General features: G+C 41.5%; 1 protein-coding gene across 2 annotated transcripts; it reads left to right on the top strand.

Annotated features, from left to right (window-relative positions):
* The first annotated feature begins 24,254 nt into the window (after nt 1–24,254).
* Nucleotides 24,255–96,969, top strand: efna3b (ephrin-A3b). Of its 2 annotated transcripts, XM_080896929.1 has the most exons (7): nt 24,255–24,610; nt 24,712–24,830; nt 25,131–25,343; nt 84,534–84,826; nt 85,631–85,696; nt 86,739–86,816; nt 95,266–96,969. In XM_080896929.1, the coding sequence occupies exons 3-7, from the start codon at nt 25,234–25,236 to the stop codon at nt 95,382–95,384; spliced, it is 666 nt and encodes a 221-aa protein (XP_080753055.1). In that variant the 5' UTR covers nt 24,255–24,610; nt 24,712–24,830; nt 25,131–25,233; the 3' UTR covers nt 95,385–96,969. The 2 variants fall into 2 exon arrangements, with proteins under 2 accessions (XP_080753055.1, XP_080753054.1); XM_080896928.1 differs by having other exon boundaries at nt 24,255–24,830.
* Nucleotides 96,970–119,614: the final 22,645 nt, after the last annotated feature.

Here is a 119,614-nt window from a genome sequence, read left to right on the forward strand (position 1 = left end):
ACAGCTGAAGTTGACAGAGCAGGGTGGTGACTAAAGTGGCTGTCCCGTGACGATCTTTGGATGTCGTTAAAGCGTCCTTTTGGAGGACACAAGTCCCATACCGGATCAGTCTTGTGGTTCTGATGCAGGGAGTCTACCCAGACAGGACGGCCTAGTACACCGAATATTACGATTTTGTTAAACTGTAAATTGTTTAGTCTTTCTTTAATCATCAGCACAGAAGAGCTAAAATGCTGACTAAGTGCATATCTGCATCTAAGTAGATGCACGTTTGTAGATAAAACACAAGCTGTACAAACAAAATTGCTGTTTTCTTCCTTTCTTTTTCCCAGTTTTACGCCAATTTCTTGCTGTGTCACTGCCATTTGCAGTGTTCACAGCATTCTGTATTAAACACCAAATGTATTTTCCAGTTTGTGTCTGTGTATGCAATCTCTGCCTGTCAGAGTGTGGTTTTTTGTGGGCAGGGATCTGATGGGGATTTGGCAGACATGCTCATGTGGTATAGGAACTAAAAGCAAGTTAATTGTTCCCTTAGGAAGCATTTCAAACAGGCCGGACCACTTAGAATTAGGGGCTGAAGATAGAAATGCAGATTTCTTTCCTTTCTCCCCCCCCATCAATGATTTTTTTCCCCCTGTGAGTTATTACTGCAGAATCAGACCCCAGCATTGTGTGTGTGAAGGACCGAGAGAGAGGGCGAGGGAGACTTTTGCATGTGCCAATATAATGTCTGCTTTCTGCTGGTCTTACATCACAACATAATGTCTGGCAGGTTTACATTGAACATCTGCAAACATTTAATCAAATGGGTGCATGTTTTGCAATTAACTTTACTATAGAGTGCACAGCCTGAAGCTAAGACTACCATGTGAGGCTGATCAGGTAGACGTGAACACCGGAAACAAAATGAAAAAGACTATTAACGCTCTGCTAACAGGTTTTTGTAACTCCCAGTACATTGGCTGATGGCTTATGATTTGAATTATTAATTGCTAGTTATTGTCTTATTACTCAAGGATGCAGATTCTCAGACTGCTCTTCCCCTCATCAGAAGACGGGTGAAAGTGATATCTTCTAATGATTGCCCTCTCGTTCTCATCGCACCCCCCCTCTCCCCTTGCTGCCTTTCAGTAAATGAGGGGAAAGTGATATGGTTCTCTAATGACCAGTGTGAATAATCACCATCTAAATAAAGTCTCTGTTTGGCACTAGAAATCTCCCACTTGGTCTCTGACTGGCTGTTTTCGGACACTCCTCAGCTCTCCATCGGGCCTTTCCATCCGTGTCTTTATGTGTTTCACACCTTTAACTCAGGTTTTTCCTGTTTTCACGCAGCGTGTCATGGTCAGAATTTTGTCCCGTCGTCATAAAAATATTCTTGTTAAAGTCTTTTTTTCATTTTTTGGAGGGGAGGGTGTCACATGCTTCCCCCCTGCCTCCAACCAGATGGTTCATTTTTTATGTGGTTGTCAGTTTTCACATCCTCAGTCCATTACAGCTGTTGGGTGTGTGTGCATATGTGTATTTTCCTCTGCACAGATCAGAGAGGAGCTCAAATTGACATCCATTTCAGCTGCACGTTTAGCTTTTATATCCTCAGCCGGCATGAACAGTGAGAGGAACCGGAAGACATGAAAGAGCAGGAGAGCGCTGGGGAGATAAAAGGAAAGCACTAGAAAAACCTTGCTGTCTGTCCGCACATTTATTTTGTGCTTACTAAAGTTCTTCTTCGCGCACATTCTCCCTCTCTTCGTTGGGGTGAGGAGGAGCTGAGTTATTAAAACGCCAACCTTTCCAACAAGAGGCAATAAATCAAACTAAATATCCAGGGGAGAGAGGAGAGAGAGACAGAAAAGCAGAGAGAAAACATGGAAATAAAAAATAGGGAATGTAAAAAGTCTAGGAGGGGGATTTGATGAGCAGAAGGCTTGGGAAAGTGGGAGAAGAGACGCAATGAGAGAGGGGTATTATAAATTGATGTAAGGGATGAGAGAAGAATAACGTAGCGGGGAAAATAATGAGAGTCTCATCCTGCTGGTCTGAAGCTCGCCTCTGCCTCATCCACTTTGATTACAGTCAGACAAGCCAGCCAATCAGGGTTAATTTCCCATCACTGCAAATCAGTCGGTCAGTGACTGGTTTTCAAGGCAACCACAAATATTTCCCCTGGTTAGCGACAAATGTGCTGATAAGCTGATGAATGAAGAGGTGGATGCTTAAAAGTGAGTTGGAGGTTGTCAGGCCTTGCTGCATGATGATGATTGTGAACTGATGCTTATTGAGGAGTTGGAGAAACCAGGAACATGAAAGCCAAAAGGCAATGAAAGTACACATCCACAATCTGGCCGTTCTGATGGACCACAGCTCAGAGATTGCAATTAATGTTTGTCTTTTGAATAAACTTTTTTTTCTTAAAAAACACAGATTGCCTCAATGCAACCTGCAGTTTCACTTAGAGTTTCCTTTTGTTTAGGACTGTAGGATAAGAACGTCCATAAGCAATTTCAATTTACTGGATGATCACATGAATTACCTTACGATATAATATGTATAAACTTGAGAATGAGAGTTAGACACAGAATGACAAAGAGAAAAAGGTTTTAAAGTGTTTGATAGTGTTTTAAGAGCAAAAATTAAGTTCTCGCCAAAGGGAAAAAAGTGACGTTGCCACAGAACCAGTAAATCATGTCAGAGCATCTTACAAGCCTGGAGGAGAATTCAGTGGTTTCCCATCAACTTTCTGACTCCTGAGTTGTTGTTTTCTCTTGTATTGTTTTATATTCAAATGTTAAAATACAGATGCAGAGAGGTCTCGAAACAACGATTTGGACTTAGTAACTGACTGAACCTCTTTTGGGTCAGATTCTGGCCACTCCAAACAACTTTCAATCTGCAGTTTTCAACTTACTTAATATTTAGGGTCGTTGACATGCTCCATCACCCAGCGTTTACTAAGCTTCATTTGGTAAACAGCTGTTATGTGACGATATTTTCCCCTTGCTGATGGACAGCTGTTCAGGTCCAGAGACAGATGTACTTAAACATAGTTGTTGTTTTTTTAGTTTTTTATTGAAAAGCAGTATCTCCCTTTGTGATGTCCTACCACGAACCTATGCAAGTAAATGGGTGGCTGAATGTTGTCTATCTCCACTGAATGCTTTAAGCATTTAGCTGTTACTTTGGGGGGCTTTTTCACTTCAGTGAGCAGTTCGAGTTTTGCTGTATATGGGGATCTTCGTTCAAAGGCAGACAGCAGCAGCAACACTGGGCCACTTAGCGTTTATCACTGATATAAAGTCTGTTTAAGTGGGGATGGATCCTTGTCAAATCTCTTTACCTTGTTACTTTGTAACACCTTCCAGCAAATGTGTCAAAGACTCCAGGTTTGCCAACTCCTGACACAATTATCGTTTTTCCCAGCCAAAACTGAATGTTTGAACAAAATCACATATTAACACCAACAACAACAAAAAAATCTATAATTGGCATGATAATAATCAAATCTATTTTCTTTTCTTGGATCCTTTCATTTCCATTTTCCTTTTTTACATGTTCCTCATCTAATATACTAAATAAGGCACATGGTACAGTATGGATCAAAAACAAGTCACTCAATAGGGTATTAAACTATGTACCCACTATCCCGTCTCTCCATCTCCAGCTTGGCTTCTTGTCTTTTTTTCCCTGGGCCACTGGCATCTTGTATACTTCCTCTTTCACTCTTTCTGCTATACTTGTGTCACAAATCACCACTGACACTCATCTCCACCCACTCCAGCCTGCCTACACTCCTGTCTTCACCCCTCTTGTGCACTGTCTGCTGCTTTGGATGGTTGACTCCAGGTATTTCAACTCATCCACCTTCACTACCTCTACTCCTCGCAGCGTCGCTGTTAAACTCATCAATATAAACGGGAAAACGGAGGGGAATACTATGAAGCAAGTGGTACACAATTCAGTTCAGTTCAATTCAACTTTATTTATATACCACCAAATCACAACAATTGCTGAAAGCCAGGTTTTCATTGCGCAACTGTCTTGACAGGTAAGAGATTCCCATTATCACGACACTGATTAGCAACTCTTAACCCCGGTTGTCAGCTTCAGGGTCTGAGCATGCTCACATGAAATGGGGTGTTTGACTTGTCATCTGACTCTCCTTCTGCAGAAAAATGGTTCAACCGAACAACACCCACTCCAATCTAAGCCGTTATCAGAGGAAAGGTGACACAGATCTATAAAATACAACACTTATGCTGTAAATAAAACTAATAATTCATTTTGTGATTTAAACACAAGCACACAGAATGGTAAACTCAATATTTTAACTGAGATATATGTTTATTATGTATTTATTTTACAACTTGGAGCACTCTTGATGTTGTTGATTTCTAATGTGACAGCCTGACATGGTCCCATAGCCTAATAGAGAAGATCAGATAAAATCACAGCCTATGAATGCTGCTGTTTTCTAAAAGCTTAATTTTCAGCTGTGTAAAACAGACACAGCAGTGGATTAGGAGGACAAGAACGTACACATTTTCTGCATTTTGAAAAGAATGCATGAAAATTCCAGTGAGAATGCTTTACTTTAAAATTTACAGCAGCTTCATTCAGTGAGTATAAGCTCTACAGGTTGCATACATACTCCCCCAGAAGAGACTTTATATCCCACTTAAAGGCACGCTTTAAATAAAAGAATCAGTGAAAAATGAGACGCTTCCAGCAGATGTTAAGCAGACACTCTAAACGTAATCTGCTTTGGACCATTTGTTCAGCATAAGTTACCATAGTGCTCCAGCCAGTGACACTGAAACCTCTGATTTAAGGCTCAACATACCTGGCTAACTCATTAATCTCGTCTCACAGTGCACCCTTTTTGCACAATCTGGCAAGAGAGAACCGAGAAGACTAATGACTAACAGGAAATGTGGCAGACTAAACACAGGTGAGACTAATGAGGGCGAAGCGTACAATCACAAAGGAGGGAAAAGAAACAGACAAGACTCAAAAACTGACACTATAAACAGAATATGAATGACAAAATAAAATAAGAAATAGCTAAACACAAACCCAACATCATGCCAAATGTCAGAATGTGCTGCTTTTATGTTTAACAGTGCAGTAAAAATTTAATTGATCTGAATTTTTCAAATACTGGTCAGATTTAAAACCCAAAATCTCGACTGCATTTTATTCCCTTTTTAAAAACTACTTTAGATGTGAACACTGGACAAAAAAAAAACAAGAATCCGCAGATGAATCCATAACTCAGATAATTGCCATCTGTAGCAAAGCTATGTTTAAAAAACCCCCAAACTGACTGTTCTTTTCATTACTATTATTACATTCTGAATCATTATTCTTGCTTTGAAAACATGCTTTGGCAATATCGCGCTTAATTGAAATGAAATTTACGAGCTGCAGTACAGAGAAGACAGAGGACAGAGGAGACAGTGTTAGCCTGACATTGAGAGAGCTTTGAGGTTAAATGGTTAAATGGTCCAGGCCCTTAAGTGCCCCCACCCCACCTCCTTCATCTCATCCTCCCTTCGTCTTCCCCATTTCTCTTTAGATGCCTAATATAAGGAGAAAGACATCAATCATAACTCAGCCACAAACACACACTGAGAAGCACACACGCACACACACGCGCACACGCTTATCCCAATCTACATGTATATTATGTAGTATTCACAGATGGACACTGCACTGTGCTTGTGTGTGCATTTGAGAGATTCCAGAGACTTCCAGGGTAATAGAGAGATTCAGAAAGCGTGAAAGAGAGATGGAGCAATAAAGAGTAACTCTCTTGCTCCCACTCCTACATCTTTACCCCCAGCGGACCTCAAAATATTGGCTGTATTCCACTGCAGGGTTTTTTTTAAAGAAAGCAATTATTATCTGCCAAGTTTGAGGATAATTATGCAAGTTTTAAGGGCATTGTTTAGTTCTGTTAGTCTAGCTATAATGTACGAAAATAGATTTTAGGAATCACCCTGCTGAGATCAAAGTTAAAGTATTGTGATAAAAACGAGAGCAGCTGATCATAACAGTGCATTACAAATGGAACAAGACTGTTTTTCTGCCTACGGTTCGTTGATATGTAATTTACCTCATCATCCGCCTAAAAGAAAACAGTTCAGTAGGAACAGGATCTACTTAGTTTAATAGTAATCCAGCGTGCCTGTTTTAAAAACATCCACTTTGAGAAACTGACTTCAGTCCTTATTAAATGTTAATGCTTTTTTTTTTTTAACTTAATGTCTGCTGTCAACAGTCAGAGCAATTAAAATCAGGAAAAACTGCAGGTTCTCGGGCTGGAGTTGACCCTTGGAAACAGACAGTGACGTCATGTAGCTGCTGCGAGCGTGGAAAACAACTGTTAGTGCACGAAAACAAGATAATGAGTAATAGAAAAGCATAGAGAGATCATTTAGAGAGAATATTAGCCTCAGACCGCGGATTGACTATTGTTTGCCGTTTTGTGCTTTTAAAGGTTTTTATTTTCATTATTTAAAAATATTAAATCGCACATTTTGATGTAGTATTCAAGCCAGCGGAATTTAAATGTAGTAGATGGCCTTTTCCTGTGAATATGTGCGTGGTTCCTTTCTCTTCAGGATATAAATTGTTCTTCGTGCTGAAGGATGTGGAAAAGATGTGGGAAATCACCTTATATTAATAAATGGCTTTTCATTAATGAATGGACTTAGTTCAGCTCTGCGCTTGGAGTGCTTACACCCACGCACAAACACACACTTCTACACGCACACAAAAGTCATACGCAGAAGGTAGCTTGCACTATGTGCTGCTACTAATTGAATCACGTATTACATTTCCTGGAGGATTAGCTTAGTCTGAGAAACTGGTGACTGCATGGGCTGCAGGACACTTGGTGTTTGTGCATCTGTTTGTATTCTGTATATTCACTGGGACGGAGAACCTTTATATCAGTTATTCATCTTGTCTGCTGCTCAATCAGATACTCAAGAACCCATCTCTCCCTCTTTCTCACCTGCAGGGATTACAGGAGGTGCAGTGATGGGACACACTAAGCTGGTTTCACAGTAAATTAGCATGCTGCTGTTGTGCTGGCCAGGAGGAATTATGAATGTGCCGCAATGGTTCCTGATGGAAGAAAGAGGCCAGGTGACGCACAAAGTGCTGGTTTTACTGGGTGATTTGCTGTTGCAAAAGCTGACTGTTAAGGGATTCCAACCTTCCAGACCTATAGGGGTCACATAAATTATCTATCCATCTATCCATCTATCTATCTATCTATATATATATATATATATATGCAACGATACACAAAATTCACGGTTCGGTTCGATACTTTGGTGTCACGGTTCGATATTTTTTCGATACAAAAAAAATGTTCATGCCTTTTTAATTTGTCATTTATTAAAATTATAAATATATATTTTAACTCAAAAGTACAGTTTTTAAATTTAACCCTAACCCTTGTGCGTGTTTTTTATTTTGACAGCGAATGCGCACCTGCGGACCACTTATGTGCAGCCCTGGTTATTTAGCTCATCATATTGCAGCCACAGAAATTCTTATGTCCATGAAACCATAAAGCTGCACTTTCTTTTTGCCTTATAGTCTGATTTGTCATAACTTCTCCGTTTTGTGGTAAGCTTTTCTTTGGCTGTCACTTCTTCACCCTGACCTGTCTTATTTGGCTCAGCAGAACTAAAATATATATCTGTCTGTGAAGGTTCTCAGTCATCCAGGTCATCGTAGTCAAATATAAATCCTGCTGCTTTTACACACGGACTCACATAAGCTCAGCGATTCTCTGCGCGATCAACCTCTCACATGTTTAAGCTGCGGGAGATTTCACTTGTCATGTTTGCATAGTAAGCTAACGATTAATAAGACGATGTCAGAGGAATTGGTGCACAAATTATCATCACTCACAGATCAGTGCTGTCGCTCTCTATACACAGTTCGCACGATTGCAAAGTGAAAGCAAAAAAACAAGCGCAAATTCAAACGCGATTTCAATATGTCACATATTGACAGTGGCTCACCGATGCCAATGACATAATTACCCAGCTACATTTCCGAAAGAATGCAGAAGCATTGACATATATTTTTACTTCCTACAATAGCCCGACGGGCAGGGAAGAGATAGATTTTGGTAGCCCGACTGAAAAAAATCGCTAGCTCCGGGACGTCGGGCTAGCGATATTGCGAGCCCTGTATCTGATTGAGGAATCACTCATCTTTGGAAAAGAGAGTTTATTACAGAGAAATGTCTCTTTCCAAAATAAAAGCTATACTATCCGCTTCTTCTGGGCTATATTCTCAGCAGCATAAGGAGAATCACGTGCTAACAGCTGTCTAAATGACTCGGCTAAAGTTAGTAGCATGCTTGCTTTGTTTTGTCTGCTCCCACTTGTCTTTGCACTAGGATGATGTCGGCGTAAATGTGCAGTCATATTCGTTGTGTTCCCGCTAGTGCTTTCAGGTTAATCTCGTTGAAATGACCTTAACGCCACAACACGGCAAATCTCCGTTAACGAGCTACCGCCGATCACTCCGTGCATGGGGCTAGACGGCCAACACGTTAACGAGCTAACTGCGCTAACACACTAGTTCACACCAATGTAATTGAGCATTGCATGGCACATTCAACATACTGTTTTACTTTAGTCCATGACTCGCTTACCTTCAGGGTCATACGTCACATGAAAACCAAAATAATTCCAAACGCCAGATCTGAATGACGTTCAATTTGCCTGTTGCAAGGAGAGCTTAACTTCTGTCTCGCTAGCTTGCCCTGCGCTCTTCCTTCTGACTATGCTGTCTGTGTTGAGCGCTCAGTGGATCTGCGCTCGACAGTGCAGCCTAGGCGGAGTAGTCGAACACAGATTCACTGAGCGCTCAACACAGACAGCATCGTCAGAAGGAAAATTGATAAAATAAATTACAAATGTTGTATTGTTCGATACATATGCGTACCGAACCGAAAGCACTGTATCGAACGGTTCAATATCGATACGAATATCGTTGCACCCCTAATATATATACATATATATATATATATATATATATATATATATATATATATATATATATATATATATATATATATATATATACACATATATATATATATATATATATATATATATATATATATATATACACATATATATATATATATATATATATATATATATATATATATATATATATATATATATATATATATACATATATATATATATATATATACACACTACTCTGCCAGGAAGTATGAAACAATTATAGAATAATATGAACTTTTTTAGAGGCTAGAACATAAGGAGTTGGGAGCAGCTTTTGACAGATTGGTTTTAGGTTTAAATCTGGATGTTAAGAGAGGCCAGTAGATGGAAATCTCTCACTCAAGCTGATCTACTCTACGATGATCTATATATAAATACAGTTCCTATTTTGAATCTACTGTTTGGCTGGCACATTTCTGTGTGGGTATTATTTATGTTTCTTCTGCGACTGTGTGGGTTTCCTCCCGCAGTTAGGTCAATTGGTGTTTCTGAGGGATGTGCGAGAGTGTCTGTCTCTCTGTGGTAACCCTGTGGTGGACTGGCGCTCACACTGTCCAGGAGGGGCTCCTGTGCCCTATGACAGCTGTGATAGACTCCAGCTGTCCAACTACCTGTCACTAAGTCAGGAAAGTGGTGATGGATGGATGCAGAGAGTTAGATGAAAAACTGATACCACTTCTGCTCGGTGAAATACAGGTATACCAAATTCCACTTACCAGAGGAAATGGGGTCGGCATTACAGTAGCCCTGTTTTTACCCTGTGGTAGTTCAAGCTAGCAGCTGTTGTCTCCAGCTTAATGCTAACAGTACAGATGTGATTCACGCATCTTACTTCCAGAAAGCAAAGTGGGACTGTTTCCCCAAATGATAGGCTATTTATTTGCGATGCAGAACGTCATTGTCAAGAATACTGAAATTCCTCCCCTCTTGGTCTCTGTAACGAGACCTGACACTGCCTCACGTCACCAAATGTTTGTCTACCTTTTGTTTTGTTCATATTATACATTACATTTTGCTGCACCGAGCCTATACTAATAGATGAATTTAAACACTTTAAAAAAAAAAAATAAAGGTGTAGCTGGTACATTGCCATGCTAGTATTCTGGGGTCACCTAGGCTTGATGGGCAGGTGGTCAGTAGCTTGTTAGCAGGCTCCAGCTGTGAGCACACTGTGACCTTTGACCTGAGTTTGGAGCTTCAAACAGTTGGGAGCTCTCTGTTCTGTTTTCTCTCTCTGTCTCTGAACCTGCTCGTGTAAAGTTTGGGTTTGGGTCAGAGGTCAGGGAGTGAGAAGTAAATAATAATATGGTAAATATTCACACAGAGAGCAATATTACAATATTTATGTTTGATGGTGCTATCCTGGCTGGTGTGTGCTCACCACTGCTTTAGTTAAACAGATTATGGAAACTGCTGCCTCACTTCAACAAAATACTGCTGTATCATTACAGTGGATGATACAGCATTATTTTGTTATTTATTTCATGTATAAGCTACAGATCTCTTGTTGAGTCACTGATGTGTGTGTGTGTGTGTGTGTGTGTGTGTGTGTGTGTGTGTGTGTGTGTGTGTGTGTGTGTGTGTGTGTGTGTGTGTGTGTGTGTAAATACTGCTGTGTCTGTCTGTTACTACAATTAGCTGCAATGGGATGATCTCTAATAATCTTTTTTCTGTTCTCACCAGGATAAAACAAAAGACGATGTATATTTTTAAGCACTATAATGTCCTTTATATTGATTAAAACATTGCAAATTGTTAAATGTAGACAAACTATGAGGTGGTAGGATCTACATAAAGGAAATATACACTCATTGGCCAATTTAATAGGTACTGATCAACTACTTATTAATGCAAATATTTAATCAGCCACTTAAAAGGCAGCAATTGAATGGATTTGAGCACATAGACATGTTAAAAACTACCCGCTGGAGTTCAAACTGAGCATGAGAATGAGAAAGGTGATTTAAGGGAATTTGAATGTGGCATCAGACAGACTGGCCTCAGTATTTCATGAGCTGCTGATGTACTGGGATTTTCTTGCAAACCATCACTGAGGTTTAAAGAGAATGGCCCAAAGAAGTGAAAACTCCTTGCTGATGCAAGAGGTCAGATGAGAATGGTCACAGGAATGCAATAACCATTTGTTACAACCAAGATATGCAGAAGAGCATCTCTGAACCCACATCTCGTCAAAACTTGAAGCACGTGGGTTACAGCACTGCCCCTCCTGTTACCTAAGAACAGGAACATTTTGAAAACCAAAATTGTACAACAGAAGATTGGGGAAACTGTTGCCTGGTCTGATGAGTCTTTCTGCTATGACATTTTTGTTACCGTCAGAATTTGGCGTAAACAACATGAAACCAACATCCTTCCTTGTATCAGTGGTTCATGCTGCTGTGCTGATGTAATAATGTGGGAGATTTTGTTGCCATACTTGGGGGCCTTTAATACAAAGTGAGCAAATGCCATAATCTCCCCAAATATTGTTGCTGACCATGTCCATCTTTATGATCACAGTGTTGCAATAATTGGATGGCTGCTTCCAGGAGGCTCTGGTTCCTTGAACACGGCAATGGGTTCACTGTACTCAAATGTATTCCACAGTCACTAGATCTCATCCAGCAGAGCACCTTTGGTATATGGTCAAATGAAAAGCTCTCATCATAGATGCGAAGTCAACAATTCTGCAGCAGCTGTGGTGATACTGTTGTGTCAGTAGGGATGGGTATCGTTTAGGTTTTATCCGATACCGGTGCCAAATCGGTACTTTTGAAACGGTGCCGGTGCTCAAACGGTGCTCAAACCGGTGCTTAAAGAATGGAGAACACAAAATTGGTCCAAAAACCTCTCATGTTCAGCTGGTTTTTGTAAAAAGATAACAATGTTAGCCTTTTCTGCAGCTATGGGGCATATATGGTATCACTCTTGGCTGGAAGCAGTGCTTAAACAATGGAAAAAACACAAACTTTGTCCAAAAACCTCTCATGTTTAACTGTTTTCCACTTTTTCTTTGGTCATTTTAGCCTTTTTGGCCAGGGTGAAGGGAGTATCTGCCATCAAACAAGAAGACAGCCGCATGTAGCTATGATGATGTTTGCTAGTTCGCCTTACATGCATTAATGTAATAACGTGGTTAGCCTACTCAACGTAAATTACACACGAACAACATTTAGCTACTCACGCAGAAAAGAACGGCTGCTGCTGCTGCATCATCATCCATCATCATTTCTGCTACACTGGCAGGGCTAGGGGCCAGGACTCTCCTCTTCGTGTTTTTGGGGGATGTTGCATAACAGGCAACCCACCCGCAGTAGATGCGCTCGGTGTGAGGTCTCGCAGCAAGCTATCAAATACGGCGTATTTCTGGGCTTTTAAAAAAACGCTATGCGTCGCCAGGTGTTTCATAGGATTTGAGGTGTTACCTCCTTTGACAGTATCACAGTATCAGCTTGAAGCACTTGTTGCTGCTGAGTTTGCATATTTTGCTGTGAAGTACAGCCAGACTTTTGACCGCTTCGCCTTGGACATTTTTAATCTGTAGCTCTGCTCTACAAGAACGTACGTACCTGGGCCCGCCTACTATCCTCGGAAACGTAAAATGATTGGCTAGAAGTGTATCACAGCTCAGGAAAAAAAAGCACCGAAATAAAGCACCGAAATGTGCGCTGCTTTTCGGTCTGGTTACTACCGTTTATGTCAGAACCGGTGCCATCATGGCACCGGACACCGGTACCCATCCCTATGTGTCAGTGTGGACCAAAATCTCAGAGGATTGTTTCCAGCACCTTTTGGAAAGCATTAAGGCATTTCTGATGACATAAAGGGCTTCCAGGCCAATATCAGCAAGGTGTGCCTAATAAATTGACGAATGTATGTTTTTTCAATGAAAACATAAAAACATAAACATTACTTTTTTAATCTTAAAACAAGGCAAGGTCAAGTTTTCAGTCATTTGTCAGTGCTTACTTATACATTTATAATAGAAACTTGATTGTTAACTCCCAAACCAATCATTCCAAAGCTTCCAGTAGTTATCAGATTAACAACATTGTGGATCTTTTATTGAAAACCGTTAGTTTCCATTAGTGTATTAAAACAAAATAGTTAGAATAAAGAAACAGAATGACGATGATTTTTATTTATGTGGTGAAAAAATGGTCACCTAATGGTTGAGTTAAATAAAAATAATGGGCTATGGTATTCCCATTATAGGAATCATGGAATTAAAAAGCTTTTCAGATGTGCTGAAACGTTTATAGTGTCTGATGTTGGAGACACTTACACATGGCAACAAAAAGAGATGATATATGAGACGCCAAATGTATTATGAAAACCTTGAAATGAGGTAACTAAATGCTCTCTGTGATAGATTATTGACGGCTGGCATGTCATCTCTTTTCTTCTGCCATGCTGGAGTCAGTGAGTAAATCCTGGAAGTAACAGCTCTGAGTAACTGTGTAGATAACTGGTCAAATATGTGAAGACACTGAATACTTGGCTTATTTAAGTACTGCTGCAAATGCTTCCACTGTGACTGCACTCTGGATATAATATAATTTTGCGACATGCAAAAGAGTGCCAGAAGCCAGAACTGGCATGGACCACCCTCAGCTCAATTCACACTTATCCCTCATTATTCCATCCATCCCTGTGGTCTCACGAGGGGACAGTGGTGCAGACGACAACACTGAGGAGCTGATTTGCTCCTCAGTTAGAAAAGAATGAAAGATGAGTCAGAGGAGGACACTGAAACGATGAAGAGGACAAGAGTGGTGTTCACAGGCTGTGTAAAAACAAGAGAGACAGAGGGAAGAGGAAAGAAAACAAGATCAGAAGAGGTAAGTAGTTTACAGTGGTGTGTATACAGTGTGTAGGAGGAGTGCAGCAGGAGTAGGAAGAGTAGAAGAGGCATTGACTGGCTTGGCAAGACAATAAAAATAGTGCTGACATGGTACAGTTAATGTGTGTGTGTGTGTGTGTGTGTGTGTGTGTGTGTGTGTGTGTGTGTTTGTCAGCAAGTAACAGGGAAGTGGGAGAGTAGAAATGAAATCCTTCCCGGAGCAGTGATTTAAAAAAGAAAAGAAAAGAAGGAATTACGTGAAAACAAAGAATAGAAGTCCGACTGAAGAAAGAGGATAGCACAGGTTGCTTCGATTATGATTCCAGGTGTTAAATGGCACCTATTTAGTTAACTGCTGACAGGATCGATAGGGAAAAATTGAGAAGGGTAGGGAAGATGGAGGGAGGGAAAGTGGCAGAGGAGGATTGGAGACGGTGGGGGCAGCAGGGAGGACTGTGAGAGGAAATATGGTTGCCATGCAAAAGCAATGGAGAACAGAGGTAAAGGAGGGAGAAAAGAGAGATGGAGGGTTGAGATGATGGATGTGCTGCTCTCGTTTTGTGCCCCCTAACGAAGACTCTAATTAGTGTTTGTGTAATTCCACACTGTCTCCTCCGCCTGCTCATCTTAATTAACTACATTCATCTTCCCCTCCCTCCATCCATCCCTTTTTCTCGTCCTCCCTCCCTCTGCCCTCCTAAAATAACATACTGACTGTCTGAACCCCACCTGGACCAGACCTGCTTTTACTTACTCACTATCTCGCTTTCCCTCCCCTCCCTTCCTTTTCTGCCACCCGCTTTTATTCCCCCTTTCTTTCCATCCTTTTCTTTTGCTGCATGTCTTCTTCTTCTGTCTGATGTCTTTCTGCCCACCTCACCTTGAAAATACTCTGTAGTCCTCTTTTCTTTTTTTAATGCTCTGTCTCTCTTGTGGCTGACTCTGTTAGTGCTTGGCTAGTGTAAAAGCCTGCCCACCCCCGTGAGTCTCCAGGGCCATGTATTGTGACGGGCCATTTAGTCCCCCTGGTCATTAATTTCATCAATAGGCTCAAGAAGTAGCAGCGACAGAACCAGAGGTACATGGCTACTCTAAGTGACTCATACATTAAAGTCGACTGACATCTCCCTGACCAAAACAACTAGCCAAATTCAGCAGCAACTGTAAAACAAATTGGGGATGACACGAGGGAACCAAAGCAAGGAAACAAGCTAAAAGGAGTCACATAAATGATTTCAGTGGCTCCAGCTCTGCTTCAGCGGCGTGAGGACCATTTGAGTTTAGGGGACAGTTACAGAACTTGCAATTGCAGTCAGAGGAGAGGCAGAGACAGAAGGGGGTGTGTGAAGTGCATTTACAGATGGAGATGACAGGGCTGTTGATGACTGGTCTGTATTGTGTTATTGTAGAGAGCAGCGGACGGATCGGAGTACCTGCCATCATTTAGCTCCACAGTCTGAAATGGCTTTCCCGCTTTCAGCCTTTCAGCAGTCAGTCAGTGTGACAAAGGACTGCTGGGAGTCAGAGCCTGCATTTCACAAAATCCAATCTCATCTCTGCGCATACACATGAACACAAATGAACACACCAGTGCCCTGGCAGACTTGCATACAGAGTGGTGAATATTCTGCCCACACCTTTCGCACAAACCCAGTCAGACATTCTGCCATACAGGGACCTTAGCACTCACTGTTGCACAAATCAGGTGTCATTCAAAGTCACTGCAAGAGAGGGAAAAAACTGTATTTATGTTTTCTGTACTGTGCATGTGTGTGTTTGCATATGTTTGTGTATATGGATGTTGTGGATGCAGCATGTTTGCTGAGAGCAGCAGAAATTGTTTTATTATCCTCTTTGGTGGAGACACCCAAAACCCACTTACATCCATAATGCACCATCACAACCCAGAATGTATTTCATCCTTTAAATTTGCCGGCAGCCATATAGGCATCACACTTTCTAAATCCAGACAAGACACACACACACAAACACAAATGGATAACCCACACACATGCCGCATTGATAGCCATTACAAGCTAATAGGTCCCACCTCCCGCTGAGGGTCAGAGGTTAATCTGCGCTTTTTCACAGCAGTCGAGCAGAGGAAAGGGATGGAAAGGAAGAGAGCGTTGGGGAAATAAAGGCTGACAGAGGAAAGAGGAAGCCAAGCAATGAGGCAACAGAGATAGCTGAAATAAGGGGATTGAGATAGAATAACAAAGAGGAAGCTACAGGCAAGAGAAAAAAATGGAGATACAGAGGAAGAAAGGAAAGAGACAGAAAGCAACAGATACAGGCCCGGATGACACAGAGTGTCCACCATGATGGCCTGGATAGAAGAAAAAAAACATCTCCCCACAGTTCTTTCAACTTCCTGCACATTTATGATGCCACCATCAGATGCACCAGGAAGCTGTCCTTCAGGGTGGAAGGTGCCTTTCGGCATTGATCTTAGATAAGCTTAGCCACTGGAATACCTAACCTTTAACAATAAAAGGAAAATGCAAATCTGACCTTAGATGACAGTGTATGTTAAAGCTCTTCCCACTCACCTAATCTGGGTGCCCACTGAGCTCGGCATCACCTGTGCTGCTGCTGTGGCTGATGAAATGTAGATGTTACAAAGAACGGGTGGCAGCTGGCTTTTTCAACCTGCACCTGTTCATTTTCTGTGCACGTGTGTGTATGTGTGTGTGTGTGTGGGGTGGGGGGGGGGATTGCGTGTCTGTCTAGGAGAAGGGGTTTTGTTGTTTATGTCTTTCTGTATGTGTATGTGCGTCCGTGCCTGTTGTCTTCAGTGTTTCTGTGTTGTCTGCAGAAGTACACAGTACTGAGACTTCTGATATATGAGGCGTCAGGAGCGTTTGTCTAAATAGCCCCAAAGCTGCAGTTGCCCTTACACTTACCCTGCAGTACTGGACATTCACTTTAACTGGAACCTAACAGAACCTTGTGCTGAATGACAAATTCATGAATTTATCTGCATTTTAAAAAAGAACGTTTGTGGAAAAGAAAGATTTCACAGGACTCTTTGCAGTCCATGACTCACTAGCTTGTAGAACCATCTTTAGCAGTAATAACTTAAAGTAATCATTTTCTGTGTGACTTTGCCTCACATCGTTGTGGAGTAAATTTGATCTACTCTTCTTTAAAAGGCTTTGTGGGCATTTACTTATTCACAGTTCTCCTAAGGTCCTGGCACTGAACCACTGAAGCACCTTGAGTCATTTCTTTTTCAGCCATTCTGTTGTAAATTTGCTGTACTTGGGACCATTGTCCTGCTACATGACACAGTTTTTCCAAGATTTAGCTGTTGGACAAATGGCCTCATGTTTGACTGTAAAATACTTTGGTAAACAGAGGAGTTTACAGTTGAGTGAATGACTGCAAGGTCAGCAAAACGAGCCCAAATCATCACCCCCTCCACCACTGTGCTGTATTAATTAATTAATTTTCTCAAATAAGGCAAACCTCTCCATTTTGGTCTCAAAGGTTTCAACTTGTTCCCAAATTCTCGAGTTTTGTTCAGATGCAGATTTTTAAACTGAAGCCATGCTGCCATGATTAATTTTACAGAAACTAGGCTTCCTACTGGCAACCCTTCTGAACAAGACATACTCATTCAGTCTTTCTCTAATTGTACTGTCATGAACTTTAACACCTGAATGCTCAAGATCAGAAAACTCCCAAAACTTCTGCTTTTGTAGAGGGGATCACACCTTCCAATGATCAGTCAACCAAGTGCATTTGATTAGCACTGCTCTTACCCTAGTCACTGCCATGGAAGAAGTAATGATGCTCTTTTTCATAGGGCTGCGAGGATTAATATTAAATTGCTTATGCTATTACTTTGGGACACCTATATCAAAAGAAGATGTAAATACATTGACTTAATTGAGTTAATTTGGGCAATTAACCCCAAAATAAACCTTAATTCAAAGTTAACTAACACATACTCATTTAGACTACTTTCCTTTATTTGTTTTAACTTTTATTTTGAACTCTTTAAACTTTGGTCATCTTGTATCCTTTCTGCTCGGTTCATCACGCACAGATGTTGCACCACAATGACTACACTGATTCCTTTCATTTGAATGGATGGTGCTCAAAGACCATGAAAGTCTAATCCAATGAGCGCCATTACTTTGCTGTGGTGTGGTCTATCACAGTTTTGCTGCTCTATGATTGTAAGTCCATTCTTTTACTAAAACAAATATTTCAACTTGTTTTGAACTGTTAAATTAAAAAGTATATACTGTGAACTATGAAATTATACCAGCTTCTCTTTTTAGGGAAGTAATTATATGAGTGAATATCTGTTTTACTTATTTCATTTGGCATTCGATTCTTTTATAAAATCCTGGCAAGTAACGTGTATTTGACTAACATGATGCATGCAGACAGCGGAGGCCTTTGTACAGTTTTAAAATGGTTATGCTATAGAAAAGGTAAGCTCAGTACATCTGCAGTAATTGCTGCATCTCTCCTTCCTCCTTTTCTTGCTTCTTTATCTACAGTGAGCCCATCGTTCTCTTCAGTGACGCACCCTATCTGATTTATGTCAAGATCCTTGCTTTAAGAAAAAAATGCAGAGTAAGTGACTGCACGAATGTGTGAGCGTGATAGTGAGAGAGACAGGGAGGGCGGGAAGCGAGATCTGCCATTGTGCTCGCTCTCTCTATGTGTGAGATGCTGGTTAGATATTTGCATGAAGGCTGTCGTTAAAATGATACACCTCTAAGCCTCGGCTGAAAATCAAGATTCCCTGAAGGCGCTGCATTAATTAAAAATTACAATTATTTATCCAAAGTGAGACATAATCTCGACACTCGACTCTAAATGACAGAAACAGCGTGAGTGTTTACTCATCGCTGGAGTGTTGATTGCCGTGTGTTTGCATGTGTGTCTGGATGCCAGGGTGTAGCATCTTCTGAAGCCAACTAAACTTCTTCCGACTTTTCTAAACGGATCTCTCGCGTTCTTTTTCTTTTTTCTCCTCTAAGAAATCTATCAAGAGTGATTCCCTGCATTAAAATAGCACGTGAAACAGGAACCTCAGCATTCCAGTTTTTTTGGATTAGCGCCAGTCTCTTCTCATTGAAATTTGGGATCATCCCTCTCTCAGCTACTGACACTGACTTCTGATGATGTGGAAGTTAAATAAATAAAATCATTTCTCCGTGGTAATTTTCGTCAAACCTGCCAAACGCAGCCTAAATATTTGACATGGAAGGGGAGAAGATCAGTGAGAAGTGAGATCAAAGGATGTGGGAGTGGGGTGTGCGCGCGCGCGCGTGTGTGTGGGGTGGGGGTGCATGCGTGCCAGTGCGTATGGGCGCTTGAGTGTGTGTTGGGATGGTGCAAGTAGTGATGAAACGTATTCTGCACTGTGATATTTTCAACACCACCAAATTCCACTCCAGCTCCACCACACATGGGAATAATCTAAACTCAAAGCAACATCAGTGCGTGCACTCGTGTGTGTGTGTGTGTGTGTGTACACGCGTGTGTGATGGTCTCCAGTCACAAGCGACTATTCTTCATATTCCTGTCGCCTACTCTTCTTCCCTCTCATCTTCCTCTGTCTCCAAAACAACGCGCGCGCACACACACACATAAACACACACACAAAACGATTGTATTTGTCTTTATCAGGCCCTCCATTTTCTTCGCCCCTCCTTGTGTTCGTCTCCTTCGTTCAATATTTCATGCCGTTGAGAGCGTATCTATTCTGAGCTCTCTCTTTCTTTCTCTCTTTCTATATACGCCCTCTCTACCCCCTCTTCCTCCATCTCTTCCTCGTCTTAAAAAACCCTCTCTCCACACATCACTCTTGCTGTCCTCTCCCTCTTTCTGTACCTCTATAAATCTCTACACCCCCCACCCGCCACCCCCACTCTCTATATCTCATTGCACTCCTAATGTTCTGTGCCCCATCTAACTTTTTCTCCCAACCCTGGCTTCCACTCTCTCAGTTCCTCTCCTCTCCCTTTCTTTACTCTTCTCTCTCATCTCCTGCGTCCTCCTCTGGATCAGTTTGCGTGACTGTTCGAAAGTATCAGCTCCCCTTCTCCTTCCCTTAACCCCTCACTCCTTTTTCTTCCTCTTTCCCCCTTGGATTCCCCTCCAACCAAAACACATAGAAAGCCCCGTTCTCTCTTTTTGCACCTCTTTCATTTTTTTTGGCATCCACCCCCTCTTCCTCATCCAATCTTAGTGGCACCTTTCCTTCTCTCCCCCTCTTTTCTTTCCCTCCTACGACACTCTTCCGTACTCATCTCCATCTCCACCCCTCACACACACTCCCCCGGTCTTCTCCTCCTTGCTCTTAGGCTGTACCAGTGTTGTTTTAGGCACAGCGGTGAAAGGTAAACAGAGAAATTGAAAATTCGTGTCAGTCAGTCGGGTGAGAGAGGGACAGGGAGGGAGGGAGAGCAGCAGAGGTGGTGAGGGAGCGGGAGGAGGCGGGAGGAGTGTCAGTACAATTTACTAACACAACAGTGAACAGCGAAGCAGGCCAAGAAACGGAGCGAGCAGGAGGCAGAGTGAGAAAGAGACTCCCAGTTCAAGAATGCCATCAGAACAAAAGTATTCAACAAAAAAAGGCTTTGCTGTATATTCACATGATGTTCATGCACATACAAGAGCCCTGCTGAATTCATCTCTGCAGTGCTTACTTCCTGGTGCCCCAGGAGAGGGATGTGAGCCCTATAGGGGCCTAATATCCAATTATCAGTGCTATGAGAAAGCTCCGATTAGATTTCGAGGTTTCAGAAAGAAGCCCTTGACAGATGTGTTGTTGGCCGGCTATGGGTTGGAAATGTCATAAGAGCCTCTGTGTCACCGCATGCAGTCAGCCCCGAGGTCATTTCTCATAATAACCCCAATACAAAAGTAATCCAATAGCACTGCAACCCACGCCTGAAAAATCCAACCTGGATGATTAGAATTGACAGGGGCGTTTGCTGAAACAGAGCATGTCAGCGTCTGTTTAAGGGAAACCAAATGGAAAAGCGAGAAACCGAATTTTTATTATTCAAAAAAGGACCAAAACCGTGCCTCTGTGAGGGACAACTTTGTCTTCTTGATCTATAGTTTCCTTTAAAACACAGTCATATAAGATATTTACTGCCAGTATCTTGTAGCCTGTATACACTCAGTCGCCCATGTGCTATAGGATGAGATATAAAGGGCATGTTTACCTAACTGGTGATTTAGATTTCCTCACCTGCTTCTATAGTCACCTTTTTTCCGTTCTCAATAAACCAATTTAAAATATTCAGTGTTTTTGTTACTGAAGAAATAGAGATTGGATAAACCACAGACGCTGCTGTTAAAGATGCACGCTTCACAAATATTCTAGTCTTTTAACCGTGTCATCCCACCTTATAGGAGGAAACATCTTGAACTGTTTATTTTTTTAATGACTGGGAGAAATAATTATTTGATCACTTCTGCTCACTTCTAAAGAAATGAACAGTCTTTATTTTTATGATAGTTTCGTTTTAATAGAGAGAAACAGAAAATCATCTATAAATCTAGAAAAAAAAACCTTCCACATTACATAAAAGTTATAAATTGATTTGCATATCATTGAGTGAAATAAGTATTTGATCCCCAAGAAAATCATGACTTATTGGCGAGCACAGCAGTAGGACGTTTCTTATAGTTGGTCACTAGGTTTGCACACATCTCAGGAGGGATATTGGCCCATTCCTTTTTACAGACACTCTTTCGGTTTATTGGCTGACACTTGGCAACTCACAGCTTCAGCTCCCTCCACAGAGTTTGTCTAGGACTGAGGTCTGGAGGCTGACTAGGCCATTAAATGACCTTATTGTTCTTCTTTAGTCATTCCTCTTCTTACTTTGGTGGTATGTTTTGGGTAATTTTCATCTTCAGTGTTCTGGCTGAGGGAATGAGGTTCATACGGCACATGGTCCCATCCATTAGTAGTAAGTCATCCTGTACCCTTATCAGAAAAACAGACAATGTTTCCACCTCTGTGCTTGACTGTGGGGATGGTGTTCTCTGGGTCATATTCAGCATTTCTCTTGCTCCAAACATGAGGTGTCTTATTGATGCCAAAGAGCGTGCTTTTTAGTTTCATCTCACTACGGCACTTTCTCCCAAGCTTCCTGTGAATCGTTCAGATGTTCACCAGCAAAGACGGGCACGTATGTGCACTTTCTAGACCAGGAGGATCTTGCAGGCAGTGAAGGTTTCGATCTACTACGACATAATGTGCTACCATTGGTGTTCTAGGTGACTTAGGTCCTAACTGCCTTCAGATCACAAATAAGCTCCTCCTGTGTAGTTGTGAGCTGATCCACCATCTTTCTCATTTCGTCACGATCACCCTCGCCCCATGAGGTAAGATCTTGTGAGGAGCTTTAGACCGAGGGCGATTCGGTTGCTATTCTGTCTTTTTCCATAGAAACGAACCCAGCATTAAAATTAGAGACTGTTCATTTCTTTGTAAGTGAGCAAACTTACAAATTAAGCAGGGGATCAAAAGATTATTTCCCCCACTGTAAGGTTACACAATAACACCTGAACAAATTTCATTTGCAATAAAGAGGCAATGAGATGGAAGTTAAACCCCCAGAAAAAGTTAATAAGTGTCCCTCGAGTTTTTAATATTGCATCATAGCCAGGAATAAAACTGGTCAACATTATAAAGGCTGTGTGATAATAACTTGGGAAATTTACTTATTTTGTGAAAAATGAAATATATCCGACTGCTGATTAAGATGCTAGTCAGCAGTTAGCTTAGCACAAAATCTGAAAATGGAAAGTGTGTTTTTATTTTTGAAACTTTTTTTTATTACTGTTTTCTATCATGGTGGCAGCATGCAATTAAAAGTGGGCAGGTAGAGGAAAAAAACAAAGGAGGGGGGCTTCAGAAGAAAGCACAAGTTATGCTGAGCTGAAAATAACCTTGTTCATATTTAGCACACAGAGTAACCTCACGCTCTGAAAGAATATCATTTTCTCAAAGTTCAAGCACCAGTCTTTTTAAGGCAGAACGATTGAATACGAGACCAAATATTCACTAATTAACTGTACCAGATGTTTGACTGTGCTGCTGTGATACTACACTGTCTAACAAGATCTATGAACTGGACAGGCTGAGGAAGAATGATAGACAGAGGGGCAAGGAGAAAAGGAAAAAGAGGAGTGCTTATTAAAAAAAACAGCCTCCTTGATGTAACAGAGATGGAGAGAGAAGCAGAGGAGATCTGGACACCACCAGAAACAGAGCTAACAAAGGACAGAAGCAAACTACCAGGTAGAACGTTGCACACAGAGGAGAGAATTTTCATCGAAATCTGAGGGGGGAAAAAAGGTGAGAAGAGGAAGCAAGGATGGACAGAGACAGAGGGGGATAAAATGGACAGCTCGTGAAAGGGTTGGAAGTACCGGAGAAGACAGAGGGATTCCCCAATGGCATTTCATCCCTTTCTCTCTCTTTCTTGCGCCCCTTCTTCCCATTTCCCTCCTTTTTTCTCCCAATAAATCATTCTGACTTATCCTTAACCAACTCATTCCCAGCAGGCAGCTAGAAAACTGTAACAATCTTTCTCCTACTTGCAATTTCTCTCTTTCTCTCCCTCTCTCCACGTGTCTCCTTTCCTGTCTGGTCTGTCTCTCTCTCTCTGTATCACACACACACAAACACACACACCTTAAACACATGGTTGTGTCAGTGGAGGTGAAAGTGGTGGTCGTGGTGGGGAGGGGATTACACCTTGTCCCTGCAGGACATGCAAAGAACTCAGAATCTATCAGACACTGTCTGGATGTGATCTATTTGTGCATTAAAAAAAAAGGCTGAATCTTAATATTACGGAGGCACATGACTTATCTGCAAGGGTACAGTTTGTATATTTCTGTGTATTAGTGCCCGCAGCGCACGGACGAGCCTGCGTGCGCTGCACCAATAACAGAATAGCAGATGATGCTCCAACAGCGCTGTATTAAACTGACTTACAGTGTCTGGGGATCAAAGACGGGCAGTTGTGGAGAACAGGCCTGCAAGTGCGCCAGTGTATGCGTGTTTGTAGCTTTTGTAATAAACGGAAACATCCGACAACTCAAGGACACACACACACACACACACACACACACACACACACACACACACACACACACACACACACACACACACACACACACACACACACACACACGTCCTTCGGTGTGTGTGTTTGAGTGCGGTGAGGGGGTATAAATACAGATGGTCGCTGCAGACTTCTCTGGCACCGAGGGAGATTCGGAGCTTTTTACTTTCACGCCATCGGTGGAGGTCGAACAGTTGACCAAAAGAAGAAGAAGAAAAAACTTAAAGTTGCAGTGATGCCTGATGGACTGCAGCTCGGCCACGATATTGGAGGAATGCGCTTTTGTCGCTCGCTGGGGGTGGAGTTAAAAAGTGAACGAGTGCTGCCTACCAAACAGAGAGAGGCGGAGAAGGAGGAGAGAGAGAGAAGGGAGAGAGACGGGTGGGCAGGGTGCTCACCGTAAAGGATGGTTGTCGGAAAGAGTCTTGAAGACCTAATGAAACTGGCTGCTTGAATTGTTTGCAGCGATAATAGAGCTCAGTGGTGTGCTTTGCGTTTCTCGGATCCTTGGACGGAAAAAGAACTGCAGTAGCATCCTGATAAAGAAGAAAAAGAACAGTTAGGGACAAAAAGAGGTGGACTTGCTCAGTATCTTTGATTTTTGCATCGTTTTTTCATCCTTCATTTTTTTTTCTTCAGTAGCCTGAGCCTTGTTTTTTTCCTTCCACATCTGCAGCACGTAACTCTTTCCCGGCGCACCGGGCTGTTTGGTGCTCAACGAAAGACCGACCTCCCGTTTGGACCCAGTACCGTCCTCCCACACTCCTCTGGCGGGTTCACAAGCAGCAGTTCCCGGTGAGAAGAGAGGATCAGCTCAGTCAGAAAAAGCAGGGGGGACCGCACATACGGACAATACTCTCCCCCCCCCTCCCCGTTTCTTTTTCTTTTTTTTCTTTTTTTACTTGAAGCCCCCAGGATTTGTTGGGGAGGGAGGGAAGGAGGTCTGGTTTACGGAGGAGGGGAGGGTTCTCAGTTACTTTACAGCGCTATAGACTTTTGAGTTTTTCCAACACTTATTTACTACATCAGGTATGGACTTTGAACGTTTTGTATGAATGCATGAAGCATCTGTTTTCCCCCTCTCCCGTTTGTTAGGCATTTGCTGGGATGTTTGAGTCGCGTTGGTTGGTGGGGTGAAGGGACCGAGAGTGTGGCCGGAGAGACCAAAGGATCGGAGGCCGAGAGAGGAGCCGAGAGCATGGCTCTGGTAGCGCTGTCTCTCTGGGTGCTAATAAGTCTCACCTGGGCGAACCTGCTCCAGGTGTCAGCCAACAGGCATACCGTTTACTGGAACAGCTCTAACATACAGTAAGACCCCATTTTTCTTATGTTTACCAGTCTGTGTTTGTGTGTGTCTACTATTTCTCTTAATCTGCCCCCTCTAAAGGGAAGAAAATGATGTGCTCTGTCTGGCCCGAGCTGACGTATTTGTACCATCACACTTGAACTTCATCAGTTGTTTATTTCTCTTGTGAGCCTTGCTTCTAAAGCCTCTATCAGCCTTGCAGCAGTCACCTTCTCTGTCTGTCTTTCTTTTTTTTTAAACTTAATGGAAGAAATGATGTAGATCCACAGGCACTGTTTAAGCAGGCCTCTCACGTTTCTCCTAAGCTATTTTTGAGCCCCAAACAGCTCTGTCAGACCCCTGCTGTGAAGTCAAGGTGGCTCCAAACCATCTTTTCAACACCTTCTGTTGCACAACTGGTCAGACATATTTGGTTTCTGTTCCCTACTCAGCCACCAATCTCTGCTTGTAACATTTTACCCCCCCCCCCTTCTCTCCCCGTCTCTGCTACACCTATGGTGGATGAGAACAGAGAGAAGAAAAGGAAGGAAATCACATGTGATTCTCTTGCCTTCCTCTCCTCTCTCTGTCTTCTCCTCTATCTGGTTCAATTAGGAGCACTTCTTCATCCTGACCCCATTGTGTTGTAGCAGTGTCACTATTCAATCTCTCCTTCCCGCTCCCTCTCCAACTTGCTCTCTCCTTCTATCCCTTCCTAACCCCCTTTCTTGTTTACACTCAGTCCGTTGGCCTTTTTGTTATCCTCCTAATCCCTCGCTCCTCGCCCCTATCTCGAATCAAGTGAAAAAGCTTTTTCTCTCTCTCGTCTTTCTTCTTTCCCCCCCCTCTTTTTGGAAAGCTGCCTTTCTAATACTGTCCTCTTGAGTTCAGGGCTCTGCCACTGGATTCTTAAGAATGAAGCGTCAGTCTGCTGCAACACACTCTGGGTTTATGTTTCCTGGTAGAATTCATAGTAAAATGTTGCATGTTTTAACAGCCATGTTTCAACATGGCCTACAGGCACTTTGTCCTGCGCTTGAATGAACACAGATGAAACGTGGAAGCCATATTTTTAGTAAGTTGTTAGATTTAATATAGTCGGCTTGTCTCAATAATGTCAGAAAATCACAGCTTTATGTGTCAGAAGTACAGAAGAGAGCACGCACCTACCTTTTCGCGCTCCATCTTGCAGTGAATCCTGTCTTTGTGCACAAAGTGTTTCGGATACCAGGTGTCCCTCAGAGCAGCTCAGCATGTGATATTTACCTCTTCAACAGAATTTACCGACCTCCTCGAATGAGCAGTCGGATAAATAGCGGTTCTTTTATGACTGTGCTTATTAAAAGCATAAACAAAGTGAAAGGTCAGAAAATACGGCGTTGTTTTACTTTAAGGAGGATGAATGAGTCTGCCCGCCAACGGTTACTCAAGGCCAGTGATTTTAGTTTACAGCGTGGAATAAAACAAAGAGAGGCAGGTGTATTTATACCTCGCAGCAGAATTACTACACATAAAATGCTGCGTGAAGTAATAGACGCGGAAGGTATGAGGATATTCGTTGTGACGTGAGTGGAAACAATATTAGTTTTCCTGAAAGTAAGAAAATAATCTCTGCACATTTTAGAGAGTAATATTGCACGCACAGTTGCTGCTAATGCATTTTAGCCGGTATTTATTCTCCAAGCACCGCCCGCGTGGAAGGTGCTCATATTCAATTTCTATATTCCCCCCCCCCGCTATAAAAATTTGATAATAAATGCTAATGAAATTCCACCTTCGCTTTTTATGTAAAAGACAGAAGTTGATTTTGGTAAAACGCAGGAAAAAGAAACACGCTAAAAGGCATAAAAGAAAGGCGAGACGTGAACCCCAGACCTCGGTTCAGTCAGCTCGATGTAACATGAGCTGCGTTAACCTTGGTGAAGTGCAAACTCAATTAAGCAATTTCAGCTGATTTTTTTTTTTTTGTTGTAAATTCAGCGTGTGGTCATTTTTTTCTTTCTTTTTTTTTCTTTTCTTTTCTTTTCTTTTTTTTTTTAGAAAAAGCAGGGCAAGAACTCAAGCAGTCTGGAGCAGCCTAACCTTTAACCCTACTGTCCAGGACTCGAGCACTGCAGAGCCCAGCAGTCAGTCTTTTCTTTCTCGGCAGGTTCCCTGCCTTTACTGTTTTCATCCCAGTGGCAGAATATTCTTAGCCCCTGCAGTGTGAGTCTTTTATAAAAGACTGTGTTTAATTAAAGAACAAGCCGCATCTCAGCGGACCTGCCTCATCCCTGATCTTCCCCGTCTTTTTCTCTCTTTCTCGTTCTCACTGCACACATGCACAATGACAATGCACGAGCAGTGAGTGGGGCTAACTTTTTCAATTCAGCCTACTTAGTGAGTTAGGAGACAAAGGGGCCATGGACAGTGGGACATAAAAGACAGATAAACGGCAGGAGAGCCTGTCTAATCTACTCTTTCATTCACTACTGAACCATTTTTCTGCAGCGCAGATCCTATTTCCAGCATTTATTTTAATCTCTGTACTCAACAGCACAACATCCGACATTTGTAAGGTTGGCTGGCGTGTCTTTAGCCGTTGGCGATCCGCCTCCCTGGAGTTTCTCTAACTTGCAGTGTAGTGTGGAGGTTTAGAAGGCCAATAATAAGCTGTAGTATTGCTGTCAGATTGAGTGGTAAACACATTGTAAAGCCTCAGGACCCAGCAGTTTCTCAACCAGCTTCTGACCCCAAGCCACTCATCAACCACAAGAGACAGGCTGAGACTGTTACCAAGCATTAACTATTTCACACACACACACACACACACACGCTTGCAGAAATGTGGGTCTGCAGGCCTACATTTGTGCGCATGCTAGCTCGCCCACTTACATGCGCAGCTTTGTGTGTGCACGTAAAAACACACGCACATCGCTGCTGTGTACTTTTTTAAACTTCTATAAGATGGATTATTTCCCATGTTTGCGTCTCGCACAAAGGCTGGTGCCACCGCCTATCAGTCACTTGTCACTGATATCCCTGGGCATGAATGTGTGTGTAACGGTGTGCATATTTTTTGCGTGTGTGTGTGAGAGTGAGTGTGTGCATGTGTGTTTGCCCTGTTACAGATGTCTGTGTTCATTGATGGGTGACCGAAACAAAAACAAATCCATCAGCCTGTTAAATCACACATTATCTTCCACCACCTGGCAATTAACCACTGCTGCGAGTGTGAGCGCGCGCGTACGCGAGCGTGTGCGTGGCTATACATGTGTATGCGTGTAATTTAATAACACAGCAGTTAACTGATTTGCATAATAGATATCTGCTGATATCTCTTAATTTATCAGTTGTATATTTTTCAAGCAATTAGGCTGCGGATAAACAAACACATAAGAAACTGTAGGCATTACGTGTGCGTTGTGTGTGTGTGTGTGTGCGTGCTTGTGCGTGTGTTTGTTCATGACACTGTCACCTCTATGCATACCTCTGGAATAAAGCCAGCTGTTGCAGGGAGAATTTACTCCTCATACCAATGCACATGTGCATGTGTGGTAATCGATGCCAAGGTGGAACTTGTTTTATATTCATCCGGCTTGTCGGAGTGAACAGAGACACGTCACGCAAGGCAGGAGAGAAATAATGCCAGGAATATGAGAAGACTGAGGCGGCGAGAGAGAGAAACACTGCGAGACTGGTTGGAGAAGGGAGGACGAATTCAGGTGGATGCTGTGTTGAATTGTAATAGGGCACGGGCAGGGCGGCCTTCAAAATAATGATGATAATAATGCCTGGCCGGTGCCCTGATCCGCGCGGCGAGTTCGTACACGCGGCTGTGCCTGAGAAAGAAAGAGGGAGACTCTAAGACAGACGGGAGGGTCGAGCAGGCCAATCAACACTCTCCTCGACAGCAACGCAAAACTATCGGTCTCTGAGCCCTACTCGGGACAACAGTATTTACATTTATAAGTAGCTGCACAAAGAAGAGTATTACTCACAATCACCAGACCCGTGGCATGCATGTGTGTGTACAACCCATCTATCCGTGATGTTTGAGGTGCCACAGCTGTGATGTGTGTTGATGCACCCTTGCAGCAAAAGCCTCACACAGGGTTCTAACTGTGCTATAGACATATTTATCAGACTGTTCATTAGTAAGGAATCATGAGGCCACATGGTGTACAGGTGTGTGTCCATGCGTGGTGTCAGACGTTCACACAGAGATGTCATTAATTAAAAGCAATAGGGAACACCTGTGTGATGGATGACTCCTGTTTGCGTAACAAGATTCAGTGGTCTTCTCTGTCCTGCGCTGCTCCTCACTCTTTATATATGCGTGTGCATGCTGCAGTCATTTTTTTCTGATTGGACAGTCATTGCTTGGTAGGTGAGAGGAGCAATAAGAGATGCAAAGGAGGAAAATAAATGAATGGTTTTCCTCTCAATTTTTTTTTTTTTTTTAAACTTTGCAGATGAGCCAGATATAAAGGGTGTGTGTCTTTCTCTCATTCTCCTGAAAGCACTCATAAGGTGGTGGTATTTTAATTTAATGTCGATTTTATGCGATATTTCCTGCTTTGTCAAATAAACTTGAACTGCATGTGCTAGAAGGTATGTTGCATTGTTTTGAGTTCTTCTTCACCTTTCGCCACCTACACTTTCTTCCTGTTTCTTCTCTCCTCTCCTCTTTTACACTTTGAAATGTTGACTAAAGCCATTTGCCGTGCATCTTTCTCAAAGCTCACACATGAAACACTCAAAAACCCTGAAAAATCAAGCCCACCATGTTTTGGTTTTTTTTGTTTTTTTTTCTGCATCTCGATTGGCCCTTTCATTTCCTCAAATGTTGTCTCGCTTACACCATCGACTAATCGGAAGCGTTGCTGTGAAAATGAAGTACTGATGTTAAGTGTTCGTGCTTGCTTGGCCTTGGGTTTAGCACTAACTGGTCACTGTAATGGTTGGATTCAAAAAGAGCTTTTGGGGGGTCGAGGTGTAGGGGAATTTTACGGCTGTAATTCTACTAACACACATCTGAGAGTCACTGTGAGTCCGGCAATTGTGATCAAGCCTGGCAAAAAGTAAAGGTCTCACAGGTACAAATATCTGACCCAGGATTGGTATTGATTTATGTGACTGCTGATCTTGTTCTGGTGGCTCAGTGGTTAGCAGAGGGTGTTGTTATCAAGCCTTTTAGATTCCCTGTTAGAATTACCAACACTGTGTTGTTGAGGAGTAGAAATGCTTTCACCTCAGAGCTGAGTTAAACAGTCTTTGCTAAATTAATCTTCCTACACGACCTCGGTAAGAGAAGTAAACCATCGATTTAGAAAGAATATGCCTATTTTTATGACCAGGAATAATTAAAAACTGGTGCATGTGTTTGATAGTAATGTGGTTCCCTGTATTTATAATCCTATCAGTGTTTCTAACTGGTTGAGAATTTATTTTTGGTTGTCAACCTCATGGGAGGTGGAGGTGTAGCTTGGTGGGCTGCAGTGAGCTGCACATAAATGCTGTATTGTTGCAGACCGAGTCAGTTTTAAATTTCATCTGCGTTTTTACACAACCTTGTCGTGAAGAAATACTGAATAAATCAGTATTTCTTATAGATCAGTATGTCAACCGGCCAAAACGTCAAGGCTAATCCACATATGACCAGTATGTATTGATAATGTGATATCGATTTACTTGGAAATTGTCAGTGTTGGGTCTTGGATGAGTGACCTATGCGATTAATGACACTGACTAATAAAAACAAACACATATTTCGGACACAGAAACCTCTTTCATTGTATATTACAAACAGTGATTGGTATTGAAGCTTTGTAGGTCAGTGGGTATAATCAATAACGTGTTGCACATAATTTCCAGATTTGCCCTTAGTAAAAGATCTAATCACACTAGTATAGTAGTGTTTCATCCAGTCTGTAACTTAAAGTTGGTTTTAATTGCTTCAGTATATGTCTACATCTACTGGAATGTGCATGTATATTTATGAAGAAAGCACATATTTTATTTTGGAAATTCTGTGCTAATAGTCACAGTTTGACTAGGAAAAGCTGATTTAAATAACAGAGTAGAAAAGCTTGATCATGCAACAGACCCAGTGGTGTGGCTCAAATCATGCATCAATATGAGATTAATTTCTTTAGAAGCTGTTATTTAAAAAAATTTTCTAGGTTGGTGCTCGTGTGGCATTTGGAACGTGCATGTGTTTCCTTATTGGTGCTTCCAGCCACTGCAGTCTAACCAAAGACGGGACTAAGAGTGTGAGTGATTGCTTTTCTTGCTGTGTTCTGTGTTAAGGCCACTGTATACTCTCACAGAAGTGCTGTCTGGACAGTCTTAAAGTGATTAAAAGCTCAGGTGTTCAGACACGGTGGGCGAGTGTTGTCCAATTAATGCAACTTTCCTAAAGCAACAATCTGACAGCCACACCTGGGCTCTGGCCAGGTGTGAAAATTGGGTGATCTCAAAATGCGGTGCAAATTCTTTCCTCCATCTCACTCGCTTCACTCTACTCACTGCCCAACACTCACTGCTAAACTGCACTGTGTTATAGTAACAGTGGGATTGCTTTTGTAGCAAAGCACAAGAGATTGCAGCCAAAATAGGATCTGAAAAACAGCCAGGGACAAATATGAGTCAGCTCTCCCGTTACTTACTCTCAGTGTTTTTGAATTACAGTAACTCTTCTGTGGTCCTCAACAGAGAAAGAGTCTTACTACAAGAAAATCAAATCATTTTTAAGCATTGAGTCTGTTGTTCACCATTTCCATTTCTGCGTTGTCTGGAGAGGTGGGCAACATAGTATACAACATATAGTCTCAAATTTACATCATGATACCAAAAAAAAATTGCAATAATGATATTTCTGATGATACAGAAAAAAAATTAAAATGAACAGTGATTGATTGATGCTTGCAGGCAGCAGAATTTATAAGTAAATGAAGGGCATTTTTCATCCTTCATTTCCAATAAGATGCTGTCACTGATGTCACCGTTTCTACTTTGAAGTGTGAATCTATTGAAACAAGGTGCCGGCAGCAGCATTATATTACAATAGTAGTGACACAGCATTAAACACAGTGACACAGCGTCACTCAAATGAAAGCACAAAAGTACCCCTGTAGTGTTTTTCTGGGAATTTTAAGTAAAAGTAAAACATGACTTAACAGTTCAGTTTAACAATAGCCAACGTAACTTTATGTTGTAGCCCTAAAGGTGTATATACACTAAAACAGGTGTGTTGTTTCGACCTTTATCAAGAACAGTTTACTTGCATGTTTTGTTGGAGGTTTCTGAAGTAGCTCTCGTATTAGGTGCTCTTCCTCTCAGACATGCCTGGACTTGTCATATTGTTTTCTGTATCTGTGAGTGTTTCTTGTTGTTGAACATAAACCCATGACGTTGCAATATGACACTTTTATATTGCATAGTTATTGTGAACTCTATGGTATGGCACAGCCCTGGTCGTCTAGTCTCTCACCTAAGCGTACTCCAAAAATATTTAACCTTATATGCATTGCTAATAGTTCTGCTTTCTTCTTACCGCTGTACCACTGACTCAAACTTGACCACTTTCTAAGCTTAAACAGATGCAAATCACCGCGTACCTTAAAATGTAAATGATATACTTGCACAATGGCACACACGAGTTCACACAGTCAAACACATTATCATCTTTTCTGTTAATGCTCTTAAAGTCGAGGTCTGTTCAGCATAACCTGGAGTTTATCTCAGGACAGAAGCAGTGTGTGCACAAATCAAATGGTGACTGCAAAGAGGAGTATCCTCAGAAATCACGTTGCAAGAACAAGAGGGGCCACATCAGAGTCACCGAGTCACGCAGCGCTTTAACTTAAAACGGTGCCGTTTGAAGCGGATGAATTGCCTTTTTCCTTGACGGCCAAATTATTGAATGACCGTCTTCCCTTGTTATCTGTAGATTTTAGGCAAAGTATGGGGTGCAACAAGAATTTATCTTTCCCACCCATGTGTTAAATTTGAGCAAATTGTCCGCAGAGAACAAGTCCCATAGCGACGAGCTGGAGTCAGAGCAGACAAAACACACACACATAAACACAGATGCACGCACTTGATGTTGTTGTTGATATGTACATAATACTCTGAGCCGCTGTCTAAGCTCCAGCAGTGTAATCAGGTGCTAATAACAAGGCTGCGATGTTTACAAGCTGTTTTGGTGTGTGTATGTGTGAAGTATATGTGAGCATTCTCTATATTCTATTCCCCACCAGCGCTCTAGGGGCTTTGGGGGTACTAATAATGACTGTCAGCTCCTGCACAGACACACACGGACGCGCACGCACACACCAGATGCTCCAATGGTGTGTTTGTGACGCGGCTAATGATAGCAGCAGAGCGGCAGTCTGAGGCCATATGCTGAGCCTGATCACAACAGAGCGGAGTGGTCTAGCGTTAATAAACTCTACGGACGTGACAATTAGTATTCCTCTGCATAAAGACAGTACAGTTCCACGTGAAAAATGCAGCTGTTTGCATCCAACTCTGCACAAACCAGGAATCAGCTGATGCCAGCCAGGACAATACAGAGGCGCAGCAGGGAAGGAGAAATGTTTCTATTGTCACTGCTCGCTGGGTAGAAATGTTGATGTTTATTGTTGAGCTTCAGTTATGAATATTGTTATCGGCTCGTCAAGACGTAAACATCATCAGATCTGAATTGTGAGGGAATGATGGGAGCTTTTATTGGGAAGTTAGCTTCTCTGTAACAGGTTTTCGTAAGACAGGAAGAATTGTGGTGTGAAAGTCTTGACTGTGAAGGTTTGTTTTAGCACCTGGTAGTAGGGAAAAAGGTCCTCACTTCAGCAAAATGCACAGGACGCAGAATTATGCTTATTCCATCCACAGAGAGACAGCATGTAGAGAGGGAGAGAGTCTTTAATTGAGGTTTTATCCATTTAAGCTGTCACTAAGAGGCCAACTCTGAAACCTTTTAACCACTCTCTTCTCAGTAATGACACAAATCAGAGAGGAAATGTGTTTGTGTCTGAGCTTCAGTGCGAATGTGTGCGGGTGCGGATGTGTTCATGCGTGTTAGCGTTTGTGAAGCAGGAGGGTAATTATGCGGAAATTGGGAAATGGCTAAGTGAATTATGACCTTGTTTCAGCAGAAGGCTTTAATCAGTCCCAGCCAGGCCAGGGAGGGAGGCAGAAATGTTCGCTGCACAAGCACTCTGCTCCTGATGGCCACAGCAGCCAGTCAGTAAAGCTGACAATCAGCCGGTCTGATGGGTCAATGCAAAGCAGTCACTCAGACTGCTTTAGTCCCAAAACCACCTGCAGAAAATGTATGCATGATGATAAGGCTGAAATGAGGGTTGTTGCATTCATGACACTTTGGTTCGTTTTTCTTCATTCTGTATCTGCGCAGCACATAGACTGTACATAAAAGATGCAGCCACTGAAAATTCCAGCCTAGTGCCGGCGTCATCACCATATTGTTATTCTGGAGCCAGCAGCAGCCACATTCAGAGAAAAAGAAGTGCTCTGCTATTGGCTAGTAATAGCAAGCTTGGATAGCAAGCTAATGGGTGCAATGTACAGAGTTAAACAACAGAGCAACAACAGCAGCGATTTCATTCTTCAAAACTGAAGCAAAAACTTCTTGAACACCTGCCAACAGGCCATATTATTTTTGATATAATTAATAATACTGCAGAAGTCACTAAAACCACAAACACTGTTGGGAGAGCTTCACTGAGACGAGGATCGGCTGCCGCTCACTGTGTGACTGAGTGACCCCAACTTTAAGCCTGAATATTAAAAAAAATAGTGAGTTAAACAGTGTTGTAAACATGCTAATATCATCTCTAAGCTTGAGCATTTAAACCTGTTGATCTAATGGGTTTGACTCCCAGTTTAAGCCGTCCCCAAGTGGCTACTGAAGAGTACTGTTGGTTAGGTGGGCTGGTGATTTATTTTCATTATCAATGTCATGTGACAGGTATACTGAAAACACAGAGCCTCTTTTTTAATTTTTATACAGCCTTGGTGCTAATTAAAAAAAGATTTCGAAATGCAATTATATCACTAAGATCATTGTTATTGAAATCACTTAAATGGACATTTCCATTACCAATTAATATATTATCTGAAGTCTAATCGACTGTAATATTCTCAGATAATTTGTGTGATATAACAGGACAAGTGAAATTTGCTTGTTACATTTTAATAGAGGCCAGAGTCACATGTGACATCACCAGATTGCTTGTTTTCTGACCGCTAGCTCAAAATCCCCAAAAATGTTCAGCAGAAAAAGCTTAACCAACTAACTCATATCTGATTGATTTCATGTCCGATTATTGTAGCTTTTGAAAGTGTCCTGTTAATCGTTTTACGAGGCCCTACAATCCAAACGAACATATATATATACCACATATTTGTCGTGATCAAAAGTGGAAACTTGGTTTGAATACGACGCAGGAAAAGCTGAGGTTTGTATTTGTAGCTATAGCTTGCTTACTTTGTGTGCATAAATCACGACTACAAGTTTTGGATTCATTTTGGAATGAGCTTGAAAAGATTGTTGTGCCGTAATGTTAACTGGTTCCAGGTGGTGCTGCATAAAACAAGCTGTATGATTTTATTTATTTTTTTATCAGAAAATATGTAGTAGTTCTGGCAAGCATGCGCGTGCTGTTGATGTTGGTCTCAATCTCCGTTTTTTTGCCTGTGATTTCCTGGTGGTTTTATCTGTGCCTTCATTGTTAATGTGTTTGTGCGTACACATGGATGCTTGTGTGTGGGTGTTAAGTGTTCATGTACAGCATGAAAAGCTCCTGCTGTTCTGATGTGTGTAGGGCCAGCCATGCTGCTGTCAGTCAGTGTGCCTCAGAGAGCCTGTGCCGCTCTTGGTCTGGTTGTCTATTTCTGCCAAAGCTGGATCGATGGTGTCCTACAGACTCTGCACTCTTCTCTTGGATGTTTCAGCCTGTTCCTCTTCTCTCTCGCCGTGTATCTGCTGCTCGGCCCTCCCTCCACCTCTTTATCTCACTTGTTGGCTCGGCCTCTTGGCATCACTTCCTCTTCTCCTCCTCATTGTCCTCCTCTGCATCATCCTACTACTCTCAAGTCTCTCTTCACATCAGACAATGAGCTCTCAGTGCGTGTGTCTGTGTGTATTAAGTGTATGCATTTATTAGAGCTTCTTTATGAGGGATTCCTCTTGTTGTATTCACATCTTGTCCAGGTTGCACTTGTGTGGTGAATGCCAATGTGATGCAGCGGTTCTGTACTAGTTTTAACTGGTATGCGTTTGTGTGTATGTGGCTTTGTACCAAAACAGTTCATTCTACAAAAATTAATCCACAATGATTCATCAGTTCATTGTCTCTCATTTGAGGACTTGTGTGAAATGTGTCTGGTTTTGGATAAAAACAAGGTATTTCACATTTATTTTAAAAAAAGTAAATCATTAAGATTAAAAATAATTATTTTAACTACTTTTGGTCAGCAATAAGAATACAGTTAATATGTTGTAGGCTAAAAAAGGAGTTTATTAGTTTTTAGCACAAATTTCCTTAGAGTTTTAAAATGTGATCTATTTATATATTCCATTATGTGTATCTCTGATGAGAAGACTGAAAAAAAACTTACCTCAAAGCATTACCTCAGGCTGATGGAAATTGTGTTGGAAACACATGAATTATTGAGAGATTAGCTGATGATTCGAATCATAATCTGCAGCCTTAAATTGTAATTTTATATTGGTTATTGCTGTATTGTTCAATTTAAGATGCTAAAATTTCAAACTCAGTAATGATAAGCTGGAAAATACTCAGAACTTGGTAAAGTTTTCAGTACTAGTGGAGAAAAAATTGACAGAAAATTAAGACGCATCGTTTTTTCGTAAAGATCCAACAAATCGTAACATCAATGACAAAATTGTGTTTAAGTGCAAAAAACATCTAACTGTAAGGTGTGTGTATGACAAACACGTTAACACTCTCCTAGTGCAACAAAGGAAAAAAAAAACGAGTATTTTTAGGCAGTCTGAGGTAGTGCTCTGCTTTTGCGTCATTCTGCAAAATATTTGCTTTTGCGACACCAAGATGTCTTAGAATTGCTTTCGTTTTTTGGCATTAACTTCGACTGCATTATTACATAACTCGTTGACTTTATGTATTTACAAAAATGACAGATTTAAATCTTATTTCCCTACTTATTTATAGACACCATGTCCTGCTTTTTTGTCACTGGTGTTACTTTAAACATTTAGCACACGTAGCCAGAGTCACAGAATATTAAAAATTATACAAAAATAAATTATATGTTACCATTTCCAATCAGGTGTATGCAGCCATCTGTTTGCTATAACTATGAAAATACTTCAAAATAAGTAATGATTCATTCCTTAAGTTTAACATAATTTCATTGATTTAACTTTATTATCATGTCAGTGTCTGTGACACGTTTTATTTGAGACAGGAAAAAACACACACACAGTAACATCGAGGTAAACCGTTTGGAGACACTTTGTTTGAACGTTCCTGACAAAAGGAGGATTATGTTATAATATTCTGTGAACAGCTTTTGATAAAGTTTTTCTATAGATGGGCGTCAATGATGTTACCATTAAGTAAGTAACAGCAGTGACAAATTTTCAGGAAAAATGCTTTTAACAAAATAGCTGCTAAAAGGCATCAAACCTGTGAGACATACTCTACACAAAAACATATTATTATTATTATTATTATTATTGACAATAATTTTTTGCTGTTTTTATTTTCTTTGTTTTTTACAAAAAAATTGGGTCAAACCAGTGACTTAAAGTGTCTTATGAAATTATGAGACAGAAGAGAAAAATTACAATACATTCTATAGACCGTCAGGAAATATGTCTCAGGAAGTCAAGTGATGTCATCAATGTCATGATTTTATTTCAAAATTTTATTTCTTAAACGGAAACATATGTGACATAGCTCCACGGGACAATTGCGTTCTTTATATATATCACATTTATTTTAAAAAATTGTTATGTCATGTTTATTGTACATTTGATAGGTACACTTATATTTTTGTATTTAAAAACATTTTTTTAAACTCAAAAGTGTGTTTATCCCGGGAGAAACCCTTGTGTGTTACTTGCGCCTATATATTAAATTAATGCCTCCAGAAGGTTTAATTGTTTAAATAACATAGTTTGTTCTTATATTATTTTTAACAGAAATAAAAAGGTGTTTTTCAAGTGTTATATTTCTGCAAAGGCTAGGGACAAAAATCTGATTTGGCTCTATTTTTTCATTGCTGATCAAACAGAGTTGCTAAGTTAGCCTGCCACTGGTTTTGTCTAGTTGCTGGTAGACTTTTCTCTGCTCCAATCTGGGATTTTAGGAGAAACATGACACCTTTTAGACACAAATAATTGTGTTATCCTGATAAATTAACGCTGTCTCTTAATGTTTAAGATGGCCAGGCTTTACTAACCTCACGAAATTCCTCATAAAATGTTATTCAGTCTTGTGAAGGTTCACTGCTGTTCAAGTGTTCAGCTGCTACTGAGTGGAGAGGCTGCGTGAAGGTATAAGTCAGCTGGAGGAGGCAAAGATAGGAGTGTTGGTGTCGACGCTGCTGGATATTAGTGTCTAATCCAGTAGTAATTTTTAATATCTTTTCATCCCTGATGTCTACAAACGCCCTACAGGTAAACTGATGATGACAAAAACTGATGATGACAAAGACATCAGAGAAACTGATGATGACAAATATTATCTTGATACATTGTCCTCTATAGCGATGGCGTCACAATCTGTAATATGTAACAGCATCTTTGTAAATGAAGGAAAATATGCCCTCAAAAAGCAGGTATTAAGTCTTCACTGCAATCTATCGTGAAGGTGTGTGTGTGTGTGTGTGTGTGTGTGTGCGTTATATTATTATTCAGTTTTAATAATTTGTCAGTTAATTGCCTCTCTGATTTGCTTTCTCATTTGTTCACCATTTTCCTCCTGTGAATTGCTTTTTCTTCACTGTGAGTTAGTTAACTTGCTCATTTTACACTTATTCATTTAATAAGCTCGATGATGAGGAGTCGTGAAGTTGTGACTCTGTTACGAATTTTCTGGGGAATCCATTTTCGAGCATGTTTTAATCAATCAGATAATGTTTGACGCCAGTGTGTCATTGACGTATTGGAAGAGAAAGCAATGCAATACACAGCTTTAATGATATTTGGTCTCCTAATTCTCTGGGTGAAAACCAATAGATATAATCAATTTATAAAATACTTTATTTATTTATTTCTTGCTGGAATCCACTAATAATTGTGGTTTTGTGGATTTATACATCTGAGGAGCTCCATAACAGCTATACAAATCTAGTGCTTCTATAAAGCAGCTGCAGTTATTGATTTACATGAAATGGATATTAATAAATCTATGTATGTATTGTCTATGCTTGCTCTGTTTTTAAGCATGTTCACGTGTGATTCTCTGAATACCTTTGAGTTTTCGACCTTTAGTTTGGACTTCAGATGTGTTTTTTTTTTTAATGTATGTATGTTATATATTTTAATGAGGTGCATACATGAGTACACTGAAAAGAGTTGATGGTTGTCAGTGGAGGGAGAGGAGGATGGCTGAGAGCTAGCAATGCTGCCTGGCCTCTACGCTAACACCCACGCTGTCTGTAGGCTCTACTCTCTTCTCCTAGCTTTGAGGTACGGCAATGTGGTAGCGCCACCGTAGTAAGACTGCATATGAATGAGTGTGTACTATCTCTCAGCCAAGTTCTCTGTCCTGAGCGCCTGTCTTGTTTTTAATGAAAGCTTTAAGTCCAGGACAGCTGCTGGAGGTGGCTACATCCACTTTCTTTATTTCACATGTGCGATGGCGAGGGAGAAGGAGGGTAGAGGATTGGGGGGTGGAGGGGCGCGTGGAGGATGTGGGGGTTGCAGGGTTGTTGTAATGAATGTACTGCAGTTAAAAAGAATTCTGTGTCACTTCCCGGGAGAGAGGGAAATAAAGGTGGTGGCGGGGGAGAGGGAGATGTGGGAGGAGATGTTGGGAAATAGGATGTGTTGTGTTGATGGAGCTGAGTTCTTCGCAGCCAGACGAACTCTCCTCCCATTCTAGTGTTTGCGTGCATTTGTGTATATGTGTGTGCGTGTGTGAATATGCGTATATGTGTTGCACTGGGGTGCAGAACGAAATCAAGAAAGAAGGCATGTGAATGCCCCACAGCCTACGAGCATACCACCCACACATTTTACCCACATGTATTAGACCCATACATATGCATACTTCTCCCTTTTCTCCTCCTCTGCTGTTCTTTCCATTTTCCCCCTCTGCTTTCTCACCTCCATCCATGCACAAACACACACACACACACACACGTACTATCTTTCACCAACACATGCACATATGCCGAAGAAAAAACTGGTTACACAGGGGCAATCTCTGTCTTTGCTCCCCATAGATTCCTCAAGGGGGTACATTGTTATTTGCTACCAGCCCATATCAAATAAAATGGAACAAAGAGAACACACTCCGTCACACACAAATTCATAGAAACACACATACAGTCCTGTTTGCAAAATTGTGACTGAAGAAAAAAGAACGGCGCCACCCAACCACCCACTCGCTGTGTGTAAAATGTCACTCACACTGCACACACTCGAGTGTTTTCCCCTAGAGGTGAACAGTAAATCCCAACATATGTATTGCATCACGCATTGCTATAGTATCAGATGAGATAATCAGAACCTCCAAGCTACTCTCCTCTTAGGCTGGATGTGGCTTTGGAGATGGATGAGGATAGGCAGAGAGCGGGAGAGCAGTTTAACTCTGCATAAGGCATATCTGCTGGCAATTGTTGTTACTTAAAAAAAAGACAGGGAGCGCATACAACAAGAAGAACCAGACAGAGAAAAAAAATCATTGATGGAGGGTGAAGGAGAAGGAAAGGGAGGGCACCAAAGAATAGAGAAAGGAGGGCCCTGCCGAACAGTACTGCCAAAACCGAGGTCAATTGTGATGAAAATGGCCGTTCACATGACCACAATAGCGGCTGAGTGACAGCACTAAAGCGGCATGGACGGGCTTATCCTGATCACTCAGGGCCTTGACTGGGGAAATCACAATACCCTGGAGATCTGTCCTTTTTGGGCTTGGAGGATCACAGAGCGCCCACGGTCCCAAGCTTTGGCCCTGAAATGTCCCCAGCATTACCATATCAATGCTTCCCCGGCTATTCCGCCAAGGACCAGGGCGGCTAGTGATAGTGCCTGCCGGTTAGCATCGTCCTGTGCCTTCACAAGACTATTCAGCAGGGTGTCAATGCTAACTCAATACTAAGTGTGAATGGGAAGAAGTGTAAGCTCACCCCTGTAGCGTGAACCCATGTCTGCTGTGCATTTAGGCCAGCGTTGGCATGTATATGATGCAGCTTTCACACATGCACTGCAGCCCTGGGCTTTTCTAGGCATTGCCGGGTGGATCTGTATGTGTCTTAGATTTGACTTTAAACAGACTTCAGCTTGCCAGCTCTGTGGTACAAAGTCTGTGTACAATAACGCTCATGCGGGAGCAGTGCAGCTAATTGTTTGCTGAATTCACAGCAAGCGAGGGGGCGTCATGTGTGCCTCCTGCACACACTACCCAGGTGCCACCCCTTGCCTAAATTAAAGTTAATATTTCAGTAGTGAGAACGCGTCTGATGCGGACTTCATGCTGTGTGCTACATGTGAGAAAGGGCAACTTCAGACAATACTCGGACTCTTGATGTTGTCTGCAGTTGGAATGTGTGAAAACAGCCCTTTTCCTTGTCTCTGCCTGACTCTTTCTTTTCATATTTCAAGTTGCTCTTATATTCTGGGGCTGAATGTTGAACTTTTTAAGTGCCAACTGATATGTGTCCGCTGGCAGAGATTTGAATACTTGAAAAATCTAAAGACAGGCATCCAGTTCTTGCTCAATTCAGACCAGTTTCTGATTCTAATCATATTTCTGCCAGTTTTGCACAAAATGTTTTTTATAGAAAGTTCTCAGCCAACATTTAAGTTTGTTTAAAAACACAAAACGTTTCTTAAAAACAACATGAACAAATTTGAACATCCACATTAAGAGACAACAGTGTGTGTCGCACTTATGCGACTCAAAGCCCCACAGCAACAACTTGGAGATTGCACGGCTAAAATTATTGCGACCATGTGCAAAAATCTTGCACACTCATTGCCTTTGAAATTCTTGCTTTGAAGAATGCGGCCAGGTCTGGGATCGCTTGAATTCAGTTGCCATCTTGAAATGATCAAGATAGTAATAAAATAGCAATAAGACACATGGTGCAGAAGAAGTGATGTCATTCTCGAGTTAAAAACATTCCAGTAAAAAAGTTTCAGAAGTAAGAAAAATAGAATTTGTTTATCTTTTTAGCTACGGAGAGGCGTTCATGTATCACTACCAATAAAGTGCAATACTTGTTTGTTTGCCTGATCAGCGGTCTGTGCATACCAGACTTAGCAAGTCTCCAACACACAACAATGCTGGTTCAGATGAAAGTTTTACTAATGTTTACGTTCACCACGGCCATCTTGGATTAACCTGGATTAATCTGGATTAACCTGGATTAACCTGGAGTTGGTGCGGATGCTTTGAATTTCAAAGTCGAAAATTTGGACTTCAGACTGAAACGTCAGTCTGCTATTAGCTTGTGACTGAACAGGGTCGAGTTGGCAGCTACATGTTGTAATTAACTGTGATAAATTGGTGAAAATCAGAAATGTGTTGAGATCTGCTACAAATCTCTTCCTGTCTACATACAGACAAATACACGATAACTATTTACATCCAGAGTCCAGACAGAACCTCACAAACTTGAAAGAGAAATTCAGAAATTCCTCACCAAAACGAGTTACTGCAGTCAGAGTCAGATGCAATCATTTGGAGACAGCTTGCCTCCCACGAACCAACCTGTACAGGTGCTTTGTGATTTAAAGCGGTCGTCCAGTTACATGCTGAACCTCTGGGCAGTCAGTTGGCTGCTGAAGATATTTGCAGTCGTTCTCTGACAGCAACAAACAAATGTAATCACCAGGCAACCTTAAAGTTTTCTTAGTTGCTCTATTTTTACTCCAATATGACTGAACAACAAATAGTTTAAACTTAGTGTATGTGGCTCTCGCAAATAAAAAGTTATGCTTGAACGCAAGAGAATAAATTCTACATGAAGGTTTTGGTACATCATCTCTGCTCTTACCATCTTTGTGCAGTTTGCTTCAGATAGAAGACGACCGAAACAACACAGTGGAGCAGGGTGTGAAAAATGAGAGCGCATGATGTGAGAGCAGGTTACAGCCTCCCCGTGTTCTAAACTTATTATATCACATGGCACTCGCAGTATATGGCCTTTTAGATCATTATAATGGGATTAGAGATAGTAGTCAGTAAGAGTACAAGCCACAATGTAGTGATAACCTGAGTATTACGCAACGGGGAGGAAATGGATGATCTCGAGAAGAAGGGTTACTTTTTAAACTGCGAGCAGAAGGTGCGGAGTATGAGAGGGAGAGGGCAAGGAAGTAAGCAAACAAGGAGGAAATCGATGAAAGTAAAGTGGAGGATGAACTAAAAGGGCAGTAAAGAGGGAAAGAGGAGGAAGATAGGTGAGATATTGGCCGTAGACTTCTTGCTTTGTCATTGGAAATCAGAGCCACGGGGCAGGACACTGTTTGATTTGGTGTTCTTGTTTAATCTGTCAGTCAACATGTTCACAGACACACACATACACACACACACAGATAGCCTCCAGTCTGTTACTGAATATTGGCAGAGAGCTGAGAGGTTATCATGCGTCGTCAGGTGCCAGACCGACTCTTGGTAGCAGGTTTGTCATTTGTAATTAGAGAGAAAAGGAGAGTTGGCTTGTTTTTTTTCTCCCCTCTCTCTCCTCTGTTCTCTGGCTGAAGGCTGTCTCTTGGTATCGACAGACAGAAGTGATGGGACAAACACGCACACACGCACACACAAATGCATGCACTGACACACATTTGATGGGCCAAGTTTGATTCCATTAAGTGGAGTTTGTCAGTTAGTCAGTGAAGTTTTGGGGGTGAATGCTGATGGCCCGACAGTGAATCCCACACAGATAAACAGGATCTGAAGCAGCCTGTTCAGACGCTCACAACACTGAGGGTGACTGAGCAGTGGCAGCCCTAACTATGACTATTTTATGTCAGTCACATACACACACAGTCACACACAGCCTATCTGGTGTTGTATGGCTATGTGGTCACGGTCCATGCAGCTCTGAGTTCTGGTCACGGTTAAAAAGGCTTCCTTCTGGAGAGGAGGGGGGAGTGGAGTCTTAAGACGCGGTAGGATGTGGAGTGGAGGAGGGAGTAAGAGGAGTGGGAGATAATAGGAGAGGGCTAACAGTGGGGGTGGGATGAACCAAAGAGGGAGTAAAAAAGGGGAAGATAGAGGCTGAAGGTGGGTTTTTCTGAGTATGAAAGCCTGCGTGCCTCCAATCCTGTGCCATTGATGTATTCTAATGCTAAGTGTGCAATGCTGGGCCCCGACTGGTCTCTGGGAGAGACGAGGCTTTGATAGGCGCAACCAAACTCTGGGACAGATCCCTCGCATGCCATTCATATGTATATCTGTGTGTGCGAATGTACAAACAGGTTTTTTTCACCATTAAAGTAACTGTTTTTTTGGGGTATTTGGTCGCATTTCCATATCAATGTGAGCATGTTTTAGGCTGTTTTAGGCATCACACACCCTAATCCCAAATTAGCCCCAGGTCCAGTGCTGGTGGATGTTTTCATGATCTGTGTTTGCACAGTTCGGTGAGTGGCTGCAGTGCAGCAGACCATAGCTGATCATGTAACTGGCCATCTGCAGAAGAGGGCAAAGTGCAAAAATCTCAAAGCCTGCCAGATCTCGCCAGCCGTTGCTTGAAGTGCGTGTTTGCAACACGATGCTTGCATGTGTGTGTGTGTGTTGCGGCGTGTTTTTGTGCCGATTGCTTTGTTTGCCTTGTGTTCCGGTCTGTGGCTGATTACGGCGTGAAATTCCACACACATTGTATAGCAGTGGGGAGCTTTACATGTGGACAGACACACACAAACGGGAGCACACGCACAATAAGAAAGCAAAGCGAGAAGTCAGAGAGGCCTGTTAATGACTGTCAGGGACAGAAAGGGAGTAGGACTGTGGCGGTGTCAGGGCTTTGTGATAGATGCTGGTTGTTAAATGCCTTGCTCATAGGTTTATTTTTATGAAAGAAAGTGACCATTCAGATTCAGCAAGATTGATGCCATTCCTTTCCTTTTTCTCACTTTTTCACACACGCACAATCACGCACTGCCTGGATCCTAACACTCCTCCCCTCCCTCCTCATCAAGCCCAGAAGAGTCTCTCCCATCAAGCGACCCTTCTTCCATTTGAGCCCTTTGCCTTGTTTTTCTCCCCTTTCCTGCTCAGATTTGTTCTCCTTCTCTCATGCTTGTTCATCTTACTTCACCTCTGTTCACCTGCTACTTCATGGGCTGCTGTGCACACGCCCCCGTGCATATACGTGTAAGCATATATGTGTTTTTGCTAGAGATAGGCAGAGGGGTGCGTCAAAGGGTGTTCGCCTTAATGCTTTCATTGCTTTCCTTTCTACTCAGAAATATGATGGATGTTTCAAAACAGAGCGAAACTTGAATATCAGTGCCAGCCACTGATGCTGCGTTCACCTCGTGCGCGCGCGTGTGTATGTGTGCGCCTATGCTCAGAGGCACTGGAGGTTATTTGATCTCATTGTGTTGTTGGAGAGGAGGCTGCTCCCATGCTTTATGACCGGCGCTGTAGGGAGATATACAGGTTCACCTGCCTCTCCTCAACAATCCATCATCCCTCTCTCAGCAGACAAACGCACTCCCCTCATCTTATTACTTCCTCTCACACTCTCAGAAACATTTAAGACTTTCTCTCGCTAGCTCGCACTTACATGCAGCGTAATGTATGCGCATATTCTCAGTCTTTCTCCAGTTTGCTGACAGAAGTTGATAGAAATGACTTAAAAATGACTGCGTGCTCTCACGGTGACAGACAGCGTGCACGCGCGTTGTATTTTGGTAGTGTTGCTGCAAGTGATTATAAGTGTGGAAGTAACGCAGCTCCTTCGTTAAGATGTTAAGTGTGTGGTAAACTGAATGAGGACGACGACTCAGCTAATGACTGTTTCTGCACACTTCATCAGATTGTTCGTCTGCAATATTGCCTCATATCACTCTCTGGCAACATTGGCGCTTAATAGTCTGTGTACGTTAGGATAGTGTTTGTGTATGTGTGGGTGTGCGTGCGCCTGATCACGACGTATATTGCTTTGTAGAGCCATTACAGTTTAATAGGCATAGTAGAATGTGCAGTGCATTAATGCTGCGGCAACATGAAGTAATGATACAATAAAACAATTAAATATGGTGGAGGAGAATTACTTTTTGAACAAGCCGCACCTAGAAGCAATTTTGAGCGAGACGAAATAAACAAAAAAGTACAGATCAGGCTTATTAGGAGGGGAGGATGAGCTCTGGCTCTTCTTTTCTTCTTCATTGACTAAAAAAGGTCAGTATGACTGTAAATCTGCTGATTCATAGATGGATGAATGAAAGAGAAATCCCCTTTAGAGGGAGGTGATTTCTGAGTAATTATGGCCCTATTAGAGCAATTGCTGTTATCAATCAGTCTCTTTTTAGCAACATTGTTTAGAAAAAACCCCCATTTACAATTATGCAGAGCCAAATTCCATTTCTTGTTTATGCATTTTTTTTCCTAATAAAAGGTCCAGAATTTGAAGATGTTCAATTTATGGTGATGGAAAATAAAAGAAAGCTAATTTAAGAAGCTGGAAGCAGCAAATGTTTTGCAAATGTTTGCTTGAGAAATGACTTAAATAATTACTTGATATGTAAATCGCCAGCAGTTTTTTTTGCCATTCAGTACAAGCCAAATATTTTCAGTGGTAAAATTTAATTGCAACACTTCCCCAGCTGCTGCATAATATTGTGAGACGTACACATAAGAAGGCTGTTATTGTCGCTCCCTTTGAAGCTTGCAACTTTGGCTGTTTTCTGCATTGGTTTCCTTTGGGTACTCAAGTAAAATCAAGTATTTTATATAAACCAGCACTTTAACGGTCCTGCTGAGTGTCCTGTCTGCAGTTTACCTCTCAAATCACAGATGGATTGATATTTATTTTGTTTTGTTTTTCCCAATATTTTCAGCTTGTAAAGCTGACCAGTGAGTGATTGCTTATTTCTAAATCAAACAGCTTGTTTCTCACTTAGAACTTAGAAAAATTACTCCTTGGAAGATTTTCTTCACACTCAAGGGCCATGTCGTTTATATACTGTAGGGTTGTCACAGTACTAGAATTTCAAAATCATTACTGAACACCCCGGTACACTCAATGCTCTGTACTATTTTTGATATGATGAAAGGGTTTATTTTAAATAAAGATTACAAAAACAAATAACAATATCTATTTGCAACACTATTTTTGTGTTTATGTATGGCAAAAAATCATTGGTATCAAAAAAGTATCATAACTTTAAGGTGTGTGAGACAAGTGGTTTAAAATATGAAACTTTTAGGTTGCGCTTCTGCTGACTTGGCTCCATATTTTATTGCTTTCCAATGGACCTGGGAAGGTAGGCTGCCACTCTTTATACGCATTTGCTGGTGTACTTTTCTCAGCTTTGGTGTGGGAATTTAAGATAAACATAAACTTTTTAGACATAAATAATTAGCCATAGCCACTAGCTGCTTCCTTAGTAATAGCTTATGTAGCTATCAGCTAATTGCTAATAGTTTATTAGCTAACCATAGCTAACCCCATGTGTGGGCAGGTTTACATCTATACTTGTACAGTACTCCACTGTAGTTCGAACTGACCTCCCGAAATTCCTGACAAAGGTTTGTCCAGCTGCTTCAGCAATGAGTGAGAGGAAGGACTGTGTTCACACCTTTGTGCAGTCATATTGTGCAAAGGTGTGTGTCAGCTGGAGGTGAAGGTATCATTGTTGTTATACATGTGGCCACAAATGAGTATGTAATCACATAGGAATTTTTAGTAGTGATTAGTATCTGAGTATTGTTTTCTTTTACAACCGCTGAAAAAGTAACACGGGGACACTTTAATTTTTCTCAATGAAAGTGCAGTAAAATAGAAAACAAACTGATGCTCTGCTTTGCATTTAATGTAGCAGCAGTTCTTTGATGTACGTTTGCGTGCGGCGCTACTTTCCAGGTAGCTTGTATCTGTTTTCTGGAGAATTTCCCAAAATTCTTCTACAGGCTGTCTCGACCACTTCTGTCTTTTCATGTAATTTCAGGCTGACTTGATGATGTTGAGATCGGAGATCTGTGGGGGCCGCAGCATCTGTTGCAGCGCTCTTTGTTCATTTTCTGGCTGAAAATGGTTTTTCTGTACAGTAATTTTGCTCAGTGTGGTAGCATTGCTCTCTCTAAAGCCAGCATACATGCTAGTGTCCATCTCAGTTGTGGTATGTTACTTTTTCTTTTTTTGTACAGAAATTTTTTTTTTTTTAATTGTTACTTACTAACTTGGTTAGGTTAGTTTAGAAGAGAGTACTGAGATGAGATAAGCAATGCCATTGCATCCTTTCAATTACAAACTGTTCAATGCTGTGTCGATCTGAATCATAGGATGGCGCCGGTGAGGTCGGCTGCCGTCACGACTGCTCCGACCACTTTTTCTTTTTCTTTGTTTTTTAAGTTAGTTTTCAGCGTTTCTAAATCGGCAAAATCACCACCATTGGGTACATTAGGTATGACAGTGACACTCTTGTTTCTATTGGTTTACAATGTACTCACAATTCGAAGTTTTTAACTCCGGATCCGAGCTGGCCGAGTGAGATCTTGAGGGAGAACAAAGGGAAGCGGCGGCGGCCTAGAGGGAAGCGAGCTGGCGTCAGGAACAGGCTGAGAGCTCGTGCACACCGCACACCTCTGCCTAGCATCCTGCTCGCCAACGTCCAGTCACTGGAGAACAAGCTTGACGACCTCAGGGCCAGGGTAAAGTTCCAGAGAGGCATTCGGGACTGCAATCTCCTCTGCTTCACCGAGACATGGCTGAACCCAGCGGTGCCGGACCACGCCATCCAGCCGGCCGAGTTCTTCTCGGTTCACCGCATGGACAGGACACGGGACTCGGGGAAGTCAAGGGGAGGCGGCGTGTGTTTAATGGTGAACAACAACTGGTGCAACAGTGCGAACGTTGTTCCTCTCACACGCTCCTGCACACCAAATCTGGAACTACTGTCCATCATGTGTCGTCCTTTTTATCTACCTCGGGAATTTACATCGGTCGTTATAAGTGCCGTTTATATTCCACCACAAGCGGACACGGTCACCGCCTTATGCGAGCTGCATGAGGCACTCACACAGCACCAGACACAACACCGGGACGCTGCGCTTATTGTGACGGGGGACTTTAATAGCGCCAACCTCAAACGCGCAGTGCCGAACTTTTATTAACACATCTCCTGCCCCACCAGAGGTGAAAGGACACTGGACCACTGCTACACTACGGTCAAGGACGGCTACAAGGCACAATCCCGCCCTCCTTTTGGTAAATCTGATCACGCCGCCATCTTCCTCATCCCAAAATACAAACAAAGGCTGAAACAGGAAGTTCCGGTTCAGAGGAAGGTCGCGCGCTGGACGGATCAATCGGTGGCCGCGTTACAGGACGCACTCGATGACGCAGACTGGGGCATGTTCAGAAACAGCTCCGATGATGATGTCATCGTGTTTACGGAAGCGGTTGTGGGATTCATCGGGAAACTAGCGGATGATACCGTGGAGACAAAGACTATCACAACGTTTCCCAACCAGAAGCCGTGGGTGGATAAAACCATCCGCGACGCTCTGAGATCCCGCACCGCTGCCTACAACACGGGACTCATGACGGGGGACATGGACCCGTACAAAGCCGCGTCATATAACGTGCGGAGGGCGGTGAAAGAGGCGAAGCAGCGCTACGGGAGGAAACTAGAGTCACAACTCCAACAGAGTGACTCTAGGAGCCTGTGGCGGGGACTAAGGACAATAACGGACTATAAAGCACCAACAACCGGTATGACGAACGCGGCCGTGACTCTGGCAGACGAGCTGAACACTTTCTATGCTCGCTTCGAGGCTGCAGCTAAGGTCTCCAACAATGCTAGTGTTAGCGGCGCTAACGGCTGCAGACAGGAAGATACTGCCAGCACCGGAAACGTGCTCGTCATCTCCGAGCATGAAGTAAGGAGAGCCTTCAAGAGAGTGAACACCAGGAAAGCAGCAGGACCAGACGGCATCCCAGGTCGTATCCTAAGAGACTGCGCATACCAGCTAGCTCCTGTGTTCACTGAGATATTCAACATCTCTCTATCTCAGTCGGTGATCCCCACATGCTTCAAAGAGTCCATCATTGTTCCTGTCCCGAAGAAACCCCACCCTGCTTCTCTCAATGACTATCGCCCTGTAGCCCTCACCTCAGTAGTGATGAAGTGCTTTGAACGCCTGGTCAGAGACTTCATCATTTCTTCACTACCAGACACACTGGACCCACTACAGTTTGCTTACCGTCCAAATCGTTCCACAGACGATGCCATCTCTCATCTCCTCCACACATCACTCACTCACTTGGACACTAGAAGGGGGAATTATGTTAAAATGCTCTTCATAGACTACAGCTCTGCATTTAACACCATAATTCCCTCCACACTCACCACCAAGCTGGAGCATCTGGGACTCAGCTCATCTATGTGTCAGTGGATCTCCAACTTCCTAACTGGCAGACCACAGGCAGTAAGGATGGGCGGACATGTCTCAGCCTCCACCACTCTCAGCACTGGAGCCCCCCAGGGGTGTGTTCTGAGCCCCCTGCTGTACTCTTTGTACACATATGACTGTGTGGCCACTACCAGCTCCACCACCATCATCAAGTTTGCTGACGACACCGTCGTGGTGGGCCTGATCTCTGATAACAACGAGACGGCCTACCTGAAGGAGATTAGGAATCTGGAGAACTGGTGCCAGAGGAACAACCTCCTTCTAAACGTCAGTAAGACAAAGGAGCTGATAGTGGACTTCAGCACTAAGCAGGAGAGGAACTACCAGACCCCTGTCATCAACGTGTGCCCAGTGGAGAGAGTGGACAGCTTCAAATACCTCGGAGTTCACATCACGCAGGACCTGTCATGGTCCTGTCACATCAACACCGTGGTGAAAAAGGCCCGACAGCGTCTCTACCACCTCAGACGCTTGAGAGACTTCCAACTGCCCTCCAAGGTGCTCAGGAACTTTTACTCCTGCACCATAGAGAGCATCCTGACGGGAAACATCTTAACCTGGTTCGGGAACAGCACCATGCAGGACAGATGAGCTCTACAGAGGGTTGTGCGGTCAGCTGAGCGCACCATCCGCTCCGAGCTCCCTGACCTGCACTCAATCTACAGCAGGCGGTGCTGGACCAAGGCCAGGAAGATCGTGAAGGACCTCAGCTATCCCAACAACAGACTGTTCTCTCTGTTGAGGTCAGGAAAGCGATTCCGCTCCCTGAAGACCAACACAGAGAGACTGAGGAGGAGCTTCTTCCCGCAGGCGATACGGTCTCTCAATCACACCACCACACAGTACTGACCCACACATACAGTTCTTACACACACTGGACATTCTGGACATTGTTTTCACTTCATTACTTAAATCACGCTGCTGTTATTGTGTATATGCTGCTGTTATTGTGTATATATTTATTTATATTTCTTCATACATTCTTATATAGTTCTATATTGTGTATTTTGTTGTACAGTTATTTTATTTTCAACTTTAAATTATATATTTTATCTTATTCTCCCAGTTAAATTTACCCTTCATTCTAATTTGTGTTGTACAGTTATTTCATTTTTAACCTTAATTTATATTTTATTCCTTCCTAGTTAAATTTACCCTTTTTAATTTTTCATATTTATTTCCTATCTTATTCATAGCCTTTTCCTTTTTTGTTTTCTTTAGGTCACGAGCAGTTGTCCAAGCATTTCACTACATATCGTACTGTGTATGACTGTGTACGTGACAAATAAAATTTGAATTTTGAATTATTTTTTTTTGGATGCATAATTTCTGAGGTCTTCTGAGCATAGGTCAGTGGTTGCTGAATGAATAATGTCACAAACAGGCTGCGAGATCTTCTTCCAAGAGATTGTGCAAACCGCCAAATGGTGGGAGACTAATTAAGATCCGACCTCAAACCATATTTAGCGTGGGCGACAGCCGTATGTGTATATCTGTGTTTAAATTGGTGATATGTTTATGTGATGTTAAGTGTAGGAGTCAGATTGACTGTAAACGTTGAGTCACTGACCAGACTAAGAAACCACCGGGAAATTCTGTGGTGATTTGCCAGTTTTTATGTAGGTGTTAGTTTAAAAGTCTCTCCCTCTCATTCTTTAATCTTTTTCGTCTTCTTCTATCTCCCCCCCCCCCCCCCCCCCCCCCCTCTTGCTCTCACGTGTGTCTTTATGTAGTTGTTTATTGGGATCTGTTGAAAATTAGAAATCGAAAACCCATTTACAGAGGTTACCTACGTAAAGTCAGCCTATTTGTCTCCTGTGAAATCGAAACTTTACCCTTTGCCTCTCTCTTCCTTTCTCTTTTCCCACCCTTTGAAGCTGTCTTTCTCTCAACCTCTCTCTCTTGTGGGGAGGGAGGGGGGGGGGGGGGTCACAGCTCCACAATGGAGAAGTGATAAGAGAAGAGATAAGGTGATTGGGAAGAAATGAGGGAATTTCTTAAAGATATAGGGATGGACGGAAAGGTCGTTGTTGGGGAATAAAATGGAGACAGTGTTAGGGTGAAGCCAATTGTGGCACGAGATGAAAGCTTTTTTTTATCCTCGCTGAACAAGTAAAGTCAATCTTTTTTTAAAATGTATAATGTAAATATGTAGTTCAACATAGTGGCAATTTCTTTCTACCATTTTCATCATTGTAAGGCATTTTTTGAGAGTCTCAGGAAGTGACCTGAGTTACTGAAGAAGTAAAAATACTGTGGAAATTCACATTTGTTTTCAGGGAAAAGCAGCACCAATTGCACCTTTCTGAGCGTCCCGAGCTGCACAGGTCATAAAGCTTCCATCAGAAAAGTTGGTAGAGCCAAGTGCTGCTGGGACTGATGCTAATGTCACTAATGTCCCTCTGCATACTGGTGTGGGGAGAGATTCTGTGGTCAATGTATGGTCAGTGTAGGTGTAAATATCAGAGATCTATTTAAGTTACATGCAAATTTTATAAGAGTAAAGTCCACAGGTACAAATTTTAGGATCATATAGTATTGCAGTAAGAAATAAACCACCTTTGTGGTATAGAAACCCGAAGGTTGACACTGGATTTTATCTACTACTGCCCGAGAGCTTAGACTGGAACCACAAAATGTAACTTTAATTGATCCAAAATAAAATTCCTTGAAATTTAGTGGCTGAACAATAACACTGTGCACAATGTGATAACAGTGGCAAGGGTTCACAATCCAAGCCAGCAATTTGAACTCTAACTGCCCTTTTTAAATAAATGTACCTATACAAGTACAGGCTTTCCAACACAAATGTTTATGACCTTGGTGGATTTCACCCAGCACGAGGGTGAAGATACGCTCTATACCAGTTATTTAAAATAAAAGAAAGCTTGGTGAGAGGGTCATCTTGGGTCTTGTTTCTGGAATGTAACACCTCAAGCTACAGCCTAACATTTAGCTGTACCTGAGGTGGGTCAGGGGGTTTGTGGTGAAAGAGAGCAGAGAGACAGTGAATTTTAAGCTTGCAGAGATTTTTCCCAGGGTCAACAATTGGAGATTATTTTGATATATAGTCACACACGACTTTACAGTTACAGTTACAACACATATCTCAAGGTTTTAATGTATCTAGTGTCTGTTAATGAAACAAAATGTGATTAAATCGAAGGTCACACGGCAGGAGAAAAAAGCATTACACGAAGCCATCTTTGTTTACTGTTTCACACTCTGTACCAACAGTGACAGTGAAACACAGTTATGTCATGGCCAGCAAAAAGACAACAAAGATGATGAGACTCTGGTGGTCAAATTTTAGAAAGGAACAATAAATGCAAATGTACGTGGATATGAAAACTGTGCTTTTAATATATACTTGCAATAGTGTGGCTGTGGCTAAAGTAAATGTGAAAGAGAAAGACATGAAAAGATGGGTTGAATGATGAGGGTGTCAGATAGGGAGTTGTTAGATTAAACCCACGAAGTAGTTTAAGTAAATACAGCTATTTGGAGTAAAATAGTGCACAGAGCAGTAAAATTGTATTTTAAGAACACTGCAATACTTTCACAAAATATTTAGAAATTTGATTATATGATCAAATTGTTAGAATAACTTGGCATGCACTGTAAAAATTGATATTTTCGGGAAAAGCAGCACTGATGCAAGCTTTCTGAGCCTCCTGAGGAGCAAATATGTAAATAAATAACATCTAAAGAAATGATAAAAATAATGAAGCGTTGATGCATACACCTGGTAATATGAAGCGAGTTCACCATACCCATGATGTCTTTTGGTTATCTGGCTTTACATACCTGGCAATCAGGATAAGTGGTCACACTAAAGTTGTTATCAACTTGATAAGTTCACCGAGGGTTGCCCCTGTGTGTTCACATGAAAGAGGCAACGTGGGCAGCATCTGACCCGTCACAGCGTGGAAATCAGCTGCTCTATCTGCAGAGCAGCTGATTTTACAAAGAAAGATGAAACTATAGTTTGGGAAAAATATGAAGAAGTTACACACATAATACAGACTGAAAACGACACAGCTGCTAGAGCCAAGTCAGCATCACAGCTCTGATGGATTCTAATAGAGTATATCAATAAATTAGCATTAAAAGACAGAGTTGGTTTTTATTCTTTCTACTGCAGCCTTGGTGGTGTTTAATAATCTGAGTGCATTTCAGTATAAAAATGAAATTCAGTATAGTCTATATACAAATTTGATAAAAGGCTTATAAGTACAATGAGGTGCCCTGTTTTAGCATCATATATATATATCAAACAGGAGAAAAATGAATCAAGTTGCTGCTTCTTATAACTGATGCACATCAGCGAAAGCTTAGACCCTTTTACTTCCTGAACTCTGATGTCTGAGGGATGTTCCAGGAATGGTGGCATTATTTCCTGGAGAATTGGTTGATCCAAAGGCAGTGAATTCATACCTGTTGATCTCTTACCTTTTCTCTCAAGTTACAAGTTACCGTTATACCCTTGTAAGAAGTGAACCACTTTTGTAGTACAGAAAACCCAGGGTTAACCCTAAAGTTACCTTCTTACTTGATAAGAGGAAATCCTGCCTGGTTCTACAGGCCTAAGGCAGGTCTCCGGGCTTCAAACCCTGAATGTAAAACTCACAGGAACCACGAAATCTTTAAATGAGTCACAATGAAATTACTTGAAAGTGATTACTTGAAAAATAGACGTATATTTGGAGTTTAAAATCCAACCCAACAATCTGAACTCTGAACAACTCTCCTTTTAAATAAATATAGGTATACCAACACAGAGCTTCAAGTAGAAATCTCTGTACTTAAGCCTGGCGAGGGGTCAGCTTAGGTCTTGTTCCTGGAATCTATCTTCTTCCACACCTCCAGCTGAGTCCTGTATTAACATTTAACTGTACCTGAGGTGGGTCAAGGGGGTTGTGGTGAGAGCAGACAGTGTGCTTTAGGCTTGCAGACATTTAATGTGTCTAGTTTCTGTTAACAATGAAACAAACAGTGATTTAAAAGATGGTCACAAGGCAGGAAAACTAACAAAAGAATAAATGCAGATGCACATGGGCACACAAACTGTGATTCCATATATATCTGCAATAGTGTGGTCAAGGCTAAAGTGAATGTGAAAAGATGAGAGAAAGGAAAAAGATGAGTTAGAGTGGTGAGAGCGTGAGATGGGGCGTTTTTTAGAAAAATCCCAGGAGATAGTTTAAGTAAATACAGCTATTTGGACTAAAATAGTGAGATAACAGACTGATAAAACTGTACTTTCACTGTAACACTAGCACGGAACATTTATAAATTTGATTATCTGATCAAATTGTAAAAAGAACCTGGCATCTGACTGTAAAAAATATTAGATATTTGTGGTGAAAAGCTGCACTAATGGCAGCTTTCTGAGCTTCTTGAGCTGCACACATTATAAAGCCTCCATCAGAAAAGTTGGAAGTGAATGTAAATGACAGGTATTAATGCTTTTAAATGACTGGTTCTTTTGTTACTTTTTAAAAACTTTTGTAAAAACAGTAGCAGGGGGCTAAAGTATCCACAATGTTCTATTTTATGTCTAAAATAATAATGAGGAGACCTTAGACCTGAGCCCTGTGCCACGAACCGAGTTAAACAAACCCAGGATATCAGGATGATCAGTCACACAAAGGTTGTTATCAGCTTGAGAAGTTCACACAGTGTTTCCCCTCTGCGTGTTCACATGAAAGACGCGGCGTTGGAAGCATCTGACCACGCAGTGTGGAAATCAACCGCTCTATCAGCACAGTGGCTGATTTCCATAGTGTGATAGGACAAATGCTATATTAACATTTGTTTGTACCTGGTTGGGGGGGGGCGTGAGTCGGTTGTGGTTAAGGAAGAGGGGACAGTGTGTCGATCTTACAGGGATTTGTTCCAACTTTAAACCACCAAATAACGTGTGAATTATTTCAATAAATAGTTATACAGGAGTTTATTCAGTCGTGACACGTGTCAGGGTTTAAGTGTTTTTATTTGCAGTCAATAGTGAAACATAATGTGATTAAATAGAAGGTCACAAGGCGCGAGAACAAAGTGTATCCTTGAAAAGGCAAGTTTGTTTAAATGTTTGACACTCTGTACCAACAGCAACGGTGGAGCATAATTACATCATAGCCAAGAAAAAGACAACAAGACGAAGGTGGTAAGATGTTTGCAAGCAACAATAAATGCGTGTACGCACAAAAAAAAACCCCAAAGCAAAACAATGAACCAGTGCGTTCACATATTCCTGCAATAGTGCGGTCATGGCTAAAGTGAATGTGAAAGATAGAAAAAGATGGGTTTGAGTGGTGAGAGTGTGTTATTTAATGATGCGTGCTGGTTTGAGGATTTATGGTGAGAAATGGCATGGTGTGAGTGGGAGAAAAGAGAGGGGAGCGCAGAATGATGGAAAACAGGATTAGATAGACAACGCCGCGGGGAAGTGGTTTGGGCCCGTAGCGAGGAAAACTGTGCGAGTAAAGTGACAGAGAGAGCCAGTGTATGAAAGCGAGAGAGAGAGTGTTTGTGTGTTGGTGGGAGACGTAGGGCGGGAACAGAGTGGAGCCATAAACGAGTCAAGGTAGGAAATCGGGATAACCAAGAGCTGGCTAAAGAAGGAGTAAGGAGATGTTTTGGGAAAGACAGAAAGGAAGTAAGGGGAGAGGAAGCTGGAGAAGGGAGAGAGAAAGTCAGTGTAACTGTAACAGAGTCTGACACAAAGCTCTGACCTAAGCTAATAGCCTGTCTATTAATATCTCCTGCTAACGACTGCCACTCCCTGTCACAGAGTGACAGAAATCGTAATCCTTGTTCATCAGTTTTAACTTTTACTTCCTGAATAATGATCCTAATAAATTCTTTAAATATGGAGAGCAGAGTGACCTCCTGTGTGATATTTTATAATGACACTGCTGCAGTATCCTGGCAGCAGTGCGGCTGTGGGTTTAAAGGGCATCTGCTTGGTTGAAACTTTAGATTTACGAGAACGTGTAGGAGGGGATATGGATTGAGTAACAAATACTGTTAATGAAAACGGTACGGTGTGGCATGTGGTGAAATGCGCTTGTTCACGTTGTTGATAAGAGCGCTGACACCACTGCTATGTCTGCTGGTTGAAGCTACAGTCAGCAGAAAACTGTGTAATATAAAAGATGCAGACGTTAGGAGACGTTTGCATCTCTAGACCAAGCTAGGCTCCCGGTTACCCCTTGTTTTGTCTTTGTGTCAAGCTAAGTTAGCAGGATGTAGCTCACTTTAAACAGTTGCAGTTGTACGCCTCCACCAACCAGTCAAAACTGCAGTTTTGGGGCACGCTCACACCTGTAGTACATTTGAGTCAGAATCAGCTGATGAGTTTGTAAACTTAGAGCTTTTCCTTGAAATTTGGTTTCTTTTCACTGACAAAAACACCAACCGATGTCCAAGCAAATCAAACCGCACAAGAGAGCCTTCAGTCTGCTTTATTGCCCAGATGTGGGACAAGAGCAACAAAAGTAAATACAGGAAGAAGGTGCTACGTTCTGGTCTAGTGGATAACATTTAGGGTTTACATTAATTTTACAGCTAGCTGTCGTCTGTGTATTGTACATGTCTATGGTGTTCTGCCATCATCCCGCAATGCAAAACACACCTGGCTATGGGAAGATGCTCAATCTTGCAGTGTACACAAGCTACATGGGTTAGTTTGAGGTCAGATCACATTCTCACTATAAATAAACCATTATAGAGTTTGTTTGGAACCATATGGAGACCACCTCCTCCAAAGGGTCTCTGTGGGTTTGTTTTGGTCTGCACGCGAGTCCAATGACCATGTTCGCGTCTGCACAATGAATTGCACAACGGGAGAGTGCACAACCCAGAGTTTAGTGTAAACAGACATAAACATTGCAGATATGAAAAACACCCCTAAATCTCTTTCCATCCAGCTGTGGACTTTGACCTTTAGGGTATAAATTGTCTTTTTTTTAATCCTATTAGATATTTGTGTGGGAGTTTTTCATAATAGCATCATAGCTTCATAGCTTAAGGGCATTTGTACCAAATTTAGTGAGAAGTCTCTAAAGACGTTAAAGAGATTGATTCAAAACAAGAAGATAGATGGATAAATCGAAAACCTGAAAACATAATATTCCTTCCCCTGCATGTTACAGCTCGATGTGGTATGATTGTACTTGCTCTTTTTATGGGTTTTCATTGTGGATAGTACCCACTAATGTCTTTGGTACTAAGAGCACCTGCTTAAACGCTTTTTAGCAGCTTTTCCCCCCTCCCCCTCTGCTCACTGCCTTTAGCCAGGAGTCCAACTCAGCACCATGTACAGATATCTGAAATTTCTGTGTTTCTGGTAGAACCCTTGACATCACCCTTAGTAAAATTCCAGTGTGAATTCTGGAGCCAAGTATTTTGATCATTTTGAAATTGGCAGTGACAACTGAAGAGTGGATCTGACTGAGAAAATGAGGGACACTGTGTGCTTGTACAGTACTATTCAGTTACAGAGTGTACCTCCTGAAAACATAATCTGCGTTCTCAAATTCAAATTCAAATTCAAATTTTATTTGTCACGTACACAGTCATACACAGTACGATATGTAGTGAAATGCTTGGACAACTGCTCGTGACCTAAAGAAAACAAAAAAGGAAAAGGCTATGAATAAGATAGGAAATAAATATGAAAAATTAAAAAGGGTAAATTTAACTAGGAAGGAATAGAATATAAATTAAGGTTAAAAATGAAATAACTGTACAACACAAATTAGAATGAAGGGTAAATTTAACTGGGAAGAATAAGATAAAGATAAATATATAAATTAAAGTTGAAAATAAAATAACTGTACAACAAAATACACAATACACAATATAGAACTATATAAGAATGTATGAAGAAATCTAAATATAAATAAATATATACACAATAACAGCAGCTGTACAAGTATTAACCGGAAATGAAGAATATAGTGACCAGTGTTGTGCAAAACCAAAGTCCAGAAAGTCCAGTGTGTGTGTAAGAACCATATGTGTGGGTCAGTACTGTGTGGTGGTGTGATTGAGAGACCGTATCGCCTGCGGGAAGAAGCTCCTCCTCAGTCTCTCTGTGTTGGTCTTCAGGGAGCGGAATCGCTTTCCTGACCTCAACAGAGAGAACAGTCTGTTGTTGGGATAGCTGAGGTCCTTCACGATCTTCCTGGCCTTGGTCCAGCACCGCCTGCTGTAGATTGAGTGCAGGTCAGGGAGCTCGGAGCGGATGGTGCGCTCTCGTCCTTTTATCCTTTGTTTATTCTAATGGAGACCATCATTTACAAAACAGCTGTAATAAAAAGGTCTTGAAACTGGTCAATGGGACCATAAATATCAGGTAAGTGTTTTAGTGAGGTCAAAAACAATACCCAAAGGGTTGTTTTCTTATAGACTTTTTATCTTTTTTGTAGCCAGAGGAGCTGCCCTCTGCTGGTTATTACATATAATGCAGGTTCTGCATTGGCTTTACTTTTTAGAACCACAGATGCTTCCATGTACTTTGCAACAAGCGACACTCTTTTGATGAGCGTTATGTAAAAGAAAGAAATAACAATAACCAAAAATCTGTTTTGTCACTTCTCTGCATTTTTGTCTGTGCACTGTGAAATGAATAAGGAGAAGTGCTAATGCTTGTGTAAACACACGCTAATGTTCCTCTCACTTGACACATTCTCAATTAAAACTTGATTCTAATGTGGCTAGAATTTGATTTACTTATATCTTACGTTTTTCTGTCTTCATTGTTAATTCTGCTTTAATGCACATGATTACATACATTTTAAGCACATCTTGAAATACCTCTCAGCCTCATTGAGGTCAATAAATAACAAACAGCTCAGAAAGCCTCAGGAGCCATCTGATTCAGTTAGTGTAGGTAATCTGTTTGTGTCAGTGAAAAGCTAAAAACTGCAGCGTCCTGCTCATCGTAAAAACTAACGACTGGTTTTATCTGGAAGTTGTGATGGACGCACTTTGACTGGAAAAAACTCAAAATCAGCAGTCACATTTGGAAGATGAGCAAAAACAAAGACAACAAATTTGACTAAAAAAGTGTGAATTTTTTTGTCTTCCTACATTTTTCAATAAATAAAATTTCAATAAAATTTGATGAACCTTAATTAGTTTATAAAACAGTTCCTTCTTTGTCCCAGACTGTTCCTTCATTTGGTAGGAGCTCTTTTTTTCTACAGAAATGGGAAGCTAATGGGGTTCAAAATCTGTAATCATCTGACCTACAGCTGCATTACAAAATACTAGGAAAACATTAAAAGCCTTTGGACAAAAGGAAAAGACTGCAACAAGTGAGAAGAAAAGATGGAATCATCTTTTAAACCTGTGCTGAACAAAGGTCAAACTTCTCTTGGTCCAGAAAAAGCAAGCACAGGTTAGAGATGCAGATGATACAACATTAGCAAATAGTTGTGCTACACTAATGGCTCCATGTTTCTCAATGACAGTTAGGTGGCGTTTTGAATAATCAGCAAAAGAAATACAAATAATAGTCAACGAATGGATTCTTTTCCCTTTTCCTTTTAAAAGTACATATTTACATCGAGTTGTGCATCACTAACAAATTGCTTTATAAACACTACATATAGCAACACTGTCCAATCCCTCCTGGTTTGTCTTATTGGCTTCTTTCTAAACTGTAGTTGTTGCCTCCTAACATTGTCTTGCATCTCATCCTTGCACCTTCTGCCTGCTCATATGGCCAGAAAGATTATTCAAAAAGATGTAATGCTGCAAACAAGTCTGTGCAACACACGCAGGTTTCGTTAAGTGGGAGGTCTTTGCTTAGTGAAGCATCTTTGTCTGTGTCACACGCTCCAATTAAAGACGTCTGCATCCTGAAAAGCTTAACTCTTTTGAGAACAAACGGAAATATTGTAGATGACAGTAGATCCTTCTATTTTCTGTAAACAGAGCTAGAGAATGGTGTGTGGCAAAGATGAGGCTCTTCCCTCATCTCCTCTCGTAATCCAGACCGCCTGCCTGCCTGTCTGTCTTCTTTCTCCCTGTCTCGCTGACCCTTGACACGTACGCGCATACGCAGACCAATACACACACACAAAAGTATGCATGAGACAAAACACACACTTGAATGTTTTGCTGCCTCTCTGCCTGCCCCACTTTGCTCCTTTCTCAGTGGTTATGTAAAAATGGGACTAATGTGTTATCAGTGCGCCACCACAATGCAAAATACCATACATCGAGTAACAGTGTTATGTCACTGTTAAGCGGCGCATTTAACCCTCTGTAATGGATGGCGATGGGGAGCAGTGAGACGTATTAACAACCCAATATAGGCGCAAGTACAGCGGCGTGAGACGCGCTGGTGATCGCTGCTCGCTCTCTTCACAGAGAGGGATCCTTGCAGCGAGTGTGGGAGGAAGGGAGGAGAGAGTGAGGTAGCAAATAGGTTTTAACAAGTTGAGAAGAAGAGAAGAGAGAGACAAGAGGGTAATAAAGGACAGGCGGAGACATAAAAGCTGACATTGCAGATCCACACTCAGTGGGAGGTCCAAAGTGTTGTGTACTTCGCGCACCTCTGGAGTTTCTTTGTCTCATTTAGTGTTTCCAAATGCACTGCTGATGGCTGTGTTTGCCCATTTGCATGAGAGGGAGGGAGAGACATGTCCTGGCTGTCTGTTGCTGCGTTCAGCGACTGTCAGAGCCACCAGCATGGCTCACACACACACTCACACACATACGCTACATATTAATGAACTGTAGTCAGTTCCTTGGTATTGCTAGCATGACCCACTGAAACGGAGCAGTCCCTTAGACAAGAGGCCACACAGACACGCAGCACATTAGCCACGCATGAAGCCTCATGCCGCAAGAAACATCAGTACAGCCTTAGCCCTCCCCTTCATTTTCTTGCTGACCTCTCTGGCCTCCTGCTGTCTCTTTCCCTGACCACCCTCACATGCTCCTTCTATCTCTTGCTCATGTGATTCACACATCACTCACTCTTCTTCTTCTTTTTCACCCATTTTCACCACTAGCATCTTCAGTCTCCAATAGAAAATTAGCTTAAGGACTGCTTTTTTCCCCCCCCCGACGCAAACATATATCAGCACAAAAATATGTGCACACATCATAAACAAGGATTTAATTTGTGTGTTTATGCAAAGCCAGCGTTTGCTATTCAAACCAGCCGACCACAACCAATTACAACCAATCCAATTACTGTCTACATGCAACACTTGATATCAAGAAAAGTGTGCTCGGGCCTCTGCGAACAATGCCGCGATTCAAACGAGCACACGCTGCCGATTGTGCGCGCATGCCAGTGTGTGTGCATGTCGCCATGCTGGCTGACCCGCAGGTTATTCCCCGGGTTGGCTCGTCGTCATGTCTGATTGGCTGCCTGCCGGTTTCATCACATTGCGCCAGAGACAGAAGCAGACCTTGTGGCCTCCTCACCTACAGGTCTCTCTCTCTCTGTTTCTCCTCCTCTCTGTCTCTTTCTGTCCCTCGCTGTTTGCCTCTCAGTCCGATTGAGCCGAGCTTTGAGGCGAGTGTTGGCTGACTTTGGTTTTGTCTGGCAGGCCGAGCTGTGGGGAAGCACTTTGATTGAAGAGACAGAACAAAAGCTCACACTGCTATCTTTGAAGCAGCTGTCCTCGTCCGCAAGATGGTCTCACAGATGATACGCACATGGCAAAGAAATCCACGTGAAGACACTAACGCACGTGCATACGGGATGGTTTACTCATGCGACAATAGGTCAGCTGACAGGAACAGTTGTGGCACCTGTAATGTATGTAGAAGCAAACAAACATCCCTCTCTCTCGCCTCATCCAGCATATGCTTCTCAATTTTTTAACAATTAGGGTTTTGTTTAACACACCAGATAACAGTAAAAATATCTCGCTCTGGCCTACCTGCACTCTCAAATCACTACATATTTAATTTCCTGCAATTTAAAGTAAAAAAGATAAAGATTCTTATATTATAGAGCTAAATTTTGTCTATTTTCTCCCCTTTAAAAAAATTATTTTCTCTGAAAATTCTATATTAAAATATGCAATTTAAAGTGTGAATCATGCTATACATCCATCCTTCCATTTACTTATCCATTTACGGGGCGATCGTGGCTCAAGAGTTGGGAGTTCGCCTTGTAATCGGAAGGTTGCCGGTTCGAGCCCCGGCTTGGACAGTCTTGGTCGTTGTGTCCTTGGGCAAGACACTTCACCCATTGCCTACTGGTGGTGGTCAGAGGGCCCGGTGGCGCCAGTGTCCGGCAGCCTCGCCTCTGTCAGTGCGCCCCAGGGTGGCTGTGGCTACAATGTAGCTTGCCATCACCAGTGTGTGAATGGGTGGATGACTGGATATGTAAAGCGCTTTGGGGTCCTTAGGGACTAGTAAAGCGCTATATAAATACAGGCCATTTACCATTTATCCACTTATTCAGCTGTAGTCTGTCCCAGCTGACGTGGCATGAGAGGCAGATAACACACTCTGGACAGGTCGCCAGTCCATCACAGGGGTAACACAATGGCACAGACGCTCACATCCATATCGACAGCCGATTTAGAATAACCGATTAACCTTACACGCTTTTCTCTGGACTATCAGGGAAAACCTGGGGGAAACTACAAACTGAGAAAGGCCACAGCCAACCAGGAGGTCTGAACCAGGAGCCTCGCTGCTGTTACTGCCAAACAGTGCAAATTCATGTTGCCACGCTTACATTATCCTGAAATTACATGTAAGTTCAAATCAAGTCAAGTGTTAACAAATTTTAAAATAAAGGACTAAACTAAACTGGCAGTAATAGATTACATTTTCTAATATTTATTGCACTTCCCCAAATGTCCACTCAAAAGTTGACCTTCATCACTTCTTTTACCGTCTCACTGCCGCTCCTTTGTTTTGCTATAACTGAAAAAATGGAGGTGGTGGAGAGTAGAGAAAACACAGATGGTGCCATGTGGCGTTTGCTGCACATGAGCTGATGAGCGAGTTAAGTCTGCCTCTGAGAGATGAACCAGGTTCAGAGTTCAGACAGAAGAGCCAGAGCCGGCCGGCTCCTGGTATTCTCAGCTCAGCGGTAATGATAAACATTACAGCAAACTAATGGATGGGCGAGTCGGTCACCGCGGCCTCTGATGCCGCTTTATCTTCTTTCTTAACACCCAACACCAGATTGCTCACAACCTCCATGGCCCCGGACAGGAATGTGCGCTAAGCAAATCACTGACCGCACGGGCCGTCAATAAAGCTCGGGTTTGAATTTCAGTCGTGCCGTGAGCGGGGGGAGGGAGGGACGGAAAGACGGAGGCAGGGAAGCAGAAGGAGGGCGCTGATGAGGGGAGGAGGGATAGAAGGAACGAAGGGAAGGATGAAGGGGTCAGTCCTGTGAGATAAGGAAGGGCAGGGAATGCGAAATGGAGTATGAAAGCGAAAACAGATGGAGATATTTTACATAGAGGCAGATAGATGGTTGACAGGAGGCGCGACAAGGGGACAGGGTGGAGAGATAATTACAAAGATAGAGAAGGATGTAAATGACAGGAATGAAAAGGAAAGGGATTATAACTTTACACTATGGTGGCTAGATTGGTAGTGGCACACAGAGAGAGACAGGGGGAGGACAGTGGCACAGAAGACGAGAGGAGCAGGTGATGTCAGACAGAAAAGACTGGAAAAAGAGCGCGTTTGAAGGGGAGTAAGGACAAAGAGTGAGGGAGAAAGTCCTTGCCAGAGGGGACAAAAACGTCAAATAGCAAACACTTGATTCATTTCTCTTGTGTGTGTGTGGTTTTTTTGTTTTTTCTCTCTCTCCTTTTTTTCCGCTCCTGGATGTCAGTTGTGGCTGTTTGTGTTCTGACACACATCTTTGAAGGACTACACACGCCTACGTACGGCATCAAACCTTAGCCAGGTGCGCACATACACAGCACCTTCCGTAACAGCACAACAACGGTCTCCCAAGACATACCAGCATCTTTTCATAATCCTGAAATTGGCTAAATCAAAGTGCTTTTTACAAGAAAGCGAGTCGGTTTGTGTCAAGAGAGCTCCACAGCAGCTGAGGTGAGCAGGTGGCACATCTGGTTTCAAAAGAGATATTTTTAAACCCAGAAAGGAGCAGTATACCAATGACTTTCCTTTACTATTGTTGCATTCACATGTAAAATTAGCATTTGGCAATATGTGGGGGATAGTGTAGTGAAAGCGGAGGTGTAGTGCATCCCTGGATAGCTGTAAAGTCTGGGAAAGTCAGCTTACTATGAGTCAGAGCTTTTTTTAAAGTCAAATGACAAGAAGGAAATCAGTGTCATCAGTGTCTGGTGATATCAGGGTTAAAACTATGCTTTGTGTATGTTCGACTGAATATAAAGAAGGTATTTGACTCGATGAATAACACAGCTGAGTACAAGATCAGTGTAAAAGTACAGTTGGACCTGAATTTAATGAAGAATGAACAGACTTAGTTCAGTTAGCTCCTGTGAGAATGATCAACCAGGCCATGTTCTCCTGGCTGCATGAAGATCCACATATACTCTGTGCAAGGAATGTGCACTAATGGGAATAGGAGTTGGGGACACTGGAAATTTGGTCAGAAACAATCACACTGGCTGTCCCTGCATGTCTTAATGTTGTCTTGTTTCTCTGGAATAAATAATTCCACCAAGTCCCTCTGACATGTTTTTCTTTTAAATAATTGTTTTTCATCAGGTTTTTTTAGTTTGTTCGGGTTCAGTAAGTTCACTTTAATTGCAGTGAAAATGTTACAGTATTTACTTTAGGGCAGTATTTAATTTTAAGAAAATAGTATTGTATTTTGTATATATTCATTTTGTTTTTTTGTTTTTTGTTCCTTTTAAATACACTTCAAGAAGATTGTAGGGGAGTAAAAACAAGTGCAAAGTTACTTCAAAATCCATTTTGACATACATGACATAATTTCTAATATAATTATTTTGTATTATTCTTTATACTATATATATACATATATTACATGTATAGCATCATATTTAAATCTTTATACAGTACTTTCTATATGTTGACAATACAAACCACACTTGTAAGAATCATGCAAGTGTATGATTCTAAGTTTTTGATCAATCATTAATTTTACTTGTTTTTAGTTTTAGTCTTTGTCAGTATTATGAAACATACTGCGATGGAGCATCTCATTACTTGTCTTATTTTAATAAATGTTCATAGGTTGGGGTTTTGTTGTTTTTTTTTTCAGCTCTTGTGAATACACACCTTTAAAAAAAACAAAAAACAATTAAACAAATTTAATTGAAAATAATGCAAACTATCCTAAAACTAAACATTTTCCAAACCCCCCCAAAAAACAAACTATAGCAGATTTCTCTGGAAACTGAAAAGTACATCAGTAAAAATAAACTACACAAAAAAAGCAGAGTGCAGTACACTACAGTATTTAAAGTTAAATGGTAAATGGCCTGTATTTGTATAGCGCTTTACTAGTCCCTAAGGACCCCAAAGCGCTTTAAACTGCATTCAGTCATCCACCCATTCATACACACATTCACACACTGGTGATGGCAAGCTACATTGTAGCCACAGCTGCCCTGGGGCGCACTGACAGAGGTGAGGCTGCCGAACACTGGCGCCACCGGACCCTCTGACCACCATGAGCAGGGTGATGTGTCTTGCCCAAGGACACAACAACCGAGACTGTCGGAGCCGGGGCTCGAACCTGCAACCTTCCAATTGCAAGACGAACTGCCAACTCTTGAGCCACGATCGCCCCATGCAATATCAAAGTGGCAACAATTTTTTTTTTTCAGAATTGGACAATAAATATTTAAAATTGTTCTTTGGATCATAAAACCTGTCATGTATATTAACTGTACCCTCCTGTGTATGCGTGTTTTCCCACGTTCCCAATTGTAGAGAGTGTGAATTCCAACTAGAGATGGACCGATCCGATATTACGTATCGGTATCGGTCCGATACTGACCTAAATTACTGGATCGGATATCGGAGAAAAATAAAAAATGTAATCCGATCCATTAAATATCATGAAAGCACCTCACAAAACTTGCAACACGCCGTAACTCACCTCAGAACGTTAGCACGTCAGAGCAGTATGCATCACGTGATAGAGCGGCTGTGGCATGCGGGACCTGTCGGTGGTCTGGATAGCATGTGGAGCTTCGCTAGCAACCCGGCATTTCATCTCCGACAAAGTTATCCCGAGAGAAGTAAAGCAAGTGTGTAAGTCCATCTCTGAATGTTTGTAAAGCATTCCTGCGTTAAGCTTAACGAGCGACTGCCTCTTCTTGCTGCTACTTCAATCATGAAACTGCTTAACGATCAGCTGATCGGCTTTTCTGTCGCGAGTCCGTGTCTCTAGTTTGCTTTTGGCCCACTTTGCACCAGAAAGAGGAAACCAGCGGCTGAACAACAGCAGCACGTTTAAGCTTGATAAGCTGTTGTTAGAATTTATTTAATATTACTTTCTACACCAGGATCTTTTTCTACGTAGCTGACGCTGGTAACTGTGCAGGGGCGGATCTAGCAAAGTTTAGCCAGGGGGGCCGATAGGGCATGAACAGGGAAAAGGGGGCACAAAGACATACTTTTCTTTCTTATTCTCATTTAAAATGTCTAGCTTTTAATAAATAATTATCTGACACCCAAAGTTTTAATTTGATGCAAAATGAATAGAAGTCAATTACTGTATATAGTAACTATTAAGTCTAATATATATACCCTAGTAAGCTATAGTACTTTTTCCTTTGGGAAGGTACCATCTGTGCAGTCTGCAATTTTGTTGAAGAAAGATGTTGAATCTATTTAATATTTCTTGAAAAATAATTGATTTCTGTGCATTTTTTTTCACACTGCATCAAATTAAGGTTGATTACGTTGATTAAGCATCATGAGGTGGAGTGTGAGGGGTGGTTCCCTATTTTTTATTTATTTATTTTTGTTGTTGCTGGGAGTTGGAACCCTATTAGTTAGGTTGCTTAATATTTACGCTAAGTACTCTTTAAAATACCAGAATAGGGAGGATGGTGTAGGTTTAAGTTTATTAGATTGATCAGTATTGCTGAACTATGAAATATTTTTTTTTTGCATATAGGTATAACAGAATAGCTTTAGTGTAGTTGTTGTTTTAAACTTGAGTATGAACTTATACAAAATGCAGCAAGATATTTAAAAAAAAAACAGTTTTGTTGATTAAAAAACATTATATCGGATTCATATCGGTATCGGCAGATATCCAAATTTATGATATCGGTATCGGTATCGGACATAAAAATGTGGTATCGTGCCATCTCTAATTCCAACCAGGAGTTCCTACAACTTTGAACCTCCACACATACACATAAAGTCTGAAAACAAACACTCGCATCTTGTCGGCCGTGTATTCTCACCTCGCTCTTCCAAATAAAATAAAGCGAGAGCTTTCTGCTGACTGGAATGCTCTCGTTAGCCTGCAGAGTGCAGTAACTAGAGAGCAGTGCCCATTAGCAGATTGATGTTATGCTCACCTGAGCTGACAACTTTTAGGGGAAGCTGGATGAAGGAAGGCTGACTGAAAGAGTAAAGAGATTAGATGGAAACGAAGCCCGTCTTGTAGCTGTCCTGTTTGTGTGTGTTCCCGTCTCTGTCTGCATGGATGATGGAATTTGACGCTGACTTAGTGTCAGACTCCTCGCTGACACATAGTGTAGTTAAAGATTAGAGAGATGTGCTCGAAAAAAGGGATGAGATGAAAGTAGAGAGATGGATAGATTTGGATGCACTAGTGCTTTGTGGTAGGCTGTGTTTTTAGTTGTCATCTCTGTAAATTTTGAATAAATGAAAATGGACTTTCTGCCCAAATAATTTTCATTTTCTTCCTCTTCGCCCTTGCTTCTTTTATGCCTTTCTCCTCTTCTTCTTCCGGTATGCTAACATGTCTGTTTGTCTATCTGTTTGCCTGTCTGTCTGTCCACGTGTCTCACTCTTTTCCCCTCCCTGCGTGGCTTATATTAAATTTTAATTCCCTGCAGTGGAGGGCCGGAGAGCCTGACAGTGACAGAGCCTGACAGAAGTGTGGCAAAGAAAATAAAGACAGTGTGACAGCTTAGTGGGGTGGCACATGCATGTGGATGTGTGTTTGTTTATGTCTTTGAGACAGTCGAGACATTTGCTTGTGTTTCTCTGTGTGAGGACTCTTTTCGCCTGTTGTTATGTTGCTGCTCTTTGTAATGTCTTTACATCAACATGAGGAACTTCGAGTGAAAAATGTACACGAATCAGTGTCAAATCTCTTCCCTCTCCTAAAAAGTATTTGCTCGGCTGTGTGTACGTGCTTTTGACTGTTATTGCGTGTGCGCTGTCAGCAGAAAGTTGGTGTTGAAACTGATAAACCATTATGCACAACGTGGGAGTGCATGTTTGTGTGCCATTTGGTGTGTACGTAAGTGTGTGCGTGCACACCAGTGTGTGTTAGGTTTAATGATCTTTTTGATGGTTTTCTGTGGCGCGTATTGAGACGGATGGTCCATATGCTCTTTATGGCCCATGCATATTTCATATTCCAGCAGCAAAGCAGAGCAGAGCAGGCATTGCTTATATGGCCAGGATGTTGCACTGGGACGTGGGCTGACTTTATGAGAGCTCATATACCCATCCCACAGCTTTGTCCCCTTTGAATAAATGGCCGAGTACGAATAAATACAACACATTTCAGAAAGATGTCCATAAACCTTAAAGTTGGGCAAAGGCACGAGATCTCAAACGGACCCATGTGGCCATCGGTTACATGATTTAACATTGGTTTACCAGGTGTACGTTTGCATGTCGTTTAATGCAAAGGACATCACTTGACTTGAAGTCTTTACATAAAAATGCTAACTTTGCTTCTTTCCATTCCCACATAAGAAAACACACAAAAAACACACAATAGTGATTGAACTGATTCCATTTTCATTTTCTCTTCTCTCTTCAGAAATACCTCTGGGCACATGCAATGTGATGCTTTTTATGCCTCCAGCAGCAACTGCAGTTTGTTTTTGGAATAAAAAGATGAAGAGTTCAGTAGTTAGAATGAGAGAAAAGACTGAAACCCAGAAAAGCTCATCAAAGAAAAACCATATCACCATGATGTATTGTTGGTTTTTTTTCTCATCAGTCTCTGCAAAAGATGTGAAGTCACATGAAGTACACGCACAAGAACATAGAAGGAAAAGAAAACTTGATATTTTTCCCATGTTTATGATACTATTTAATTTTTTAGAAGTCTTATACTCCTTTCAAATGCAGGTGTTCTGCATTTGTGAACCACTTGTACATAGGGATGGGTATCGTTTAGGTTTTATCCGATACCGGTGCCAAATCGGTACTTTTGAAACGGTGCCGGTGCTCAAACGGTGCTCAAAAGAATGGAGAACACAAAATTGGTCCAAAAACCTCTTATGTTCAGCTGTTTTTTGTAAAAAGATAACAATGTTAGCCTTTTCTGCAGCTATGGGGCATATATGGTATCACTCTTGGCTGGAAGCAGTGCTTAAACAATGGAAAAAACACAAACTTTGTCCAAAAACCTCTCATGTTTAACTGTTTTCCACTTTTTCTTTGGTCATTTTAGCCTTTTTGGCCAGGGTGAAGGGAGTATCTGCCATTAAACAAGAAGACAGCCGCATGTAGCTATGATGATGTTTGCTAGTTCACCTTACATGCATTAATGTAATAACGTGGTTAGCCTACTCAACGTAAATTACACACGAACAACAATTAGCTACTCACGCAGAAAAGAACGGCTGCTGCTGCCATCATCATCCATCATCATTTCTGCTACACTGGCAGGGCTAGGGGCCAGGACTCTCCTCTTCGTGTTTTTGGGGGATGTTGCATAACAGGCAACCCACCCGCAGTAGATGCGCTCGGTGTGAGGTCTCGCAGCAAGCTATCAAATACGGCGCATTTCTGGGCTTTTAAAAAAAACGCTATGCGTCGCCAGGTGTTTCATCGGATTTGAGGTGTTACCTCCTTTGACAGTATCACAGTATCAGCTTGAAGCACTTGTTGCTGCTGAGTTTGCATCTTTTGCTGTGAAGTACAGCCAGACTTTTGACCGCTTCGCCTTGGACATTTTTAATCTGTAGCTCTGCTCTACAAGAACGTACGTACCTGGGCCCGCCTACTATCCTCGGAAACGTAAAATGATTGGCTAGAAGTGTATCACAGCTCAGGAAAAAAAAGCACCGAAATAAAGCACCGAAATGTGCGCTGCTTTTCGGTCTGGTTACTACCGTTTATGTCAGAACCGGTGCCATCATGGCACCGGACACCGGTACCCATCCCTACTTGTACACTTGTGTCCAAGTATGCGCTTTGTAGTCGTTTCAACAAATCAGCTTTGGATCGCCTTCAGACTGTGCATCAGCAGAAGATCGCATATCAATCCAGTGTTGGCTCCAGAGGTTGCTGCTAGCCCCACACAACCTGTGGTGATCAGGCTTTTCAGGCAGTGGCACCAAGGTTGTCTTCCACTGTTATTACACTGTATAGACGCCACTGACTGTTTTAAAAAGCAGTTGAAGACATTTTTATACAGACAAGCCCTTAATTAACTTGTTGTTTTATGTTGAATTCTATTGCTTTACGTTGTTATATGTTACACTTTTATTTCTTGTGTTTTGTTGTGAAGCACTTTGTGATTATTATGTGTGCATTCAGTAAACCCCTGGGAGACACACAAACACAAAGTCCAGATGAAAGCACAGACTGTCACATGATGATTGGCAGGTCGCCGCCACATCGAGAGGTGTATCGACTTCATGAGAGAGCGTGTGTGTGTGTGTGTGTGTGTGTGTGTGTGTGTGTGTGTGTGTGTGTGTGTGTGTGTGTGTGTGTTTGGGGGGGTGGGGGCAGATTGACAGAGGAAGACAGAAAGGGAGGCAGAGGTGTCGTCAGAGGAGGAGTAAGCAGACGTCAGAAAGATTGAACCTGAAATGAAAAATTGAACAGGAGACGGATGGAAGGACGCTGATAAGGATGGACAGACAGAGGAGGGAGAGTAGGGCAGAACGAGTGATAGTGTGTGTGTGCTTTTGGGGGGATGTAGGAGGGGATGTGAGACGGATGTTGCACTGATAGACTGTCGAGTCTGACAGAGTCTGCTCATGTTCAGCAGAGAGAGTCAGCCACATCATCAGACAACGACGACGACACCTGCAAACGTGCACAGACAGATGCACGATAAGCTTATAAAATCCACACGATCTAAGGCTTCTAGCTCATAATCCTACACTATCAGTTTCACTCACTGTACTTCAGTGCATTTACATTACTATGGCAAACGAGGCTAGCCCGTGTCCCTTTGATTATCTAAACACCGCAGTGATACTGTGCAAATAGTCCACTTTACTGGTTTATTGTCCTGCAAATTAAAATGGCGTTTCTCTGAAAAGCACTATACCCGAGTGCGAGGAGGTTTTGTGCAGCAGGCCCCATTCAGAGCTGACCATTGGCTCTCAGCATTTCTCAGGCCTGATTAGGGGGAATGATTGAGCATATAGTGAAGCAAAGCATATACAGTTGCAATGAGTAACAGAGACCACCCCCACTTCCTTGCACACAGTCGCTGAGTGATTAAGTATACTCCCCAAAGTCAAAGTTTCTGTTTCCGCACCAGTCACCGAGTTGAGTTAAAAAACTGGCATTGATAGATTTTTAGCTCATTTATCACCCAACAAAATCCGTTTGTTTCTGTTATCACTTTGGCCCGCACACTGGAGAAGGTCTTAACGCTGAAACATCTGTGCTCCGCTTGTCTTTTATGTTCAGCTTTGATAAAGAATAAAAATAGAAAACTCTCAAGATCAAGTGAGGCAGAACATTGTGCAGGTTTTTTTTCTCTCCGTTCATTGTTTTACTCCATTGATTCCATCTTTCCTAAACGGCTAATTGAATGCTTGCTGTTTCGATTAGCACCGCGCTTCAGTCTGCATTCTTTAATTTCAGGCCTTTTTGAGCTAGTATATGCGAATATATGTAATTAATTCTCCCCGTCACAATGCATTAATAGAAATGTTAGAGCTCAATGTCATCTCCTATCTGACAAGAATACCCAGACGCTTTTAAACACTTAAATACTTCATGCTGGCGCCTGCTTGTCCAACCAAGTCCACTATGTGTCTCGCCACTTTGATGTATCTTACCCTGAGAGTAACAAAGCTTATAATTGCCTTTAAAATGTGCTTGTTCTGATGTTATTTTCTTTTTTACTGACAACATTGAAAGGTCACAGGGGGCTTTTTGTTATAATGACATAGTACTCAGAAGACGTGGGAATCGCAGAGAAACACATTATATACTAACTGCAATAGTGCCATCTAAACCTCGTATCACAGCACAGCGATGCCCAGCACAATTCAAGGCAGTAATCATGGGCATATGACAATATCTGTGGAATAGAAGAGGAAAGATACCCCTAAAAGGCAAATAGGATGAGTTATGTGTTTATTCACTGTATTGTGTTATCATTGTGTGGGTATATCATCATCATTCTTGTGTCATTTCACATAATTAGCTCTCTCTCGCTGTCTGCTCTGCCTATCCCTCCTTCCCAATCAGTTTCTTCTCCATCTCATGTTGGTAAACTTTTCTCAACTTTTCCCTCATATATTTTTTATAAGCGCCCACCTCGATGAGTCATAAAGGAGTAAATCTGGCAAGTCAACCCCGTCAGCTGAATCCATTTAGCTCGACTTTGTGTTTAATAAAAATATCAATATTTAATCCGGTTTGTCCGTAAAAAATTAAAATATGTTGCCATGTCTTGGTAAGTTAATTGTACATTTTCGGGAAAAAGCGCTTCTCTTTGGGGCAATCCCCTCCCCCCGTTATGTACAAGTGAAGCACTGTATGTCTGACTGGTCGTAAAGGACGTGACCGACTCGAGTTTTGCCTGTAGCCGTTAAAAACACACCCCTGCTCTCTCCCACTGCTTTTAGCCTTTATTTTTATGTTCATTTTGCAGCCGGACTGAGACGTAACAAAAGAAACTCTCCACCTAAAAACAGTGTGAAACCAAATTTGCCACAGTAATAGCTGATGATTTGTGATAATGGCAAAGAGTAATAAGTGGTACTTAATTAGCCATTAGAGACACAGAGGGGAGATGGTGGATAAAGAGGGGATGGGTTTTTTGCACAAAGCAATGAACCCCTGTAGTCCGCCCCCTCTCCTATTTTTTTCTTCTTCTTTTTTTTGCTACAATAGCACCATAGCAAGGGCTTCTTCAGTCGTCATGGAGACTAATGTTGAAAGCCAGCTGTGGTTTTGTCTTGGCAGCCCATTAGGCTGGAGCTCGGTTGGCACTTCTCTCGGTTTCTTTTTTTCTTTGTGGCTTTGCCTCCTTTGACTTACAATGGTGAAATATAGTCTCTCTGGTTTTAACTTGAGTTTGCGATATTGGCTGAGGGTCATATAAGGGTTTTAAATTCTTCTGAGCTTTTGTTTCACCTTGTTTGAAGTGCTCGTTGAGGGATACTTTTTCTTGCATCACCCGAGTTGGTCTCACAGAGCAGCACAGCTGGGTATGGCACAGAAAATCAACTCACTGAGTTTTAAAGAGTTTGGTTAAGTAGCTCCAGCTTCTATATGGTAGACCCCACCCACCTTACAGTTCAAGTAGGTTAAAACAAGTTCAAGCAGATAAAGAATTATCTGCCTGACCCTGCTCTGCTTGATGGATGGCGTTTCTTCTCATTCTACATTGTCCCTACGCCTGGCAAGCAGCGTTTCTTGCCCCGGATCCCTTATTAAAGTGGCTCAAGAGAGGGATCTGAGTAATGTTTTTGTTGTTGTTGAGAACCGTTTATCCCAGTGCTGGAGCTCTTTTCCCCACAGCCCTGATATTCAAGCCTCCCTGACCCAAACACATCAGTCAACAGGACATTGGTGCCGTGTGACTCGGCCAGGAAGTGGGCTGAGGCAGGCAGGGAGAGCGATTGTTATGCAGCAGATTGATCAGGTTTCACAGGACACCGCAAAACTATCAATCTGTAGGACTGTACACACAGCATGAGTGTTTGGGGGTCAAGGCTAGAGTTGTGTGTTTGGGGCGGGGAACGCAAGAATCAATAGCTGGGTCAGAGGGTAATGTCTCACTGAGTGCTGAGTCTATACACAGCCATCAGACAGGATCACTATCAATCATGGGAGAGCTTAGGGAACATACACTCTCTGCTCTCAGTGCGTCTCTTTGCCTCTGCTGGCCCAGTGTCTGATGGGATCACTATTGCTCATGTAAGGGCTTTAGGAACAGAGACAGAGGGAGATGTGGGGAAACAGAGGGATAGAGCAACGCAGGGTGGATTGATGGCAACAAAGTGACAGAATAAGAAGGAAAGATGGGTTTGTATTGGCAGACACATGGAGGGTGACACTTGGGGTTTGGGAGATAAAAGAAGCCTTAAAGTGAAGAAAGTCTTTGGAGCGTAAAATAGGCTGTGTGGGTGGGATGGTGGTGAAATGGACAATAAATTAAAGCTGAAAACAAAATCAATAAACACGCAAATTAAGGTAAAGACCACAAGTCCCGGTCTTACTCACAGGTTAAACAACATTTTTCTTAATTGAAGTATTCTGTCTTTCCTCCTTCCTGGTGTTGTCGTTCACGCTTTTATCCGCCTTCGTCTCTGATCTGTTTTTTTTTTTTGCCTTTTGTCTTATTCAGCATGTGTTTTTTTTTTCCCTCTTTTTGTTTTTTTTCCGACCTCGGCTTTTGCCATCTGGTGTTCCATGTGCGTTTGTTCATTTTAATTTCCTCACATTCATCCATCTGTGTCACGAGTGTTTGAACAAGAGCCACAAAAAGCGCATGTATGATTGATTGCAGAAACACACGTGTGGAAGAGAACATGCTTATTATTATACATAATGGTGTGGGAGTGTGTTCGCCGAATGTGGCTCTGCGTGCGAGCGAGACGGCTCGGTTCAAAGGGCTAATAACGCTCGCCATTAGGTTTTGTGCTGCTGGGACAGTTTCTCTCTCTCACCGTGCAGTCAATATCCACAGACACCGAGAGGAAGGGAAGAAGGGAGACGGAGTGAGCGGACAGGACAGTGAAAAAGTCAAATGAGAGCTGAGAAATTAAGCAAAAGAGGGAGTGATTTGGACAATGCTACTTGTGTGATCATTTCGGTGCTTTGTGTGTGTGTGTGTGTGTGTGTGTGTGTGTGTGTGTGTGTGTGTGTGTGTGTGTGTGTGTGTGTGTGTGTGTGTGAGGCCACCTGGGAATAAATCCTGTTACCTGTAATATTTTGATCAATTACCAACGATGAAACATCGCTCAGCAGGCCTGGGCTGTATGTGTGTGAGAGAGGAAGTGTGTGCAGTGGCCTTGAGAAAAGGGAGCATATTCCAGGCTGTTGGACACACTCAAGACAGCTATTGATTTTAACAGGTAGAATTTAGAACCATTTCAATCCTTACACCCTATCAAACACCACTTTACACACACATTCAGGCACACACACACACACACATACTGTACATGTTCTTCAACTAATCCAGCTGGATTCAAATAAAGGGATAAATTCATCTGCAACCAGTATTTAATGAGACGGCATCATTTGAGCAAGCTTCTACGCAAGTTTTTAATCAAAATTTGTCTGCGCGCTTCTTCTCATGCGGTGTTAAACGTAGACAGAAACAGATTGAAGATGAAGGTGATGAGAAAAGAAGGAAAGGCAGAGTAGAATGACAAGGCAGTGGGAAAGACTCGTGTCTGCCTTTGATGAGGGCCTCATTGATGCTACAGATCTCTGGGAGTCTCCATTCACCGGGGGAGCCGTTCAATTACACCGACCACTCCGCTGGCTGATTGGAGTCCTCCCGCAACAATGTTAGCATCTCTGTAGCGAGCCGAGATGGGATTAAGAAGTCTGGCCTCTGGAGGCAAAGTGGCTTTTAAGTCCTGATTGGCAATCATTTGTAACACTGCTGGACAAGTTTTAATCCAGCCCTACCTTGTGCCCATCAGGTGTGTCTCTTTTGATTTCTTTAACCTTGATTTATCTTGGCAAACAGTAACGCACACTTAAAGTCTTACAACCCAATCAGCCACCTGTGGTTTTCCACTTTTGATCAGCAAATGATTAGAAAAATTAAATTGAATGCTTCATACTTAAATCCAAAGATAAGTTAGCATTCACTGTGCCGAGTTACTATAGAAAGCTGTGTTGCTGAAGCACAGCTTCAAAATGGTTAATCTTCAAAGAAGGTTGATGGAAAAAGAAAAAAGTTGTTAAAAAGCTTAATAAAATACAGCGTCTGACATCCTTTTTAAAAAATGTATTACTACAAAGGGGGAAAAAGCATAAATGATTTATTTTTGCCTTGTTGTCAGCATTTAAAAACATAAACATACTTTAATAAGTAATAAAATAACACCATCTCTCCAGCGTGCAGGGAGATGGTTGTTTTTATCATTGGACGGTACAGCTGTGACGCTTTCTGATGCACCTGAAGTTAAATTTTTATTTAGATCAAAATTTTATTTTAAATAACTGGAGAGTGGGAGAGTAGGCAGCTGTGCATGGCTACAACTCGGAGAGAGTTGCAACACGTTAATTTCCATCAATCACCGACAAATGAGAAATTTTTGTCTTCCTCCTCACTCCTCACTCCTCCCCACCTTCCAAAGGTGAAAACACCCACTTAGGTAAAAAAGAAAATAGGACTGTAACACTATATTTTACAGAGTAGTGTTATTATTAAAGATCTAACTGTGTGACAATATTGTTTGGTTTATGTGCTGCTGGCAACAAAATAGCAAGGGTAGTTGTTGCTTAAAAATGGGTCATTTTAGCTCATTGCTAGGTGGTTGTGGATGTCTTATTCAAGTTTTGTGGCTATAAATGAGATGTTATTGTGATGAAATAAACCAATAGTGTCGTAGGTAATAAAAGGTAAACACAGGTCATTTTCTTCTGCTACTAATTGTTTGCCAGGGAGCTTTATGGCATATTATATAAGGTATAATTTAACTTTTGTGGATATAAATTAAATGGTGTATGATAAAAGTTATATAATTCTTTTGTTCAAGGCATTATAGGTGCATAAAAGCTAAAAAAAAAAAGACAGGTCATTTAACTCATCCATTGCTAGGTGGATGTTGGCAACATGATGACATTAAAATGTTTTACACTGATAACCATCAGGAAACTTAAGATGTACATCTTTGCCAAATTTTGGTACTGAACTCCCGATGGTCTGGGATGTCCACCCAAGGTTAACAAATGAGAGCTTAGACAGTGGACTCCAGAGTACATTGTAAGAGTAAGAGTTGCCAAAGAATTTAAAAACTGTAAACCCTTATTTGAAGTATTTACTGTGGCTTCAGCTAACCCCCAGCATGTATTACCAAGTTGGTAGAATCCAAGCAAAACATGAGGTTATCCCCCTCAGTGAAATTTGATCTAATCGATATAGAGTAGGAGAAAACAAACTCTTTCTTTCCAGGAAGTTTAACAAGGACATTCAGACAACATTCACAAAGTTGAGGTAACATCCGTGAAGTCGGCTCAACTTTTATTCTGAAAAATTTTCTACCATGTGTACACATCGACGGATATTCAAATGAGTGTGATGTATTTGACATGAACCCACAATGTTACATTTTGTGTCATTTATAGCAAACGGATTGAGCATGTTGTATTAAAGTTCAAAAGCTCTAGTTCAGAAACTAAGTGAGTCAGAGTTACTGAGGGAAAGTTTGTTACAGCCAGACTTGGCCTTTCTTTAACTATCTTGACACTATCATAGTTTTGAAAGGGGCAGAATGTAACGTCTCCAAATTACTGTGCGTCTGTCATGGTTGCATTTTCAGAGATATCTCTAAAAGTAAATCTGATTCCCCTAATAAGGAAAAATCAATCAGATGGCCTTCTTCGCAGCAAGCATTTTGACTTGGTGTATAAAATCATGTCAGAAAAAACACTGGTGTGACTAATAGAACAACTGTAATGACAGCGCCACAAACTTCTGTAATAGCGTGATGGTAAACCAGGCGATCCACAGCCTAAGAACACTAAAACAAAGCAGCATTACTTTTATATTCTTTGATTTCTTCTTTTTTTATTCTTTTTTTATATATCTATGTACAACTAATTGTAACGTGGCAAAGTGTCTTCAGTAAAAAAGACAGTTTATTCCCAGAAACAATGTTTGCTAACTGTTACATTGTGTTTTTTAATGTCTTTCCTTTTGTTTCCATGGCAATTTTCAAGCCCACTGCTGAAATTGAGCTTTTATTTTAAAATTTGCTACAAAGTAACGTTCTCCCACATTTGCTTACCTGTCATGGCAAGGTTTAATAAGCCATAAGAAAAATATGCTTAATAAGTAACATTTTCCACCTTAGCCGGGGCATCAGCGAGCTTTCACACCATCCCTTGTTTAAAATACCCTGCATTAGAATAATTGTAACAAATGAGAGCATTTTCAGCAGTTAATCAAACACTGCTGGTACAGTGAAATAGTGGAGCTATGCCTGGACACTTATCCCACGTAATGGGAATCACATAGATGTGCCAGACACTATGCAGCATATTGACCAATGTGCTGTTCTCACAAAAAACATGGTCCTAAGGGGGAGACCCTCTCGCTGAATTAAATATTTGAGCTTCTACCTATCCTTATTGTCCTCCGCTGTCCACAAAATCTTCCATGTAACCAACAGAAGAGCACAGTAAGCCAGTCCCACTAGCTCTTGTTACAAAAAGGAACGATGGCGCTTACTGTCAAGTGCTTTATTGATATATGATGCTCCAACAGTCCACACAGATAATAAGTAGATAGAGGGTAACTCTGTGGCATTATGTTGCCTATGACTGATTTATACAGGCAACATACTCTCTCTCTCTCTCTGTATCTCCCTCACACTCTCTGATGTGATTTTACAGTAGTGACATTGATCCAGGCCCACTTTGATCTTGCTCTTAGCTGTTGCTCGCTCTCACTCCCTCCAGCTATCACCCTTGGCTCTCTGGTTGCTAGAGTCTGCTGTTTTTAACCCCAACTACCCCTCGTCTCATGCTATAAATCTTCTCATCTTTCTCTCCGTCTTTCCATCGCTCCATCTCTCTGGCGGATCTGTATACAAGTGATCTTTTGCTCTTGGAAACTTTTGCTCAGGCCGATGAAATGTCCCATCAGGTCTCTGGCTGTTATCAGCGTCACCTAGCCAGGTATCACTTGTAAGAGAGGAAATTAGTGGTGCCTCAACACAAAAGGAAACTGAGGCATCAGGAGGCAGCATCAGCAAGCAGCACATTCTGACTTTTCATAACCTGCTGGGCTGTATCGCTGCGTCTCTCTTTGTTTGGAATTTCAGGAAGCGTTACGATCTAATAAACTCCGGTATCATAGAGGGGAATAAAAGAAAATTCCAAAATGAGGCTGAACATTTTGTGATAGTCTTCTCAGCCAGAGCGACTTTCGCTCGCGACTCTCAGGGAAATCTGTTTTTAAAATTAAAATATTTATTGCATTTTCTTTGGACTTGAAGCAGACGGCAGGAACGATATGGCTGGTACGTGACTATCGCAGCTTCTTTGCTCAAAAGAATGTTTTGGTACATGAATGATAGTCGTCAATATTTCAGTAACTGTGAGTCGACTTTTTGTTGGTAAATAAAAATGAATAAAAAAAGTGTTTTATAGAAGAATTAACACATTTCTCTAAAAACATGAGTACATTAGTGTGTACCATTATGGTTAAAAATATAGTGAGCAAAGCATGTTAACAGCGTCTTGCATATACTGGAAATGCTGACCCAGGATTCTAATGCAGTGTCGCACTCATGCAGTAAATTATAGCTTAAAAGCTTTTTGTTTATTTGTTGGCCACATTATTGGACATCTTTTGAGCCGTAGTTAAACTGAACTGCTTTATACTGAAACGTTTCTATATTTACTGACATATGCATCGACTAAAATGTAAAAATGCCTTACTGTGTAACGCACTCGAGTAAAACCAAAACATGCTTTATTGGCTCATTTTTATTACCTGCATATTTTCTGATTAAAATTTATCTCAACTTGTCAAATTCATCGGGGTCATTCTTCTGATGAGAGAGTCTCAGTTCACATAATTCATAACTACATTTAAAGCAAATATTCAAACACACTGTATTTTTTATTATATGAGCAACATATAATGAAATCTGATTGTGTTGTTAAAATTGTTCAAAATGCCACATTGCATTTATTGTGCGTGGTTTTTGCTTTTTTTTCTTCAGCTTTTCGTGTCTTCTGTGTCACGTAGTTGGTCATTAATCGAGTAATAATAATAAAAAAATCCTTGTGTATAGTTCAGAATTTGGATCATTTTTGTTTAATGCAATCAGTCTTTCTGCTTATGCAAGAGCCGTATAATTATTGTGATATATGAATAAGACTGCAGGCATGATATATCATGCAAGCCCCCTCAATGCTCTATCTACTCTTTAATCTCACTCTGAAATTGGTCTGATTTTCCGATTATCCACGGCGTGAAACAAAGGCTATTATATGATCTGATGCCACTTTTATATAAGATTGGTTTTGCTGTTAAGTCACTTATGTAGGATTTTATGTGCGTACATGTGTGCGTGTCAGAGATGGGGCTCCTAAAGATGTCAAGATATCAAATAAATGGCTGGCAAATCGCAGCGCTGTACGCTCGGAGAAATGCTCATTCGTACCTACTACACACCAAACCAGGACATACACAGTGGGAATCCTGTGGCATCTTTTATCTTGGAGGAGTGATTTGCTTTCAGATTATTCAAGATGCCCTGAGATGCCCTCCCCCTCATTTTCTCTCACTTTCTTTTCTGCCATTATCACTTCATCTTTCAAAACTTGCTTTTCTTTGGTATCATAAAACTCACCAATTGCTGCTTCTTTTTTTTTCTTTTTTCTTTGTCTGCTCTATTCTGGCTTTCACTCCTCTTCTACTCAATTTGCATTCACACCTCCCTAGTGGAACCAAACTCATCACTCACTCGAGTCCTTTCTCGCTTGCTTTCCATGTCTCTCTCTTTTGCATTCACTATAAATATAGTTCCCTTAAAGCATTTTCTGCATTTTTCTACCACTAATGCCAGAAAAAGTAAATCTCCTCTGCAGGCTATTAGGTGATGCAATGAGTGAAAGTGAGAGGGGTGGATAGGAGACGAGGCAAAAGGAGTAAAGGATGAATGTCGAACAATTAGTCTTAGGTTGCTCTGAAAGAAAGAGATGAGAGAAAAATGAAGAGGTCAGAGAAAAAAGAAATTCAGGATGGATTTAAAGAGAGCGGTAAGAAGTGATGGAGAGAAGGAGACATTGAGAGCAGTGTTTCGATCTTCATTTAATAATTGAATAATAATCTCCCTGGAGACATGACCTAGAACTGGCAAAGAGGGAGCGAGGCAGAGTCGGGCTGAGGATGACACACTGCTGCCCCCTTGTGATTTTATGGTGTCACCACTAGAGTGTCTGAGTGAACGAGAGCAGATGTGTGTACGCACATGCTCATCGGAGTGTGCATGATTTACAACTGCAGCCTGTCTCAGTCTCACAGATATGGGCCCGTGTCTGTGATGGGGAGAAAAAAAGGGGCTTTTGGATGTCAGGAAAGAACCTATTTCACTTTGTCACAGAAACTACACACACACATAGGCGCGCACACAAGCTCCCAGACACAGAATCAGACCTTATCTTCCTGTCAAGCTGAATCTTTTTTAGGGTTGACGCTGATATATGAGCTTTGGGGGGTAAGAAACGTTGCCGGGACGTTGACGGTTGACGTGAGTGCAACGTTGCGCTCAGGTTGATGTACGAGCAGTGGGGTTAGGGGACAACGCTGCGCTGACACCAGGAGAAGGAGCTGTGGCCCTGGGGCCTTGAGTCCATTCTGAAGAGCCAGCTCCGCATTCTTTGCATGCAGCAGCCCCGCAGCCACGAATACACACCCTCGCCCCCTTAAGCACACACCCGCTTACTGGTATTAATAACTCGATACCTCTGAAACAAAGATTTGTGTTACGCCCGGTGATTGTTCAAGCAGAAAGCATCCGAAAGACAAAATCCCGTGCAGTGATCTGAGATGTTACATCGCTGCTGCTGCTGTGCAGTGATGTATGTGATACTGAGTGTTGAGGAAATGCCCAAAGCATGTTTATGTTTGTTTGTGTCATCTGTGTACGAACATACTCAAAAATTAGCACTCATAATATAAAGAGTGTAAAATGTGTGTTCATCAACACCTCTGTTCAGCTTTGCAATGGCACTGATTTCAAAAAAATGATGTAAATGATGACAGAAAGTGCCAGAATTTCAAGTAATATTTATATGTAGCTGTTTTGAGTGTTTAATAATTTAATCTCTGCTGCTTCTCTGCTTGTCCAGTCTGCGTAGGGAGGGCTACACAATGCAGGTGAACGTCAACGACTACCTGGACATCTATTGCCCTCATTACAACGACAGCCAGCGCATGGTGGGCACCGGAGAGCAGTACGTCCTCTACATGGTCAGCTACCGCGGTTACAGGAGCTGTGATCCCCAGATGGGCTTCAAGCGGTGGGAGTGTAACCGGCCTCACGCCCCCCACGCGCCCATCAAGTTCTCCGAGAAGTTCCAGCGCTACAGCGCCTTCTCGCTGGGCTACGAGTTCCACGTCGGCCAGGAGTATTACTACATCTGTGAGTGGAATCGAACCTCCTGTATATCTTATAAAAGAAATTTCACTAATGTCGTAAATGTCTAGATATAAATATTAAAGAACGATGTTATTGAGGTCAGAGCAGCAGGTTAAAAAAAACCCTGCTCGTTACAATATTACACATATAACTTTTATCTTTGAATATTCGGCTCGATCATCCAAGTCATGTCCTCGAGTAATATGGGGATGACAAATTGCAGCCTCACATTTAATCATATCACCCTGCAGCCGTGCAGGCTCATCCATTTTGTTGATTGCTAATCAAATTAACTTGCAGCACCTTGTGCCAACAAGCCACTGTATAAATAATGAACTTTTAGCCTGTCATAAAACAGTGCCAAAACAGATATTACTGACTGTATAATCGGTGCAGTACTCATTTACTCCTGTACATATTTGTGTGTATTTGTGGGTTTGGTAATATTAACGTAGGATTCTGGTAGGTAAGTGAGCAAATCTACAAGAATCATGTGCCATCCTAACATTTTCAGACCACTGCTCTCACTGCTTCACATGAAAAATCCAACACTTAACTATACACCACAGTGAGCCGCATGCAATAAAACATTCTACCCACCTTCTCGAGTCATTGTTTTGTGTCGCTGATTGCCAGCCGGTTGATTAGTCAAGTAGTAGTAACATAACATCTGGCTGATTGTTTTTCTGTTTAACAAATGCATGATGATAGTGACCCAAACGGTTAATTCTGGCTATATTTAAGTACAAGCTCTGTAACAAAAGTGCACACGGCATTTAATTTATTGTGTGTTATTTTGTTGTGCAGCCACGCCCACTCATCACCACGGACGCGCCTGTCTGAGACTACGAGTGTACGTCTGCTGCTCCACGGGTAAGTCTCCTGCTTTGTGTTTGGGGGGGGGGGTGATGTTTGACCTATAATGCTTGGACTTGTTCGCAGGCTTTACCTGGACCCATCTGGCCACTCTGCCCATCTGGAAAGCACCAGGCTCCCAACGAACTCACACACTCTCTGCATACAGATGCACACACAATCTAAATACAGCCTAAAACAGGCAGAGCTATTAATACTGCTGCTGAGTCTCCTGCAGCATTTTCACTCACAGCATAGCCCCCCCACGTCCCAGCTCCTCTTTTTTCTCTTCTTCCCCGTCTCACTCTTCTTTCACTTTCTCTCTCTCTCCCTCTCTTTACAGCAGCAAAAAAAGGGAGCAGCTTCAGCTTTGAAGGCCCTCAACCCCCTCCTGCTTCCTCTCCACTCCTCTCCCTCTCTCTTCCACCCCTCCTCCCTCTCTCCCTGTCAGAATCCATTTATTGCCGTGTGCGGTCAGTGGGTGGCTATGTATATGTAGTGTTATCCTCTCTCGCTCTCCTGCCACCCTTCAATCTCTCGACCCGCTCTCACTCACTTTCACACACACACACACACACACACACACACACACACACACACACACACACACACACACACACACACACACACAGACTTTGATCCCTGGCCTGTCCGGTCCTTTGTAGTATTAACCTCTCCTCCCTCTTTCACCCCCACAACTCCATCACTCTCCATCCCTTTTCACACACTGACTCTCTTCAGTTTGATCTGCCTCTCCTCACATTCCCTCTTTTCCCCGTCTCTCTCTATCTTTTTGTCAGGGCTTCTTGTGATATTGTGGCTTGTCAGTCGGCATGCTGTGGGGTTTTTCAACCCTGCACCCTTGTCATGCCACTCTATTGGATGTCATGTTGGAAGTAATTAAAGTCCTCTTGGTTGGAGCAATAGTTTAACCCCTGCTCCCTTTTTTTTCAGCTCAATTACTTTTCACTCTCTCTCTCTCTCTCTCTCTCTCTCTCTCTCTCTCTCTCTCTCTCTCTCTCTCTCTCTCTCTCTCTCTCTCTCTCTCTCTCACACACAGCTTCTGATGTGGACGATGAGCCAGGGCCTACAGATGGAGTCTACACGCTTAGACCAGGCCTAAAAATTGATGAGCTTGGTGAGTAATACACACAGGAAGTTCAGGAAGTGTAAGACACATCTGTCTGTTGCAGCTCGATTCACAAAAACAGCGACAGACTCTGATTTTGATCACTTTAGTACCAAATCAAGGAAATCAGATTATTTGCCTTCAACGTCTCATTGAAGTTAAAGCAGAGTTCATAAATTCATAAACAAGCAACAATGTATTAGTTATTAGTCTGAAATATTAAGTGACTGAAAATATGGAATAACAACTTCCTATTAATGCTGCTCGCTGTATTTTCAGCAGTGGATTATTGCAAACATGGATACGACACGCTTGTATTGGATTTGCTTGCAATTTTTAAAAAAAACGCATATGGTAGAAGATCATCAGCATTATTCTTTGAACGCGTCAGCTGGCTGACCAATGATATTGATATAGATGGCAGTGCGACTGTGCAGCATCAAAAGTGGCTAACCAAGTGAAATGATATTCAGCGCAGTTAACTTCACAGCGCCAGCTGGCTTGGCAAGCTGCTGATCCTGCTAAACAACGACATGAATATTCATTTCACACATTTCATGCCGTTTTCACCCAGATGAGCAGAGAACACAGAGTTTCTTGAAAATTTACAACAAAAAGTATAAAATTCATTCAGAAAAGCGGGGCCTCTTTAGATATCCCGTATTCAGATAGCCCCTGCCCGTTTGGAAGTGCTTCCTGTTTGTCGTTGTGTTGCTCCGATTTGGAGTTATATGATTAAATTGATCGTGTGTATAATGTGAAATCTGTTGGCAGCGATTTAAGAGAGAAGCGAAGAAGTAAATCAAAAAATGACAGACTTTGGGATCACCTGTTCATATTGTTGATTTTTAGTGTTGTGGCAACAGCATAGCAACACAGTAACAACATGCAGGTAGCTTGGCCTACCTATCCAGCAGCCGTTACACAACCAGGCATGCTGGTATCAATCATAATCCTGTCTAGCTATCACACGCTCTCCTCCAAGGTATCTTGTAAAATATGGCGTTGCGTTGTTGTTAATCTCCCCGTGTGCCTGAGTGTTTGTGTGTGCGCGCGCTCGCATGCGCGCACGCGTGTAAGTCAGTTTGTTCTAATAATTGTCGTAAGAAAACTCATGACTGGCTGCGGCAAATAGCTGCAGGTCATGCGAGTTTCTGTGAGATACCGCTCCCTCGCTTCTTTTTCCTCTCATCATTCTTTCATCTTATTTCACTCTCACTCCATCTCCTTTCTCTATGCCCTCCTCATGCCTCTGCCTTTTAATTCCCATCTTCCGTTTTTCCTCCGAGAGCACAAGTAGCAATGCAGTCGAGGAGAAAGCCACCTAAACTCAGTTTATTCACCTTTTGATGTGTGAAATTGAGTTTTTCCCTCGTTTAATACTTTTCCCGCCCCGAAGCGATATTTATCTTAGGTTTTATGGTATTCATTAACACTATCACAGTGATATTAAAAAAAGTTTGAAATATTTTTATGCCAAAACAATTTTTAGAGCTAAAAATTCCCATTCGCTACTTAGCAACAATATATTACAATATGTACGATATATTCTTATCACATTTCCTCAGTACTTGGTCCTTCCTTGCTTTCTTTTCTAATACAGTAAATGCAAAACATGATTATTGCAAAATAAAATCTGTTCGCTACACATGTACAGATTTTTTATGCGAAGGAAAAGGACATTAAAGATCATTTCAACAGAAGAATATCTACATTTAATGTGTTAAACTGATAGAGACAGCTCGAGGACATGGCACTCTAGCTGTACTGTTGATAGTGAGCGGCTAACACAATAGCTGAAAAGAAATTACCCCAGCCCCTATGGGTCTTTTTCACCTGTAGTGCTGTGTTGCCAATTAAATTAATACGATAACCCAAGTGGTGTGAGAGGAAGTGAGAAGATCAGCAGGGAGCTGCGAAACGAGCTGAAGACAAAGAAGTGGTACAGTTTCCTGTTCTCCTCCTTCGCTCTCAGTCCTCCTGGCTGCCGGTTAGATGTCCTCACATCGTAGTTTTAATTACTGTTACTGAAGTTTCACACAGACTGCGCAGTTCAAATCTGCCTGATTATTGTGTGTAGAAATGTTGAAATAACTCAAATGTTGCGTATTGGAACCCACCCGTGTCTTTCTCCCCCCTTCTCTCCTCGCAGTTTATTTCCTGGGCACCTTCCCCTTTCAATCAATGTGGTTCCCTGCTGAATACGGCCACTAGCATTAGATTTCATTTAGATCTCATTTACAACGCAGATGGAATGGCGCTAGCTGCTCCCCGTGCAACCGTGCGATTACTGAAGGCTTTCAGTGGGAGGACGCTCATTTTCCCACCCTGTTGGCTCAGATTACTGCATCCGATGATCAGCTCTGGCCATTAGTAGAAAAATCTGTAGCGTGTTCTTGTTAATGGGGCTTGTTGTAGCAATTACTATTCCTATGAGCACAGTGTGTTTAAGGTACTTGGCATCAGAAGACAGCACAGTTACAGATCAACGTTTTCATACCTGCAGTTTGTAAATTTTGTAAATTCTCCCTATGCTGTGGTTTCTTTTTGAGGAAAAAAGGTAGCAGGTAATTATGATGTGCCACTGCAAGGGATGTGTGAAAGTTCAGCCCACTGGGTGTTAAGATATAGCTGGCAAAGCAGAGGTGAGAGGAAAGTCAGGTGTTTAGGACGGCAGTTTGTGAGCCCTGCTACATTACAGCACACCTGGCTACAGGAGCTCAAACTCCAGGTCACCCGGTAGTTGCATCGAGGTCAAGAGCCCGTGCTCATCACAAATAAACTTATTTCGGATTGTTGTGAGGACCTTTTTTCTAAAAAAAAAAAAAAAGAAAAAAAAAAGCGGGGGGTCTATCTGTACGTGAATGATCACACCTCTCCAATCGAACTGCCCCAAAAGTGAAAAACAACTGTTTTAGCTGGACTTAGGTGTGAAAGTACCTGTCACTGTTTTTTAGGTCAATTTGTAGAAAGAGTTGTGAGACAGTTTGCACTCAACCAGTTTAAACGATCTCTATCTGGCAAGCTTACACGTTTGCTGTAACGTGCAAACCTATTTGTGCATTTTTGTGGTGTATGGGAGAGCTGAATAACACAATTGCAACCTTTAAACACGCCTTAAATATTTGGTTTACAAAGCTAAGATTACACGAGAAAAACAGAAGCGAGATGGTCGAGTGCATTCTGGAGCAAAGTGTAACAAATAAGTAAATATTTAAAATGTGTTTTATTTATTATTTGCCCAATAACATGAATAACTCGAGCTTACCATTTATCCCTTCCAAATGTCACTGCTAATGATTCTGTTTACTTGCAGTTAAACTCCTGGAAAGCGTAATTATTTGCATACATGCATGCGGTCTGCTGTCAGTTTCTTTTGAATTTCTTCAGCAATCTAACAGCTGTTTGTTTGTGGCGTTTGTTTGGACAGCCAGTGTTTGTTTAGCTAACGTTCCCTCTTTATTTTTAAGTGACCTGCCTCTGATTTAGCATGTCAAACTCTGTTTACTAGTCGCGGCGAGAGCTGCGCGGCTTTTGCAGACAGTTGACTATTGTCTTCGGAGGCTCTGCGAGATGTTTGTTAAATAAAGACTATGATGAAAGACGTGTGTATGAACCAGTCAGGCGGGATCTGATGAAAGGCGCTCTTGTAACAGTCTCGGTCACAGTTTTTGTGTGTTTGTTTTTTTTCTAACCTGCGTCTCTGAAGCCTCAGTACTATGTAAAAATGCAGTACTAAATCACTGCAGTGCCCCTTTAATGAGGGCTTTCTGATGCAAGAGCGCCACAAATTATAAGCTCTGAGAAGACTCAACACATCTCACAGTGTCAACAAAGTCACTCTTAAATTATTTATGCCAGGACGTTTCTACTGAATTGCATAATGCTGTAAAAGTTCTTTTTAAATTACTCAGTATTCATAAAATACAGAATAAGGTCAGATTTATACTCCCACAGTAACATAATGTAGTATAAAATGTGTATAAAAGAGGATTTAGCTCACACACTCCTTCACAAATACAGATTAGACAGACGTAATCCAGTCTAAGCTACAGCACTGTGCAAAAGCTACTCTTATTTTCTTATATTTTAGAATAAAATGCCTTTATTTTTGATTATATGGGAGTACAATGAAATTTGAAGCCTGTCTCTGAGTGCTACAGATGGATAGATTGCCGTTTGGACCTTGATTGTAGACCTGCTCGAGTGAAGGTAGCTGGTTGTCCTCTATGTTGATTTAATGACTCTCTGAACAGCTTTCTTGTCAGCCTCGGTGCAGCTGGCATACCACACCAAGATGCCAGGCTAAGTATACTCCACCGAGCTGTGGTAGAAGGACACAAGCAGCTGTTTGAGCAGGTTTGCTCTTTGCAGTGTTTCTAAGAAGTCAAATGGCTTCTGTGTCTTCTTCACGCGAGAGGTTGTGTTTAGAGTCCGTGTGAGATGAGTGTGCCGAGGATTTTAAAGCTGGGCACTCTCTCTACAATGTTTCCACTTATGCAAAGCGGAGCAGGTTCCTCTTCACGTCTCCTGAAGCTGACGATCAACTCTATATTTGGCTTCCAAGGAGACTTTCTTGCAGTTTTTAAAAAGCGGCCGTGAGCAATGGTTCTCCAGGCTTCCTGAAAGTCTTTCAAAGTTTTTCTTTGGGCATTGGCTGATTTTTCACTAATTTTCAGTACAGTCTTTCTGTCTGAGGGAAATGTCAGATGATTTTTTTGTTAAGTCCTTTATCACTGAGCTATTAATCACTCAATTTATTTATTTAACTCAAGGGATGAACCAGTATTGTGTGTTGGCACATCTTTAGACTCTTTATTATTAGCAGCCTGTAGCAAAAACACACGATTTCCTTTCATTTCTTTATCTGAGTCTATGAAAAATGTCAAAGATAATATAGTTTGACAGAATAAAATATCTCTTTCGGGTGTGTAGTGCTTTCTGTAAAAAAAACTGAGGAAACTGGACAAGTGGTGGACAAACAAGTGACAGCTCTAAAATAGTATCTACACCAGCATCCGGAAATCATGCAAAGACCTGACACAGGAAAGATGCATCTAGATATTCAGCTGTTCCATCTACTGTACTGAAGCTTCATCAGAAATGGCCTCAGTGGAAGAGTGGCTGTAATGAAGCCACTCTTAAAGAAGCTTATGGAAGGGAAACAGGGAGAAAAGGCCAAATTACACAAAAATGGGAGCAACAGGTCTGATGGAGTGATGAATCCAAATGAGAAATTTCTGATTCTGATTTGATTTAAATTAAATACCATCTGCAAAGCATCTGATTGGCACGAGAATGATCCCAAACACACTGCCTGTGCTGCAAACACACACCTAAATAGAAAAACACACAGTGGAACACCATCAATTATGGATTGGCCTCACCAGAGCCCAGCCCTCAACATTATTGAAGCAGTGTGGGATCATCTTGACAGAGAACAGAAGAAAAGGCAGCCAACATCCAAGGAAGAGTTTTGAATGTCCTTCAAGAAGCCTGGAAAACTATTCCTGAAGAAATGACAGGAAAGCTTGTCTCAGAGAATTCAGGCTGTGTAGAAGTATAAAGGTGGTGATTTTCAAGCTCATTAGAACTGTAAAAACGTTGTTTTTGCCTAATATACTATATAATATTTCCATTTCAGTTTACACATGTTTCAAAAATGTCTTGGCAAGTTTCCCAGGAAATATGATGGGTGGCTCAAGACTTTTGCACAACACTGCATTTCGTGACTTCCAGATTTATAGACACTTACAGCTGTCTGAGCTTAATTATTAGGTAGATGCTACTTGCTTTTTGTGCACTGTAATATGTACATGCAGACGTTTGTATGTTTAGCTCAGCCCAGCATGTCAGAAGGTCACAATGCACCTCACATGACCTTTGCACAAACAACTTGTACGCCAATAATTATACGGTTATTAACAGCAGTGGCAGACTATGAGTGTCTGTGTGTCTCTGTGTAATGGGGCGATTAGCAGAGCCTCACTTTGGAACCAGTTGTACGAGATGCTCTGCCGTCTGCTGTTGGTGTCTACAAAACCACATTCCTCTGTCAGTCAGCACCAAAACAACAGTTTGAAGCCGCACAGTGTCCTGACCCCTCAGCTGCATACTCAGTTACACCACGGTCAAAGCATTTAACCTGAGCTCCGCTGCTGCATGGACCTCATTAGACTGGCTGGCAAAGCATACCAGAGAAGCCCATCTCTAAAACCAGGTGTCAGAGAGTCATTACTCTCCTGTCTGACCCACGGAGCAGCTGGAAATATTCTGGAGATAGATACAGCGACGAGTGGAAACACTGAGAGCAGCCCTGCTTTATTTCAATGCCATCAGACCGTAAACACAATAGTTGCTAATCAGCATCAGGGACCTTCTGTACAGACAGAAAATTGTGCTCCTGTCTGGTCTCCAGTCTTATTAATCAAATGACTACAGAGGGAGTGTCTGCCCCTGCGTGTGTCTCATAGGTGCAGGCTTGTAGCAAACTGTCTGCTCGGTCATGTGTTTCTCACTTTGACTAGACATCAAAGTTTGGTGTGTTGCCCTCAAGAAACCTATTTTTAGCCTGTTTCCAGGTGTAAGTGCAGGGGTATTGGGGCTATTACAGTGCATACAGTAGATTTATGTCTCAGGTATGATGGGCAATGTGTCACCTTATTAGAACAATGAATGCTGTCTGGTAACAGCTGCAGTCTTTGTGTTGTTTTTAGTGCAGACTGACCATATTTCAGTGGGAGTAAGACTGAAAGCTGCCTTTTGTTCTCTTGGGCTGTCATCATTTTTTTTGTCACATTTGAGAAAAAGTTGTGCTGTGAAACCAGATTATAGCACATTTAGGAAGCCAGATAAACGCTTTTAAATGTTCCACTGAAGGATGAGCCGAGTTTTATTTATAGAGAACGCTTCAAAGCAGCAAAAAAGTGTTGCAGAAGTATGCCACCAAAACACAGGGAAAAAAGACAACTGGGCAATAGATAATCTAAAGAGTAATCGCTTTATTACATTGCCTACCCAATTACATACGGGTCTCAATTCTGTCAGACAGGTAGGTCTTAAGCGAGGATTTAGAGGGGAAAAATGTAGGACAGATCTGATATGAACGGGTAGTCTGTTCCGATGCTTAGAGGTGCCAGCTGAAAAAGTACAAAACCTCTTTGTTTGTAACTTGGACTTGAAACCACCTGGAGCATCTGGTCAGATGATCTAAGACAGGGATGGGCAACATGTCGTCTGAGACAAAGAGCCAGACTTTGAACAACAACATAATGCAGACTTATGCTTTGTGGATTGCGTAAGCATGGTATTCTTGTTTCAAAAATCAAGATATTTCTTTAGGACTTGTGACTGTTTTGTGTCAGTGGAGTGTACTGTAAAACAAAGTGCTCCATTTGAAGCCAGCTGTAGTCCTGGTACAGAGGCCAGGTAACAAGAGATAGCAGTTAGCTGAAATAACAATGCTTGTTTAAAACTAAAAACACACCAACAGAAATCCTGAAAGGCTCAGTGTGTTTGGGTACTGCACCCTGTGATACTTTGCTATACAGAATAACACATCCCAGCCACGTCACCTGAGGGGGAAAAGTGCCTAAATTTTGTACCCCGAAGTTTAGCTGAAGTCTCAATTAGTAGAGGCTCTTGCTAATATTTTATATTATCTGTTATTTTAGTGTATTATTGTGTACTCCAGCCACTTGGTATTACTGGGTTGAACCTCTTTTGCCTAGAGAGCATCTATTTAACAAGGCACTGACATTTATTCATGATGCGAATCTCCTGTTCCACCACATCTCAAAGGGGCTCTACTGTATTGAGATGGATTTCAGGTTATGATTTTGGGGTCCTTTGAGTACAATAAACTCCTTTTCATGTTCATTAAACCAGTTTGAGATGATTTGATCTCTCTGACGTGGCATATTATCCTGTTGGAAGCAGCCATCAGAAGATATGTACAGTGTGGTCATAAAGGGATTGTCAGGCCAGCAGCAATGTTTAGGATCGCTGTGGTGTTTAAATGATGCTCATTTGATGTTAAGGAGCCCAAAATGTACAAAGAAACTACCTAATACTACTTGACCATGTCTAATGTTCCTAAATGCATTTGAATTGTTGTCATGTGATTGGTTGATTAGATATTATTATTAGATTAGATATTTGCATGAACAAATTGCTGAACATTTGTACCTAATAAAGTGGCATGTGGTTATAGTGGTGATACATCGGAAAGTTGGAAAAAACTGTCCTTAACATGGTCTAAGATCAGACATAGAAATTTTGCAGCTAATATAAGGAGCGCTGCCGATGTTAAAGACGGCGTCTGAATGACCAAATAATAAAACCTTGGATTAAAAGTACAGAAAAATTCTCATCTGACATGATTATAATTAAGATCTCTCTGTCTCTCTCCTGTTGTTGTTGCGTTCTAATAGTTTCTCATTCTCTTTTATTTTTCAAGCTGAATTTAATCCTGTTATTCCCAAGCTGGAGAAGAGCGTCAGTGGAAGCAGCCCATCCAGGGATCGCCTTCTTCTCACCGTGACGATGCTCTTTTTGGCCGCTCTCTGCATCTCCTAGCAACGGCCATCCCATTAGCGTCACCATGCCAACTAGCCTTGGGAAGGTGTACAATATCGGAGGAGAGGATAGGAGAGGAGAGGCAAATAGAGCAGAAAGCAAGACGAGCAAGACTTTGAAATTAGAGTTTGGAAGAATCACAATGTGTGTGTGTGGGGGGGGGGGAGTGCGTGTGTCTTTGTGTGCGTGCGTGCATGTGTGTGTCTGTGTGTGTACAGCTGTGTGTTTGAGGGAGTGTGGTTTTGGCAGAGTACAGGCACCTTCAGACACTTGGTGACACAGACTGAACCATATCTGGCATTAAAGTCAGCCTGTGCCCACAGGTGCAGGTGGGGGTAGACTGTTTGTGAGTGTGTGTTTTTCTGTTTCTGTGTGCGTGTGTGTGAATGTGTGTGTGTGTGCATGAGCAGGCCAAATGTTGAGCTTGTTGAATCCTGCACACCACACAAAGCATTTATTCCACAGGTGAGGTGGAGCTCAAATCCTAATAAAAAGATGAAATCCAACCACCAAACTGAAACCTATTTGAAGACTTTCCCTTGGATCTGATTGGCTGTAAGAATCCTTAAGTCTAGTTGCCATAGTTTCTTGCAACAAATAGAACTGAAATGAACTGATTCATATAGATTTCAGCGGTACTGAACTGAAATTGCCTTTTTGTTGTTCTTGTTGTTGTTTATCTTGATACTGGGAGCTTTTCCCAGCACACAGAGGAAAAAAAAAAATGGAGCCAGCTGATGAACTATGTTGGCCCCATGTAGTCAAAGTAGCCGGTAGTTCATACACAGATAGACCCTGGGACTCCAGACCACCAGTGTTTCAGTTGCCATTTCCACTATGCTGTGTCATTCTGTGTTCACCATCAGCGCTCAGAAGGCAAAAGGACAGAAAGGGGTCATGGGAAAATACAAGGTATTTAAATGTCGACTCACCATTTTGAGGAAAAGATAGAAGAGGGGGAAAGGAACCTGAATATGTGGCATTGACAGACAGTGCAAGGGTTTGTGGACGTTAGAAGTTGCTGTGCTACTTTTCTGTCTTTTCCTTGAAGTACTCAGTTCGTCCTCTGCCAGCTCCGAGGTTAATGAAGCACACGATGGCCATCGAGCAGCCATGGATACACTCAGCAATACTACGCTCCTCACAAGCGACTGCAAGCTGTTCAGAGGAGAGGAAGGGGAACCCGGAGGAGGGGACGAGAGAGGAGGAGCAGTCACTCACACGAGCATCAATAAATAGGTCCTGTCCAAGCCATGTTGGTTTAGCGGCCTGCTCTACCAACCCTGTTCTCTGTACGCCCATATGTCAGTTGCCACATTTTTGCGTTTCTGTTTGAGTGTGTTTTATGCGTGCCCGAGTGGGGAAAAAACAAAACCATCTCGAGTGTGCTGTTTGTCTGTGTTTGAGAGTGAGAGAGAGACTATTTTAAAAGGTACTAACAGCCTAAAAAAATACATACATCCACATACTGTACATCTTATAAGTATGAAAACGCAAAAAAGAAAAAAAAAATCAAAACATGACTAAAGCAGCAAGTTATACATACAAACCAAGTGCTTTGGTGGGGAGGTACAGCAGTCCAAAACTCAAACAAATGTACCAGTTGGTTGCTTCAGAATAGCGTTTCCATAGCAACTAGCACCTTATTCACCATGGTTACCCTATCCTGCCAACAGATGGACTCTACTAGGGCATGGCTTACCATAGTAGCTGATAACAATGATGAAGGTGATGTTGATTATAATGATAATAAAGAGGATGATGACGATGGACTGTGAGCTGGCCGTTAGTCGATAAGGACTGACGCCACGCGGCTCGCCCACCGGTACGTGAGGCGTTCAAGTACTCGTGTAAATGTCACAACAGAACAGAATGGAATTCTAATGTATTGAAATCTGACAAGGTGAAATGTGATGTAAGCATTTTTACAAACTTGAAGCTCAGTTTTCTTTGCGGTTGTTTTCCTTTCCTTTCTTTTTTTAATTTTCAGTTTTCTTGAGTTTGCTGTGGTACATAACTGCTTATGTTGAGATGGGAAGACGGGTTTTAAAAGTTTGAAAATTGGGTTGGGTTAAGCTTTATGTAAACCTGGGCTGCACTCTGTGATTCTCTTCAACTCGTTCAACTTTAAGGTAAAGTCATGCTGCATACTATGTTTTTAACAACAACACTGGCGCGTCGCTTTATTTCCTTTAAAAGACGCTCCGGTGACTATATACATGAGTTAGGAGATAATTAGGAGCATTAGTGAACTACTTAGTTTAACTACTTTAAATGTAATCTCTGGCTCTGGGGTATAGACTGTAAATAAAAGATGGGCACAGCAACAGTGACATCACATATTGGTTTGTGAAGTCCAGTTTTGAAGCCATTATTTTAGCCTTTTGCCAACACTGCAAGCACAGGAAAGAGGTACAGTTCAGTGGCTTAACAGACAACTACTGGCTACAGCTTCCTGGCAGTCCACATGCCTAATTATGATAACTTTAACCTTTAGAAAAGTTAAACGGATAAGTAAACTAAGCTGAACTTTAGCCTTGAAATTTTAAATAGATGTCTTGTTTAATCAGTAAGGGCCATGACATTTGAAAAATATAGGCTTGTACAAGACATGACTTCTGAGAGGAGTTACAGAGTTGCATCATGGGAATTGTAAGATCAAGTATTTTTGAGTTGAGGATTTTATAGTGTGGACAGAAAGTTGGTATTTGTTATCTGTTTTAGCTGTTCTCGTTTTCATTTTGGCCATGTGCTTTTATCTTAAAGAAATCCCAGATTTATAAAAGGGAAGTACTAAAGTGATAACCTTTTAAAATAAACTATGTCTGTTTGCTATTAATTGTATATAGATAGCATATGTTTCACTGAGGCAGAGATATATTTTGAACCTTTTTAAAGGTGTAATTTTTACCTATTTTGGCCTTTTTGGAGACCTAAATGGGTTAAAATGATCAACATGTCTAGTAAGAAAAACTGAAAAGAATGCAAGTAAGTCTAATGAAATGTCACCCTGACAAGAGATTGTGCCTGTGGAAATAAACAAACAATTAAAAGACCATGTGTGATCCAGCCCCAGGTGTACATATAGCTCATGGTGGGAGGGTGAAGGAGGAAAGGTTTGGGTTCGGGTGTCCAATGGGAGAATTGAAGAGTTTGAAAGGTTAAATCACTCTTCAAGAAGTTGCACTTAAGAACTCAGACACGCGGGCGAGAAAACATGTATGTGTGTTCATGGGTGCGTTCGTGTGTGCAAATTATTGAGAGAGAGCGAGTGAGTGAGCGAGCGACAGACTCTTTGTTTCTGATCTTTCCATGTGTGCGTATGAATGAGAAAATGTGACTGATTGTTGTCTGGCAAAACAATAAAAGCATTTACTAGTGTTGGAAACAACAATTACAATCATGTTTACCTTCGACTGGAATGACTTTAAATGAACTTGAAAATAAACTGTAAACTGAACGAACCATAACAGAGGTTATAACAATGATCATGATAACAAAATAATAAGCTTACAAATGTTACTTTTAACAAGACGTGTGTTCGCCTCTTTATTTGCTTCCCCCTGTTAATCTCCCTCACCCTCCCTGCTCTCTAAGTCTTTGAGGATCTAAAAAAAACAAAATAAGCATGGAGCTAATCCAAGACAACAGATGGAGGGGTTGCAGAAAAAAGGTTTTACCTGGTATACTCAGTTCTCTGTAGATAATGTTGTTTGGGAGCTCACAGATGTGATTTTCCATATCAAAGTTGGTGTGGCAAAGCTCTCCCTCTGCAGTAATACCTTTACACACTCCGATTAGGAGAGATAAGCACTTCAATCACCAACCCAACATTTGAATGACAATGGGACAGGGCAGCAGTGTGTACCTGTACGTCTGGACCGGCTGATGGAGGGATAATGCTGCTCCTGATGTCAGAGTGCAGCAAAGCTTAAAGGCTGTGATGTTATGCAACAGGTTTCTGTCATATAGGTAGAGGTAACATATTCACCACTGAGTGACAGGACAGCACAAGGGTTGAGATAAACAGATAGAGTTGGGGTATAGAAGGAGATGGAGATGTGAAATGCAGAGTTAGACATTTAGAAAGATGAGATTATACAGAAAGTCAAAGTGTGGATATTTACAGTCATTTGAAAAGGACACTGCTCAAAGGACTATATGCAGTCCTAAAGCTAAGTATAGTCAAATGCACTTAAGTGATGATTAGCAAGTTTTGGCAATTTGCAGGGCTGGAGCATTCAGGGGGTTCTTAACATAATGTCACAGATTAGTAGGCAGAGGACTCACTCGCAGGACTCTGAAGTTTAGAGAGAAGGTGAGGGTTTATTTGCAATGTGACACCAAGTGAGAATATATACATATATGGAACAGATAACACAGGGGCTCCAGGGGGTAGAGCGGGGTCCGAAGGGGAGGTCCAAGACGGGGGTACACACACGCTCTTCTTCCACTTGATCCGTAACTCAAAAATGTCCACACTAAGAAGCTAACGCTCACTCACACACATCCACAGAAATCCAGATGGCAGGGAAGACGGGCAGGGAGTCTAGAAGGCCTGTACACAGAGGAAAAAAAACAAAGTCAGGAGGAAACTCTAGGGGATCAAAGGAACACTTTCATAGGCTAGGCTACACTGACACTTGGTAGTGTGACGATCCAGCGAGGAAGCAGCCTCTCTTGCCATCTTAAGTAGTCTGCCAGGATCAGTGTGAATGAGCCACAGGTGTGTGTTCAGGGTGGGTTCAGAGGCGGGGAACAAAGGTCCAGTTCCGCCCTGGTGGGAGAGGTTAAGACAAAAAATACACACACCACGACCTCTCCAGATCTTGAGAACCATGACACATAATGCCACAATCTTCCCAACAGTGGATGTCCTCTCAAATTTACCACAAGATCAGACTGCAATGTTCAAGAGATGTTTTGTTTAAATTCAAGAGCTACATCTCAGACACAACAAGGCTCAGCCAGCATGTTACCTGATTAAGTTCATGACAGTACAGTTAGAAAAGAACTGAACAGGTGTGGCTTGTTTGGAAGTTTTGCTGTGAGAAAGCCTCTTCTTTCTAAAAGAACATGTCAACACGGCTTTGGTTTTGAAAGCTGTATCTGAACAAACCACAGGACTTCTAAGATGTTTCGCCATAATGACTAGTTTAGAGAAATCCACACACATATCAGCACAAACACATCATACTAACTGTTAAGCACGGGATTGGTGGTGGAGGGCTTGTCGTGCAGGCACAGGACCTGGGCATCTTACAGTCATTAAGTCGACCATGAACCGTACTGTATGCCAAAGTATTCTAGAGTCAAATGTGAGGCCATCTGTCTAACAGCTAAAGCTTGGCTGAAATTGTGTCATGCATTAGGACAATGACCCCAAGCACAGCAGCAAATTCACAACAGAATGGCTGAAAAAGAAAAGAATCAAGATGGTGCAATGGCCTAGTCAAAGTCCAGACTTCAACCTGATTGAAATGCTGTGGCAGGACTCAAAGAGAGGTGTGCGTGCAAATTAACTGAAGCAACAATGTAAAGAAAAGACGGACAAAATTCCTACACCATGACGTGAGAAACCGATAAACTCATAGAGAAAACAAGTCCTTCAAGTCATTGCTGCTAAAGGTGGTTCTACAAGCTATTGAATCATAGGGTGTTCTTAGTTTTCCACAGGACTTCAGAGACCTGTGGAACTTTTCTAATGACTTTCACATGACTGTACACCAATCCGGTATGACATTATAACCACTGACAGGTAAAGTAAATAACACTGATTATCTTTTCATCATGGCACGTGTTGGTGGGTGGGATGCATCATGGAGCAAGTGAAGATTTTGTCCTTAAAGTTGATGTGTTAGAAGCAGGAAAAATTGGCAAGTGTAAGAATTTAAGTAAGTTTGACAAAATTTAATGGCTGGACAACCGAGTCAGAGCATTTCCCAAACTGCAGCTCTTGTGGGCTGTCCCTCGCCTGCTATGGTCAGTATCTATCACAAGTGAACAATGGTGAAACAGCGTCATCGGCGTCCGACTCATTGATGCAAGGGGGTAAAGGCCGGCCTCTGAGGTCTTATCCAACAGGTGAGCTACTATAGTTAAAACTGCCAGAAACATTCATGCTGGTTCTCATAGAAAGGTGTTACAATATACAGTGCATCACAGTGTGTTGCTTATGCAGAGCAGTGAGGGTAGCCATGCTAACCCCTGTGCACCACTGAAAGCGCCAACAATGGACATGTGAGCATCATGACTGGACCATGAGGCAATGGAAGAAGGTGGGCTGGTCTGATGAATCACATCTTTTACATGGGTGCGTGTGCATCGCTTACCTGGGGAACACCTGGCACCACAATGCAACATACAGAGAGTGCAGAATTATTAGGCAAGTTGTATTTTTGAGGAATAATTTTATTATTGAACAACAACCATGTTCTCAATGAACCCAAAAAACTCATTAATATCAAAGCTGAATGTTTTTGGAAGTAGTTTTTAGTTTGTATATAGTTTTAGCTATTTTAGGGGGATATCTGTGTGTGCAGGTGACTATTACTGTGCATAATTATTAGGCAACTTAACAAAAAACAAATATATACCCATTCCAATTATTTTTACCAGTGAAACCAATATAACATCTCCACATTCACAAATATACATTTCTGACATTCAAAAACAAAACAAAAACAAATCAGCGACCAATATAGCCACCTTTCTTTGCAAGGACACTCAAAAGCCTGCCATCCATGGATTCTGTCAGTGTTTTGATCTGTTCACCATCAACATTGCGTGCAGCAGCAACCACAGCCTCCCAGACACTGTTCAGAGAGGTGTACTGTTTTCCCTCCTTGTAAATCTCACATTTGATGATGGACCACAGGTTCTCAATGGGGTTCAGATCAGGTGAACAAGGTGGCCATGTCATTAGTTTTTCTTCTTTTATACCCTTTCTTGCCAGCCACGCTGTGGAGTACTTGGACGCGTGTGATGGAGCATTGTCCTGCATGAAAATCATGTTTTTCTTGAAGGATGCAGACTTCTTCCTGTACCACTGCTTGAAGAAGGTGTCTTCCAGAAACTGGCAGTAGGACTGGGAGTTGAGCTTGACTCCATCCTCAACCCGAAAAGGCCCCACAAGCTCATCTTTGATGATACCAGCCCAAACCAGTACTCCACCTCCACCTTGCTGGCGTCTGAGTCGGACTGGAGCTCTCTGCCCTTTACCAATCCAGCCACGGGCCCATCCATCTGGCTCATCAAGACTCACTCTCATTTCATCAGTCCATAAAACCTTAGAAAAACCAGTCTTGAGATATTTCTTGGCCCAGTCTTGACGTTTCAGCTTGTGTGTCTTGTTCAGTGGTGGTTGTCTTTCAGCCTTTCTTACCTTGGCCATGTCTCTGAGTATTGCACACCTTGTGCTTTTGGGCACTCCAGTGATGTTGCAGCTCTGAAATATGGCCAAACTGGTGGCAAGTGGCATCTTGGCAGCTGCACACTTGACTTTTCTCAGTTCATGGGCAGTTATTTTGCGCCTTGGTTTTTCCACACGCTTCTTGCGACCCTGTTGACTATTTTGAATGAAACGCTTGATTGTTCGATGATCACGCTTCAGAAGCTTTGCAATCTTGAGACTGCTGCATCCCTCTGCAAGATATCTCACTATTTTTGACTTTTCTGAGCCTGTCAAGTCCTTCTTTTGACCCATTTTGCCAAAGGAAAGGACGTTGCCTAATAATTATGCACACGTGATATAGGGTGTTGATGTCATTAGACCACACCCCTTCTCATTACAGAGATGCACATCACCTAATATGCTTAATTGGTAGTAGGCTTTCGAGCCAATACAGCTTGGAGTAAGACAACATGCATGAAGAGGATGATGTGGACAAAATACTCATTTGCCTAATAATTCTGCACTCCCTGTAGGAAAAAGGCAAGACAGGGGAGGCAGTGTGATGCCTTGGCTAGTGATCTAAGAAACCTTGGTTTCTGCCATCCCTGTGGATGTTACTTTGACACACATCATCTACATTGTTGCAGACTACGTACACTCATTCATGGAAACGGTATTGCCTGATGCATGTGGCCTCTTTCAGCAGGATAATGTGCCCTGCCACAAAGCAAAAATAGTTCAGAAATGGTTTGAGGAGCACAACAACGAGTTTAAGGTGTTGACTTGGCCTCCAAATTCCCCATGGGGGTCCCACCTCACAACTTACAGGATTTAAAAGATCTGTTGTTAACATCTTGGTACCAGATACCTTTTAGCTTGGCTGCTATTGCTGGCCAAGATCCACTCTGCAACACAAAACAGAGAGTAGCAACTATGTCTACAAGAACAGGGTTTTATTTCAAATACTTCAGGTGCTGTGAAAACTCTACGGTTATATATAATCCAGTCTGCCTGCTTTCTCTCACATAATTCCAGTCAACAAAAAGCTAAAACAAAAAACCCAAAACAAACAAACAAACAAAAAAAATGAATCTTAAAAAGAAAAACAGGATAGTATGATGATGTAGAGTGTTGGATATTCCAGGCTACCACAAGCACTTTAGGCATTTAGGTAATATAGCTCACACACCACTCTAAGATTTCTGCACTTCCACTGCAAGGCCAGTAGGAGCTGCAGAAGGGCTCAACAATGTTTAGTATAAAAATAATTATCTGAAAGGAAATACAATCAGACACTCCTATGCTACCTGGGCAGATCTGTAACCAAGATAAGAAGAAGCGGTTTGATTGCTTTCTTTATTATCATTGAAATCACAAGAAAACGAGCAGCTGTCCATCCTCCTGATCTAATGTGCTCATCATTTCCATCTGGAAGCAGACACATCATCAGCCTTCTGGGAAAGGATGCAGTCAGTGATTCAGACTTCCAGTAGCATTTGAGAAGTAGGCTTGAGGGATGACTACTATGACTGACACCATTCAACAAATCATTTTCTGCCAGAATGAAGTCTGCTTTTTCAAGGAGCACACAGTTCAGAGTGTGTGATGGTCCTTTGACCCCAGTCTTTATTCACATCAGGCTATTGTTCTTCGTCATGCTCACGGATGTCAAGTCTTTCTGTTCACATATCTTCATTTTAAAGATGACGCAGCCATATCTCAGTTTTGCACAAAAAAGCAAACGCTCCAAACTTCCAAGTATTAAAAACAGAAAAATATATTGAATTAAACAGCCACTCCTCACGCAAACACAACTGTGACTCTTCTCATACTTCATGCTTGTCATAACGAAGGGAGCGCTTACACATCCATGCTGCAGCACCGAGTTCTGACCACTTGATGATGCTGTTCAGTCGCAGCTTTGGCGAGCAGAGGCACTGCTCCCTAATGCCCCTGACTTGTAATCCTTTACCTCAATACATAAATCCATTACAACCACAATGGACATTGTGTAACTAGAGCTGCTGGATTAATCGCACAAATTTATGTCACTGTTATGATATAACCGTTTAATTTTGCACACGTCACAATAGGTGAGTTCATGGGGAAAGTTTTGCTGTGGCTTTGTAAAGGTTAAAATCAATATGACTGCGTCTTAGTACTCGTACTATAACATATTGAGCAGTGAAAAATTATTCAAGGACTGCTCATCCAAGGATTCAGCAAATGACTGTGTAAACTCAAGGTCTTCCAGCCAAAGACTTGAAAGCAGCTTTTCTTTCTGCATTCATTTATCACAATGAGTCAGGCTGAAGAGAGCGAGAGAAAATAACCCCGACTTTCTCTGATTGTGTTTGTTTTATAGAGAAACCAACGTTATGCATGGCCAAGCTTGTAAATATGAAGCTGTTTACGACAGGCTAGTTCTACCCATGTTTTTTGCTCTGCAATGAAAACCTCTGACACTACAATTAAGCTGAAAAGTCTGTGCTGCATGGCTAACCTCAGGTCTTGTCTTACACTAAAGCTGTTTTCAATTTTAATGCAAATACAAAACACTGGCTCCTGTTTTTAAAACTCTTATCCTTATCTTAGCTAATGTATTCTTAACAAGCACAACACCAAAAAGCTATGAGGGGGTAAAGCAACCACTACACACTCGCCTCATTAGGTAAACCTGTTCATCTGCTCATTAACACAAATATCTAATCAGCCAGTCTCGTGGCAGCAACTCGGTGCATTTAGGCATGTAGACAAGACCGAGAAGAGCTGCTGAAGTTCAGAATGAGAAAGAAAAGTGATTTAAGTGACTTTGAACGTGGTATGGTTGTTCGTGCCAGATGAGCTGGTCTGTGTTTCAGAAACTGCTGATCTACTGGGATTTTCCCACATAACCATATCACAACTATTTAGTTACTAAAATAAAATAAAAATAAAGAGGAAATAATTAATTTTAGTATTTTTTAGTTTGCTAAAAATTTAGATGCTGCCATGACACTTTTAAAAAGCTCTGTGTTTTTATTTTAATGCTTTTTTAAATTATTGGATCCATCCTGCCCTATATCAACGGTTTGGGCAGATGCTGGTGGTCTAATGGTGTAATAGAGTGGGTGATACTGTTTAGCACCAACTGAGCATCATGTAAACACTGCAGCCTAACTGTGTATTGCTGCTGCTACTTAACATGCACATCCCTTTATGAAGAGAGTGTGCCCATCTTCTGAAGAATACTTCCAGAAGCATCTCAGACGTGTCTCTTGAACATAACAGTAAGCTCACTGAATTCAAATGATCTTCACAGTCACTAGAAGTCAGTCCCATAGAGCACCTTTAGATGCACTGGAACAACAAATTCATATCATGAATGTGCAGCTGACAAATCTGCAGCAACTGTGTCATGCTTTCATGTTAATATGGACCAAAATCTCAGAGCAATGTTTCCAGCACCTTGTTGAATCGGTGCCATTAAGACTTAAGAGAGTTCTGAAGGCAAGAATGGGTCCAACGTGGTACTAGCAAGGTGTACCTAATGAATTGACCAGGCAGTATTTCAAGCTAAAAATGGAAAAATGCCAATAGAGTATTAAAGCTACATAATTACACTGAGCAGTGCAGTGTTTGAACCAGTGTTGGAACAGGGCGCCGAGTAGTCAGTCAGAAAATGCAAGGTCCATTCATGTTTACTCACTCAGTTTATTCTTTGTGGCTTTCTGAGCTTAAAAATAACTTTAGTCATTACACTGTTATCAGAACTGTTGGCCATGGTGCTGGAATGTGCTTTTACTTTAAGACGTGGTTTTAGCCAGACCTTCCTTCAACCCACAGAAATGACTAGAGCATATATGAAACAGACGATCCCCCTGTTGAGACACACCAACTTTCCATGTCCCCTAAGGCACGTCTGTGTGCTGATGAGTCCTGTGACTGATGCAGCCACAAGGGAAGCCCTCCTACTCTGCCTTATGGTTCCTGTTTGAATAACCTGACCCTCGCCTTTCTGCCTGCATGTTAATTCAGTATTTAATGTGTTTCAGTCAGGGCTCTGACTGAACATAAGGGTGATTGCGTCAAGATGTACTGGATTACATGTTGTTTGGTGCTGATGCATATGATGTGTCTGTGTATGTGTGTCTATGTGTGTGTGTCTATGTGTGTGTGTGTGTGTGTGTGTGTGTGTGTGTCTATGTGTGTGTGTCTATGTGTGTGTGTGTGTGTGTGTGTGTGTGTGTGTGTGTGTGTGTGTGTGTGTGTGTGTGTGTGTGCTTAATGATGCAGCATCTTTCCAGAACCAGCCCAGAAGGTGAAAGCTAGCTGAGTCACTGAATGCGGTGGAACCTGCAGCCAAATTCACAAAGCCGTCTCACCCACCTTTTTAATCATAACGCCTACATGGTGTTTAAACCTGGGTGTGGGTGATCAAGCGATGCACCTCAGGTAAATTCTCCTACATATTAACAAAAATTCAAAAAGTTTTTTCTCGGTTTTTCGTTGTTGTTTGTTTTAAATTTCAGGATAATGACATGTATTTAAGGTCTCAAACCTTCTTACACAGTTTCCATTCTGAATTTTATAGTTTTGATTCTAATGCTAAGCAACTCTTTGACCCATTTGAGAGATGCAGTTTTATCCCTGATTACTGATGCTGATCATTTAACCTGTCTTATATGACTTGAATTAGTATGATTATTTATTCATTTATTTATTTATTGCAATTTCTGCTTTTCTCTCACACATTAAATCAGCACATTTGTTTGTGAAACACTGCATGTGATTTACATTTCATTTGACCTTTTAACATTGATGGCAGAGTCAGGCTGTCACAAAGCATGAGATCTGAACCCAAACGCAGATAAAAAAAAAAAAAAACAACTAAAGGAACAAAAGACGAGCCTTTATTTCAGATGATGAAAGGTCTAAGATATAAAGTCCACCGAAAGTATAAAAAAAAAAAAATCAAAACTGAGTGAGACATGCAGAAGACATTAAAAGATGCTGAGACCAAGACTGAGACTGAGATAGCACCTTTTATACACATGAGGCCAGTTAGGACAAGTGAACAGAGCAGGACACGCAAGTGACAATAATCACGGACAATGAGACAGGAGGGAGGAAGTAAAATTGGACACAAGGCACTAGAAACAAAACTATCAAAATAAAACAGGAAGTGAGAACCATGATTGAATGGGGAAACAGACGCATGAATGAACTTAACTGGGCAGCTGACACAAGAACTAAAGATTCCACTAAAGGCTTGTAAGACTGAAGATTTAAATATATCTATATACACAGACCAATAAATAAAACTATGAATCCCAAACAACCTAAGAAAAAAAAGAAGAAGCAGAAACCACAAACACACGTGGGAACATGACACTTGTTAACAGGTAGCCATGTGCTATTTACTTATTGGAGAAACAACAATGAATTCTTCTGAGTAAACAGAAGAAAACTCATATATTATAATGAGTGTAACCCTTGCTGTACAAACACTGGAAAGGACAGCTTGGAGCAGCTCATTAGCACCTCTGTAAACAGCTTATTTTTTGCCAACCTTATAGAAAAACTCTTTTCTTTTTTCTGTCTGTTGTGAAGATTTGGTGAACAGCATGTGTCTGTTAAAAACTGTAAACCTTTTCATGTTAACTTTTGTGTCTCTTTGAATCTCTTGCGACAAAAGCTGCCCAATTCTCTGTTCTGCATTTAAAGCGCTAAGTTAATCATCTGATCTCGCAAAGCATGATGCTAAAGGAATAACCAGAGGACATGATTTGTGGATTTTGCTTCTAAGTTCTGTTCTAAAATAGGGACATTTAGATGAATGCAACTTTAAGTTTTTCTTAGAAAACTCAGCAGCATACCCAGGATTTTAGCTCAGAGGTGAAAAGACAGCCTTACTTTATTCATCACTGTGGACGTTTCCATGGATTTCTCATGAAGCAAAAATCTTTTTTTCTCTGAAATACCTAGCAGTTTTGATGTGAATCGTGGAGTAATCCAGTCTCTGGGGACAAACTCACACACTCACATACACACATTCACTAAAAGCAATTTTGCTTTCATGCTCAAAGAGATTTGCTTTTTCTTGCTTCAACTGCTTAATCACCCTGACTAGGGTATGGATATATGTGTCCAACCATACTTAATGACTTAATGAGATAAGGAATTGTGCGAGTTCTCTTTATCATCCTGTCTTCCTTATCTGTACATTTTCCTTTCTCCCGGTTCCTCATCTCTCGTGTGGGCGCAACATGCGCGGCCCTCCCGTCACATCACACACATGCTCTGCTGTCTCTCTATTTAATCATCCTCCCTCCGAGCGGCTGCTCTGATGCTGTCAGTCTCCCCCTGATTTATGCCTTTGGCATTAGTCACCGCCTAACTTGCCCCTTGTCCCCTCCTCACAAGTCCCCCTCTTCTCCAAGTTTAGCACTAATCTTCTGCTTCTAAGACAGCACCTGCACAGCCCCAACAGATGGGATGGTTATATTTACTCTGTCTGTCTGTCTGGCACACACATCAGTACACATGTACTTTAACACTGTGCAAACATTTAAATGCACACTTGAGATGAAAGACTCACCGAGACCGGAGAGTGAAAACATCCTGCTATGATTTGTCAGATCAAGATACTAGAAAAGCATATTGCATATATAAAGTATTTGAAATGTTTCCAAGGTCAGTGCACCATTATGAGAGATAGCAACGTTGCGACGTAGTGTTTGTACTTCTTAGAACAGATTTTACTGTGAGACCATGTCTCAGATAGACTTAATGGAGTTAGGTCTAATTGATTAATCAGAGAAATGGAGTTGTGCGATTTAATCGCCAAGTCCTCTTTTCTTATCCTGTAAGCACCAGATTATCTGAGCCAGGATTTCCGGAGTGATAGTCTTTAGTCTTTATTTTGGAGTGTGTGAAATGCTAATGATGACAACCAATTGTTCTACCTGTTTATATGACGTGTGCAGGCAGGAAGTCACATAATAGTGGCTTACTGTAAATGTGCTACCAGTGTTGGTCAAGTTACTTGAAAAAAGTAATCAGTAACTAATTATTGATTACTTCCCCAAAAAAGTAATCCCGTTACTTTGCTGATTACTTATTTTCAAAAGTAATTAATTACTTAGTTACTTAGTTACTTTTTAAAAACACAATTTACAACCTGAAGAGGTGATAAAGCGATAGATCTTTCAGCCCAATTCTACTTTTTCTACATAATCCATCATACAAAATGTAATCAAATGGAAAAATCTCTTTTTTTTAACTTGTTTTATCAGTTTTAATCTTTTAACTTTATGCATCAAGCAAAAATTATATATGCAACATTCTCTGAGTTGAATAAATTAGTTTAACATTTAAACCTATTTTCTGCACATTCCAGCACATAAAATAAAATATTTTTTGTGTTTACACTCACTCTTTCAAATAGATGCAAGTAAAACACAGCAGAAAATAAATAAAGTCAAAGACTCAGCTGTCCTGTTGCTCTATTTTCACCTATTAAGCAGCACTGCGGTAGGCGGAGGTTTACCCTGGTGCAGGTGTGCCGCGGTCAGTTGAAGAATCCGCGACTTTCTCTGTGAATTTCCCATTACGTCGTTGCGCACTCGGTGCTTGCTTGGAAGTTTAGGGGGTTTTTTTCGCTGTAAAAAGAAGTTTTCTCCCACAATCGATATGTGATCCATTGTTGATCTGCACACAGCTGTTGTCACTAACGGCGCACTCGCTTACGTCACTGTCGTGAGACATTCTCGCAAAAAAATCACGGTTTTAGTAACGCAGTAACGCAGTGTTCCTACGGGAAAGTAACGGTAATCTAATTACCGTTTTTGCAATAGTAATCCCTTACTTTACTCGTTACTCGAAAAAGTAATCAGATTACAGTAACTCATTACTCTGCGTGCTACCTATGCGTTGTTTTTTTTTCAGTTTTTTAAAATTTTATTTTATTATTTTGAAGCCAGTGATCCAATGCAAGTACTGTAACTCCTTCACCAAATTTGTTTATACTCTAAGGACTTACCCTGGTAGATATACAGCATATATACAGCAACGTTTTTGATGAGAGAAAAAGGCACCAACTAAAAGGCCACACCAATAACAGTAACTGAGGTAGTAGAAGGTGAGTTATTTGACTCTTGGCTCCTTCAGTCCACGCGTCAAAGCATTCCTGGGCAAGATACCGAATCCCAAATTACTCCAGATACATTCATTGTCATGTGAGTGGGTGTGTGCTAATTAGAAAGCGCTTGTCCTCTACCAGAGGCCTTGGAGTTTGAGGGTCCTGCGAAGTATCTTCCTAGGACTGCGCTCTTCTCTGATGTCGTTCCTGGGAACTGCCCGATGCTGGATCCACTCGCCCAGTTTGGAGGTCGCTGTCCTATTTGCTCCATTTTATCACAGGAACCGCTGCTGCCTTTACCCTCCACATCTTCTATTTCCTCGTCAGTGTAGATACTGCGTGTTGAATATTCCATAGGTCCCACATCCTCTTCATGTATCTCCTTCCGCTGGGACTGCTTGTGTAGTAGTAACAGTTACCTTTTAACAGAAACACGGTACTATGGTTTCAAAAAGCATGTCACTCATGAACACACACCTCAAGCTTTTCAAAACAGAAGAAACACTACACAGAGTTCAACTATGAGACACTAACGATAATTTTTAACCTTACAACTGTTTACAACTTGCATAGTTCCCATTTCTGTATAGCTGTATATCTCAGATTTCTGTAAAGTTATTTATTTCATATTCTGTATAGTTTTTCATATTTATATCCTGTCCATATCCTGTACATAGCTTGTACTCACTACAGCCTGTACATACTTATAGTTATAGAATATTCACAACATACTTCATACCGTGTACATTATAACATACCATAATAGACCCATTTCTGTAATATACTCACATATCTATATTATTGCTAATATATATTGTAATATATCTATATCACTAAAGCACTTCTGGATGGATGCAAACTGCATTTCGTTGCCCTGTACCTGTGCATGTGCAATGACAATAAAGTTGAATTCTATTCTATTCTATTCTATTCTATTCTATTCTAACAATACACATGTATAACAAAGAACACGTGACATAGAGACGTGTGGTCTGTGACATATGTGGCAAGCCTGGGCGAATCATTGTCATTGTCTGATTCATGTCGAAATGTCACACATGAGTGAACATGAACAAACTGTTGTACCTGTGGTCAATATCTCTGAAATGATACATATCTTGTCTCTTTTCTGCCAGTTGATTGATTTTTAGCCAAAGTCTAGAGAGCATATGATGTACGGAGCACACTTTAACCTAATTCTGTACAACAACAACACAACACATAAACACAAACCTAAGGCTGCCATCACGGTGGACATATTGTGTTGTTTGTCATGTGAGGTCTTCAGACCAAAAGGATTTATCACACACGGTGACACACGTGCCATCACACCACCTGCAGAAGAGGGTACGGTTGCCGTTCCATTATTCATCCATTTATCCATGTCACATGAAAAGAGAAATATGTTTACTTCACAGCCCAAATGTCAGGTCGGGATGGTGAAAATGATTCTCTGATGCTCATCAGAATAGGAGTATAACAAACACGAAGCTGTTTGCTTAAATGTGGCAATTTCCATCTAGATTTTTCTTAAATTGCATTAAATTAAAAATATTTCTCAATTATACTTTCTCATCTCATGCAGTGTCACAGATTAAACGTGGCCATAAACCTTAAATGCACTTTTTAAATGCCACACCCTCTACTTCTGTAGACTCAGATACATAGAAATGTGTTTTTTAAAAGGTTTTAATTTCCCCATTGGAAAAGAACGCCTGTGGTCAGCTTGGGGTCATTCGGGTTTAATGGAATACATTTAAGAGGATTCATATCTATTGTTTAGGTTCTGCATGTTCAGACTTTCTTAACTTATTCAGCCAGAAATGTAAAGCCACAAAATTATATGTAATCCAACATAAAGGCTCCATGTGTCTGTGACGCAGATAATTGTGGAGTTGATTGAATGTTATATGTAGTCTGATGGTTTAGTTTAAAAACCGACACTGTTGAACAAGAATAGTTCACAATTTAAAAATCAACCTAAACATACAAAATAAATTGAAACTTCACAAACAGAACCACCTTTAGCAGCAAGAACTTGAAGTAATGAGTTTCTGCGTAACTTTATCAGCCACACATTGTTGTGGAGGAATTTTGGACCGCTCTTCTTTACACCTTTGCTTCAGTTTGTTGCATTCATTCATGAAAAGCTCAAACAAGCACAAATCATCACACCTGCACCACCGTGCTCGTCTTTGAAAATCCGTGGCATTCAGCTAGACTGAAGTGCTGCTTAATGGACCATGAGGCATATGGTGTGTCGTCTAGCTGCTGTTTTGTCCCTAGATTTCCACTTAATCTCTTGCCTCTAGCTGCTTTTTTTTGTTGTCCCGCATAAAAAGCAGACATCATTTTTTTCTTTACTCTAAGACTACCATCGCCACTGTTATCCACAAGTCCCTCAAATGCCCAACAACTTTGAAGCAAACAGCTGAGCCGTCATGGCACACACACACACACACACACACACACACACACACACACACACACACACACACACACACACACACACACACACACACACACACACACACACACACAAGCTGATGAGCACGGCTGAAGCTGTGAGCATGCTGCAACTTGCAAAGTAATGCTTGGCCCAAATAGAGGAATTAATGGGGGAAAAAATAACAACTAGTGGGACACTGACAGTGTGCACATGCGTGTGCATGTGTGTATAGAACAATCAGATCTCAATGGTTGTGTAGCCTCGCTACATGCAGTGTATAAGAACTTTTTTGGTTTGTTTTTACTGCATTCAGCTTTCGATGTGAATTTTGGCTCTGATTTGCGGTGGCTGTAGCTCAGGTGGCAGAGCAGGTCAGCCACTAATCAGAAGGTCGGTGGTTCGATCCCAGGCTGCCTCCTGGCTGGATGCCAAATATCCTTGGGCAAGATACTAACCCCATGTTTGCCTACTGGTGGTGGCCAGAGGGCCCGGTGGCGCCAGTGTCCGGCAGCCTCGCCTCTGTCAGTGCGCCCCAGGGCAGCTGTGGCTACAATGTAGCTTGCCATCGCCTGTGTGTGAATGACTGAATGTAGTGTGAAGCGCTTTGGGGTCCTTAGGGACTAGAAAAGCGCTATACAAATGCAGGCCATTTACCATTTTGCTGGAACAAAGTGACATGGCAGAATACAAACCCAAGGCCAACAGTAGGTGTTGATTAAAAAGCCAGTGCAGAAGCTGTGCTCTGTTTTTACCTGCACACTGACGACACCATCACCACTTTCCACTCATTCTAATTCCAAACAGAGAGCACAATGGAGACGCTTACGTTTCATTTTTTCTTGAGGGAGACATCCTTGATATCAGCAAATATCCTAGCTGCATTAATACTCATAATAAAATAAATTCTAAACTGACTCTTCTAGCTGATGGCGAAAAAACAAACACACACTCACAGATGCTGATTAGTAAACATCTCCGAGGCTGTAACCTGCATCCTGGCAATGTAGGTTATGTTCATTTAGTTCCAAGCAGGAAATAAAGAGCGGGAATAAGGATCTTCCAGACTGTCATTACACATGAACACGTGCGCTTCTGCATCGGCGTTTAATTACACGTGCTTTGTTAGCACATGGAAGCACAAAAGAGAACGAGGCAAAGATCCTCTCGTGGCCTTGATGCTCTGAGCAGGCAGTGCAGTGGCCTAAGCTTGTAAAATGAGTGTATCATCCCGTGGCCCCCTGGAACACAAATAACCTCTCTCGTTTAGTCAAGACATGCACTAAACCTCCACTCATCTTCTTATCTCATGTAATTACAAATCAACATTGGCTTAATGTTGCAGGAGCTTCATGTCGAGTTTCTGAAAGCTGTTCTTCTTGTGTCCCAGAATGCCCTTTCATTATATGGGGGTATGTTAGAGGCAGATGAACCCCTCTGATTCTAATTATAGAACATCCTTTTGATTGGGATTCATCTTGAACTGCATCACTCACACTCTGTGCCCTTTGTGCGATCGGGGTCGAGATTTTTGAGGATAAATGCCAGATGAAAAAGCAAGAATTTACAAAATGACGGTTTAATCTTTTTGATTGTTTTTAAAAGATTCACAGACATTGAAATACACTTTCCTTAATGATAAATTCTGACGATGTTTGTGTGAGTAGTTTTTCGTGATGGGATTTCACCAAAGCCTATGGCTCGTAATTTGCAGCGATTTCATAACTGTTGGCTTTTTTGCTGCGCTGTCCTGATCCCCTCTGACCTCTGACCTTTGCATAAATCAGATGCCAGAAATACACCAACTGTTTTGATAATGACTATGAGAATCGGGATATTATAATGACAATTGTATAACGCAGTTATTGTTATTACTGTGATAAATCTTATATGCAACTGACATAACGGGTGTGTTCAGGTCACTGCATTTCATAATATAGACTGAGCCACGTCCTATATTGTCAGCCTTATTTCAAATGTGTGCTCCTGCGGTGAAACGCATTAGAGACATTGTTTTGTACAAACATTTATTATTAATAAACTTCATATGACATTCATGCATTAGCTAACGCATGGCTGTTATCTAATGTACTTCGCCTTTGCAGTCTTCTAACCTTAACCCCTATTTTGTTTTTTTGAATCTGAAAAAGGTCATCCCTTGATGCACAGCCATTTGTGTCTATTTCATTTCACCACAATGGTTTCCCATTAAATCCAACTACTCAGCCTCACTGTAATACTGTTTGCTTTCGCCAGTATTAAACACATACATTCAGCTTTCCATCTGTAACTGCAATTGTCATTTTTCCTGCTAGGATTAGAAAAAAAAGAGCGCAGTCCTGCTGTGATGGGTGCTGCAGATCAAACGATGCATTTCTGCTGATGCTATCTTTCTGTTGTAGGCTTCAGGGGTCTGTTTTCACATTGGCCACAAATTAAATGCTATTGGGGGTTTTGTTTGTTTCTTTTACAGCATCCAAGTGGGGAAATCTGTGAGGCAAAAGCCAATATTCTTCCTGCTTGCGCACACACCATAGAATCAGTGCTCACTGACTGCACTTTCACCATGACAAATCCTAAATAATGCCTATTCCTCTTCCTCAGGTTTGGTCCAGATATGCCACAGGGAAGGATGGCCGCTTAAAGTCTTTAACGCCTATGTCGAAGTCAAAGTGAACTTTATTGTCATCTCTGTATTAGTATAGAGAGGGATGAAACTGCGAAGCTCAGGGTCCACAGTGTACACAGCCTACAAATAAAAACAAGACGCCGTGCTTTAACATAGAGAACACTATGCATATAAAATACAATGTACATATATTATTCATCCATTTGAAGAGAGAACTTAGAATGATGGTTAAATGAACAACATGTCCTGAATGTATGGACGGCACAGTTGAGTTGAAAAAGAAAGTCCAATGCATCTTAACCTCTGCTCCCATAGAAATTCTTTCACCATCTGATGATGTGGACTGTACTAAGGCATGAGGTAATTCTTATCAATATTTACAACTGAGGACAAGATATCTGAGGAAAATCGCTTCCATATCTTTCCAGAAGGTAACAGCTGGAAGGCAGGTATTCACTTTTTATGTTACTTCTGATTTGTAATGTACAGTTATACTTGCCTCATACCTTGTAAACTGTACAAAATACACAAAAAGTTCCTGTTTTTATTCATCCCAGCCTTCTCTGGTTGCGCAAAGTTTTTATTTCACGTTCAGAAAGTACAAGCTTTTGGATGGTAAGATCTTTGGTTGTCTAGAAGAAAAGTCCAGAAATGAGAAATCATTTAAATCTTAAACACTGTCGAGACCAAATTTAATAACAACAAAAGACCCAAACATAATTAATGTGATTGAGCCTCTGCAGATAGTGAATGTATACACAGAAAATTCACTGAAAGAAAGTTACTCTGCAGCATTGCTAATTTTGCTAATTTACCTGTTTTTGACCTTACCTTTAATTAGCAGTGATTACTCCGCACATTCATGTAAACACAAATGCATTAACTGAATGTATCAGGCTGAAACTAAAAGCCTGATTATTTTTGACATTACGCACCCAAAAATCTGGTAATATATGTTTCCGGCCCCCCTGGGATAGGATCTGAGTGAGGGTGTATATTTATTTATTTTGTTCTGTATCTACTGTTGTTCGTTTAGCCATTGCAGGACTACTTTATACAATCGAATGTAGCAGATCACGTGTTAATGAAGCATCTTTTGTTGATGTGGTGTCAGAGTGGTGTTGATTCAGCTCTATTGTTATTTTTAGCCATTCAAGCTGTGCAACTCCAGCAGGAGAAATGTTTCTCTGTTAATGTATACACCACTTTAGTCTGGAGTGTAATATTTCCCCTCCAATAGGATGGACTGTCTCACTTTTTTTTAATACAGTTGTACAGATTTTCATGCTCTCTTGACTTGCTCTAAAGCACTGCACTGAGACTGGTATTGTTTTTATAAGCTACAGTGGCGTGTAAAAGTCTTGAGGCACAATTTCTTTGATCTTTTATTGCTTTTTCACTCATTTTCAATCCGTCCACTGACCTATGAATCATTAAAGCATAAAAAGACACTTAACTCACAAGGTGAGTCAATGTCGTTTCTGCACCTCAGATTTACAGTCAATATCTTTTGGACAGTACTTTAGATTGATATGAGATATGAAAATAGTAACCAAAAACGTCTTTACTATATACTATGTATACTTTATACTGTAAAGGATCCTGGAACATTACCGAGGTTTTACAAACATGTGACTTCTAACCATGGTATGTTAATTTTTCTGCCGTTTTGGGGGATGACAATGACATAAGGAGAGAGAAATGGTCTGTTTGACATGACGACCATCTGCAACCATCTAGCAAACACTGGTCTTGAGGGAAAAATACACATTCCCCAAAATGTTGTAAGTGGTTGCTGGAAGCTGATGACAGTCGCCAGGAAAATCTCTGCTAAAGCTCCATTCACACTAGCCCACAGGCCGGTCAGTGACCCCCCCTGGCAAAAACCTGTCACTAGGTAAAAAATGTGTATTGTCCAACCAGTTGTGAATGATCTGGTTACTAGTACATTGCTGCAATTGTAGTTTTAATGGAAGTGACAGATTTCTCTTCAAATACTCGCCTTCTGCTCTCTGAGCTGTAGCAACATGGTGAAAAGTGTGAGGCAAACAAGCAATTTAGTGAACAAGTAATTCAATTAGGAGAGATCACTGGAAGAAAATGAATAGGATTTAATGATGTACAAAATCAGCCATGCTATTTGACAATTTGAATGAAATTAACACAGAGATGGGAAATAGGACAGGACCTCTCAGAGTATAAATGTTGGTGATGACAAAGATGAGATTGAGGCTTGTATGGAGGGACTTGTGTGAGGTGGAGATGTGGAGGAGGTGGGTTGCATTAAGGAGTCTGGAAGGGAGGACGAAAGATGAGCAGTGCAATTTAAAGTGCAAGCATGTAGGCTGATTGACCTAAACAAGGTGGGCAGAAATATGTCTGGACTACAGCAATGATGTATTGAGTTTTAGAGCGTGGGAAAGTGGAAGTGATGCAAAAGAACAGACTGGCAGCCAAACATGAACCTTTTTATTGAACTTGCGAACTAAGCAATGTGCTAGCAACCACTAGTAATCACTAGAAGGTTTTTGGTGGAGCTACTGCCAGAAACTACCAGGAACCAGTGCTAACTGGAGAAATACTCCAGCATCCAGCGGTTGTATCATAATACTATAGTATATATCATAATACCTTTGCCCTTGTGTGTATCGATGTTGTGGACAAAAAAATGGAGGGCTACACAAATAGTACACTCTAATTAAAAGTTGATTTGACACCTCTTAGGCAGTGTAAGTTCTCGGGTTTCTCTGGTATTTGCATTGGTCTCTACCTAATTTAACATGGATTATACATTGCTACTTGAGAAAGACTGCATTGCCTTTGAAGAGATACTAGTTTACATAAACTCAGAGGCATCAATTTCCTCTCTGGTCTGATTAAAAGTAGCATCACAAACTTTAGTCATTTATTTCAGCAAATGTAAAAAGTAAACTAACACAAGAAGAAGGGGCATTACGTTATCTCCTCATCCATTGGTTAATGAAAAATAGCAACTAAACTTTCATTTATATTACGTTTATTGTATTAAATAATTTCAGGCACAGTTAATCTATCAGTGCATATCCATGGCTCAAAATCGTCTGTATTTTACTGTATAAAATGTTTTTTGCTACAACCATTTAATTAATTTTTAAGGTGAGATATTTATGAATTGATGAAAAAAAAAATCTCCCTGTTTTGTTGTACATCAGGAAGGGTTATCTGGTATCTTCAAAAATAAAGATTTTAAAAACAGGGTCTAACCCTTCTCCTCACTTCAGCTTATTTTTTTGCGATCAAAATGTCATCCTACATGACGGTTTGATAACATCTATTTTGGACTATTACATAAAAAAAACAAGTTATTAATATAGAAAATCTTGCTCTGGTTTTACAAGTGGGGATTTGAGCCTGCGCGCTTCCTGTTTTCGCCAAGGCTGAGCATGTTTGTGCAACTCCCATGAAGCTGGTAGATAGAAAAAAAAAAAAGAAAAAGAAAAACACGCACACATATAGTATGCTACATTACAATCAATCCAAACACCTCATTAACACCAATTCTGCGGGCTGTCCTTGCTTCTTTTGGCATCATCAGCATATTAACACGTGTCTACTGAAGGGTCGTACCAGAGTTTGTGAGCTATAAATACACCCACGCCCT

This window comes from Rhamphochromis sp. 'chilingali', assembly GCF_963969265.1.
Source record: "Rhamphochromis sp. 'chilingali' genome assembly, chromosome: 11".
NCBI lineage: Eukaryota > Metazoa > Chordata > Actinopteri > Cichliformes > Cichlidae > Rhamphochromis > Rhamphochromis sp. 'chilingali'.

What these genes read in the sequence shown, in the direction of transcription:
- efna3b (XM_080896928.1), top strand. Translation starts at nt 25,234, where the DNA reads ATGGCTCTGGTAGCGCTGTCTCTCTGGGTGCTAATAAGTCTCACCTGG. An exon ending in GTACGTCTGCTGCTCCACGG is followed by an intron (nt 85,697 to 86,738) that starts GTAAGTCTCCTG and finishes TCTCACACACAG; the next exon opens with CTTCTGATGTGGACGATGAG. An exon ending in CCTAAAAATTGATGAGCTTG is followed by an intron (nt 86,817 to 95,265) that starts GTGAGTAATACA and finishes TTATTTTTCAAG; the next exon opens with CTGAATTTAATCCTGTTATT.